This window comes from Cryptomeria japonica, chromosome 3 (assembly GCF_030272615.1).
Source record: "Cryptomeria japonica chromosome 3, Sugi_1.0, whole genome shotgun sequence".
Taxonomy (NCBI): Eukaryota; Viridiplantae; Streptophyta; class Pinopsida; order Cupressales; family Cupressaceae; genus Cryptomeria; species Cryptomeria japonica.
In genome coordinates this window covers 158,351,486-158,495,664 of record NC_081407.1, presented here as the reverse complement: position 1 = coordinate 158,495,664, position 144,179 = coordinate 158,351,486, and the positions used below count along the sequence as shown (strand labels likewise).

The window sequence follows — 144,179 nt, the reverse complement described above, 5'->3', positions numbered from 1 at the left end:
GGACACAGAGGCAACAATACAACCCACAGTCGCGATTCCCAAAACCTGTAACTACAAAGACTGAATAAAAGTCCTGCAAAACAAAAATGCAACAAAAGGCAATGCAGATGTGAAAAGAAAACAAAAACGCGATTAGATGCTTCGTAGATGCAACTTTAGGATGATAGATCTGCAAAAACAACAAAAAAACAAAAACGCAGAAAGAGCAATCGTAGAAATAGAAATAAAACAAAGACGTGGTCAGATCTGTTGCAGACGCAGAAAAATGGAGAATCATTGCAATGTCGAACCTGCAACTTTTAAAACACAAAATCTACAAATAAGATGTCAAAAATAAAAGGAACAAGTGTCCCACCAGGCATATCAAAATGTATATGGTGAAAACAATATTGAAAGAATAACAAAGATCCAACCACAAAACCCTAGCCTAACAATGAAAGTAATCCATCATACACAAATGAGGATACTAAATACCATGCAAACAAACAAAATAAACCAAGATATATCATTCACATGTCAAGTAGGGTTTCAATCTCCATTGTCTCCTATCTCCATTGATCTCGTTTGATATATTTGCTCTCAGATTTTTTATATGCACAAGAGCTCAACAAAGAACGGATTGTGGTTGATAGCTTGATCACAAGAAGGCTTGACTGAACCAATCATTAGACACACTAATTATAATTCTCATTAGGGTTGATAAGGAAGAGGGCATCCTCTTATATAGAGAACATTGTAAGAAATGAAGGGATAAGATAGAGAGGTGTAAAGATAAATGGTCGGCTATGATCAAAGGGTAGGTAGAGGAAATAATTAAATGATAAAGGGGGTAGGTAAGAGAAAAATTAAGAGATGAATGACATGTGTCATGGGTAGAAAAGGCTAATGAATTAATTAAATAAATAAAGATTTATTTAACTAATAGAGGAAGTGGGATAAATTAAATAAATAAAATATTTATTTAATTTAGGAAAATGATTATTTAAATAAATAAAAGTATTCATTTAAATGAGGAAAGGCTTAGAATAAGATTAATGAATTAATTAAATAAATAAGAATTTATTTAATTAATAGAAGACAGGATAAAATAATGAAATAAAAATATATATTTGTTTAATTAGACAAGACAATTTTAGGTGTCTACAGAAGCAACATAAGAAACAATAGACATGCCTTCATCTCCATCCAAGGAAAGTATCTCTTCCTCTTCTCATGTTCCTCTTGACTATCTTCCACAACATGTCCCATAAAGCCCTCCTTCTAGAGCGGGCCCAACTCCTCCTCCTTTGATGGGATAGGGTATGGGATAGACTAGCCTAGTCTATGCTCTTAGATCCTTTCCTTGGATCACCAGGTGTTCTAACCACACCCTAGGGTCTCTAGGACTTCCCCTACTTGTGGAATCCCCTGACCTTGCCTAATCCACCCACCAACAACTTGAAATACTTCTCCTAAGGTCTCACCTACTCATGAGATACAAAGAACCCTTACTTAGGCTAATAAGGGTTTGGCTTGTCCCACACCTTCCTAGGTCCTAGCAAGGATAGGACAGGTCTTAGAAATGGTTTTCCATCCATTCATGTGCCCCCAAGAGGTTTCAACCTTCCAACCCCTTACCGATTTCACTATTTTGCCTTTTTCCTACAAACTAGGGCTACAAGGAATGTGCCTAATTAGGCCTCCAATCCGGACTTTTAGGGCTCCCTCTTGCAGACGATGCATATGCTTATGAAACTTCCCAAAAGAACTGCTAATCATTTGGCAAGGGCTCAAATATTTTTCTGGTTTTGGGCCTCCAAGTGTTCGTACACTGCCCTAGGTGAATTTTGGGGTTTTTAAGGGTTTTAAAGAGGGTTTTTAGGCCTGCCAGGGTCACAGTGTTGGTTTGATGTTTTTACCACCTTGCCTAGATTTTTGGAAGCTCCTCCTTCTCACCAATTTTTCTCCACACACCCCTCTACAACTCCTCCAAAGGGTGCATCCTCCTCTGACCTCCCTTGCTCTCACGGACCTCTACAACTTCAACCCTCCCTAGCCGGGCACTATCTAGTCTTGCCTAGGAGTGGGTCAATGGATGGCTTCCCTGCATCTTCAAGGACCCTACTTTCTTTGAAGTAATGTACAAGGTCTTTACTCCTATTCCTCATGGTTTCATGGTGATTCCATAATGGGGAAAGGAGTTGTCAACCCATTGACACAAACCAGTCCAAAACTGGACAGTAAGGAGAAAGTTTACAAAGTATTTACAAACACACAATAGCTGCAAAACAAAACCTAATCTAAATACTCAAAATGAAGGTATATACACCATATAAGACTCTCAACATAGTTTTGTTTGAAGATCAATCCATTATCAATCCTTCATTGCTCCATTAGTGCTGACTGGCAACAAAATTACAGTCACAGTCAAGTCACTTTCCTTGGGCCATACAAAAACTAACCTCTAACCCCTCATCTTAGGGTTTTCAACTACATATAATACCCTTTCCTTGGTCTATGTGCCAAAATTAGGGTTCTCCACACTAACTAAGGTTTTTGAACCTTTAGGTGGAAAAGTTGCTTGACAACTTTGAAAAGTTGTCATGCAACTTTTGAGCAACTTTCTCAATGTTGCTTTTCTCAACTCCTAGGCCCACATTTGGCTATCCTATGGACACCACCATGCTAAGAAGGACCCCAAACACATCAAAAGCACACATACCCTCTACTCCACAAGAAAACTTCAACCTAGACTTATGAACCTAGGACCTAAGCTAGGATCTAAATAAGACAAATGAGCTCATGGCTCTTATTACATTTACAATGGCTTCTTAAAGAAGCAAGAACACAACAAAATCAAATGGTGGGAGCCCTTTGAAGGGTTCTCCTGCACCATCCTTCCCCTAAAATGAAATTTTGTAATACTCCCCCTCTTAAGAGAGACTTACATTTTTTTTCCTTTGATACTAGATTGGTTTCAACCCTTACCTTCTCTTCATGGATAGAAAAAAAGAAACAAATATTTCTAAAAAGAGGAAAATAGTTCAATTGATTCTCCTAGATAGGGTTGTTGTTGGCCAACTACTTCGGAGAACCCCAATGTCTAAGAAACTAAAAACCAAATCTAGGTGAATGAAAGATAGCAACACAAAGAGTATGTATGTTGAAGTAGCCCACCCCTCTATACAAGATAGTGCAAGTCAAGATACTACTAAGGACATGAACATCACAAAGATTAACTTGGGTCTTTTTACCAGAAATGGAAATGTCCATAATTTTTAGGTATTAGTTGCTAAACTTGTAGAGAGGACAACTTGAGATAAGAAAACCAAAGATAAATTGCCGGAGCAAGTAAAGAAGTTAACTGATTGCTTGAAATCATTAATTGATCCCTCTCCTCAACCAAGCAGTCAATCAAGTGTCAACTATTGGGAAATAAATGGTTGACAAAGTCCATAAATATAGATACTATGGTAAAGCTATAGAGAACTGGGTTAAGAATGTTATAGTTAAAGGAGTGAACTTCATTCAAGATGTAAGGAAAATTTGCAATGACACTAAGCTACTGAGGAAAGATATTGATGTTAAGAGTGTGAGCTTGGTGCATGAAGAATCCATGTGGCAACAAGCAAATAATGACAAAAGAAACTATTGACCTTGAAATTGACAAGTTGGTAGTAGAGAAGATATGTCAAGGTACAAATGATACTAGGAGTATTCTATTGAGAAAGATCATCAAGTGGAAAATTACCTCCTTAAAGAAAAATAGGATAGAGCAAAACAAGTTGATACAAGAATACAACCAAATCAGATTTGATATTAAAAAGATCTATTAAACATTGGTGTTCATCTAAGAAATAAAGATAAAACAGCAAATGAAGAAGAAAAAATATTAAAAATGGCTCTAAGAAGACAATGGAGGTACTATTCAATGAACAATTATTTTGTACAAAGAACATAAGGAAAATAGCCACAATCAAATCCACCTTGGTACACTACGAGGATTGTCTAATGGCCTTAACAACAAAATTGGATCAAATCAAAAGGAATAAAGCTCTCTAAAATTTGAGACCTAAAAATGTTATCATGCCATAACAAGGTGAAAAAACAGTGGTTACCCAAGCATTTAGAGACTACAAGGCTAGATGTGCAACCCAATCATCACAAGGAGAAGACAATAATGTTGACTCAACCAACATGCTACGTTGATAGTTTATTTTATTGATGGAATTATTTGAATCTTTTTAAAAAGTTTTATAATGTAATGTCTTTTTAAATGTTTTAAAATACTCTTTTAAAAGAATTAGTTTTTGAGCTACCATGGAAGTTTTAAATATATAACCAAAGACTTTACTAGCGGATGATTATTATTTAGATACTCGACCAAGAAAACACACAATAGAAAATAAAAAGTTCAACATATTTTTGGCAAATTTTGTGGGTCTATGTGCTTCTTCATATTAAATATTTACAATAAGAAATCCATCATTGTCTTTGTACTATAATAGATTTCTATATTATCATTCTTCTATGTAAGAATGGTAATTAGTTCTAAGTATTTGATTTTCTCTCAATTGGTAAGCTTTGTTAAGGAAAACATTCATTTCTCAAGTTCTTATAGTGGCCTTTTTTCTAAATATCACTTTATGAGATTCATATTCATCAATATAAAATTCTTCAATATTATCTATTCTTTTAGTTTGATTAAATGTTTAAATGTCATACTTTGTTTCTAAGTTAAAAGCATACCACCAATTCTATTATCAAAAAAGACAAGTTTAATCTAACAAGGGAGTTGTACCTCCAAAATTTAGATGAAAGTTGATAATCATATAACTTACCCGACTGCAAATCAAGGTTTTATTTATTGAGTAGGGCATATATAGTTGAAAACATAAAAATATATATAAATACAAATATGTTAATCAACATTGTCAATGTTGAGTGGGCCTCTTCAAAAGCTAAGGAAGAGGCTCTAATTTCTCTTTAGAAGTATCTAAAATCTTTTATCTATCTTCCTCTTCAAGTCCTTCATGGGTTTCTAGTTCAACTTTCTTAAATTTTAGGGTTAGTTGTACCATATCTTTTTTTTCATCCTTCTCTTACTACAGTATGGAAGAAGGTTTAACTTCTCTAAAGATAAAATTTCTACTCTACAACACTTTTATCCATTGGATCCCAAAGTTTTCTCTCTTTCATATTGACATCATAGCATTTCAAGATACATTTTATAGTCTTGTTTTCCAACTTGGATTGCTTCTTCTTAAGCACATGCATATGACTCACAGCCAAAAACTCTAAGATGTCTTAATGAAGGCTTTTTATTGACCATGCATTCATAGATGTCTTGTCAACAAGAGCTATTGCAGGAGACTTGTTAACTAGGTAACAATTCATGGCAGCCACTTTTGTTCAAAAATATTATTCAAAGCCAAATCTACTAAGCATACTATTAGCCCCATCCATCAACGTCATGTTCATTCTTTCTAAAACTCCATTATGTTTAGGGTTGAAAAGATGTCCTACATCTCTTTGTGTCATGATTCTTACATAGTTTATCAAAATCTACTAAATAAAATTCACTAGCATTAGTAGTCCTCAATATATTTTTCTTCCTACCATCTTGATTCTCTACAAGAACCTTAAACTCTTTAAAATGATGAAAGATTTTCTATTTAGTTGTAAGGAAATATATCCATGTCCTTCCACTATAGTCATCAATACAATATACACAATATATTGATTTAACAATGAAAACAACATTAACATGACCAAATACATCAAAATGGATTAAGTGCAACACCCCAAAATATTTATGAGAACTATATCATAATTAAATCTGGTTCTATTTTTCTATATACAGAATACTCATGGAAACCAAATTCAAAATTATAACCATTTAATTCGTCAACAATATTTTTATTTATGAGGGCCTCTTGGACCCTTCTCACCTATGTGGCCCATCCTCTAGTATCATAACAATATCTTTTAAATTAATATCTTAGTCTCCAAAGAATATACACCCTTAGATACTCAAAAAGCATGACCGTTAGAAGTGGATACAATGCACCTCTTTGTTGTTGGTTCCAATGGTGGGGCAGATTCTATAGATCTCTTCATTGAAAGATCAAAAGAGCTATTGTACTAAATTGTGCATGCATCTAGTTCAAATGTAGTGTCTATGTGCACACCCTTAGCAAGCACCATAGGCCCACTCACCATCTTGTACCCTCCACTCAAGAAAATCTATTGCATGACAAAATGATTAAGTTTATTTTAATAAATTAGGTTATGTTCTGAAATAGGAATATGTAGTGCACTATTGATACCCTTCACTCACTCATCAGGGAATTGAATCAAAACTCTTCCACAAATAATAATATTCAAATGAGTCATCTCCAAGGTACACCTTCCCACTATTATATACTTCATATTTCAAGAACCAAGCCCAATATAAGGTCATGTGGAAAGAGGCACTAGAATATACCAACCATCTACCATCTGATGCATGTGTACCTAAGGCTATGATAAAGGTGTTAATTTTGTGGATCAGAATTAAAATTTATCTTCTTCTATGTATTATCTATCACCGAATTGTTGTATAAATCTGATTGTCTTCTTTTATGTTGCAAGAGAGGAGGAGCATTTTTATTTCAATGTCCATTCTCACACATTTCATTTGGTATATGTAGTGGGTTGGGTACGGTCAAGCGATGCCTTGACCGACCATATCTTTTGGACATGGCCAATCAAGACATCACTTGATCGTGCCCCCTCACGATAATAAATGTTTGAATGAGAGACTTCATTTATCTCTCATTCAATTATTTATCTTACCGAGGCTATCATGCATTAACACTCCCTCTTAGCTAGGTAAGATAAATGTAAAAGGTATTGGGAGCAATATTCATAAATCGTATGATGCTTATCTTGGGACCATAGTTTCAAGATGTGAATTGCCTCTGTCGGCAATTCTATTCACAAACTCTTGAGTGGATTGCCTCTATCAGCGATTCTATCCATAAGCTCTTGTGTGGATTACCTCAGTCGGTGATTCTATCCACAAGCTCTTGTGTGGATTGCCTCAGTTGGTGATTCTATCCATGAGCTCTCACGTGGATTGCCTCAGTCGGCGATTCTATCCATGAGCTCTTACGTGGATTGCCTCAGTCGGCGATTCTATCCATGAGCTCTTGTGTGGATTGCCTCAGTCGACGATTCTATCCACAAGATCTTACGTGGATTGCCTCAGCCGGCGATTCTATCTACAAGCTCTTACGTGGATTGCCTCAGTCGATGATTCTATCCATGAGCTCTTACGTGGATTGCCTCAGTCAGCGATTCTATCCATGAGCTCTTGTGTGGATTGCCTTTGTCGGTAATTCTATCTACAAGCTTTTATGTGGATTGTCTCAGTCGACGATTCTATCCATAATCTTGAGTTATTGTAAGATCGTCACCTTCCAATAACCTCAAAAATACAAGTGGAAATCATTTGGAAGTCGTCACTTCCTTATGATTTACACAGGGCCCATAAAATAATTATTAGTATTAATAATAATAATCAATTTTTACAATTTTTACCTCAGAAGTGCTCAATCTTTATTAGTAAGCTCCCTCTCAATCACAAGGTATCTTGACTTTCTTCTAGAGAACATATTTTTCTAAACATACGTCTGAATTTCTGACTTCAGCAAGGGATGCTTGTAGTTTAAGTTTGAGAGTACAAGTTCTTGCAATGTGGCCATATTCGAGACTTTCAAGGAGATATCAATCTGATCTTAATCGGATCTTCCTTCAGGTGGTTAGGCTTTATAGAAGGAAACCTGCCTCTGATACCATGTTAATTTTGTGGATCAGAATTAAAATTTATCTTCTTCTATGTATTATCTATCACTGAATTGTTGTATAAATCTAATTGTCTTCTTTTATGTTGCAGGAGAGGAGGAGCATTTTCATTTCAATTTCCATTCTCACACATTTCATTTGGTATATGTAGTGGGCTGGGTACGGTCAAGTGATGCCTTGACAGGCCATGTCTTTTGGACATGGTCGATCAAGACATCACTTGATCATGCCCCCTCATGATAATAAATGTTTGAATGAGAGACTTCATTTATCTCTCATTCAATCATTTATCTTACCGAGGCTATCATGCATTAACAAAAGGTATCCCCATAATCTTGAGAGGATTTATTGAACTCATCATTAGAATCACTCTTCTTCTTTTTCTCCTTCATGTAGTCTCTTCTAAAAGTGACCATGCTTTCCATAATTCCAACATTCTACCTTGGTCTTACCAAGATATTGTTAGGCCCAATATGGAAAGCTAATGTACTGAGAGGGGAGGGGTGAATCAGTACTTCAAATCCTTTCTTAAACAATATCTTTATTGTTATGCATAAACCACAAACTATTGTAACATAACATAAAGCTAAAACAAATAAATAACAATCATACATGATTCACTCCATAACACATATATTTTGGTTACGCAGAAACTCTTGGTTAGAGAGAAAAACTGTGATGGGGATGGCACCCACAACTTCACTACTACAATAATAAAGGTTTCTCGGTTAGAGCTACATGTTCAACTATTTCTAATAGCTCACCCTATTAGGAGTATCAAGATCGTTAGATCTACCTTGCTAAAGGATTTTACAACATTTAAACTAAATGTTGCACCTGATTAAAGGCTTTACAATTTATAGACTTTGTTAGAGTCTTTTACCCTGTTAAAGGTTTCTCTTACAACTTCAAAATATTACAATAAAATCTTTACAAATATCTGCAACTTTACATCTGGAATGTTATAGCAGATTCTATGTGCTCAAAATGAGATTACCTTACTTATAGCATACCTCAGTAACCCATAGAATAACTCGGTAAACCCTTCTATTTACTCTATTCTTTGACTGTTCTCTGAAATCCTTCTCGGTGACCTCTGTGTCTCTGTAATAGTCATAACATTCAGTGCTTTCTTATGTATCACCCATGGCTTGCTTCATACACCTCTATGTATCTCTCTCTGTCACACTTTTATCCTTAATCCATGCTGTATAAATAGATCTCTTATGTTGGTGATCTGATTCATTGCTTCGATCTTAAAAACATGATTTATCAAATGAATAACTATACAAAATATTTCATTGGTTAGATGACCTCAAAATCATACACAATCTTTAAGTGCAATTTCCAATGTGATAACGGTTCTATGTTCCTTGATCTTGTAACACATTTTCCCATGTGTGTCTAGATTCAATGAATCTGGTAACACGTTTCACTTGGTGTATATCAATTTAGTGTATCATTATTTCTTCTCGGTAGACATGGAATGTTACTCGATAGACAGCTCAGTGAATACTAGGCTCTGTGAATACTTTCTTCTTTAACCGGTTGTTCTGTGCATACCAATTGAATGTTTTGGTAGTAGTAACTGACTAGAGTATATAGAATGACTTTGGATATAAAACTAATGGCAACTTGATAAGTAGTAACAATCTCCCCTTTTGACATTAGTTGAGATGTTTGACAAAACTACTTTCAAAGTCATAACTCAAAAATCTATATACTTACAAAATTTTGACAAAACTGACAGTATATACATTAGTCAATGAAATAGTATATTTAGATATACTCCCCTTATCAATATACTGTACAAAACTCTGATTTTTGCATGCTTGGTGATCAATGTTCTGTGATAACTGCTCGGTTCATTGTTCCCTGTCAAAATTGACTTTGCATTTGAATACTCTGTTTTGCTCGATATATACTCCCCCTGTATACTACATTCCCCTGTATACTTTGATACAATACTCCTTGATACGATACTCACTCCCCCTTTTTGACAAACATCAAAACTTAGTTACCATTCGATGGTGGCAGCTAGTCAAAAATGGATTTGTACTTTGTTCGGGCATTGGTGAGAGCAGCAGAGAGGGCATCCTTAACACTGTCCATGAGTGAATTTTGAGTTGTAATGTCAACTAACAGTGAAATGAGTCCATCTAAGGTGCTTCCCTCTTATTGAGTGGATATGGATGTAGCTTTGTTGATCTGTTCTTGGACGGAGGAAAGATGAGGAATGAATAATGTTTGAAGTGTCATTATGTCCATCCTTATCTTGCATTGTTCATTCCTGAGTTCCAATTGTTGAGCCATGAGCTGTTGTAGCTTGGTATAAAAATTCTGAATGGAATGTGGCTCAGTGGTCAACTTATTAGAGAGATCGGTGATCTCTTTCTCAATCACTTTAGTTTTATTCTTGATGCCCTTAATGAATAAAGAAAATGTATAGAGTTTCTAAAATAACTAAAGAATGTGCTTGAGTTGAGGGGTCAACTCAGCAATAAATTTGACAAGTTTAACTTTGCCAATAGCAATAGCTTTTTGTACCTCTTCAATCATTTTTGCAGTGAGCTCTTTGTCTTTTAACTTGCTTAAATATTCGGATGCATCTACTCCAGATGTCTCTATCTTAGTGAGGAGTTCATCCAGTTGAATGTGGATGGTTGCATCTTTGGTGACTGTAGCTTCAGGTAGCATGTCGATTAAGAGTGCTTTCACCTTCTAAAGTACTTTATTTTTCTTTTGAATAGCCATTTGCTTCTCCTGTTCAGCTTTGGCTTTGCATAGTTCACCGAATTCAATGAGTGCTTGCCCCTTTAATTTGGATATATCGACATTGGGCAACACTATTGGTTTTGACAAATCTAATTTGAAACTATGCTTTTTCATTTTCTTTTCTTTACCTTTCATTGGTTGGACTAAAACAATGGCTTGTGAAGCTTGTTGACCCTCGGTAGGTTGCTCGGTAGAGACAACACTTTGGTCGATTTCTTTAGCCTCTATAGTGTCCTTTGGTGTCTCTGAGCTTGGTGTCTTGGTTGTAACATGTTCAGTGTTAGATGGAGCTTGAGAGGTCTATTCTTGAGAAGTACCTTCTCTTGTTGTAGACTTGTGACCTTCGGTGCCTTGTTCTGTATCCTGAGGGACCTCGGTTGAGATAGGCTGATTGACCGGAGGATAGGGCTGAACTTGCTCCAAAACTGATTCACTAGATACAAGTTGGGCATAAGAATTCCCATCTATCATTTTTTGTTTCGGTGCCTCTGTATCCATGATATCTTAATCTACTTGTATGGTGTGAGCAGGGTCTTGCTCGGTGATATCAGGATCTTGCTTGGTGACATCAACTATTTCAACTTCAGCTTGCTCACTAGCATTCTTGATTTGAAATATTTCCTGCCATTTTTCTTTGGTCTCATTCTCTACATCCAATTAAAGGCCATTCATCAATTTTAAGCCTCTTTGCTTGAATAGGAATTTTGTGTGGTAGTTTTTCAGATGTTCGGTGATCTCATCTACCGACATGTCTGGGAAAAGATGTACCAGACTTCTGTCTCTCATCTATTTCTCTAAGTCCATTGCATACTTCCCTTTGTTGTCAATATGAAAATATAATTCATTTAGAAGAGATTTACATACTTCCAATGGGACCAAACGAAATTTCAATAGTGTGCAAATGACAGCTTCTTCTATTTGTCTCTTTTCATCATCAAATCTGGATTCATATTTTACATATCTGAATGATCCAAATCCACCATATTGCTTTACATTAGCACATAAATTCTCAACACTATGTACATTTACCTTCTTGCTCTTGACAATCTGAAATTTACTTGCATCTTCAGATTCGGTGTCACTGGACTCTTTTGCCAAAATGAGTCTTCGAGTAGATTTCTTGTAATTTTTTGTTACCTTTGGTGTGGCAACACTCTTTGTTTTCTTACTCAGTGATGTTGCAGATGCTCTTGTGTTTGGTCGCTTTGCTGGAGGAGTCGGTGATACTTTTGATGTATCTTGTTTCTTTCTTTTCAACACTTTTCCCTTAGGCAATTCGGTGCTCAGTGTTATAGTTGCCTCTTGGGCTTCAGATTCCTCTTTGGTAATTACTATAGTGCCCTTGACAGGTGTGGAGGAAGAACCTTCTCCAAATTTCTCCATTAATGCCTTTATCATCTTCGTTGCCTTCCTTGTAGCCTTGGGTACTACAATGCTCATTTTTACTTTTTCCTTCACTTCTTCATATGTTCCATACCTCAGCTCAGTAGCATGCCTTGGTAATGTAAGAAATGCATCTATCTGATTTTGTGTGATGTCAAAATCAATTTCGTAACCCATAGGTGGCAAAGATTGAGTTCTCAGTTCCACAACATTAACATAGCAGTAATTAGTGTCTACTTCAAAACATATGTCATCCTTGTATTTCTCCACTAACTTGGGTGGAATCTGGTACCTGTTATGCATCCTTTCCTGAAACTTTCTAAAGTAATCATCCATAATATCATTAAAATTATTACCTAGCTTCTTGATGAAGTCATTGATTTGATGGGTGATTGGTCGGTGTAGTTCCCAAACAACTTTACCGACTGATGGAAAGAATTTCTCAAAATAGAAAAACATGCATATTAACAGTGATCCAAACTTTAGTGTATTAGCCAAATTGTTCTTCTTTGGCTTCCTTATGGTATTGAGATTCTCAAACAGGTTTTTCAACAATACCTCACATAAATCAATTTTCATGCCTTTCTTCACAATTTTATATGCTAAGTCTACTATTGGACAGGGTACACTATTTTCCCTTGCTGATTGGAAGAAGCAATAACCTATTACTCTAATGGAAAACTTTAGCTCTGCATCTGTGACATTGTTCAGTTTCAGTCCCCTGCAATCAGATTCTACTCCAGTTAAACTGATCAATTCCTTCTGTGATATCATTTTTGAGCTCGGGCATGATCATAAATAGGGTAATCAGTGATCAAATGAATGATTTCCTTGGTGATCTTAAATGGTTGCTCTTCTAGCCACATGAAGTCATCATGAACTTTGCTCAGAACAAACTTGACCCATTGGGGTTTGAAGACACGGGGATAGGTTAGGGCTTCAGTCAATCCCTTGATCTTAATGTGCTCATACTTGCTATCCATTTTACCATTGGTGCATAATTCATCATATGTGTTTTTGATTTCAACATAACCTAGTTCTTCAACTCGACACTTAGTGAAGAATCTCACATCCTCGACTAGTAAAACTCTATCCGGGATGAGTGAGAATGTAGTTTTGTCATCCGGTTCATATGCAAGTTTGGGAGTTAAAGAGTATTTCAGTGAGGGCTTTTCAATATTCTCAACAACAATGGGATTCTAGATCTTAGGTGCCATTACAGATTTCAGATAAATACTAACAAAAGATCCTTAGGGTTTGAAGACTTTCAAACGGCAGATGCTTTCTATTTAGTAGATAATAACAACTTGATATGATCAGCAAACTAGCTTAACAATGCATTGAGATTGATGTAAATACCTTGAATTTTGCTTTGGAGGAGGTTTGATCGCCTTTGAATCACTTTGCTCTGCTTTCTTGAAAACTTGGTAAGTGTAAAATGACCACGTAAATGCTTTAAGTACACAATATACCTTATCGGGCTCTGTGCAGGTTAGTTCAAAAACATTAAATGCACGCGGTTCCACTAGACCTTCTTTCCTTTTTGCACTTTAACCGAGTAGCCAGACTTCCTTCATTTACCAACTTGACAGGCTTCCTATATTCACCAACTTGACAGGCTTCCTATATAGTGCTCCAAAAGACTTTAATAGAATTTCAAACTTACTAATACATCTTAGCTATGCAGATTTTGAATTAAGTACATAATAAAATTGGAACTGTTAAGATTGAACCTTGAGAGAATGCAGTCCCTTCATACCTTTACCGATTAATTTGGAATAGGTGCACCTAACTCGGTAGGTAAGGTGTTTTCTTCATTTGACACAATTTCCTTCTTTTTCCAAATCATCTGTAATTTGCCTTTTATTTCCTCAGTGTCTCCTCTAGGTTGATTTCTACAATCTCTAGCCAAGTGTCCAACTTTGTGACAATGAAAACATGCCATACCAAGATTTTTCCATGATCTTCGATTGTTCATTCTAAACCTTATAAAGCAGTTGGCACTTATATGTCCATATCTTCCACAACATTCACACCATATCCTTGTATTGTAATCCCATGGTACTGCAAAATATTGTCGGTAAGGATCTGTGTGAGTTCGGTAACCTCTAGCATTTGCTCGATGTGCAGACCACATATAGTTATTTTGCTTAAGCCAACACTTCTCGGTACTATGTCCATATCTATTGCAATTTTTACAAAACCCTTTGAATTTTGCCTTCTAATAATTGTTAACAGTCTTTGTCCTACATTGATTAGATGTGTGACCATATTTATTGCAATTGTGACAATAACCATTAGACTTAGTGACATTCGGTTTCTTACCTTTTCTGATTTGGCACATGTTAGCAGTATGACCTTGATTTCCATAGTAGTTGCAAATAGGCTTCTTTCCTTTGATATTCTTCTTATTTCCAGCTTGCTTTGATGATTCTCCTCTCTCGGTTGTATGAATTCCCTTCTCGGTAGAGTCTTTTCCTTTGTAATCGAGTCCTGCATCTTTGTTGGGTCTTCTTGTATTCAGTTGCCCATCCAACATCTTTGATGTTTCAAAACCCTTTTTCGGTGTTTCCTTAGATTTATTTTATGTTTCAAGTTCATTGGTCAACCTTGATACTTCAAGTTTCAATGCTTGATTCTCATCATCTTTCAGATTTGCTTCATGATGTGCATAGCCCAATTGATTTGACAGATTTTGTTGAATCCCAGTCAACCTTGTGATTTCATCATTCTTTTCAGATACTAATGCTTCAAGTTGTTTTTTTTCTCTTTCTCGATCTCTTACTTTATCCTCAGCTGTCCTTAGTGCATCAAGATTCTCAATCATCTGTGTGCTGAAATGTTCATGTCCTCTTTTCATTGCTTTTAGCTGATCAATCAGTGTTTTGTTCTTTTCTTTCAATTGTCCAATCATCTCTTCAATCTCTTCAGATATATTGTTCTCAGATGATGTTTCAATTTGTTCCACTATCTCTTGAGAGTCCTGCAAATCATCAGATAATCTCCTTCTAACTTTCAATGATTTTTGCATTTGTCTTTGCATGTCTGCAATCACTTGATTAGCATGATCCAACTCTTCTTGCAGATACACAATTCTTTGAGATTGTTTATAGCCTTCCATTCATAAGATATTTCTCTTTAGGTTGTTAAACCTTTTTCCAAGATTCAAGCTCTGATACCAATTGTTAGGCCCAATATGGAAAGCTAATGTACTGAGAGGGGAGTGGTGAATCAGTACTTCAAATCCTTTCTTAAACAATATCTTTACTGTTATGCATAAACCACAAACTGTTGTAACATAACATAAAGCTAAAACAAATAAATAACAATCATACATGATTCACTCCATAACACATATATTTTGGTTAAGCAGAAACTCTTGGTTAGAGAGAAAAACTGCGGTGGGGATGGCACCCACAACTTCACTACTGCAATAATAAAGGTTGCTTGGTTAGAGCTACATGTTCAGTTATTTCTGATAGCTTACCCTGTTAGGAGTATCAAGATCATTAGATCTACCTTGCTAAAGGATTTTACAACATTTAAACTAAATGTTGCACCTGATTAAAGGCTTTACAATTTATAGACTTTGTTAGAGTCTTTTACCATGTTAAAGGTTTCTCTTACAACTTCAAAATATTACAATAAAATCTTTACAAATATCTGCAACTTTACATCTGGAATGTTATAGCAGATTCTATGTGCTCAAAATGAGATTACCTTGCTTATAGCATACCTCGGTAATGTTGGTATTTTGGTATAGTTTTTTCATTGATGTCAACACCTACTAAAACACTAGCACTTTGGAGATCCAGCAGCATTCACTGGCAAGCAAGTAACTATTGCACAGTTATTGGTATGTGGTTCACCGGCAGGATATAATGATCACTGGCACTTAGAATGATATGGAAGACACCTGGTAATGTCGAAGACATCATGTGGACACTTTGTTTTGAAGAATTAATCATTGATATATTCATATTTGCATATTTGTTTTTACCGGTAAATAGGTCCAGGGTTACCTAGGGTTACACCGGCAGGTTTATCTTTTCCAGATCAGCATGGCACACTATGAAGATGATTTATTGTTGTTGTAAGTGCATTAAGCCAACATGTTTAATCGGTTATTGCATCGGATATTATATTAATTGTAAAATGTTTTTATTGTAATATCTTGTAGAGCCAACCTACTAAAATTGGTCTTAGGTTATGGTATAAATGTAAGATCTTATTTGTAAGATCGAATGTGGAATGCGAAAAAGAATTGTGTGAAGGTATATGCGAGATTAAGCAGAGGTATACATGAAGACATCATTTGAAGGTGAAGCTAGGTTTTTGTGAAAGCATATCAGCATTACACCGGTACTAAATCCAGCATATGAAGATGTTATTTTGTGCAGTACATTCTTATTGGATTTAACCATCCAACTGTAGTCAATGTGACTCCCATTTTGTGATTGAGCAGTGAGCTCTAGGCTGTTGGCCTTTCTGCATGTGTAGACCCCATTTATGTACACTTACTATCTGCAGTAGTATCATCTGATTGTGGGTAAGGTTTCCCACTGTGGTTTTTCCCCTTACAGGGTTTCCAAGTACAAATATTGGTGTTATGTGTTGTGGATGACTTTGTATTTATGTTTCATGCATTAATCTTTACCGGTATAGCAATTTACTGTTAACACTGTCTACCGGCATACTTAACCGATTTACCAGTATTAAGCATTAAGTTGGTTAAGTGGTTTTTGGTTTGAATTTATTAGACAATTGATTCACCCCCCCCCCCCCCTCTCAGTTGTCTCTGGGACCTAACAGGTAACCCATAGAATAACTCGGTAAACCCTTCTGTTTACTCTGTTCTTTGACTATTCTCTGAAATCCTTCTCGGTGACCTCTGTGTCTTTGTAACAGTCATAACATTCAGTGCTTTCTTATGTATCACACATGTCTTGCTTCATACACCTCTATGTATCTCTCTGTCAGACTTTTATCCTTAATCCATGTTGTATAAATAGATCTCTTATGTCGGTGGTATGATTCATTGCTTCAATCTTACAAACATGATTTATCGAATGATTAACTATACAAAATATTTCATTGGTTAGATGACCTCAAAATCATGCACAATCTTTAAGTGCAATTTCCAATGTGATAACGGTTCTATGTTCCTCGATCTTGTAACACATTTTCCCATGTGTGTCCAGATTCAATGAATCTGGTAACACGTTTCACTCCATGTATATTAACTCGGTGTATCATTATTTCTGCTCGGTAGACATGGAATGTTACTCGGTAGACAACTCAGTGAATAATGGGCTCTGTGAATACTTTCTTCTTTAACCGACTGTTCTGTGCATATCGACTGAATGTTTCGGTAGTAGTAACCGACTAGAGTATATAGAATGACTTTGGATATAAAACTAATGGCAACTTGATAAGTAGTAATAGATATTTGGATCCAGAATCATCACACTCCTTTTCTATCTTCTTTCCTTTCTCTATCTTCCAAGACAAAGGCTACTTAGTGCATTCAAAAGTATTTAGTTACATATCTTCACAAAGTAATGATGTGACCACTTCATCCATTTTTAACTTGGTGGTAGTTCTCTCTTAATAGGTATAACAAAGTGGTCCCTTGAATCTGATAAAGAATATAACTAAGTCATACATTAATACTCCTCCATCTTCACTCCAATACATTGCAATTCGGTAAAATAATATTGAAAGTATTTAGACATTCATACATAGAACCATCATCCTCTCTCTTAAGGGTATACAACTTATTTCTCATGAAAATCTTATTTATTCTAGGTTTAGCTTGATAAACCTCACCCAACTTCTTCTAAAGGTTCATTATTGTATTGTTTTCATGCACATTCACTAAAATTCAAGTAGTCAAATAGATTGATTACTTTTATCTTTTTTGTCTATTTTGTCCCAGCACTTTGTAATGTAACAAGTTTGGACTTAGATATTATGGCCTGGATCTATATCCACAAGAATATCCTCTATCTTTAACTTTTAAAGCTCATTCTATATGTTTGATGACTTCTCCATTGCCATTTTTTATGTGCTTATCAGTTTTCCTACAACAAGATATTTTTTTATACAAGCTCCCACTCAATCCAAGATCACTAGAAAAACTATTTCCGCTAACAACTAGGATGTGAGTCGTAAGGTGATCAAGATCTAATACCAAATGAAAGGAATCAAATGTGTGAAATGTGATAACTACACTAATCTATAAAAGGAGGTATAAACTAAATGTTTGCAATTATTTTCTCTTGAAAAGGTTTTCCTCATGTATATACTATATAATATATTAAATCTATGTATCTTACTATTCTCATTTTATTTGTTTTGTATTTATTGTGATGAGTGGTAACCTAAGATCCTAATTTCTAACATTACTATATGTGTAGTACATATGACATTTTATTTTAAGAGTTATGAAAAATAACATGTTTATAAAATATCATATAATCTCCTTAATAAAAGTCATCAAATCATCTTCACTTTTCAAGTATTGTCATATTGTTATAACTTTTGTTATATGCAATCAACTTAACTATTCTAGAATCAAATATTAAAAGGTAACAAATCTACGTGTTCCATTATTCAAATTAAATATATTCTAGGATCAGTGAAAAGTATTTCAAACAAAGTATAAGCAATATTGTAAGAAATGCAACATGAGCAAACTAGTTTATAGATAATTTATCATGTAAAAATAATTGATAATTTGTAATAAGTTTAATTTATCTTATTTATTCTATATATTACCTATAGAATAGGTATTGCACCTAGATTTTTGCAATGAATTTTTTAAAATGACAAATTTAAATTAAAAGTATATTTCAGGTTAAACAACTATTTTATTTGATTATTGTGATATTGCCTATGTTAATGATCATATTTATAGAAAATTTATCTCAAAATATGTCTTCAAAATAATTGGTGTAGGTTTTATCCCATAGATGGAGTAATACTTAAACAAACTACCTTCTATAATCAAATGGCTAAAAACAAGAGTAGCTCCTAAAAATTCAATGTGACTTTGAAGATTAAAGAAAAATATCCATTTGGGTACTAGTAAAAGTACCACTTTATTAAATGATAACTAGAGCTATTTTACTCTTGCCAAAGACTTATTTTTGACAAAAAGAGAATCACATTGAAAATCATGAGCACTTCATTCAAGGGAAAGCATTCCATCATAAACTTTATCTCTAATTATGTTCATCTAATTATTAAATGGAAGATGTCATGATATAGAAGAAATAATCTAGAATCTCAACAATCATATATCATACCTATATGTAGTACCAAATTCTCCAAATTCAAATCATGCTTAGTCTTAGGCGATTCCATTGAGGGGGGGTTTGCATGTTAATAACACCTCCTGATCACTAAATTCTAAATGTAATACCTAAGAGATATGACAAAAAAACCTTTAGTCATTATATGTATAAGTCCTTTGAGTATATTGTAAATATTTTCTCGTTGTAATCCTTCCACATATAAAAGCATTGTAATGAACCCAAGGGAGGCTAGTATGGTGAGTCTTGGCCTCCAATAAAAACTTTATAAGATCTTATTGTCTCACAATAAAATGGTTAGTGCATGATTAATATTCAATAAAACCAAAAACCATTTTAAATGAGATATCAAGAAAGATTAAACAAGACAACATAAATAGAATATACTCATGAAGCTCCCATTGCAAGTGACTCTTCCTTGTCCTCCTCACCTCCACGAACTTTGCTAGCTCCATAGTTTGACTAATTGAGAGTTGGAGAGAGATGGAGTGAATGTGGATTTCTCTCCTTGTGCTCAACAAGATGGATGGATTGATATTTGGATTGGATGAGGATTTGGATTAGAAGAGGATGGGTGAAGAGAGGAGAAAAGAGCAGCATGACAATGCATGAGAAGTGGATGATTTGTGAGGAGAATAGGATCCAATTTATAGATTGGAGGAGGCCAATGGAGGGCCAATATTGATTTGATCATGAGATTGATTTGAGATAGACAGAATGGAACAAGGGTGCCTTGGGAAAAAGGGGGGAGAAATTTGAATTTGAAATATGAGGAATTAAAAATTCCAAAATAAGGATGCATTGAGGGATTCAAAGAACTTTGAATTTCTTTGAGAGGCTCAATGTTGATGTGACATGAGTGGGAATTAAAAATTGAGGGATAATGATAATCATGATTATGAGAGATTCTAGAAGGATTAATTAGGCTGAGTGGGATTAGGAAAAAGTGATTTGTAGGAATCACGTGACTAGGTTAATTAATTAGAATTAACTAACTGAGTGGGTTTAGAGGAAATAATTATTGGAGGGGACTTTAGAAGAATATAAATTAATTATTGGACAATAGTGACGGGATTAATTAAATTAGATTTAATTGATTCTGAGAGGAATAAGGATAACACAATTAAATTAATTAATTATGTTGATAGGCTTAAATTAATTAAATATTAATTTTAGGTGTCTACATTTTGCCCCTCTTTGATATATAGCGTCGTGAAATGATGCTATATCAAAGAAGAATAAAACAATGGAAGAAAAGGATAAGGGCTAGTAGCAGGATGCCCCCAGTCATGAGATGAGGAAGAATGGTGAGGAGGAAGGATGACGAGGAAGCAGTGGTATGCCCCCTCGAGAGGACATGCGGGTTCAAAGAACACGGGTGTGATCTCGAAAGGAATTAGAAGAATAAGTGATGAACGGATGAAGATAATGAAAGAGGGAACTAGGATGGGATGGAGTGTTGTGAATGAAATGAGACAAAGAAATGATAAATGGATTAGATTTCTTGTTGAGCAAGTATAGAGAGAAATCCTAGATTTAACATTGCCATGGATAGTCTAACCACTGATTATAAGAACTAGGATGATATGAAGATCTGATGCGTGGATTGACGCTCAGTCAAACAGGAATGCCTTGCACACAATCATGCAAGTGTTGATAAACACTAATGCAGGGTTGTCGGTTCGTACAAGGAAAACCTTTAAACACACCATGCCATGAAAACTATGCCCCATTATACACTAGCCAAGACATACCAAGATATAGGATGATCAAGGCAGTCCTGAACAAGTATACTCTTGGGACACAAGATCAAAATTAAAGCAAAAATCTCAAGCATGCAAGTAACATGCACATGACCAACTAACATCTCTTGCCAATAGTAGGATACGAATTTGGATAAGCTGCCGAACTAGGGAAGGAGACATCCCAATGGGCAGGTGATGGATTTGGATGAACTGTTAGACATGGGAAGGATTCATCCCAATGGGCAAGGTGTGGATAGATTGATGGATGACAAAAGACAAGCTAGATGTGCAAGATCTGCAAATGAGAGGATTATTGCTTGGATTTGATTAGCAAAGTATGAATGGGTTCTTGGATTAGGCACAATTCAGTGCAAGCTCAGGTAGATGGGGGAAGCTCAGTTTGATGGATTGGATAAGATTGGAAGAAGGATAAATTATTAGATAGTATGACAAGGGGGATGGATGATTGAATAGGATCGGATTGAGGATGGGATTAATGATTGAATTGGAAGAGATGGTGGATGTGATTGGATGAGATAGGATTGGATTGGAAATTGGATTGGAAATTGGATTGGATGTGGTGGATTGGTGGATAGGATTTGATTGAATGGAACCAATGACAAGGGAGAACCAATGGGTTGGTAAGAGGATGGATGAATGGAAGGAGGGAGACAGATGGATATAGTGGATGGATATGTATAGGATATGGAGGAATGGAGGGTAGGGTGATGGAGACCCAAGGACTATGTTGCAAAGGAGTGCAATGCCCGACACCAAAGGTAGTGGAATTAAGGATGCCGGAATGGTGGATAAAGATGTATGAGTTTGAAAGATAATGTGTACTGGATATGGATGGTAGAGGATTAAGGCTTGTTTTTTCCAAAGCATGCATGCATATACATTATTTTGCCACTTATATGATCAAGACGAAAGATAATAAAGGAGGATTCATTTTGATAGGATGAGGGATATGAGATGGAGGATATGGATAGGATAGTCAAGATCAAAGATAGGAAAGGATAATGGACTTAAATAAGATGCAAATGGATGGGAGGTTTACGTCGATGAAACTTTCCCCCAAGTGTAGAGTGCAAGAGGATGAGGGGATTACACATGACGCTTGTTTGCCAAGTTTTCATCATGGTACTTACCCAAGGTGCCACAAGGAGTGGTTTTCAACATTGGATGAAATGATTTTTCTTACTTTTTCTAATTTTTTAAATTTATTTTTCTTGATTTTTTTATGTTTTTATTTTTTTTAATTTTTAGAATAGTTTGGATGGATAAAGATGAGGATGAGTGGATATGGAAGATAGTGGATGCATGAAAGAGGAAGGGAGGACTCAAGCATCTAGTTCCATAGATGGTATCCCTTAGTATTTCTTTGAAATGGAGGTATGCTCATAGATGTTGGTAACAAAAATTGGGGAGATGACATGGATAGGGGATAGAAGATAAGGATTGGACTAACGGAATGGGATTGTGAAAAGTGGATGGTGGATAATGGATGGGGTTTTGAAGAATTTGTGGAAGATCAACATTGGCACATACCTTGAAGGGTGGTGGAGTAGTGGGGGAGAGTGTTTTGGATTAGATGGAGGATAAAGTGTGGATTTTGGGAAATGACAACCCAAAATAGAAGAAGGGGATGATGGAGTTGGGATGGTGTTGTAATTTTATACCCTAGGTTCGTTAATCAGATTTATATGCTTTAATTATGCCCTAGATTGTAATCAGATTTATGGCAAAATAAGTTAACATTCACTAAAATCAAAAATAAAGTAAGTAACCAGTAGACAAACACACATACCCTGGGAAAATCTCCAAGGAGGAAAAACCCAGCATTAAAGACCCACAGGTCAGATTATATATTCTCCTCTTAAAATCACAAGTACAATACTTAGCTTCTCTGTCAAATCTGATCCTTTTGCATAGCAGATCTGCACGTCTAAGTTCTCCAAGTCTGTACCAAAAATAGCCTATGTCCTCTTGGACAATTTCACACAAGTCTGAATAATTTTTCTTTCCTCCTTGTGTATTCGCACCTTATTAAGCAAAGCTAATTCACTTTTCTTGTAGAATGAATGAGTGAGTTTGACTTGCAAAATGTCTTCTATTTATACGCACCTTTAACTCTTAATTGCAAGTCAGCCTCCTTTAAATTTTGGCGCCAATATATATATATATATATATATATATATATATATATATATATATATATATATATATATATATATATATATATATATATATATATATATATATTATGTGGCATGTGTATTTAGGATAGCATGAAGACTGGGCTGGGAATAGATTTGGGGTCACGTTACCCTAGGATAGGGCCCACACCTAAGGGGTTCGGATGTTGCCTTAAGGCAATCCGAACCCATATATAGCCCTAGTTACAAACAACACTCCCTCTTAACTAGGGAAGAGGAGAATACATAATCTAAACCTTTAGAGTTCCATCTAGCACACAAGCATGGAATGGATCTAGCACACAAGCATAGAATTACATCTTCCACCTAGCACACAAGCATAGGATGGTTCTAGCACACAAGCATAGAAAGTGTAATACACCAGTGGGTCTTTACATCATTACAATTATCCATCTAGCACACAAGCATAGATTGGATATAATTTATTCTTGCACACAAGCACAAAATGATTCAAAGTGCTACAGATAGAGTCACTGAGATTGAAGCTCCCTCTCAATCAGGGTTCCATTTTCCACAACACCAAGTCTGTCTCTGAAGTATTCAAACTTCACTCTGGACAAAGGTTTGGTAAGGATGTCTGCAATCTGTTCATCTATGCTAATGTACTTTAGATGAATGGCACCTCTTCGCACCATATCCCGAATGAAATGATAGTGTGTTTCCACATGTTTGGACTGATCATGGAATACAAGATTTACTGACATCTTTATATAGCTTTGATTATCACAATGAATGGTGGTAGGACCACTAGCTTGACCAAATAGTCCAACAAGGAGCTTACGAAGCCACACTACTTCTCTGGATGCAACAGACGTGGCAATGTACTCATCTTCTGCAATGCTTAGTGCTACCAAAGATTGCTTTCTACATGCCCAAGAGATCACTACAGAGCCCAAGTTGAAGCAGATACCTAAAGTACTTTTCCTGTCCTTGACACTTCACACCCAATCTGAATCTGAGTAGCCTTCCAAGAGGATTGAGGTATTAAGTGAATACTTCAGCCCATAACCAATCGTGCCACGTAGGTATCTTAGAATGTGCTTGGCAGCAACCAGGTGAACAAGTTTAGGTAAGCTCATGAACTGACTGAGAGCATTCACAGCATAATAGATGTTTGGCCTAGTATTGACAAGGTACATCAGGGAGCCAATCAACTGCATGTACGCAGATGGATCTACAAAACCAAAGTTAGCTGCAGAAACACTTAACTTCTTTAAGTTAGATTCCATAGGAGTATGCATAGGTTTACAAGCTATCATCCTAAATCTTTTCAGAATACCAATAGTATATTTTCCTTGACTTAGAAAAATTTCATTGGATCTTTGCCATACTTCTAACCCTGGGAAGTAATGCATTAAACCTAAGTCATTCATTTCAAATTCTGAGGCTAATTCCTTCTTACATCTTATGATTAATTTACTTTCACCAGTGAGAAATAAATCATCCACATACAAAACTAAAATAAGCATCTCACCATTATAAACTTTCAAGTAAATATTAGCATCAACATCATTCTTGCAAAATCCTAAGCTTAGTAAGTACTTATCAATTCTTTCATACCAAGCACGAGGAGCCTGTTTGAGCCCATATAAGGCTTTCTTCAACCTGCAAACATGAGAATCTCTTTTATGGATTACATAACCTTCTGGTTGCTCAATATAGACTTCCTCTTCAATGACTCCATTGAGGAAGGTTGTCTTAACATCCATTTGGTGCAGCTCCCAACCTTTGGCTACAGCAATAGCTATTATAGATCTAATAGAAGTATATCTAGCAACAGGGGCAAAGGTTTCTTCATAATCTATTCCTTCTTTTTGAGAAAAACCACGAGCTGCAAACCTAGCTTTATATTTTTCAATATTACCATCAGCATTATGTTTAAATTTTAAACAACCATTTAGAGGAAACAACAGACTTACCTTTGGGTCTGGGTACAATGTCCCAAACATTATTCTTGATGATAGACCCATACTCTTCATCCATGGCTAATTTCCAAGCATGATGGGATATAGCTTCTTCGACATTGTGAGATTCAGACTCAATGATATTGCACATCACAGAAATGTAGTTGGCGTGATTTTGGAATCTCCTGCTATCTCTAAAGGTTCCTCTGGGAGCAAAAAAACCTTCAGCATCTTAAATCGTGTTTCTAACCCAAAGTGGTCTCTTCTTGCAGACCACAATATCCTGAGGTATATCGGTAGAGTGCATAGGTTCTGATGGGTCATTCTGAACTTCCTAATCTGGAAGGTCAGTAGACTCCTCCTGTATCTCAGGGTTAGCATCAACTACTGAATCTTGATTTTCAATCATCATATCATTATTGTTGGTTAATGAACCTTTGGATCTTTTGAAAGCAATATCTTTTTCAAAAGTTACATCTCTGCTTACCTCAACATACCTTTGACCTGGAATGTAGTGTTGGCATTATAACAGACAAGGAGAGATTGTTGGCATTTCAATAAGGATATTGAGAAGGTTGTTGATGATTATGGATATAACTGATTAAGGATGTTTACTGTCTTAATATTATTATTTTGTCATTGATGTCAAGAAATTGATTTTCTAATTCAGTATGATGTTGCCATATCTTAAGAAGTATGATTTGATGAGTATAAAGATGTCAGTAAAAGACACAGAAAGATTGTGATGAATAAGGGGAGAAATAAGTTATTCAATGGGCAACTATTACCGAGTTAGACAATGATGAGATCATGATGTTTAGATTGTTTTTATATCCTACATATGTTGTTGATTGTAAGGTTAATACTATACTATGTTACCTAGCAAGGAACCTAGTCGGTAAACCCTAAGGTTATCACTATCGGTTAATTAAGGCGGAATGTCTACTGAGTGAAGTTTAGTATTTACCGAGTTGCAACCGAGCTGTAACAGAATGCATTAAATGATTAAAAGCGTTATTTAATGAAGGAAGCTGATGAGCTAGAATTGATTAAATGATTGGTATGTTGTGCATGAAGTTTGTTAAAGAATCTATGGCAATGGAAGATCGGCAAAAAGATCTACAGCTCAGATTGAACCGCAATACCTTAGCACAAGTTCCAAGAAATGTATGCAAGTTCCAAGGTAAGGTAAAATGTTTTCAGATCAAAGGATACATTGAACTTGGTCAAGTTTGAAGATCTGATGGCTATGATTGATCATGGGATATGTGATCAAGGAGATTCAGCGGTTAGAAAATTGTTTATAAATAAGGAACCATTGATAAACAATGCATGCGGGCAAGTCTAAGCATGGGGATGCTACATAGTGATTACTGAGCACATAAGCTTGAAGACCTGTTTGATTAACAGAGTATAGAGCCCAACAGAGGGACAAGATAAGTCCTATGACTAGATTGTATTGAGCAAATAAGAATCTGCTTTAGCATTTTAGATGCAAAGTTGCAGAAATATTTTTATTACTGTTATTTTGTGAAGTGACAGAAAATCTCTTAACCGAGTGGACTTAACAATCTTATTTGTAAAACCCTCTAGCAAGGTGACATTCTGATTGAGTGTTTGAAACCCTTTAACAAGGTCACCTCTAACAAGGTGAAGATCCTAACAGATCTGAGGGAAATCCCTTAACCGGGTCACATCTAGCAATGTGTTTGTAATTTTTAACAGGATTTGCTTTTAACCGAGCATACTCTAGAAGAGTATATTTCTTAGTGGGTCCGAAATCCCACAGTGGTTTTTCCCTATTTGGGTTTCCACGTTAAATCTGGTGTTATGAGTGTTGTTGTGATTATGTGTTCTTAAGGTTGCATGTTTTACAGTTTTGATTACTTATATATGTTTAAGCTATCGAGGTTGAATCTGCTGAATATATTGAAGATTAAGTTTGTATGATTCACCCCCCCCCCCTCTCATCTTGTCAGCTTGGCATTTGTAGTTAACATTTAGTATCAGAACTATCATGTAGATCCTTAAGGCTTTGGAAGATTCGTTGTAACCCACTAAGATGCCTTTCTTTCTAGATGGATCCAACTTGGTTCGTTTTTCCTTAGGCACATGAACATACACAGGTCTCCCGAGTATCCTTAAGTGACTGATGTTAGGTTTGATTCTTGTAAAGGCTTCTTCAGGAGTCACATCCTTTAGGGCGTGATGAGGATATCTATTCTGAATGTAAACTGTTGTTTTGGATGCTTCCGCCCATAGAAAAGGTTGCAGGTCTTGATCATGGATCATGGCTCTTGTAGCTTCAACAATGATCATGTTCTTTCGTTCAACAACTCCATCTTGCTGAGGATTGTAGGGAACGCAAAACTCCCTCTTAATTCCTGCTTTAACAAAAAAGTCATAGAAATTCCTGAGGTGTATTCACCTCCATTGTCAGACCTCAAACATTTAATTCGATTTCCAGTAGTATTTTCAACTAAGGCTTTGAATTCTTTAAATCTGTTTAGGACTTCTTCAGACTCTTTAGATTTAAGAAAATGGATCCATGTTTTCCTAGAGAAATCATCTATGAAGATAACATAATATACGAAACTGCTAGGAGATGCTACAGACATAGGACCACATAAATCTGAATGAATAAGTTCTAACCTTTCTTTAGCCCTACTATCGCTTTTATGAAAGGGATTCTTTACATTCTTACCCATTGCACAACCTTTACAAGCATCATCATGAGATAAACTGAGTTTAGGAATACCTTTAACCATTTTACCAAGAGTGGGAAGAGCTTGGAAGTGTAAGTGACCCAATCTTCTATGCCATAGTTCGCATGATTCAGGGGTCTCGTGAATGAGAGCTTGAATTGGATTAGTTGCAAGCTTATATAAACTATCACATCTATTTCCAATAATACGAGCAGATTTGAAATTAGATTTCTTAGGCTAAGCGAGTACTTCCCTTCAGAAAATGCTATTTGCAAACCCTTATCTTCTAAGGCAAAAATGGAAATCAGATTTCTTTTAATACCAGGTACAAAGAGAATATCACAGAGTTGTAAGGAAATACCAAAATCTAGTTTTAAAGAGGTAGTGCCAGAACCTTTTACCAAGTATCGAGCATCATCACCAATTACTACATGAAGGTTGGTGTCTTTTTCAATCAGATCTGAGAGATGCTCACGAAATCCTGAGATGTGTCTGGAGGCACCACTGTCAAGTATCCACATATTGTTGTCCATAGGAAGATTGCTGGATAGAGCAGAGATAAGAAGGTAATCTTCACTTTGTTCGGCAACTTCATTTATGTTGGCTTCCCTTTCCTTTGGGTCATTCTGACAATCTCTGGCATAGTGACCATACTTATCACATCTGAAGCAACAAATGTGAGAGGAATCTCTTGACTTTTCCTTGGATCATAGGATGAGGATCTAAAATCTTTGCTTCTCTTTTCTTTCTTCCAAAGTCCACCTTTCCTAGATTTAGCCAAGAGAACATGATTATCTTTGTGAGAGTTCTTGAGTTTTCCTCTTACCTCAACTCGAGATTCCTCTTAGATGCAATTAGATTGAAGACGTTCAAAGTTGGGACGATTGGCTCTTCCACCAATGCTACGAATGAATGGTTCCCATTCATTAGGTAGACCATTTAATGCAATCACAACAAGATCCTTATCCGAGATTTGGCAATCAAGAGTGCTTAGCTTGTCCTTTAGTTCATTGATATTCATGAAGTAGGCTATGATTGAGTCTTCTTCTTTCATTTTCATGTGAAGAAGTTGTTGTCTTAGAGCAAGGGCCCTGCTGAGGTTACTGACCTCATACATCCCTTCCAAGTGTTTGATCATTTCCCTAGCAGACACGAACTTTGATATGACAGTGACAAGATGATTTTTGACGGACTCAATTTTGATCCTTCTGGAGGAGACAGACTTTCTTCTTCTACAAATTTCAGCAGATCATTCTCTTCAAGGATCAGTAGAATACGGACTTTTCAAGCAGCAAAATCAATGGCTCCCTCAAGTCTATCTTCAACCTTCAAACCTGACATTTTAATCTGAAAACAAACAACAACTATATGCAACAATTGATTTGCTAAAATCAGAAGTTAGTGACACCTTGGCTCTGATACCATTTAATATTATACCCTAGGTTTGTTAATCAAATTTATATGCTTTGATTATGCCCTAGATTATAATCAGATTTGTGGCAAAATAAGTTAACATTCAGTAAAATCAGAAATAAAGTAAGTAACCAGTAGACAAACACACATACCCTGGGAAAACCTCCAAGGAGGAAAAACCCAGCATTAAAGACCCACAGGTCAGATTATATATTCTCCTCTTAAAATCACAAGTATAATACTTAGCTTCTCTGTCAGATCTGATCCTTTTGCATAGCAGATCTTCACTTCTAAGTTCTCCAAGTTTGTACCAAAAACAGCCTATGTCCTCTTGGACAATTTCGCACAAGTCTAAATAATTTCGCTTTCCTCCTTGTGTATTCGCACCTTATTAAGCAGAGCTAATTCACTTTTCTTGTAGAATGAATGAGTGAGTTTGACTTGCAAAATGTCTTCTATTTATATGCACCTTTAACTCTTAATTGCAAGTCGGTCTCCTTTAAATTTTGTCGCCAATATATATATTATGTGGCGTGTGTATTTAGGATAGCGTGAAGACTGGGTTGGGCATAGATTTGGGGTCATGTTACCCTAGGATAGGGCCCAGACCTAAGGGGTTTGGATGTTGCCTTAAGGCAATCTGAACCCATATATAGCCCTAGTTACAAACAACAGGTGTACTTTGGGACATAAGGACCCAAAATGGATTTTGAAGATGGAGGAGTGCTAGATGGAGGATTGGAGGACTTATGAATGGATGGAGCTTTTGAATTAGCAAGTTTGGATGCCAATTTTGATTTTGTCTCTTTGGGAATCCACATAGTTTCTGATTTTTTCTTTTGGGGCCTTTGTGGCCTTTTTTATTTTTCTTTCTTTCAGATCATATTTTTGTTTTGAGCATGTCGTTTTGAGAGGACGTGTTGATCCTTTGATTTTTGTGGATTTTGAGCTTTATACTTTTTATATTGGGCATCCAAATTGCTTCCAATAGCAATGGGATGGGTGCATGAGGATGAATGACTTAAGGATTTTATGGATGGTGGGATGATGGAAGGAGTTTGTTGGGAGGCATTCAATGATGTGTGCCTTTGTTGATCTTGCTTAGGGATTATTTGAGGTGATGGAGTGGTGGATGGAGGGACGTAAGGACCCAAAATGGATGGAAGGAATGGAGGATTTAGCTTTGGAATATAGGGTCCCAAAATGGATGTGGATGATGGGGAATAATGAGATTTTGATTTGTATGAAGGAAATTTGGATTTAAGAGGAATAGAGGGTGTACCAACATCTTGAGCATTAGCTTGAGGACCCTTATTATTTCAGAAATGAGATGTGAGTCCATTTTGAGGGGGATTAGATGTGGAAGGAAGATTAGGATCTTTAGATGGATTGGGATCGCCGCATGGAGATGAAGGGATACTTTGATCTTGACTAGGAGGAGTATCATGAGTTGGAGTGGGAGGGGTGATTGGATCATGAGATGGAAGAGGATCATGCGATGGAGGTAGAGGGTTGGATAGATGAATCATATGATCATGAGAGGAAGTGGAGGGAATGGGATCATTGGATGGAGTGGAGGTAAATACATCGTGAGATGGAGAGGATTCTATGCTAGCATGCTTTGGAACAAGCTTTTGGCATGTTTGGAGTTGTGGGGATTGTGTGATGGAGGAAGGTATGGAAGCTTTGATGTGAGTAGATGGGGAAATGGGGGTATCATGAAGTGCGGAGGAGTGGGATTTGTTTTGAGGTGGAGGTGATTGGGGTGGATGGAGGACTTGAGGAGACTTGGCCCCTTTTCTTTGAGGTGAGGATTTTGTCTCCTTTGCTAGCATGACTTGGATAAGATTATGGATGATGGATTTGGAGGACATGGATAATATGGATTTTGGAGGATTAGGATTAGATGGAGGATTGGGATTAGATGGGGGATTGGGATTGGGATTGGATGGAAGATTAGGATAATGGATTGGGAAATTAGGATTAATGATTGGAGATATATGGAGTAAAGGATTTGGATGGGGAGTAGAGGTAATGAATGTATTGTAGAAGGATGGGGATTGAGATATGGATGGGAGGGGAGATGGAGGTATACATATTTGATTAGAGGAGTATGTGAATGAGGGATAATATGGAGATATAAATGGGGAATAAGATGGATTTCCCTTGTCGAAGGTAGAGGAAGGATAAGAGATATGGTATAGATTGGGATTGGGTGTAATGTGTTGAGATAGTATGGATGAAGGTATGATATGCGAGTGGGAGATTATGAGATTAACTTGGTAGGCAGATTCGTGAACTTCCTTGGGCATATTCTCATACCAAGCTTTAAAATTCTGGGTAGTCATGTTGAGAGTGAAGGATTAGATTGGAATTGGATGAATATGTTTTGGAGGGGAAAGATTATGAAGATGATGTTAAATGAAGATGAGGAATAGGACTTGGCTTGGAATGATGATGGATTAGATTTGATTGGATTTGATTGGATTCGTCCTTGGATTAGGATTTGATTTGATTGGATGATTGATTGATTGGATTGGATTGAATTGGATTAGATTGGATTTGATTTGATTGGATTGGATTGGATTGGATTGGTCCTTGGATTAGGACTTTATTGGATTTGGATTTGGGTCATTGGATTAGGACATGATTGGCATTGATGATGAATTGGATTTGATTGGATTAAAGGATTGGATGATTGCTTGATAGAGGATTGGATAACCGGATTAGGAAGATGGATGGATTTGATTGATTGGAATTTTGGATATTTGATTGGATTAGAGGGAGAATGATTATGGAAGAATGGATAGATAAAAGGAAGAATAAAGGGGGAGGCTACCCAAAGTCAGATGAATGATTTGGACAAAAATATATTGGTTGAGGGGGGATGATTATTTGAGTGGATGAAAGTGGATTGGGGATTGGAGAATTTATTGGATAGATAGAAATGGATTAAAGATTTGATGATGACAAGATGGAATTTGGAAAGAGGGATGATTGATTGGTTGTGGGGGATGGACTTGGCAAGAGATGTCAAGTAAAGAAAACACAATGGTCAAAAGAAGTTAGACTCAAAAGACACTAATTCTCCTTCACAACATATCCTATGGCGAGCAAGGAAAATAGTCAATGGATCCCAATTGGTTTCCCAGCTACGCTTACCCAGAGCGGACACTTAGATGCTTGACCCCACTGGCTCCCCTCCACGACACTCACTTCTTCGGGGCAGCCAAGCATCAATTCCCATGAAAACTCCTCTTGGCGAACTTTGTGTCTCTACTAAGGGTCGTAAAAATATGGGCAGTTTCAGAGGTCTGACCTCCTGCACCAATGACTAGATTGTCTATCTGTTAGCGCGGTGGCTCGTGCATTTGAGATTTTTCCCGGGGCCGCGCTGATTAGCAGACAGTCGCGCTAACAGACAGAAAATTAGTATAAAACAGATAGCAAAAAAAAACAGGCGCATTGATTAGTAGGTGGTCGCGCTATTGCGTAGGTGCTCACGTCAAAACAACTAGAGTTAGCACCCAGAAAATTCAAATTCAATTTTTTAACAAAATGTTCACGCTTGTCGCAGAGCGATCGCACTGAAGCGACAATGGAAAACAAAAAAAAACACAACTAATCTAGTGTATTTTTTTTATTTTTTCAATTAGATTTTACAAATAGAGATAGAAGTGAGAAGAATGGAAAGAATGAAGAAGAGGAGATAGATGAATTTGCATGGCGGTTGCGTTGAAGCACAGTGAGGTGCCAAAAAAAATTTCAAATTTGACGTGGTCGCGTCGAAGCCGCGACGGTCACGCTGAATCATGAACCTGCGAGAAACCTTCACAAAAAACTCAATTTTTTTGTTAAATTCTGGACGTGGGTCCCACCAGGCGTGCCAAAATGTCTCACAATAAAATGGTTAGTGCATGATTAATATTCAATAAAACCAAAAACCATTTAAATGAGATATCAAGAAAGATTAAACAAAAACATCATGAAAACAAGACAACATAAATAGAATATACTCGTGAAGCTCCCATTGCAAGTGACTCTTCCTTGTCCTCCTCGCCTCCACAAACTTTGCTAGCTCCAAAGTTTGACTAATGGAGAGTTGGAGAGAGTTGGAGTGAATGTGGATTGCTCTCCTTGTGCTCAACAAGATAGATGGATTGATATTTGGATTGGATGAGTATTTGGATTAGAAGATGATGAGAGAAGAGAGGAGAAAAGAGTAGCATGAGAAGTGGATGATTTGTGAGGAGAATAGGCTCCAATTTATAGATTGGAGGAGGTCAATAGAGGGCCAAGATTGATTTGATCATGAAGGGTTGAGATTGATTTGAGATAGAAGGCATAGATTAAGGGTGCCTTGGAAAAATAAATAGGAATATAAAATTCCTTGGGAAAAAGGAGGGAGAAATTTGAATTTCAAACATGAGGAATTAAAAATTCCAAAATAAGGATGCATTGAGGGATTCAAAAAAAATTGAATTTCTTTGAGAGGCTCAATGTTGATGTGACATGAGTGGGAATTAAAAATTGAGGGATAATGATAATCATGATTATGAGAGATTCTAGAAGGATTAATTAGGCTGAGTGGGATTAGAAAAAAGCAATTTGTAGGAATCACATGAGTAGGTTAATTAATTAGAATTAATTAACTGAGTGGGTTTATAGGAAATAATTATTGGAGGGGACTTTAGAAGAATAAGGGAATAATTAATTTATTTGATAAATTAATTATTGGACAATAGTGATAGGATTAATTAAATTGGATTTAATTGATTCTGAGAGGAATAAGGATAACAAAATTAAATTAATTAATTATGTTGATAGGCTTAAATTAATTAAATATTAATTTTAGGTGTCTACACTTATATAAAACACCATTTTTAAAACACTAGTATTATAAATTATAATAAGATGACTTTCATGTAGTCTGGAATATATGTTCTTCATGTTGGAGTATATTGTGTTTGTTTATCATTGTCGAAGAAGACCTATGTTACCATGGTGCTTCATGTTTTCTTTTATAAAAATTGAGAAGGGATGATCCCATTAATATTAGTGTTAGAACATAAAGTTATTATGGATCTTACCCTTACAACATATGTACATAATATTATAAAACATTATATATATTATTTGTTTTATTGAAAATATTCTATTTAAAATAAGTGTAATAACTATTAGATTATTGAATATTTATAATGGTAGTTTTGAATAGGTGTGACTAATACTCTTTCAAGTATTTTCCACCCCTTTTCTTATATTTAAGATAGTAATGTATTAAAAATCTATGTATCTTCTAGTTCTAATTTTATTTATTTTATATTTATTATGATTGGTCTAAGATCCTAATCTCTAACAAATGTTATTCTAAAATCCTAATGTTTGACCAATTTTATTCCTCTCTTTCAATTTTCATTTTTTCCCTTGAATTTTCTCCTTTCAATCTAATTTAATTTTTGTGGATAGGCATTTTAATTAATTATAAATATAACATATACATTTGTAATATATTGATTTATTAAAATATATTTATGAGAGAGTGTGAAGGGGATTTTTTATTATTGTTAATATGTAGCATAAGTATAGATTTCTTATTTATGAGAGTGGTCATATATTCTATATTTATACATGTGTGTATACATACACATCTATTTATGGAATATATGCCTAATCTCTATAAAATGAAAAAGGAAGTGAACATAAAAGAGAGACAACAATACAAAAGTAAAGGGAACGAAGAAGAAAATGAAGTCTAAATTATATACACAATATGTGTGTAGTTCAATCTTCATTTTGTTGCTTTCTTTTTCATTATTTAAGAAATAGTGGACATATTTGTTGGTATTTTGATGATAATTAGTTGTGATTGTCATTGATGGCCACACACTTATTAATGCGTGCGTTATTCTCAACCGGTAGCCATTCCAACCGGTATTGCATGTCATTATGAAGATCTCAAAGCGAAATGAAGACCCCGAGCGGCAGTTAATCTTTTGATTGGAACACTATGTTCCAAGTTTTCCAGTCTTCACTTGTCAACCGGTAATCAGTATACTTTGTTAACTGGTATAATGTGTGATGAGTTATCATCCACCGACACTTCGGCAGTGTTTCTATGTCGTGTTACCAAATATGTCTAGATGCACTATACCTAGGAAATTGTAGTATAATCTTATTGAACTGACATGAAATCAAGTTCCTATATGAGGACATCATGTCTAGGGTGTTAGTGTGTGTGATGTGCGAATGAAGATAAGGTCTATGCGAGAAAAGGTCTCACATAACAAAGATAGAGGGTGTGAAAATATAGAAGACTAAAGTAATGTTGGAATGCATTAACAAGGAGTTGCCAAGGATCTAATCAAGCATTATGTGCTACTGTCTAGATCATTCACTTGTTGATTACTAATATCTTCGACAAGTCTGAAACCCTTAACCGGGTAGGCCCAGCCAAGCCTATTGTAAATCCTCTAACAAGGCGGTTCACAGTTGTGGATCTAAAATCCTCTAACAGGGTAGTCTTTAATAGGACTTATCTCCTAACAAAGATATGGATTCCTAACAAGATTTGTTCTAGTGAAGAACATTGTAAGGCCTTAACCAGTCTGACCTTAACTGATATGGTTACTATTCTGTAGATAGTTGACTTGTGAGTTTTACTCACCGTAGTTTTTCCCATTTGGGTTTCCACGTCAAAACATCTTGTGTTATGGTGATTGTGCTTTTGTGGGTGAATGCTTTATTTGTTGTTTGGCTTATTTATGTTTTAATCAGTTTATTATTTAAACTGCTACTCCGGTCAACAGTTAAACTGCTTAAGATTTTGTTTAAGAGTTTGGGCATACTAATTCACCCCCCACCCCCCCTCTTAGTATTCATCAATATTCTCTCCATTTATATGTTTTGATTAAGATAAACAAGAAATGAAAGGACCAAACCCTTGAATAGTTAAAAATGAACAACAAAGGATCCACAAAACACAAAACAACCAAAGAGGCAAGCCTAACAAGTCTCACAAGGAGTGAATAGAGACTAGCTAATAACAACAAAACCAACAAAAGAACATCACTACAAGCAGCCACAAAGCAGTAAGGGCCAGAATCGAGTCACTCAAGGTGGTTAGAAACCAAACTCCATCAAAGGCCTTAGAAGAGAAATAGGATGAGGTTGTAATGCCCTTCCATTGTTCAAAGGAGAAGACTCAACCAAATCAATCATTGTGTCAATTTTTCTCTTAACCTTGCAACAAACACCAACCTTAGCAATGTGGTGTGTACCAGTAGATTCCACACCTACCCATTATATTGAACCAACATTCAGAAATATTATTCTCGAAGGAGAGGCCTTCAAACACAATTTGTTCCATGCATGAGGAACCTAAATCCTTATACATGCGGTTGTTCATAGTACATTCCAACACTACCTCAAACTTCATGATATCATTGGAGTGCATATTCTCATGAATATTTTGGCACAAGGAAAAATGTCCAACATTGTGGAAGTGGTTCAGCAAAGAGGGCTCATTAAAAAAAACTTGTTATAGCTTTTGTGACATCATCAATGGTAATAAACTGACCAATAACTTCAACAATACCATAAAAGATGCTTTCATCCCTAAACTTTAAAGGGAGCTCTAGGAGGCAAACCCATATAGGATTCAAGTTAATCTTGGTAGCATCAATACCAACAAGCCATCTATATAAATAGAGAAAAGCCTTACCAAGAAACCAGGGACATTCCTGAAGAACATGGGAGCAACCCTCAATGGATTTGAAGGAGAATACATGAAATTTGTTCATCAAAGCCTTCACACTTAATAGACTTGATGCAAACCAACAGTCGAATGCCCAACTGCAATTAAAATCAATGTTTGGTCTATGACCAAGAAGTCTCCCAATAAGAGTAAATTGCATGCTTGCCAAAGTTATATCCACCCACACATTTTGAAGAGAAAGAATAGTCCCATGAGAGATATGCTAAAAAGAGCATTTAAGGATCCACTAAAGTGTTGGCTTCCCCACCCTTGCACTCCTTACTTAGCAGAGTAGGCACATGATGGACACCTTCCTTAGCACGAACATCTTCATTGATATGTTGTTATATATATTGTGTTTTTAATACATATAAGCCTCTTCTTTGAAAAGTAAGAATGTGTTTATATATACAATATTATGATCACATTTATACACATTTACATTATATATCATTATTATATATACTAATATCATACATATTATTATCAATATACATCAATAGTATGTAAATATCTATATTAGATACCTAAGTATCACATGTTATTTATCATAATAATTAATGGTTTTTAATATAGATTAATAATACATATTTATTTGAGTATGTACTACATGCTTTATTCTTCTACGAGTTTTTCTTTCTTTCCTTTTGCTATTTTTCTCTCTTTCTTATCATCCTTTGGTTTTTGGTCCTCATTACCTCCCCACCTTACATCCTGTTTAAGTATGCAGTCTATAATTTAAACCACAGCTCTCTTTTCTTCCTAATAATAGATCATTGAATGTGATCTAAAATGTCAATGCGAAAATACACAATTGAATTCAAAGGCACTTTCAAATCCAACTTTATGGACTAAAAAAATGTTAAAATTTTTCATGGACCAACAAAGATTTAAACCTAGAACTGCTCATTAGTTGTTGGGGTTCTCTCATTGAACTATTGGCCCCTTTGTAACTAGTCCACCTTTGATTCAAGTGTGGCTCATTTTCCAACACCTTCCTTTGAGTGACACCATACGAGCTTGGGGATCCTACCTTGGCTTGGCTCTGTTGACCTGGTCTTAAATACCATGTTGAACTTTTCATGGATAGGCTAGGATTTGAAACTACAACCTCTCATTTGTTGCAATTTGCCATTGAGTTATAGGACCCCTTTGTGAGCAATCCATCTTTAATTTGGGTGTGTTTTATTTTCAAACAAAAACTCATGCCTACTACTCCTTAACTTGTTTAATAAACCCTCTCCTAGCTCATCCTAGTTGTGTATTGTGTGGGAAACTAGAACTCTCTACTACTATAGCATTTTTTCTTTTGAATGATGTGACCATCAATCTCAAAGCCACATTTTGTTTTTCAATTGTTGTCCTGGACAACACAATGATTTGCAATGCCATGTAGGTGCTTTATGGGTGTAGTTGCAACATCTCTCATGAAATAGGAAGGGTTCTTAGTGCATCACATTTGGGAAATGATCCATACATGAAGAGATATGAAACTCCAAGGAATCTTTGGTATTCCAAAACGGGAAATTTCTTTAAGGTTGTTTTTCAATCATAGACAGACTTACATGTCTACCTTATAAGGGTTTAGAGGTTGAGCCTATTGATGTGATTGTGATATAGGTCGTGGCCTTCTTCATGGGATCAAAATCAAGGCTACACCAAATGTATTGATTAGCTCGACATATAAATAATAGTAGGTCTAGGGTAATAAGGTTCTTGGTTTTGATTTAGCAAAGTTGTCAAATGAAGGGTAATGACTCAAAAAAATAAGAGACCAAGATGGGGTGCAGTCCAATTAGGTGTGCTAGAAAATTGCTAACACTTAAGACATTCTAGCCAACAATCCTAGGTGCATCATTTACTAGCAATGCACATAAATTGCAATAATATGAAGTCTATGAATGTAAGAGTTGACTCAAAACAACCTTCCACATTGAAAATTCAACTCCTCATAAGATTTTAAAAATGGCTTTCACTAATCTCTATAGGGAAAAAACGTAAAAGGGAGAAAATGGATAAAAGAAAATCCTAATATAGGAAGGGCAATGTGCCAAGATTAAAATGCTCCGCTTAACTATCAATTGAGATTAAAGACACACATGAATCAATATAATACAACTAGAATAAGCACATTAACAATGATACAAACAACACACATTCATTCATGTCACACAAGAATAGGACAAAAAAAGAGTACTCAAAACTTCTAATATTAATATTAATGAAATAATCCAATATATACATGAAAAGGCTTGAAGCCTCATACACAAGAAGCTTGGTCTTCATTCCAAAATTATTAGCTAAAGAAAAAAGCATAAAAGAAGTTTACAAACAAGGCTTACCCCCTTAAAATGAGTGAAATACTCTTATCTATACAAAAGAGGAGGTAGTAAGGTCAAATGAGTGCCTAAATTGTGTTAGTAGGATCAATTTTCTCCTGTATGAATCCCAAGAGATTATAGATTTGGTCTTGAGCATGTCTTAATTTTCAAAGAGAAATGACCATGTCTTAAAATGGCAAAGTGGGTAAGCTTGTGCCAAACTCGGAGTTGTGATAACTTAATGCATCAACAATAGTTTGCTCACCAAAAATCGACCCTAGCCAACCTACATATTCAATTCATAGCTACATAAGCACTACCACCAACCTCTCATCTTTCACCATCGCAACTAGGCTTTAGATCTTGAGGATCACACACTATTGATTGTGCTAATTAGATGACCAATTGATGTTGCTACAACCTTTTCCCTTACATCTCCCTTGGCTCTCATTGACCAGTCAAAATGCCACATTGTTAATGAAAGCCTTGCCATTATGCACCATGGACCAAACACCTAGGTGAGGAAGGTCCCACCACTAAATGGAACAAGCTAATGGTGAATGTCGATGCCAAAGAGTCAACACATTCCATACAACCTCCCACAAGCCATTAGATTAAGAGATATAACAACTAGCAAGAGCTCTTGATCGGAATCACAAAATAAACTTCAACTCCTAATAGATCATTGGATCAAGATATTTGATGCTCAATGGGCACACATACTTAACAATTCCCCCTGGCAACACAAACCACACAAGAACTAATTCAATAATCTCTAGTGAATGATATTTTATAGTTTAACCCTATTAAAACCATATATTCATACTGACATTTGGAGTAATGTAGTCTAGTTAGAGACGTTTATAATGTTTAAACCATTAAACTCTAAATTGACTGTAAACCCATTGTCATATCAACAGAAAGGGCGTATACCCCATTAAAGTCCTCCTAGAGACATGTTTTAGCAATTTGGCTGAATAAAGTTTGACTAGAGATGTGCTTGATGTTTAAAGTTTAAACCACTACACTTTGGCTTGACACCACATCCAACCCAGTTACCAATTTTCAACACTTCTATACCACACTCAATAGAAAATAGTTTTTTTTTCCAAAACAAAAAAATTAGACATAACTCAATTCCACAAATCATATTATACATGCATGTAGGCACACTTGTACCCCATATATTACAAAAATATTTGATTTTTTAGAAAATATTTCTTTTCAGCTATGTTACATAGTTTTGTCCTTATTTTTGTTTTCAAAAATATGGACTATTACATAGAAATTTTTGTCAAAAAATGAAAATTTTACTCTAAGGCATGCTTTCCGAGGCAAAATTTTGCTTCACCCTTGGACTAACTTAAACCTCAGTCCATCATCGAACCATGTTTCAAATTTCATCGCATTCTAGGTTCGTTTGCTATGTTTTTCCTTCAATTTCGAGTTTTTTCTCCCTGACTACAAATGAGAAATTTTCCTTAAGTTGCAAGTTTTATGTTTTCCTTTGTTTTAGTGTTGTAGGGAAATTTAAGTTAATTACAAGTGCACTTTATGAAAAATAAAATGTGTAACTTACTTTTTATTTCCCCCTTGTTGCTTTTTGGCTTTTTAAGTCATTGTAGGAACTTTTTGGACATACTCCAAGTGAACTTTAAATTATAAAACTTGTAATTCATTTTAAAAGTTCCACTTAAGTGATTTTAAGTTATGGTAGGGGTTTTTCTCCTCCATTACAAGTTTTATAAAGTCACTTTAAGTTGTAAAAGGGATTTTATTTCCCTATTACAAGTTTTATTTTTAAATTATTTTTGTGACTTGTAAAAGGAATTTTATTTTCCCTTTACTAGTTTTTTGTTGAGTTGTTTAAAACTTGTAAAGGGAATTTTATTTCCCTTTTATATGTATTTTAAACTTGTAGTTTGCTGTCACAAACCCAATTTTGCCTTAATGCATGAAAAGTGAACATATTAAAACTTGCAAATGGGTTTTAGAAACCCAATTTCATGTGGTCTTTGCAATTTTAAACTTGTTGTTCTTCTTCAAGAACCCGACCAACTATAGAAGTTGATTTTGTTGAAGATTTCCAACGATTTTTGTGGAGAAATTCAAGGAGGAAGGTGTTTGGATTCCATTGCTATTTTCATGCATCTTCAAACTCCTTTCATGCCATTTGGAAGACGTTTTGCTGATTTAATGGCATTCAAACAACAAACACGTGTTTCATGAAATACCACGATTTACTTCATGAAATGCCACGAATCTTGATTCTCCTAAGTCGTTTTGGCTTGTCTCACTTAGGCATGCAGATTGGAAGCTTCATTTGACCGATTCCTCGTACATTTGTTGGACATTTTGCTATATATGGCGTTTTCTTAAAAATGTGGCTAGGGTTTGAATCTTCTTCTTTTGTCTATATAAGAGATTATTTATCTTCATGATAGTTGTTAGTTTTGTTTTGATCTTACCTAAAATCGGTTTTTGTGAGAGATTTTCCACTTTTGTTCCAAGTTTGTAAAGCAATTTGCAAATTGCATTGTCTTTCCCCATTTTCCCTCTTTGCTTGCATTCGGGATTTAAAAATCCAATTGCAAGTGAAATAAAAAATAGTTGATCTACCCCTTTGGTTGAAAAATATTAACCATCTTTTGTTGGAATTCCAAGTTTCAAAGTTGGAAAAATACTCAATCCTTTGAAAATCAGGTTTTTAAAACTTGATTACAAGTTGAAAGTTCTTCCCATTTTCATAAAGATGATCTTCCCAAAATCTTTTCATTTTCACTCATATTCATTGTCATCATCAGTACATACCATTCCCACCATTTTATCCACTCATTTTACACCTTCGCTCATTTTTCCCATTTAAAGTCTTCACTTGCAGTCAGCCATCCAGAACCCACAATTGGTCCAAAATGCACTCAAAAAACACTTGAAAATGAGTTTTAAAGGTACAATTACAAGTGCAAACTTGTAGTTACCCATTACACATATGAAGTTGCATGTTTGTTCTCCACAATTGCAAGTTAATGCTCTTATTTTTCCCACACATGTAATGCAACTTCTAGAACCCGAAATTCACTTGTAAGCCCATTTTTGCATCAATTTATCCCTTCCCATGTCAGTTTTGTTTGCACACACGATCTACCAAATCAATGGATTAAGGCATGGGCCTTATTTTGCAAGCAGATTTCAAGATTGGAGGATGATACAAAGAAGAGATACAACAACAATTTATGGTTGAGAACATAGAATACTTTCAAAACAAAGATGGTCATAACATGAAAAGAGGAAGGCAGGCATTTCCCTCTTGAAAATCCAGTACTACCCCAAGCAAGAATATAAGGTTGAAGTTCATTGGCCAAGGACACAAAGATCATTAATGATGCAAATTCTCGTTCCGGTTCAAGATGTCTTCACTGATCCAAAATACTTCAAGTTCTAGCATCTTGAAGTGACATGAAGATCATCAAAAACAAATGACGATGCAGTTAGAGTTGTGTCTTTAAACACATGGAATAGTTTTAGTTATGCATTTGTAATTTTGTTTTGACAAGTTACATGTAAAAAAATAACTTTGTAATTGCAAGTTAACCCATCACTTGCACTTTTGTAATTACATGTAAAGCAACTACAAATTGAGTTCAATTAGGACTGTAATTGGAATAAGTCATAGTTAGTTGTTGAATAAGTCTCAATGGTTGAGAGAACTTCTCAAATTAGTTAGGATCCTCCCACCTTTTTATCAAGGCTCCTCTCCTATAAATACTTGAGGGGGTCTATTGTAATTGATATATTTTGGCAATGCAACAAAATTTTAACAATTTGTATGTGCACTCTAAAACTTTGAGCTTAGATGTAAATCAGATTGCTTTCAATAAAAGAGGCAAGTTGTGTTGAGACTTTGTGCCAATTCAAGTTGTTATGTGACGACTTTTTTGGAGTTGATTGTGATTTTTGTTCTATTGTGAGATTTAAATTCAATCTTGCAGACTTTGAGCTGCTAATTGTATTTAGAGTTATATGTTTAGTTTTCGGATTTGGTCTTGTAGACTTTGAGTTGCTTATCATATTTGAAGCTAGTGTGGAAAGCTCAAGAGGGAAGATAGCTTGTAGACTTTGTGTTGCTTCTATTTTTAAGAATTGTGCATGTAAGGTGAAGTGCATCATGTAGTTAGACTTTGAGCTGCTACATACTGTGAAAAGGTTGATAGGAGAATAGATAGTTGAAGACTTTAAGTTTTCTTCCTGTTTTCCCATCCTGAGGAAGTGACGAAAGTCTTTGTGCCTTCATGGAAACTTTGCTTCCCTTTATGTTCCAAAAATCCTACAAAGAGTCTCATTTCTATATTTGTTGTTATTTCTTTCCAATTGCTATTACTTTTATGTGAAGAGAAAAGAGTATAGTTTTTCTTGAAAGAAAAAGAAAGACTATTGTCTCACCCATATTAGATTAGTTTAGCTTGTAGATAGGGGGAGTCTTCCCTAAATTAATAGAGTGTCATACTCACACATTGTGGCTGAAACCACAATTTTGCATCTCCCCAGGTGTACAAAATTTTCAACCAACACATAGGAACAAATCCCTTTAAAAATTCCTACTGTTCCCACCTGGGCATTTGGGAGACCTGGGGATAGCTATGAAATGTCCTTAGGGCCTTCCCCAATCTGGAAAAATATAGGAGACATCCCGGGAATGGGAGAAAATGAACACGGGATGTCTAGACATCTCCCCATTATCCCCTATGACTCATCAATTAAGTTCATTTTAAAAGAAAAAAGTCTGTCATGAGTAAAAAAATTGATTTGTGTCAAAGGTTTAACTAGAAAAACGACATGATGGCATGTGTAAATAGTACTTTGTAAGACAAGGAATATTTACCTGGTATTAGAGACAAAATAAACTACAAGTATTAAATTTAAAACTACTCTGTTGGGTGAAACTCACATGAATATTGCTTAGCAATTGCTGTTTTTGTTTTTATTGACTACTATAAGGAGTTGCTAAAAAACATAGAAGAAAATTAATGAAAAATTCAAGAATGGTGATATTCTTATATTCAACTTTGCAACCCTCATCATTTAGAACGTTCAGATTGCCCCAACTTTACCGTTAGTCTTTTGCAAAAATGAAGATTTGGTTGCAAATGATGAGGATTTGGTGTCACTGAAAAACATAGTGATTAAATTACGAAAAATTGGCATGCTCCATGAACACCTGTCTGGTCTCAAAGGCTATGCCACCAGACCCCCACCCCTGCTCTAATTTGAGAAAGCAAAAAATAAAATTTGTTTTTGGTCCACGTTTCATATATTGTATATACTTGAGCTGCCAGCTGCTGTTCCCTGTTGTCCCCAAATTTGGATACATTGTCCCTAATGTCATTAAATATGGTTCTATAATGTATCTGATGAATGCCTTCTATATATGAATAATTGATATTTCTTCTATTTTAAAATTTTCCTTATTTTGTACTTGTCATTCACTGCCATCCTAGAAATGTATCCCATCATTCCCTGCTGTCCTTGTACTGTTAACGCCATTCCAAGGATCTTATTAGTTATGCTTCTCAGCCAAAGATGAAGTACTCATTTCTATGCAAGGTGATACGTGTTATTTGTATTATTCATGCCTAAACATAATCCCTAGAGAAATGACAAAAACCAGGGTTCCATGCTCAGAGTTAGAAATATCAATCGAAAAAGCTAAAACCGGCCAGTTCAAAAATAACAATCATTTAGCCCCACCTTTAACCTTTTTACAAATTATGCCAACATAAAACTCACAAAAAACCCACCCATTTGGCAGCTTTGTGCTTAAAAAAGCTGTCCATAAAAAGTTGGTACATTGTGTTCAACACACCAGCTATATAAACACTTCCACTTATAATGGTCGAGTGAAAGGGGAAATCTCGTGACAACTGACAAGCTCTATATAGGCACACATGAACATGAACTACAAGGACTTGTTTCAAAAAAATCCATAAAGTCAGAGAAATTCAAATTGAAAGGGAATAGTGTCCATCACTAGTGGACCATTGCCCTCAACCTTTTTCGTCAATTTAATATTGTATTTAATTTATTCTTCTAAACTCACCAAAATACTGTTTTGGAACTACTTGATCTAAACCATTGTTCCATGAGGACGTGTCAAGGAGGGGGCATTTACAGGACGTCCCCTGGTTTAGGGATGACAAGGGACTCCAAGGAGTCTCATATTCATCCTAGGGACTTCCAAGCATCTCCCATGGTAGTAAAATAAAAAATTCGATGCTCCCAGCCCCCATGAGAGGCACTACCCTTCAACCTTGCTGGGGGTTTGCTCCCAAATCTCCACCATTGTTAATGTTCACTGCAATCATTGTCATGTTTTAAGATATAGAGGCTGAGGCTGTAACCATGGCAGAGGAGGAGCGGAGAGCACGAACAGAGACAAGAGATTCAGAGGCAGATACTGATAGTGACACAGATGTTCCTCATGTTGGTGAGCATGGCAAGGTGTCACGGGGAGAGGCTATGGCTGCCGAATCATCCAGGACCTACCTTAAACGTCTTCGCAGGGGGTCGGGGCCAGAGGGTGCACGCTCCTCTGAGCCATAGGCTTGTAGTTGTATTTACCTTTGGTATTTGTGTGGAACATTTGATGATGATCATATGATGACATCGATTTTTTATTCCATGAGTTTTGTAATATTGTATACATTTGACAATATTTATATATCTATGTTTGTTATTTCCTTCAGCTACAATTTGCGTTTATGCTTATGTGATTGATGTATACTTGTGTATTTAATCAAATGAGCCGAGTTTGATGATGTTATTGTGTCTTTAAGGTATATTCAATAAAGGGTGCATGAAACAAGTTTTAAATCTTTAAAAATCTCTAAATTTCTTGAGTTTTTCACTTTCCCGAGTCCAGCCGAGTCTGACTCCGAGTCCCAAGCCCGAGTCCGGGTCGGCCTTGTTGAGTCCGAGCCAAGTCCGAGTCCCGTTTCTTTGATTTGCACCACTAGCCTACTATCTCACCACCCTTGTGGTGCCATCCCCAAACTTAAGCTCAAGACCAACCTTAAACCTTACGAGACCAAGCTCACAATCAAATCTTACTAATTCACTATCAGATTTCAGAGCTCCATATAACACACGCAAAAAAAATGAGTTAAGTTCAGAGCTTTGAATTTGTGCCAAACGAATTTGAAAGTCCAAGGCTATTAGGTAACTACAACTTTATTACTTAATTTTTTCAAAAAACATCACATTGGATTTACTTGAAAGTTGGCAGAAAGGAATATAGCCTATATTGCACAAATACCCAATATCAATATCTAGGCTTTTGCTCTGCACTGTCAGATGTTCATAAAGATTTATTGGAAAATTTTATCCAGGTGTTTATTTCACCAGATAAACCTGAACGCAAAAATCACCTATCAAATTTCCTAAAGTTCATGTGATTACTGTAGGACTTGAGCGGCCTGTAAACTCCTCCATCTTTGAAAGATGCAGGGCTACTTCCACCTACAAATACAACAAAAGTTATTTGTGAGAAATTATTGTCAAGCACCTTGATGAATTAGATATTTAAATTGCTTTATACAAGACTGAAACATACCAATGGGGCAAGAGCCTCTTGTGAATTTCTTCCTGTCTTGCTTGGATTGGCTTCATATTGCTCGATGTATAGCCGAATAGTTGCACCTTCAGACCCAGTGCCAGAAAGTCGGAATATCTTATACCAACAAAAGCCAAAAAAATAATGAAGTCAGAATTGATAAATACATAAGGAAATCATTCTACAGACAGACAACAGTAATACACTTACCAGTCGAGAACCATCTTCAAAGAGATAGCGTATACCCTGGTGCTTTGAAACGGAACCATCTACTGGATCTTTGTATTCAAACTCATCACCATGTACAACATTAGAAACATCAGGTCTCACTCCCTTAATTATTCTGCACCACGCACAAAATATCATCCATAAAAATCTTGAGTTAGATTAGATAGAATTTTACAGCCTGTACATAAATTGCAATCAGCCAATTTCTATTAACATCTGGAACTTAATGAAATAAAAAGAATCCCTAATCAGAAATCAAAACACAACTACCTGCTTTCAGAAAATTCAAAAACATTAAGGCTCATTGATGAATATTTAGTCACTTCTTCACAAATTTGTACATACACAATTAATGTCAAATACAAATTCAGATGCATTGATCAAGTGTACAATAATTATCTTGTAGCTTTTTTTATCTACTGCATATATAACTATAATATAATGTGATTATTACTTGTGTGCCCAATCTATGTTCAATATGAAAGAAACCTGGCACTTCACTAACAATGCCACAAACATGGTGCATACTTGTTAACTTCGGGGAGAGAAGACTGCAACTTAACCAAATGAGCCATGAGCTCCTTTGCAGCACCTGCATCAACATTCTGAGAAGGAAAAAGTAGTATTTCATGAATATTGCATTTGAATCCTCAAAATTATATTCCTGGGGACCTTAGATGAAAATAGGATAATAGTCCTAGTCTCTTACTTCATAGTCATAACGTGTGTAATAGTGACGACCATAAGAAGCCCAATGGCTATGGACTATATCCTCCACAGAGACAAGCTCCCCACCAGCAAGATTGTCCTTGTTTTTTAAAGCAAGAATTGAAAGCCACGCTAAAACTGCCCAGATTCCATCCTTCTCTCTGATATGGTCAGAACCTGCAAACATCAGAGAGGTGGAAGATTATATGTTTTATCCATTTTACTTTGGAAGAACTTTTGGAAAGTGTTACATTGAAAAATAATTTTGAGCCAGGTGGTTTTCACTCTGAAAAAATATCCAATTTACAAGATGAATTTAAAGAAAACAACTGCAAGGGCGTGGTAAATGAAATGAAAAGAAAATATTATAATAATGATAAATTGTCATCCCTTGTAAAGCTGCATATATTTTTTTATGCCCCTCAATTCCCTTTCTTCATGTTAGCCTAGTAAGGATAGTAACTGCAGTTAATGTGATATCATCTCTGATTTTTTCAAGTTTGCTTGGATGCCTTAACACTTCACATTTCAAGCGTGGCCTCTAATATCTAAAGGTGAATTTGGCGATTTTATGAATAGCTAGTAATTCCCATGGCCCCCACTGTCAGCATGCATCCACTAACAGCAAATCAATATCTTTAACGTCTTCTCTGATCTCAGATGTTTATTTGGATCAAGTTACTTCTATGGTCCCTTGTGGAATTCAATCATGGAAACACCCTGATTTAACTAGATAATCTTTCTGAGTTTTGGTTTGAGGTTTTCTTCTGTTATATTGAAGATGCATGCAACTGTCTAATGAGCTGTATTTTGTCTGTTTTGACCAGAATCATCTCTCTCCCCTCTGAGAGACACCAGGTTTTCAGCAAAGTTTTGATTGTAAAAGTTGTAGGCTTCAAGTTGTTTTTTCAATTGTTTTGTTTGATCACTAAATGAGATATACTTCTATTGAGTTTAATTCCCTGTTCCTTCTTCATTAATTCGACATAGCTTGGCAGAATGTTAATCAAATCTAGAGAGTTCTTTCTGAAAGAACTGATGTGGAGAGCTGCATGCATTCTGATATAGTTAATGGTCTACACTCTACAGTATCTTGGAGAGGATACTTTGTCTCTGTTCTACAAAGATTTTGAGCTTTACTTTCAGAGAGACTCTGATGCCAAGTTTCAAGGTTTGAGACATGCAATGACACTCTCAGTGATGTTCTATTCTTACTTCAGCTCTTTCTATATTCTTTTTGCATCGATTCAATTTTCTTGACTTTTCAGTTTTCTCAATAATTTGTTGTGATATCTTTGTTTTTAAGTTTTACAGGTACAGGCTAATTATGTTTTCAAATTTTGTCCGTACATGGCTTTGAAGAGATTTGGTCCAATAGTTAAATGCATGATGCTAATTCTATTCATCAGCAGAAGTTAAATGCATGTTTGAAGAGATCGGCCGTAGATAGAAGATTAAGCACAACAGAGAAGTTTGCAGAACCAAGTCAAAAAGAATATGCTCTCAAGAGGCCCTATCTAATACCAAACATTAAATTAATAAATAGTAATACAGTGATCCTATTTGGCAGTTAAAAAATTCCAAAAATAAATCAAGCTGACAGATGTCTAAAATTCTGTACTGTAGTGGTTTGAAGATTGGGCAAATGAGGAAAGTTTGCAGAAGCACATAAAAAAGGAAGCGCTAGGGGAAATGACCTGCTAGTTTAGCACCCTATATTTAAGGTATGATAAGTATGTCAGACGAACTCCAAATAATGTATGAAAAACTACAATTAATAAGATTACTTTATAATTAAACTACCATTTCCATTTGGTGTACTCAATTGGAGGTAAAAATACATATTGACTCACTTTATTTTTAAATACACTAGTAACTAAGCAGGACTTAAACTTGGAAATGGTATTATCCAATTGTCATGCATCTTGTGGCATCTTTCTGCAGGCTCGTGTATCATTTTTGAGTATAGTGTAATGAAACAACTTGCACAAAGGAAGACTATATAAGGAAATATGCTGCAAAGATTTGAGAATAATAGGCCACTTCAAGGGGGCAAACCTCCAAAAGTCTCCAATAAGAACACAATTTACAATATGATGACGATAAACTAATCAGTAGCTCCTATATACCCTAACTATGCCTTGGATGCCACCCAAGCCAACTTAGGTACCTAAATATAACTCCTAGAATGACTTAATTACATACATAAAACCATAGTTGAAAAACTCGGACTCAACAATGACTCAGCTGGCCCAAAAAATTTAAAAACTCGGGACGCCAAAAAACTCGGGGAAAAATAGGCAATAACTCAGCGAATTTATCGAACATTTGAAAACAAATAAAAATCATTATATATTTTAATGAAATATATATATTTTAAAAATAATATTATGTAATCAAAATTTAATATACATGTTATAGATTAATTAAAAATAAGACTTTGTTTTGGACAAAAGATATATCATTTTCTGTTTTAACTATTAAAATAAAAAATATTTCAGGGTATCAAAGTTTCGAACTAGCTGCAAAATATGCAGAAAAAGGTAATTTTTTATTTGTGAGGGTATTGAATTAGGTGGTGGCTATTCTCCATTCAAAACAGCACTTGATCAAAACACAAATTTGCATAACTCAATTGTTATTCAGCGGGTTTTTTGCATTTTTACAGCATTGAGAAGGCAGATTAAGAGGATCAAATTAGTAGAAATTATGTAAAAATTCGTTGTGATTTGCAGATTTTGTGTTTTTGATCAGGTGTTGTTTTGTATGGAGAATAGATGGCTCCATCAAATTACCTGCGAAATGATACCAGGGGGGTCGTTTTTATCTTCCCGCACCGTCTTTGTCTTCCTCTCCTCCATCGCAACCCTAAACACTGAAAAAAATGACTTTATTTTTTAGGGTATCTAACTTCAGTTTTTTTTGGTTGTTAGCGCCGATTTTTTCGAGAAATTCCAACAAGTTTCGGCAATTTTAACTTATGAAAATCGCTGCAACTAAATTGAAAACTTGTCCACAAATTAATAGGCGAGTGACTCGTGGCCGATTAGGACTCACGATGCTCACAAGTTTCATGCAAGCTTTTCAACTATGCATAATAATAAAACTATAATAATGATAATATAGCTTAATTATAATAAAATTATAATAATGATAATATAGCTTAATTAAGAGTTGAGATAACCACAAGCCAACTACCCATAACCCTATGCACACTGTGGGGTTATGGGTGTACCATGCCCCCCCTCTTTAGACAAACGTTGTCCTCAATGCTAATCCATTGTGGAATCTTTTGCACACAATCCTCATTTTCTTGTGTAGTGTCTTCAATTGGAGAATTCTTCCATTTGATCAAATACTCTATGATTGCCCTCATCTACAACCTCTTAGTGCATGTTTGAAGAATTCCCTCAAGATCCAAAACCATTCTACCCTCCTCATCAAGCTTTGGAAACTCGGTATGGGCTACAACTCTTTGCCCAAAAACCTTCTGCAAGCATGAAACATGGAAAACTGGATGTATTTTTGTTGAAATAGATAACACCAATTTATATGCTACATTGTCAATCTTTTGCAACGCCTTATAACAAAAATAGCATTTGGGAGCAAACTTGTTATCTTTCTATTATTGCTTTTGTTGTTGATGCATGATAGCCTCGGTAAGATAAATGATTGAATGAGAGATAAATGAAGTCTCTCATTCAATCATCTATCTTATCGATAGACTATGATAAAGAGTTCAGTTATCATTCCTTCATTTGATGATTATTCTTCGACTTATATATATACAACCTTGCTTGCAAATTCCAATCAACATTGGATTCTTAACTAATGTCTAACTACCGATAATTATCGGTTGTAAATCATAAAGCACAGAATACCGATTGGTATCGGTTTACCTTGTTAATCATATGCACACCGATTAGTATCGCTCAAACATGTTAACTATATAAATACCGATTGTTATCGGTTTAGTAAATGACTGCATACATACCGATTAGTATCGGTTCACTTGTTAATGATATACACGCCGATTAGTATCGGTTAACTTGTTAATGATATACATGCCGGTTAGTATCGGTTAACTTGTTAAGTTTTATATATAGTTATACCAATTGATATAAGATAAATGCGATTATGATTGAAGAGGTGCGATCAAGTAATATCTTGATCGGTCATGTCTAATAGACATGACCAGTCAAGATATTGCTTGATCCTCCTTGTTGGCATATATATATATATCAATCGGTGATTATGAGAAGGACATTGAAATTTATAAATACTCCTCCTTCTGCATCATACCAGATAATAATCAGATCTATTATATTAAGAAATAAAATATACCTGAAAGAAGAAAAATAACCTTGAATATAACTTGCATCTTGAATTGAAAATCGAATAACATTTACATGGTATCAGAGCTATAGTTAAATCGAACCTGAGGCTATTCAATTTTGTGGAAAATTCAAGACAAGCATATATTCAACATCACATTTCTTCTAATGGCTAGCACGATCAGATTCGAAGATAGACTCGGACGAGGTGATGACTTCTCAGCATGGAAGTTCAGAATTCAAATGATTCTAAAAGAAAATAAAGTCAAATCATTTGTAAAAACTGAAACTACAGAACCTGACAAAACCACTTGGATAGAGGGAAATGAAAAGGCCATCAAAATCATAGTTGATGGGGTGAAAAATAATATTATGCCCATCATAAAGAAACATGAAACGGCCTACAACATGTTCAAAGCACTTAAAGATGCATTTGAGATATCCAATGCTAGTAGAACCTTAGCTTTAAAGAGAGAAATAAATCATATAGCTATGATCAAAGGGGAGTCAGTCAATGACTACTTTATGCGGATATCAGCTCTAAGGGATGAACTAGCAACCCTTGGATATGAGATCCAAAGCAAAGAATTAACACTCATTGCTCTAGATGGGTTGCCTAGTATATGGGAAACATTCGTCCAAGGCATCAGTGCAAGGGATAAATTTCCAAAGTTTGATAGGCTAAAGGCAGATTGTCTCCAAGAAGAATCAAGGTTAAATAAGAAAGGGATCAAACAAAAGAATATGGATGAAGATCTTCAAGTCCTAAATACAAACTCCAACAAGAAAAGCAAGCAGAAACAATTTAGGAAGAGGAAAGGTCATCATGGCAAGAACACCTTCAAGAAGGATCTTTCACAGATTCAATGTTACAGATGTGACAAATTTGGGCACTATGTTGCCAAATGTCCAGAAAGAGCCAAACAACAAGCCACATTTGCCAAAGCAGGAAAATCTAAAAGGGAAGATGACTCCGAGAAGTATGTACTCTACTCAACACTTACAAACCAAGCATCAAATAAGGTTAACTCCTGGGTGATCGACAATGGCTCATCTAGACACATTACTGGGTTTAGAGAAGTGCTAGACTCCATGATAGAGGAGAATGATAAGGAAGTGACTATTGGAGATGACTCCACACATCCAGTCAGAGGAGTTGGAACTTGCACCATCAAACTAAAGTCAGGCGTATCATTGCAACTTAAAGGAGTACTATATGTCCCAGGCATCAAGCGAAACCTAGTCTCCATATTAGCACTAGAGGATAATGGGTACAGAGTGACCTTCATGGACAACAGGGTGTTGGCTTGCCCAAAGAATTCATCTATCAAGAAAGCTAAAACCATTGATCAAAGACAAGGCTACTTGTATGAGCTGTGCACAGAGCCCAACCTAGCCCTAATCCATGAAACTACAGATGCTAATGAAGTTTGGCATAGAAGACTAGGTCACCTGAATTTTAGAGCTTTATCATCAATGGGAAACCTTGTCACAGGCCTACCTAAGTTAAAGCAATATCATTCAGGGGCATGCAAGGGATGTGCCCTAGGTAAAAATGCTAAAGGTGTTTTTCAAAATAGTACTAGGAAAACGAGCAAAGTTCTATGTCCGTACCTTCTTTAGGGGGATTTTTGTATTATGTAATACTTGTTGATGACTACTCTAGAAAAACTTGGATCTACTTTCTGAAATGTAAAGAATCAGAAGAGATCCTTAATAGGTTTAAGGAATTTAAATCACTAATAGAAAACTACTCAAGAAATAAAATCAAAACCTTAAGAACTGACAATGGGGGGGAATACATCTTATAGATTTGTTTAAAGATTTTTGTAAAAATGTTGGGATTAAGAGGGAGCTTACTATACCCTATAACCCTCAACAAAATGGGGTAGCTGAGAGGAAAAATAGGACAATTGTAGAAGCTGCCAAAGCCATGATTCTTGATCAGAATCTAAATACCAATCTTTGGGCAGAAGCAACAAGCACTGCTATATATATACAAAATAGATGTCCTCACTCCCATCTTGAAGCTAAAATCCCTGAGGAAGTCTTTACTAAAACAAAGCCAGATATCAGCCAACTTAGAACATTTGGGTGTCCTGTCTATATTCATGTACCTAAGGAGAAAAGATTAAAATTAGAGCCTTCTGGAAAAAGGGGATTACTTGTAAGATATAGTGAAACCTTCAAAGCCTACAGAATCTATATACCTGGTCAAAGGAATATTGAATTGAGTAGGGATGTAATCTTTGAAGAAGACTTAGCCTTTAAAAGAGCCCAAAGCTCAATAGAACCTGAAGTCTATATCCCCACCCCTAGAATAGAGGAAGACTCTGCTCCTGAGCTTCAGAGGGAGAGTCTTGAGGAAAATGTAGGTGAAACTCAAAACTCACCTAAAGAGAATTTCAAGAAAAGACCACTATGGGCCACCAAAACTGTAGAAGAAGCTCAGAAGTATGTTGCTCCTTCAGGAACCTTCAGAGAAAGTAAAAGGCCTAACAAACTCACCAACTACGTCGCTCTCATGAATGATCTCTCAAAAGCAGAACCTACTAATGTATCAGATGCACTTAAACATCAAGTATGGAAGAATGCCATGTCTGAGGAATACCAATCCATTATGAAAAATGATGTTTGGGAGATTGTCCCTAGGCCAACTGGGAAATCTGTTGTCACCTCCAAATGGCTCTTCAAAATCAAACACGCTACAGATGGCAGCATTGAGAAACACAAGGCTAGATTTGTAGCCAGAGGGTTCTCTCAAAAGGAAGGAATTGATTATGAAGAAACATTTGCACCTGTAGCCAGATACACCTCAATAAGAGTGGTCTTAGCCATTGCAGCATCAAAGGGATGGAAAGTTCATCAGATGGATGTTAAGACAGCATTCCTTAATGGTGAGATCTCAGAAGAAGTATACCTAGAGCAACCTGAAGGGTTTGAGATTCATGATGCAAAGTCTCATGTGTGTAGACTCAAGAAAGCTCTCTATGGGCTTAAACAAGCTCCCAAGGCCTGGTATGAAAGAATTGATACTTATCTCTCAAAACTAGGCTTCTCCAAGAATGATGCAGATCCTAATCTCTACTATAAACAAAACAAAGCTGATATGCTAATATTGATTTTATATGTTGATGATTTGTTAATCATAGGAAAGATCAACTCATAGATCAGTGTAAGAAAGACCTTGCTAAAGAATTTGATATGAAGGACTTGGGACTCCTTCATTACTTCCTAGGTTTGGAAGTATGGCAGAATTCTAATGGCATTATACTAAACCAGGGTAAATATACCTTGGACATTTTGAAGAGATTTGGAATGCTAAACTGCAGACCCATGACCTCTCCAATGGAAACAAACCTTCATAAACTTAAGGAAGCGGCAGTAGAATCACAACCCTCAGATCCTACTCTATATAGGCAAATGATTGGGCCCCTGATGTATCTTGTGAATACGAGACCAAATATCTGTTATGCAGTTAATGCCTTGAGTCAGTTTATGTGTGAACCAAAGGAGATACACCTGGTAGCAGTAAAACATATCATGAGATATCTACAAGGTACCCTAAAACTTGGTCTCAAATATGAGAGAGTTAAACTAGATCTACACGGATTCACAGATTCAGATTGGGCTGGAAGTGTAACTGACAGGAAAAGCACCTCAGGGTGCTGTTTCAGTTTAGGTTCAGCCATGATATCCTGGATCAGCAAAAAACAGTCATCAGTAGCACAGAGTTCCACTGAGGCCGAATACATTGCAGCCTCCATGGCTGCTCGAGAGGCAGTATGGCTCAGGAAGCTGCTTGTGGGGTTATTCGGTGAGCCAATGAAGCCTACAGTTATTCATTGCGACAACCAAAGTTGTATTAAACTTTCAGTGAATCCAGTGTTTCATGACAGATCCAAACATATTGAGATTTCATATCATTATGTACGAGACATGGTAGATAGGAATGTGATCCAGTTGGAATACATTTGTACAGGAGATCAGACAGCAGATATTCTTACCAAACCACTTTCAAGGGTGAAAGTTGAGCACTTCAGAAAAGGTCTTGGTATGATTGAAATTTAATTCGCTTTGTACTCCTATGCTTATTAAGATGTTTTATGTGTAAACTTCTTTGTCATGTTAGGACTTTTATGGGTTTAACCCCCTGTGTTCATGTCTAAGAGGTGACGATCTCTCAGATAATGAACACTTGTATGTAGACATTATAAGGTGACGATCTTATGATGTTCAAACTAGTTATCATGTTGGATCTCTGGTATGCCATGGATGTGCCATGATTGTGTTGTGGTAAAACATTTGAATAAAATGTTAGTGCACATACCACAACTTGAATAAATAGAGAATTTAACTATTTTCCTATACATATTCCTAAAGTATTGCGTGTTTAGGCAATACTAATATCACGTGGTTAGGTGATATCTTGTCATCACAAGTTGATGTGATGAACGTTTGTATCACATGTTTAGGTGATACTTCATGTCATGTGCTTAGGTGATGTGATTTCCTGTATCAGATGATGGATGATACTTCATGTCACATGTTTAGGTGATATGATCTTCTAGAGAGTCAGATTACTTAAGGAATACTGACCATCATTAGAAATGTGATGCTAGATATGTTGTCTTTCATTTATCTTACCTAGCTAAGAGGGAGTGTTGATGCATGATAGCCTCAGTAAGATAAATGATTGAATGAGAGATAAATGAAGTCTCTCATTCAATCATCTCTCTTATCGATAGACTATGATAAAGATTTCAGTTATCATTCCTTCATTTGATAATTATTCTTCGACTTATATATATACAACCTTGCTTGCAAATTCCGCTCAACATCGGATTCTTAACCAATGTCTAACTACCGATAATTATCGGTTGTAAATCATAAAGCACAAAATACCGATTGGTATCGGTTTACCTTGTTAATCATATGCACACCGATTAGTATCGCTCAAACATGTTAACTATATAAATACTGATTGTTATCGGGTTTAGTAAATGACTTCATACATACCGATTAGTATCGGTTCACTTGTTTATGATATACACGCTAGTTAGTATCGGTTAACTTGTTAAGTTTTATATAGACCAATTGGTATAAGATAAATGTGATTATGATTGAAGAGGTGCGATCAAGTAATATCTTGATCGGTCATGTCTAATAGACATGACCGGTCAAGGTATTGCTTGATCCTCCTTGTTGGCACATATATATCAATCGGTGATTATGAGGACATCGAAATTTATAAATGCTCCTTCTCCATCTGCATCATACCAGATAATAATCAGATCTATTATATTAAGAAATAACATATACCTGAAAGAAGAAAATAACCTTGAATATAACTTGCATCTTGAATTGAAAAGACCGAATCCCCACTACAAAACTCCTTTCACTATGGTGTTGATCAGACTATTGCTTCATTTTGTTTTGTGTCATTGCCAAGTTCTCTTTGAGACTAGCAAGTATCTTTTGTTGATGTTGAAACATGAATGTGTTCTTCAATTGTTCAAACCTTTGGGTGTGCCCACAATAAAGAGGCAATCAATGGTAGTTGGTACCCATATAGTGTTAAAATGGAGATATCTTGGAAGAAGTATGGAACGAAGTGTTATACCACCATTCTATTAGTGGCAGCCACTGAACCCATCTCTCTTGTTTATTTGAAGCAAAACATCAAAGATAACCTTCCAAGCATTTGTTTATCAACTCAATTTGTCCATTTGATTAGGGATGATATGATTAGCTATGGGTAAATTAAGTCCCCAAACATGAAAATAAGTCAATCCAAACTTACAACTTTTGGAGTCTTGTGTAGCTTCTAAATAGTGTTCATAAAGGATATTGCTACAATGCTTGCTACAAATGGGTGTGTGCCAACGTGTAGAAATGTGCATATTTAGTGAGATGTTCCACAACAACCATGTTGGATTTTTTTTCCTTCAAATTTGTGCAAACCTATGATGAAATCCAAAGATAAATCTTCCTACCTCTGACTTAGAATTAATAAATGTTGTAGAAGACCGAGAGTCTTAATTGTGGAAAATGATGAAATAATACAAGATCAAGAAAGCCAAGGTAAATTGTAGGTTGCTACTTTTTTCAATGAGAAGCAAGATTGACCTTCAGCTTTCTAGGGAGTTTTCGGATATGCCTACTACCATTGCTAATGTCCATCATATTTCTTTGATACCAAGTATTTATATTGTTTTTGCCATGTAATGTCCCCATTTGGGACTTCCCTTAATTTAATCCTGAGACAACCATTCAGACTTAAAGTGAGAACTGTAATATAAAATTTACCCAAGCTGAAGACATTTTACTATGATCTTTTAACTTAGAATTTTAAGAACAGTATGGTAGATAGAGCTTATCTTAAAGTGGTCATGTAATTTATGTTGGAAGTCTCCTCTCCATCACTCAGGGCTATTCTTGTTTGCTAACTTAAATTATTTGGAACCCAGTCTGCCAAGTCCAATGCTGACTTTCACTTAATCATATCTCCTCATGAACAATTGTCATCATCTTAGTCGCTTGTCAAAAGATGCTCAATCGATGGTCAATTCTTTCCATTGATTGTGCCTAGTCAAACTGATAATGTCTTATCTTTTAGTATGATTTATGTCCTTATTTCAACTACTTATTGCTGACTATTATTACATGATCCTTGATCAAGTTCTCCGTTATTCTCATATCGAAGCAATGATACTTTCATAGATGCTTACGATCACTTATGTTATGAATTGCTTTGCCTTGCTGTCTAGAGCGTATCCACTATATTCTAGTATCCTCCTTACTTGATGTATATTGCTGTCCTAATATACTTTCGTCTTTATTTTGCAATTATTCTTTGTTACTTACATAAGGCGTGGCTTCCACTTGTGATCACTACCAATGACCATTATCACCGCAATTGTTTCCCTTAAGCGATACCTCAGACTGTAATTACTCTCTTTGTGGATCGCTGCCTTGTCATAACATTCTTCACCCATGATTGGTTGCATGGTCACCATCGTTGTGTTAATATTTAATCCCTTCTTTATCGTTGCCTATCCCATTATTCTATTTTTCATCCAAATGATAACTTAGAAGTTATCATCAAAATCGTTCAAAGGCAATAAGAAAAAGATCCATCAACTTGGGCTTTGAGTATTGAACAAAGTCAAAATAAAAAACAAGGGAGACAAGAGGCACTTAAAGCAAGTCATAACATTGACCATGATAAATCCAAACATTTGGGAGAACACTTGCTAGCTTTGGGTCTTCACAATTAAGCAGATTCATCCTTCCCTCTCCTAGCTTAATCATGATTACTTCCTAGAATGTAAGAGGGCTTGACAGAATATCTAGACAAAATGTTAGTAGAAAGATTGAAGATTTTAACCATTGTATTTTGTTAATTCAAGAAATTAAGCTTCCCAAAGAATCTACTAAATTTTTTGGCTATAGCATTAGTAGGTATTGGGAACATGTTACTTTTCTTCTCTTGGTCTATCTAGTGGTCATATGTGAGTTTGGGACTTGAGATATTTTTCTACAAAAAATTTCTTATGTTGCAATGGTGGTCTCTCTTTAGAAGGGATTTTCACATCCAATAATCACAATGTCCTAATCACTAATTGTTATACTCCCAAAGATGATCTCCAATGTAAGGTTAAACTTTAGGATCACCTACAAGTTCATAGAGGAGCTTCTCCTTAGGATTATATCCTTGGATTACTGGAGGTGACTTTAATGTTATCGTATTCCTTAATGAGGAGGCGAGTGGAGTTCCTACCCTCCCTCTGGCTAGTCTTCTTCTTCTACATAACATTAATCAACTTCAATTAATGGATATCCCTTCTAGCAATGGTTCTTTCACTTTAAAAAATTGGAGCGCTAGGGATTCTTTCATTGCAAAACATTTGAATAGGTTTTTGGTTAGCAATTCTTGGCCTTCTAGGCACCTTTGACTTGCTTCTCCCATCCTAGAGAACTTGCGTTCAGATCATTGGCACATAGGTTTGTACTATGAAGAATCCTTTAAACCCTAACATTACCCTTTTAAATTTCAGCTTGTGTCGTTTAAAAAAAAAGATGACCTAGAAGAAAAGATTAGACTTTGGTGGCAAGAAGCAAAACATCATCATAATATAAATTTGTATGTTTTGTCAAACAAAAAACTCAAAGGGAATTGTTTATCATGGTAATATTATGCAAAGTGAAAGGAATATTTTGTCTAAGTTGGTGGAGATCCAAGGTTCTATTCAAGAACAAGACTTAAGGAAGGATCTCTTAACTCAACATTCTAAACTCCAAAAATGAACTAGAAAAATTTAAGCTATAGGATGAAATCATGTGGCAACAAAACTCTCATGCTAAATGGTTACAAGCAAGGGACAAGAATTCTTTTTTTCCATCACTATGTTGCAGCACAAAAACATGTTAATGCTTTCAAGAAAATTCAAAGGATGGATTCAATATTGAATCCATTCAACATTTCCAATTACAAGTCGTTTCTCTCTTTCATGAGAAGTTCTAAGCCCCCATTGATTTCTTTGTTGATAATAGACATTATTTTAAAATGTATTCCATTGAGTTCATTAAATCATTCTAGAATACTATCAAAGAAGACATTTTGAAAGCTTCTAAGGAACTGCACACCTCAAAACAAATGTTAAAATCTCTCAACAACTTTTTTTGACTTGATGAATACAAAAGATCATATTTTGAAATTTATTTGAAGTCCAACCCATAGCTCTTTGCAATGCTATCTATAAGATTTTTTCCAAATCTAGTGCTTTGCAACTAAAAATATTCCTTCCTTTTTATCATTCTCCTAAACAAGGAAATTTGTTCAAGGACACCAAATCCTTGATAGTATTGTTATAATCCAAGAAGCTATCCACTCTATGCATGTTAACAAGAAAAGTTCTATGTTCACGAAACTTGATCTTTCTAAGACCTATGATAGGGTTCATTGTAAAGTTTTGAAAAATATCTTATGTGCCTTTGGTTTTGATGATAATTAGATTCTATGGGTCATGGCATGTTGTACCTTTCCTTTTTTTTGTAATTAAAGGTTCTCCTACTATTTTTCCTTCTCAAAAGAGGCTTGCATCAATGAGATCCTCTCATCACTTTCTTACTCTAGTGGAAGGAATTGGTAAGCCTTTTAAGCACCTCAAGTGTCCTGGCTCTATTTCTAATTATCACATTGGGCAAGGTATGCAACCACTTTCCCATATTCATTTTGTGGATGACGCTTGTTTGATGGGTAATGCCACTCTTGAGGAAGCTTCTCTTTTAGGTAAACTCTTAACATTGTCATAGGGCTAGATCAGTGCACAACCTAGATGTGCTTTTTTCTTCCAAATAAGGCCAAATTCCACATGGCATTAGCAAGCTTTACTCGCGACTCCCATTGCAAATGAGTCCTTTCTTGAACCCAGATTATGCCTCCAAGACTCAAGGGTTCCCAACAACACCTCAAGTGTGCTAGCTCTATTTCTAATTATCACATTGGGCAAGGTATGTAACCACTTTCCCATATTTGTTTTGTGGATGACACTTGTTTGATGGGTAATGCCACTCTTGAGGAAGCTGTTCTTTTAGGTAAACTCTTAACATTGTCATAGGGCTAGACCTGTGCACAACCTTGATGCGCTTTTTTCTTCCAAAGAAGGCCTAATTCCACATGGCATTAGCAAAATTTACTCACGACTCCCATTGCAAATGAGTCCTTTCTTGAACCCAAATTATGCCTCCAAGACTCAAGGGTTCCCAACAGCCAATTTAGTCACACACCCTTGTAGAATAGATGAGCACGCCAACCCTTCACACAGGTCTCCTTCACTCTAATGCCCATGGAACTCCTCAACATGCCCTCCAATTTTGCTCTTGTCCAACCCAATTGAACAACCCTTGCATCGAGTGCAACCTCATCTTGTTCCTCCAAAGCCTTCACCCTTGTTTGCCATAAGACATTGTTAGAGTATTCAGGTATTTACTTGATTAATTAAACAATATTTGTTTAATTATTTAAGTTCCTTTTATCTCTTTTACACTTAAGCTAACTTTAGGTGCATAATAATTAATTCTTTTATTAATTATTATGTGCAAGCCTAGGTTTTCCTTTTTAGAGTTTCTTGACCTATTAGAGGTTATTCTTTTCATTGTATTGTAAGGATTATCACATTACACATTTTGTGAATATTGAGCTCTCATCTTTTTGAGCATATTTTTTGTGTATTTGTTTTATCTGTTATTTGCTTCCTTGCTTCTCCTTGTAACAGGTTTTTCAGCTTGCAGAGATTATTTGGGCTCCTGTGGTGTTGTGTTTCTCAACTCTCACATGGTATCAGAGCTTCAGATCTGCAGCTATCTGTTCTTGTTTTGAGAATTTTTGCATTGGAAGCAGATCTGGGGTTTTAAGAAGTTTTTCTTTTGCACTTAAGGATAGGCCTTTTTTTTTTTTGAGCACTTTGGGCCTAAACGAACCTCACCATTGTGCTTAGAAGGCCCAAAAACCCCTATAGTCATATAAAACTTGCCTAGTTTTGACTCCTGAGCATCTGGGGGCATTTTTTTGTTCAGTACCAAGTCGTACGGCCCTGGCACGCAGTTCGAGAAAAACATAAAAAAATATATATATTTTTTGCCTTTTTACGGCATGCAGGCCAATTTTTTATTTTTAAAAATCAACAAAAAAAATCAAAAATCAAAAAGTTATTTAAAAAAAAGGGCGAGAAAACAAAAAAAGGTTTTTGTTTTAGGAAAAATCAAAATTTTTGGGGTGGTTCCCCACGGTACGCAGCCCCCTGCCACGCTGCAAGCCACCGCCGCTGCTGTTAGAGCGGGCCCTGTTGGCGTCCTCCGGCCCCCGCCTTCCCAGCACCCGCCCCCACAGCACCCGTCGGTCCCCGCTAGCCCGGGCGGCAGCCCTGGCCCTGCCGCCCGCAGCTCACCTCCAGCCCCCGCCAACCCCCGTCGGCCCCCTGTCAGCCCTGTCGGCCCCTACCACCGTCGCCCGGCCCTTTCCTGCTGTCGCCGCCCGCACTGCGCTCGCCCCGTCGGCGCTCTTCCCACCGCCGCCGGTGCTCTCCCCACCGCCGCCAGTGCTCTCCCTCGCCGGCCGCTCCCTATGCGCCCGTGCCCGCCGAAACCCACCGCCGTGCCACCCGGCCGCCACCACTGCACCACCCATGGGCCACCTCTACCCGACCCCGCCACCAGACTACCCCTCCCTCTTGTTTTGAAGGGGGGTTTGGTTTTTTCCTCATAACTTGGGCATACATAGTCGTTTTTTCAAAAACGAATAGGTGTCGGAAAGCTGGTTCTAAGCCGGACCTCGTGATGTTGGAATTTTTTTCCAATTTTGCTGTTTGACTGTGTTGTTTTTCCAGTCAAAGTGGGGTCTCCTTTTTGCACTCCGGGAGCCATAGAATGAGCATCAGAACTCTGTTTTTTGAAAACTTTATATCGTTGGAAAGCGTGGCCTGTGTCCTTTCCAGCCATATGAGTTTTCTTTCCAGATTCTGCTCCAGGAATATTTTCTTCAGTTTTTTGTTTTTTCAGCACTCTGTGGATATCTTGGTTGTTTCAGGTCCTGGGATCTATTCTCTGGGTAGGATGTCTCTATTTCGGTTCTCCTTTCTATTTCCAGTCTTCTTATCATTGTAGCTTCTTTTATGCAAACGCACTGAGATAAAGTGCCATCATGCATTGTTTACTTGGGATCTTGCACATATTGTGCCTTATTGTACATGCACTACTTATAAAGTGCCATGAGGGGGTTGATGTTTGCCTTGTTTGCCACCTATCTTTGTCCAGTGAGTGTTCCTTCCACGACATTCGCCTCATGTTGTGTCAAGTGAGTGTTCCTTCCACGACACTATGTATTGTCTCTGCGCCTTCGATGTTCCTGGTTCTTCGTCGTGCAGTTCTTGCTGGCCGTTCTTTTCAGTGTACCTGTCCCTCTCCTTTTTCAGCATTATGGGGAGGTTTGTCCTGTTGGTTCTAATGCTTTCGTGGTTCGATTGATCAGCTCTTCAAGCTTTGGTTTCTCATGCCATCTGTATCTTCGAGTTCAGTTGTTTGCCTTTGTTTGCCTTCTGATTCAAGTAGTGTCATTTGAGGGCACTCATACAGATTACAGTCTTCTCTATCAGGTCATGTTCTATTTCAGTGGAGGTTCTTCAGATCAGCAGTTATTCTTCAACAGTGTTTGCAGGTTCTTCATGCTTCAGTGATTCTTCTGATCTTCTCTTGTTCCTATCTTTTTGGAACATTCTTGTTTGGAGGCTTTTTCAGTCCTTCTTCTTGCTTTTTCCATCTCTGTTTGGAGTAGAGTTTTGTTCCCACGTGGTTTTCTCTATTTCTCCGGTTCATAGAGATTTGGTTGTATCTGGGTACCTGATCAGGCCTTGTTGCCGGGACCCATCTTTCTTGCTTTCAATAGCTATTCTAGGTTTTAGCTTCTCCTTGAGTCTAGCTTAAGGGGGGGTGTTAGAGTATTCGGGTATTTACTTGATTAATTAAACAATATTTGTTTAATTATTTAAGTTCCCTTTATCTCTTTTACACTTAAGCTAACTTTAGGTGCATAATAATTAATTCTTTTATTAATTATTATGTGCAAGCCTAGGTTTTCCTTTTTAGGGTTTCTTGACCTATTAAAGGTTATTCTTTTCATTGTATTGTAAGGATTATCACATTACACATTTTGTGAATATTGAGCTCTCATCTTTTTGAGCATATTTTCTGTGTATTTGTTTTATCTGTTATTTGCTTCCTTGCTTCTCCTTGTAACAGGGTTTTCAACTTGCAAAGATCATTTAGGCTCCTGTGGTGTTGTGTTTCTCAACTCTCACAGACATTGGATACTAGCTTCAACCACTTGCAACTCCTTGAGTTCTCCACTCATTCACTTGGTCTCACTGCTCCTCAACCAATACCTTGAGTATTCAAGGACTACCAACACCTTTCAGTCAGTTGGGACTCCTCAAGTCATCTTCTCCTTTTCTTTGCAGCCTAGCACTCCCTCAATGTTGGTGCCCTATGTTGGGCCTCCTCGGTTCCTCAAACCCCTCAAGCCACAATCATACTTCATGGAAAGGCTAGGCTCCTTGAGCTAGCCCCATGCCCATTTCTGCAAGCTCTTGCTAGTAGCCCATGTCCACTAGACCCCATGGTGAACCTTGTTCCTCATGCATCCCATGCATTCTAACCAACCTCATGAACACATCCACATCCAACTCCTATGGACTCATTTTCCACTTTGCATGCCTACTTGAGCTCCAATCTTCCAACTCCGTGATCCAACACAGATCCTTTGGTTGTTGGACTCCACACATATTTATTCAATGCCTCAGGTGAACTATTGAGTGAGCACGAGCTTTAGGTTTCCTTCTTCCATACAAACCCTCGCCTTAAAGAACAAATTACTGATATTCTTCATTTCCAAGTTTCTTCTTCTCCTTTCAAATATTTCAATATTGCTATTTCTCCTACTTACCTTGGGAAAAAAGATCGACATGTTATTTTGAATTCTGCTCATTGTCATATTAGTCATTTGAAATATAAAAGATTGGTTGTTCATAGTTAGCAAGGATTAAATTCTTACCCCAAATTGAAGGAAGCAACATAGTCCTTACCAAACATGGCATACAGTTATATCTCATATTTTCAGCACCACTTACATGAGTCAGAATTTCGTATTGCGTGCTAGGCTCACTTATTTGTGGCTCAAAGAACTCACTGCTAAATTCTGAAATACAACGCTAACTGCTTTCTAACCATTTTTTCTTAAAATATAAACTGCATCACAAGATCTTATGATTCCCATGCAAATAGAACGATTAGCTGATGTGTTTAAGTAATAATGGTCATGGCACACAAGTAGAATGTCCTTGTGAATTCATGAATAACATGACCACCAACAAGAGAATAATCTTTCTAACCAGCACTCTATGGCTCAAGTGATGCATTGGTAGCATTAAATAGCCATTACTCATACTTGGATACATATCACATAATTTTTGTGCATTTCAGGACTCAGCATACAAAAAAGTTGATATTTTTCTATTTTGTTTACTAATTGTGTCATAGATTGAATGTCATCAAACGAGACCCGTCCATGTATGTTTGTGAGCATGCCTTTCTCAAATAAATATGAAGATTGCAGCAAAGATGGCAGACAAGGCAAGTGGAAAGAAATGCATAAGCTATCATGCTGTCAATTCTACTACAAAAATTGGATGTCTGGTCTTATAATCTTCAATTAAATTATCTACTCATAGCCATTATCAAGTTTGTGATGCATTTATTATCAAATAACAACCACAGTAGACTATTATGGCATAACCGTTGTACATGTTTTAAATTAGAAAGGATGCCATACTCAAAAGGTCCTTCAATAACAATCTAATATAGTTTGAATATACAAATGATAAATGATTATTACAAAAGAGTGCACAAGGTGGAACTCATGGACAGATTAAATTTTTGGATATTATAAAGGGAAAAATATGGATAACAGTGAATAATCTAATTCAGTAAGCTTTATCAGGTTAAGAGTTAAATTTTAACAAAAGAGGATCCAATCGATGCTTTACATGTTTCCTAAATTTAACAAAAGGAAAGGAACAATACTTGCAATTCTAGTCAGCCTGTACATAATAGAATAAAGCAACAAAACATTCAAGTAATTTACATCAACTAGAAATACATTCAAATCAAAGAAATGAATGCTAATCTAATAATGAGACCCCGAAATCTATACATCTTTACCAAGTTACAAATTTCTAACTTAACATAATTACAACTCAAAACAAGAACTCAAAGTCAGAGCTCGGTACAGACAGCAGTGATTGAAAGAAAATTATACAAAAGTTGATGCACTAAAATAAGAAAGCCTTAAAATATAATCATGGCATGTACAACCAAGACCACATATAACCTCATCAATTTAAACAAACAATATGAAGCTTTACAAACAGATACATATTTTTTAAAAAAGAGGCTACTTTAATGCTGACATAATGAGCTATGACCCCAACATTTAAGTGCACACAATAAATACGATATTAACCCCTACATTTAAGTGCACACAATAAATACTCACTAAGAAATGTATACTAAAGGTAACTCTACAGAAGGAAGAAACATCTAACTCACCAGTGCCAAAGCTTTCTTCACCACAAACAGAACACATTCCAGCATCCATTAAATTTCCAAAGAACTTCCAACCAGTGGGTACCTGATTTATGAATACAATAACAATAGACATATTTTCTCATGACTTTCATACAATAGTAGCAAGTAAAAAATCCATATAAATAAGAGTGAATTCGTACCTCAAAAAACTTGAGATCTAAATTTTTGGCAACCACATCAAGTGCAGCTGATGTTGGCATGCTCCTGCAATAATCATTGCATCCAACATTACATGAGAAAACAACAGTACAAAATATGAATGAAGCAGATTTTTGTTTGTAGTTGGAAATCATTTACAAAAGAATCATATGCGTTGCAGTTAGATGATGAAAGAGAAACAGCATAGCAGCTAGATGATACAAGAAGAACTGCATGACAGCAAATGGCAGATGAGAGAAAAGTTTTAGAAGCAAGCCTTTTTATACAGGTTTTTTTATTCTTGTAATACAAGGCTTAGCTGCAAATGACTGAAATGGCTTGCCTGGGACATTGGCTAACCCATCTGTTTACTGGTCGTGCAGATAGAACAGTCCCACCATCATCACTTAAAAATCCACAACTTTATCAGATAGCTCAAATACTTAAGGACGACATGTAATTTGACATCTGTTATGCTGGTGTGATAGCTTTAATGAAAGCAGTTCAGAGATGCTACAAAAGGCGTGCACTCTAAGATACCCAGAGTCTTAGCCACCAATAATACCACAAAGATTCTATAATAAATATGACATGAGTGCATTTACTAGTCTCAGCACCATTGCCAATATCAAGGAGCTACTTTGGCTGCCATGAAGAATGCATGAACTCCATTATGAACTTTGAGTCTTCACCTTGTAACCAAGGCATCAACATCCCCACACGGACAAAATTCTCACAATGTTACGGTGTACACAAGAAAAAATGAACCAAAATTCAATGTTACATGATATGTTCAAGATTAAATTGTAGGGAGATTATGGCCTTGAAAGATTCTTGCATATGTCTATAGCAATTGTGGCTCATAAAAACTTAGCACCTTCTCATATTGGAAGAAGTCGCCACAAGGTGTAGATCAGATAATCCATGAAAAATCAGAATATCACATCTAATATTTTCATACCATTTCAATACAATGGGAGATGGAATTGTAAATTACCAAAGCTAACATAACTTCATGCTTGCATTGAGATTCAATAAGATAATCAGTAAAGCATTTAGAAGACTAATATCTTCTTAGCTAGCACCTGTCACTAAGGAATGGCACAGGGAAAGGTAGTCCTATATTCTAAGAGTTGTGTAACTTACATCATTCATATAACCATTGCTTATATGGTGTTTCCAGTTATTCCCATCTCTAAAACCCCCTAGAAGGTATAACAACAAAAAGATGTTGTAAATATACAATCCCTTACAAACCAGAGATGCTAAAGTGGTCAACAATCATTTGTTTGTGATTAATTGGTCAGACTAAAATATCTAATACACCTCAAAAGTACAATGCAAAAGCTGAAGAGAGAAAGAGCAATATTTAAAGCACATTAATATTTTACTGCCTACACTTGTTATGCCTCTAAGCATACTAGAATTAGGCAGTCCCTGTACTTTTCCTTCTAGAAGGTAATATCCTAGTTATAGTGGGTCTTCTCTATTTCGGAGCTATATCCATATATGAACTCTCCATCATCAATGACTAGTGAAATACTATGCTACTCCAACTTGACCACATGAACATAACTCTAACCTCTTAAGGATTTAAAATACACTTGTTTTACTATTCAAACCAAATACTCCACTAAAAAGACAGCCAATTTGTGACAAAAGTCCAAAATCTACCTGTTGTGACCATTTCACACATCGCCCCATCGCAAATGGGGACCCCCTCTTTTTGCTTGTTTTTCGCTCATTGTTCGCTTTCGTTTTTAGGATTTTGTTAGTCAGTTAGTCGTCTGGATTTAGGGTCAAGCCTTAGGGTTTTTATTTTTGTCTTTTCAGGCCAAAATCCAGTCGTTTTTGAGAGCTTTTGAGCTTCCTTTTCTAGGATGCAAATTTTGAATGCAATGAATTCGCCAGAATGGTCTAATGTTCAATTGGAATGTTGATGCAGAGCTTAAATTTGTCTAAGTGTTGAGAGAAGTGTGAATTTTTGTCCAATTGAATATTTTGACTAAATTTTGACTTTTTTGATCTTTGATCCTGGGCATTGGAAATGATTTGTTTTTGCCTTGTGAAGTGTTTAAATGTGAAAAATCATGTTATTTTGGCCTGTAGGAGCAAAATCGCTCCTGTCCCTCAGTGAAGGACGGGAGCTCTTTTCCAAATATCTCACTATTCCTGCAGAGTCAAGACGAATTTCAAATTGGAAGTGATGGAGAACGGCAAGATCTTTCCATTGAATATAAATTGAAGATTTTCATGAGCACTGAAACGCCTCCAGGAGGAAAATCGCTCCTGTCCCTCAGTGAAGGACCGAAGCTACAAATCAAATTTTGCCTTGTCCTTGTGAGATTTCGTTGACTTGATGATTTGAAGAGGTCCAAAGGAAGATGCTTTACCAAATGAATATAATTTGAAGTGCTATCACAAAGGAGAATGGTCCAGAATGCAAAGTTCACTCTTGTCCCTTTCCAAGGGACCAGGGCGAAGTACCTTATAGCTCCTGTCCCTCTCCCAAGGACCAGAGCGATGTCCTTCATTGGGCAAAATCCAGGCAAAAATCAAGGCAAGTTTACGTCCAAAGGCAAGGAAGAGCGTGAGATGAACTCATTGAATATAAATTGAATATTTTTAAACGTCCACAAGGGTCCCAAAATGCCCAGTTCGCTCCTGTCCCTCAGGAAGGGACCAGAGCGATTTTTGTTATAATTGATTTTCTTGCCAAGTTGCAGACGATGTCAAGACATGGATGAATGGAGTAGAGCATGACGAGTCCGTTGAATATAAATTTGGAACCTGACAAAATGAAATGAAGGCCACAAGAGATGGATCGCTCCTGTCCCTCTCCAAGGGACCAGGGCGATACAGTGGTTATGTTGCCTCTCACTCAAGTTTAAAACCAATCCAAGTCAAGACAAAGGGTGGCAAAGACATTTCGAGACATCTTCATCGAGCACAAGCACTTAAAGGTCATCACTATGAAGAGATTCACACTCTAAGACCCAGATCGCTCCTGTCCCTCAGGAAGGGACCAGAGCGATATCTACATAATGGCGTAAAATTTCAAAAGGCAAACAAGTTTCGAGCAACCAAGAGGGTCGAAAGGACATCATTTCACGTAATGAAGATGATTGCAAGTTGGTAAAAACAAGAACAAGCACATAATGATGAACTTCGCTCCTGTCCCTCAGGAAGGGACCAGAGCGATGTTGGATATATTGGTCATTTCATGCAAGATTTACATAAGGTCAAGGTTTCGCAACGTCTTAGAGGGTCCATGGTATGATAGGAAGGTGATACACGAAGATTTCAAACGTAAAATAATCACCAAAATGAACATAGGGACCATATCGCTCCTGTCCCTCTCCAAGGGACCAGGGCGATTTGCTTTGGACTCTCCATTTTGTTTCAAACGCGTGTTAAGTCAAGACTTCATAAGGTCATACAAGGTTCGAGACATCGTTTGAAGATCACATGCAAGTGTTTTGAACGTCCAAACATTGTCAAACATGCTAAAAGCTCACATCGCTCCTGTCCTTTGGACAAGGACCAAGGCGATCCCATCAAAAACACTCATATTCCTTCAAAGTCGAGGCAAAGTAAGGATGGGCATGGTAAAGGACGGCGTTTTGGAGGACATCACAACGAAGATTGAAGTTTAAAGTTGCTAAGATTATGGAGAAAGACATGGATCGCTCCTGTCCCTCTCCAAGGGACAAGGGCGATGATCCCTCTAAATGTCCAAACACCACATGCAAACAAATGGAACAAGCGTAGAAGAAACGAGCAAAGATGATATTTGCTTCACAATGAAAGATTGAAGATCAAAGATGCATGTTGAACGTGAAAATACAGAGATCGCTCCTGTCCTTTGAACAAGGACCAGGGCGATGAACACCCAAAGGCACTTATGCGTACATGCAAGGCAATCAAATTCGAAGGATCCATCAAAATGATCGATATTGAACGTGGAAAGGAAGGAGATGAACGTTAAAATTGCAAGAATTATGACAAAATCTTGGATCGCTCCTGTCCCTCTCCAAGGGACCAGGGCGATGAGGTACGTCCCTTTCATTTTCAAAATATTTTGGCGCTCAAATAAACATTTTTTGAATTTATTTAAATGCTAGCAAAATCGATATTTTAAATTAAAAATGGCATTTAAATATTGCGCTTGGTATTAATTAATTATTTTTTGCCTTGTAAAAAAATCGAAGTTTATTAATTAAAAACGATGGCATTTAATAATTAATTAATTAATTAATAAAAAATCAAAGGGAAGCGCTTGGTATTTTATTGTTTTAAGTAAGTCGGCCTTGTTATTTTATTAAAAAATCGTTTAAAATGCCTTATTTAATTACCGAGTCGGCCTATATGGAGGTGAGAGGTAAGCGCTATAAAAGGGAGGTGATGATTTTTATTTTTACATTATCATTTTATCATCTTCATTCAAGTGCGATTTGGAAGACAAAGGGAGAAGTGCGAAGTTGTGTTTGAAGAAGTGCGAATTATATTCAAGGTGGTGCGAAGTATTGACCAAGGCATTAGCATCAATCCAAGGCGCTACGAACTTGAAGTTTACATTTGAACGTTGCTTTGAAGACCACATCAAAGGCGAACTTGAAGATCGCATTGAAGACAAAAAGGTGGCGAAGTTGATCTTTTGAGGAGATAACTTTGAAGATCATTTATATACCTCAATTTTGCCTAGGCGAATTTTGTCTTTTTGCATTCTAGAGCTAGCTCTCTTTTGAGGTATGGTGATTTGATTTTTATTGCTTTATTTATTCATCGTCATATTTTAAATTTTGAAGTTTTGAATTTTGATTCTCTTTGCTCAATCTTTTGTTTTTAGGAAATGATAACTCTAGAGACTTATCATGACGTTTCCTAAAAAATTCTCTCTCTAATCTATGTTATTCATTGCAAAATCTAGTTCTTATAATGAAATGGTGTGTAGGTATGGCGACCCCGAAGGCGGGAGCATCCACCAGCCGCTCAGCTCTCATGAAAGAAGATCAGAAAACCGAAGAAGTGGAGACCAAGATCGTGTCGAAGTGGAGCAACATTGGAGATACAAACTTGGGGAACTTTAGCACGAAGAAGTTTCGAGAGGTCCCTTACATTGGCAAGCCATCACCTGTCGCCCGGAGAATAATAGAGAGTGGCATCGTTAAGGCGGCCGGTTTTCCTCCAGCTATTCAGTGCCACGAGTTGATGATCGAGTGTGCCCGTCACTACAATCCACAGTCCAGGACAATTGTGTCCAATGAGGGAAACACTTTGGCGTACCTTTCAGAGGAAGCTATAAGTGAAGCTTTCCATCTTCCAGAGCACAGGGACATGATATACAAGAGCATTGAAGGAGCCAGATCAGTGTACGATGATGATCCAGATGCTTGCCTAAGCATAATCAACAAGAACTGGCTACTCAAGAGTCGTCCCCGTCTAAGCAAGGTACCGAACACACCGCACCGGATTGATTTCCAGGAGGAATACAGAGATTTGATTACTATGCTCAACCGAGTTACAGGAGCACCTCATGCCTTCTATTTTGAGAAGTGGATGTTTTACTTCATCCAGGTGATTGTTCAAGGAAGGGGTACGATACATTGGGCTAGAATAATTAGCCATTGCTTAGACGTACAGTTGAGGAGACTCAGGGCTACTAAGTCCTTCCACATGAGTTCATACGTCATCTATGCTTTGATCAGGAGTGTTGAGTATGCAGGACTACCTCACAGAGGAGTGATTGGAAGAGGACCCGGCGAGGTCAGAGCTTGTGAATCCTATACCTACTTGCATCATCCACCAGGGAAAAACTACAAGTTAGTTAACGATACTTTCACAATGAACATCACAAGGACGTTGCAAGGTGGGATTCACAACAGATTATCTCAGGATGCCCAGGAATTCATCAAGAGGTACGGTGCTTGGTTCATTCAGTTTCCCAAATTCATTTACATTAGAGTGCATGGATGTCCTTTACCTCCATACATGTTGCCGAGGTATCCGACAGACAGAATTGTGTTACTTGAGGTAACAAGGCAGTTGGCAGCATATGTGAAGGCATTCAGACACAGACATCAGAATGGAGTTCAGGTACCTATTATTTTGGGTAATTCAGTTGAGGTATGTCCTAATGTATTAGCCATGGATGACGCAGAGAAGGAGTTAGCCTTGTATTCTTTTTCATCTTTTGCTTGGAGAAATAGCTTTGATCCACATGGACATTTAGAGGAGACGGTCGGTAGAAGATTTAGACATGAGCATCAGATTGAGGATTTTATGATGAACCTCCTAGATGATCTTGAAGTGAAACGAAAGATACATTCTAGATTGCCTTTGGATTTCATCAGGAAATGCAAGATTTACAGAGTGGCCGACCAAGCTCAGGACAATGGCAGGCATATCTAGTCTTCCTATGATAGAGAAAGCAAAACAATAAGGTTGGATTGGAATGAGCCCGAGGTCGTGGATTTAGATGCTTTGATGGCACCAGTCTTGTCTTGTACTCGCAGATGGGTAGACGTTCAGCATCAGAAGTTGAGAGAACAAGGCATAGCTATGTCTTTTACTTTGGAAGAGAAACCAGCCGAAGGTGGAGCAAGTATGAGTGAAGGCAATCCCAATCCTAGGAATTCAGGAGAAGGTAACCTTCGATGTGCCAGTGAGGGCAATCTCCATCCGAGAGGTTCGAAGAGAAAGGAAAGATCAGAAAAGAAAGAGTCTTCCAAGAAAAAGCAGGGGGCCAACAAAGATCAAGTACCAGCTACTTCTTCTAGATCAGAGAATAGAACAATTCAAGTAGAAGAGTCCATGGAGTCTATGGTACAGAATGACAGACAGGAGGAAGGACAGGCACAGCATGTTTCGTCAGATGGATCTCTCCAAGACTATGAGTTGGATGAAGACAAAGAAGACAATGAAATGACATCTCCTCCCAGACAAGAAGAAATAGTGCATAAAGAGATTCAAGTTCAAGAGACAAGATCGAATATCCCAGATTGGTTGAAGGAAAGATTGACTAAGGTGATCGTAGTAGAGGACGAGGACAATGCAATTGATTTAGAGAGCCTTGTTGGACGTTCACATGTGATAACAGAGAAGAAGAAGGCTACCAAGATGTCCAAGATGATTCGAGATGAGACTGGATCCAGAAAACTGCAGATAGCTACACCGGCAGCAGACAAATATGAGGGTGAGATCCTAGCAGAGGAATATGATATACAGACTTTTGAGTTAGGACCATCCACAGCAGAGCAGACTTTAGACGATGCCACCGACACATTTGAAGCATTGAAGGACAAGCTTAGAGAAGAAGTAGAAAAGAATAGAAAGCTTGAGAGAGAGGTCGGTGCATGGAGGACATATTTCAGTCACATCAATGAACCTTTGGGACGTCAGGATCCAGTTAGATCACCAGTGCAGGCATTGCCCCTTCAATCGATCAATGAAGCAGAAAGATTCAGGAACCTGGTCCAGCATACATGTAGTTGGATGGATAGATCTCATACAGTGGCCATAGAGTTTGTTACAAGGATGACGAAGATCATTCATCAGGCTATCCAAGTTCTTGAGATAATCCACAGATTGATGGTAACAGTAGCTGCATTTGCCCATACCAAGGACGTTATCATCCCTGTCTTGAAAGTTATAAGACATACATCCAAAAGAATTTTAGCGCAGGAGAGGATCTTGGAAGGTGATTCTCACAGTTTATTTCAGTGGTCAACCTTACTCCATATAAAGAGTGTTCTCTTCGAGGACATCAGTGTTAGATGTGGTCAAGTTGAGGAGGTGATCAATCCGATCCAGGACAGAGTATTTGAGGTACTTCGTACCATTCTTGGTAGAAGGATCGAGGTCGAGACAGATGTGGATATGCAAGAATTTGAGGATAGAATCAAGATCATCTTTCGCAAGGACGCAGATGTTACAGATGAGCAGTATGATCAGATGTTTGCCACCATGCTCCTGATTGATAGAACGAAGGAACTTGAACCTACTTGGGACGCAGCTCTTCTAGATGCATTCGATCAGGTCATCCACTTGGAAGAGAGTATCAAGAATCTTCCCGAGATTCCAATCACAGAAATCGAAGGAATCGTGACAAAATTCATTGCATATGCTAAGAAAGAGAATTGGAAAGGGAATAAGATTCTAGATGAAAGGTTGTTACAGATGACATGACACCTTATTTCTCATTGGTTGATACCTCCTAGGTTTTTGTGCCAAATTTAATATTTGGCTATGTATTTAATATTGTTCAGTAAAAAGGAGGTCATTTGTAACAAACCCTAATTAGGGTTTAGGTGTCATGATCTTGTCCGTTGATTTACTTTCAATCTGGACCTTTCATTGTAACTGGGGATGCTATTTATACCCCCATTTTTCATTTCATTTGATAATAGTTAGTAGTGTAATAGAGAGTCAATAGAGTAAGAGTCAATAGTTGATGTAAGAGAGATTAGAGTTAGAAGCAATTTTATTTTGTAACAAGATTAAGTCTTGAAGAGAGAAATTCAAGCAATTGTTGTACATGATGATTTGGAAATCAATAAAATATTGGAGTTATGGTGTTTTGTTGCAAATTTCTTGAGTTATCTTCATGGTTGTTTGATACACTTGAATCGTGCTCAATCGAAGTAGTTTGTTAATTTGAAAGACTAAGTGTGAGATTTGATATTTGGTAGGATTCGTAATCCAAACCACTAGCTTCTTGCTGATTGTAGGAACGCCTTGTGTGGTCGACTGGAGAACACTTTGAGTCCTTAATCTTCAATTATCATTGTGTCTTGGATATGTACCTTCGTAGTAGTGTCCTTGATCTTTTGATGCATTGAATACCATTATATTACCTTAGAAGATCGCACTAATTTCAATTGAGTTGTTATCTTATGGCAAAATTGAAGTTGGTTGAGTCTTGCCAAATCTCGTCCATACTAAGTCATTCATAGGGTTAGGCTAGATTAAACCTCTTTAAGCCCTATCTTTTGCTTTTTTTTTGAAAGTTCCTTTTAGTTTAGTAAAATCTTCGAGCTTTAGAATGCGTAAGACCCCTTGGAGGAAACAGCAAATCACATCATACCACTAAAAAAGCTTGTCCACACGTAGAGACGCTACTAAAAGAACCTTGGAGTCTACCTAACTGATCCATTACGCGAATCTTCAGCAGTTAGAGACTATTTTCTCAAGAGAGGATAAGATGCCTGTTGGTATTTCATTCTGTGTATGATTGTGTACAAAATACACGTCAACACTACCCTGATGATCTTGGCAGGCTCACAACAGGGTTTAAGAGGTGCATTTTTCAACCATCCAAAACCAAACACTGTTTTTAGCTGGAAATGCTGCCTCTATACCAGGTCATTCAGCTAAGCAGCCATGTGAGGGGAATTTCTATGCAATCAGAATCAGCAGAACTTGCACCTGATCTCATCTGCATTCACTGGGGATGTTTGAACCTCTCTATGTTAAACATTTTTTATAACCTCGCAACTTGATGCTAGATCACATGCCTATGGCAAGGATAAAAAACTTCAAAATCATGATAACCATGCAGTAGCTTATTTCATGTAGCGCCTTTGTGTGCCCTGCAACTTTACAATGCTCTGACATGCTTGGTTCAAATGTAATTTGCTTGTTAAACAACATTACCCATCAATTGCCCCATCAGCCCCCCACCATATTTAGCTCTCCTAAGTTCATTAGAAGAACCCCAAACACATCAAAGAATCATTTTTTATATTTTTTAATCCTATGATTAATTCTTACAGATTCTGATGGACCATAATGAAATATTGTAGAATTTAATTTAATCAACTCATCCAAAAGTTACAGCCATATACCATATTTCTCAAAACCTGAAGCATACAGCTCATATGAGGATGTAACCAAGTTCTTCACATCCTAACAACAATATTTTCCTGGTTGTTTTCACATACAAAAAATCAATAGAATCTAAAGGCTCGATATTTTTTAGAGTTCAAGTTAGTCTGTAGTTGTACAATGCAATATGTAGTAGCAAATTCTTGTACCACTACAACTCAAAATATTTATTTGCCTCCTCAGCAATTTGCCCTTGCAGAAAAGCTTTTGTATGCAATAGCAATATAGGCAGATGGAAGCAATAAACAATATAAAAGATAATGCAGAATAAAAGAGGCAAAAATAACAATTAACAACATAGTTGAAAAACTCGGACTCAGCTATGACTCGGCTGGCCCAAAAATATTAAAAACTTGGGAATCGGCAATAACTCGGCAAATTTATTGAACATTTTAAAATACAAAAAAAATAACAAATATTCTTCAAAAACACACATATTACTAAATTTGTTGAGCATATTACTAATTTTCATCATATATTAAAAAACATTAAAAAAAATTAGTTTAATGCATATCATAGACCAAAAAACAAGTTCAACCCTAATTGAGTTACAATGCCAATTCCACTAGCCATGTCAATAGAAGTTGCCCCATTTAAAGATATTTTTGTTAAGCTGTGTAATAATAACATTTGATGGGAGTTTGTTGGGTGTAATAATAACGAGGTTTTTGGATCTAAGGATGAGAGAGAGAGAGAGAGAGAGAGAGAGAGAGAGATGTCTAGATATTGGGGGAGAGGAGGATGAGATAGAGAGAGATAGAGAGAGGAGATAGAGGAAGAATGATAGGGAGAGACATAGGTCTAGAGTTAACAGGAGATAAAGAGAGTGAGAGAATGCTCATAGGAGTCTGCTGATTATTGAAATTTGATTTAGTCTAAAAATTTACAAGATCTTCTAAAACCTAAAATTTGCATTATAACTCCTAGAGATCTGAAACCGCTGTCAAACATCGTGCCAATATTTACATGAAATATAGCTTTAAGTATATGAAAGAAAAAACACATATTGAAATGTGACTTATACATAAATGTTATATTTCGTGTATATATTCTTGATGAGAGATTGAGTAAGACAAAAATGGGGAGTTAAAAACATTTCTACCTCACCACCAATGAAAATCGTGTTTTCTTAACTACAAGCATGGAAAACTAAATTATATGAGTTTTTCAAGGAAAAAGCGCATTTTTTTGCATTTACTTGCAAGTTATCAAGCAAAACTCACTGCGAGTTTTACCAAAAATCATCGATGAGTTATTGGACGAGTGACTTGCCTGGCAAATTGGTTTGCGAGTACTAGCAAATTTTGTGAGTTTTGCAACTTTGATTCATAGTAACACAAATATTTAACATGGTTCACACAATGGAAGCTACATCCACAAAGAAACAGCCGTCCACTTTCTTTTATTATCCAACGAAGAGCAAATTACAATCTGATGATATTTCGCATTCTACAACCACTTATTTATCAAGCCCTTTTTGGCATTTTACAAAGGTCAGTTTACATACCTAAATAAGAACTGATTTTTTTAATAAATAATGGGCAATTTTTGTTTCGAGGGCATTGCTCCCAGCAGCCCCTGCTGCACTCCCTATACTCCCCCGTTAATTTATTTGGGGGGAAAACATGGCTAACAAAGTCACCAAAATTTAAGCGTGGCAGCATGATCAGTCACCACATACCAATATGACTTTTGATCTCATTTTCAGTTTCACCTATGGCATATTGTAAGAATGACAATCATGCATATGTTATAAAAGCAAGCACAAGTTAATTCGACATCTATCGAATTTGCATCCTATGCAAGATTTTTCCTCATTACTAATTCAAAGAATGCCCATTGCATGGAGCTCTAAAACCTAAAATTTAAAGATTTATGACATTGTTTGATGCCAAGATGCTGTCACAGAAAGTAGTTTGTGCAACTGAAAATAACAAGGATATCACAGAGGCAAAATTATATAATGTGAAATATCAACATGATTTACAGGTTTCAAAGCTAAAACTAACATTAACTTGTGCAGACAAAACACTTGCTTAGAGCAGGACATCACAGATAAAAACCATGCTTAGATAAGGACATCAAGCCAGCAGATAAAGAAGCAGGCAGTGGATCTACAAATATAAATTAAGGAGGTTGTCTGGACTAGACATCAAAAGGAAATTCTGACAAGTGGCATCACTCTATAGAGTTTAATGACTAGTCTCTGTAAGAATTCTTATTTTTATGACTATTATGCCAAGACAGATTCCATTTAGAAAAGATTCAAATGCCAATTGCTAATGTCATCTCAATACATTACAATTGATACACCAATATAGCTAGGGCTTCTTATTTTGATTCATAAAAGTGGCACTAGTTCAAGCATCAATCTAAAAACTGTCCCTGCATTTTAAAAATGAAAAAAAATGGAAAACCAGAATAAACAGCTTCATTCATTAAAACATTAGGAAAAACACCAATTAAAGCATTTGGAATCGAATCAATTATATGGTTTATTGTTCAATAATATGAGGACCTCCGTGTCAACGTCTATCACTCATTTATCATGATCAAGTACCAAATTCTCAGCTTCCATACCTTGCAACACCTTTCAAACCAGAGCTGAAGTATGGAATGGCTTCAACTGCATTTGCTGCAATGATTGCAACAGAGTCTGATGGTGTCACAAAAAACCTGAAGACGAAACATAATAATGTAAACAACTAAACACATTTTCAGATGTCTTGCACTGCCAGCTTAAGGTTTCGATTGAAACAAGCAAGAAAGAATTACGAATTTAATTCGTACCTCTTTCCAAGAATCATATTGCGATCTGCATCACCATCAGCAGCAGCACCAAACTCTGGTGGTTCTGATGTCGGAGCCTCTTTACCCAATCCCATTCGTGCTACCAGTTCCTTGGCATATGTTAAATTTGGATCTGGATGACCTCCTCCAAAATCCTCCTACTCACATCAAAAAGTCTGAATGTGAATAGCACCCATATACAGTTAAACAACGCATGTCTAAAGTGTAGATAAAATACAATTACTCTTCATCAAAAGAAAAGAATTTCTACAAACAATCACTGTACAGTATTTCCACTAAAAAACAGATCACCTTTGGAATACAATTTATTAATGAGCTCTCATCTGCAGACAGCTCCTCAACAAAAATTCTATTAGCATATGCTCCAGCCACACCATGAAGTGCATCATAGCTGAAATACATTAGTCAGAACAGTAATATTAGGCAAAAAAGTATCAGATAAAAACTCTAAAGAAGCAATTCAATTATTTTCCACTCCTAACTAATATAAAAGTTATGAAAAGGATAAGCCTGAATATAGCAGAGATGAAAGTTCAAACAAAAGCACATCAAACTGTAAAAATTTTCGATATTTCTTGCCTAACAAGGACTCTTACCAGAATGTGAATTTGGGACATGTAAGCAACTTTTTAATGGCTTCAAAATCGAAGATAGTCCTGGAATACCAAATTTAAAGGAAGAAAAACCAATTCAGTCATCAATGTTAAACAAAATATCAGATTCAAAAAAATATTTATCTGCCTCTTCTTCTCCTACACATGTTCTCTTCTTTACTTTGATTTTGACACCCTAAAATGTTATTTTTAGTTGAACTAGCAATGCCATAACGTATTCATCATCACTTGCACTCTACATTCAACTTGAACTCGAGGGAAGGATCAAGTGAAGCGCTGACATGCATAACAAACAGTTCCTTCCCTCAATGCATGGTACATCATTAAATTTATGAGCTATTTTAAAATAAAATATTGATCATAAACTAGCAAATTTTGCCCCCATGACCTAGTATAACTTTTGTCTAGCTACTTTATGATAACCTGGGTTTCATTTCCAAATGCCTCGGATTAAGTCAGAAGCAGTAAAACAACACAAGGTATGCATATGTGAAAAGGAAAAAACAGAAATACAGATCAATGCAAAAGCAACCATTGTCTAGCATGCCACTTAAGGCTAAATTTAGGTGTGCTTGGTGTTTCTAGTACACTTACGCTAAGTATCTGAGGATTTCTAGACATTGAAATTTACAGGTATTGTTTTTCATCCTTAATTTCTTTTAAATTGACATGAATGCCATCTTCAAATGGCAAGAGATGGTATCTAGCATTCTGAGACCTTCAGCATATTCAGTGCTTCGTATGGAAATAATAAAAATAGAAGCATCATGTTATCTATTGAGAAATTTTCTAGCAAAGAGAAGGAGCTATCAGTTTATCTCCTGTAAATTTACATCAAAATAGTTCCAGCTACTGAAAAAGATAAAACACCTAACTCTGCTCCATTAAGGATTGAACATATTGCAAATGATGTACTGGCTATCAGGATAGCTAAATCCAGCAGGCCCTATGATAGAAACTTAATTCATCCTCAGAAGGTAGGTAATGAGAAAGCTAAAAACAGCAGGCCCTATGGTAGAAACTTACTTCATCAATTTGACATAATCTTCAGCAGAATCAAAGACATCCACATCAAAAGGTCCCGCAGGGCCACCAAAATGTGTTATGCCTATAGTAGATATGTCTACCTGCATTCATAGCTACATAGTATTAAACTATGGGGAATGACTGCATCAGATAAACAGACTTCTCACTGTTAAAAATGACCAGAAATTTCAATCTCATTCATGAATATTCATTTAAAATATACTAAATACTGAAGATAGAAAAAAAATTACATCTGGGAGATCTTCTGCAATGAAATACTCCTTTATTGTCGTTGTATTCTCATATATCTTGTTAGTAATCCCTTCAGGAGCTGGTCCACCATTTTCCATGTTGTACTTTATACCAAAGTCCTGTAGCACAAAGCATATGAAGTTTTTCAGAAAACAAAATTAACTAAACTGTTATTCGCATAAAATAAATAGGACCCTGCTAAAGCATAAAACTAAAGTCAGATTAAAAATATTCATCATCACTCTGAGCAAGGGTTTCTATCCTGTGTCAGATAATTATTTCTGATTTTACCCACGGGCAGGAAGTCAAAGTGCTAATGAAATAAAGCTTTATGAGCATTACATCCAAAAAATGGGTAGCATTCAAGTGCCTTAACAATCCCAGTATGCTAATATTGGTTGAGAACAAAAAATGTCTAATTCTGGAATATTCTGTTGGGTGCAAGTACTACTCTTCATGTAAACCTGTTGGATATGGGCCTATGTTTTGGTAATGCTAGATGTGGGCCTAGGTTGTAGAACATTGGGACATGAGACATGAAACCAGACTATCCTTATAATAGGGTTTGAAAATGTCATTTATAAATTCTTGGCATATAGACCTCATTTCCTCTTCAATTTGTTATACATAACATTCCCTTTTTTATGGCTAGTAACTTCAGAGCTAAGTTGCCGAATCAGGTACAGGTACGGTACAAGGGTATGGTATGCTGGTAAGTCAGATTTTAATCCCTCGATGAATAGGTAGGCAAGTCTACTTTGAGATAATTCTCGTAACATAACTGAAATTTTTTGGAATTCAGTGGCATACTCTTCTACGGTTCCATGTTGCCTTATTTGTGTGAGCTCTTTAAAGTACCATTCAGGGTGTTTTTTTATCAAACCTTTGGATAAGTTTTTGAGTGAATTAATCATAAGTAGTTATGTGTTGGTGGCCCTGGGTAATAAGGCCATGATGCCACTAATCATGGGCTGTTCCTTCCAAGGGGAGTATGGCAAATTTTATGGCATCTTCCTCCATCATGGGACCAAGTGAGAAGTAGGTGTCCATCTTTTGAACACGTGAACGTGCTGTGACCTTCCTGGATCCATCAAAATTAGAAAGGGTTATTTTACTTATCCTTTGTTTCAAATCCTTGTTGGGTTGTCTTCTTTTCCTACTAGAAATAGTTTGTATTTTAGCATCACTATAATCCCTAAATGGGACATTTCTCCTAAATTTGGGATCTGGTATTGAGTATGCTTCCACAATTTCATCAATATTATCCATGGTTGGATTATTTGCTTCCTCCTCTACTATGTGTTCTTCCCTAGGTAGGAAGGTAGGTCTTGTTCGCATAGGGTTTGATACCTTTGTTGAGATGTTATTTTCAGAGTGGTTGGAGTTGGTATCCCTCCCATTGGTTTGGTAGGGTCAAGAATTATTGTTATTCATATTTTGAATGGCTTGGAGGAGAATTTGGGTCGTTCTTTCGATTCTCTCATTTTGCTCCATGATAGCTTGAGTGGTTTGCTCCATGAAGGTCCTCAATTCGTTGCCCATTTGATCGTCCATTGTGTTGTTTGGAGTAGGATTGTTGGCGGAAGCAAGTTTTCTCCTTTCTCTTTCCAAAGCCTTTTGATCCCTTTGGCTAGGTTGCATCAACAAACCTTCATAGTATGGCAGGAAGGAGGCTCTGATACCAATTGCAATGTCCTCTTATTGGGATGTTCCTATATTTTGCCCTAGAACACTAAATGAAGTATGAGTTATATTAAGGAAGTGCAACTTGCCACTTTAAATCTTTATTTCGACCCTACAACCAAGTTAGTTATCATTATGAAAGATGAAGAAACATATAACCAGCAATATTATAAGAGAATCCTAACCATCATTGTAAATTACATAATGTGCATATGGGATTCAATAATACCTTCCCTAACAACCTATCCTTATTATGGAGTCCCTCGGAAAATCATATAAGGTGCCTCGAGCTTATTCCTTTCCATCAAGCCTAAGAATACCACATGACACCCACCATTTGGCTTCCTGGCCCCACTTGAGGATGGTGTACCTGAATGGAACTTATATGCTACTTGCATCCCTTGTTATGTATTTCATTCTTCCCTCCATAATGAGATAGTTGATCGGATGAAGTATTAAGGAATCTACACTCTAATTTATTATGCTCCATACCATAATAGCAAGGATAGAAATATATATATATATATATATATATATATATATATATATATATATATTCACAATAATATGTTAATTACATTCATTCCTACATGGAAGACGAGATAACAAATTGGTAAGATCATAGTCAATGCATTATGCATCATACCCAATTATTCTTATTAGATCTTAAGCCACTTGCTCCTTGATTGATTGCTCTTCTTCTGCCTTTTGATCCCTTCTTGGATGCTTGGAATGGAACTTGTACCTTCCCATCGATGGTGAGAAGTCATGACTCCTCATGCAGTTACAACCACTTGTAAGAGAGGCGACTCCTCCTTGTTTGACTGTTGCTTTTCATAGCTAATCACTGGCTTTGGACTGCTTTGCTTAACTTATTGAACTGCTCCTTAACATTAATTCAAATCACATCTTAGCAACATTCTTTATACTTAATCAATTGTTTATTGCTGCTTGGGGGGATCACTATCATTAGGAGAGGAGGGACGATCATATTAGAATAATATCTTTCTCTTTGTGTTATTAATGGTCATTTAAGTTGTTTCTAATTTCGCCTCTAGTTAATGATTGTTTCTTTTAGAAACATCATCTGTGTAACTCTATTTAAAGGAGCTTTGTCTCCTTGATTAATTGAACAACATCGATTCTTTGAAATCCATATGCTTTTGCATCTGTATTATGGTATCAGAGCAGAAAGAAAAATTTTGGTTTTTCTAAAAATTTTCGAATGAAATTTTTCATCACTGAAAAAACAAATCTAGGGCCTGTGATTTTTTCAGAATTCGAAATTCAATTTTTTTTTCTAAACGGTTTTCTTTCAGGTGGTTTTTTCTACTGTTCTTCGTGTTTTCTGTGGCAGATTTTTTTTAACCAGACCTTCGTCCCACGACGCCATTAATCCTCTGCGCGTGATGTGATTTTTCCCACCTGCAAATTTTTTTTCTGCCATTTTTGAACGGAAATCTGCAGTTTCGATTAAAGTTTTTACCCTTCACATTAAGTCGAAATTTTTTTCCGATTGCAGATTCTTGGTGGGTTTTTCGAGAGCTCAACTGAGTTGTTTCCATATTTTTGTGCGTCAGCCGTAAAATTTTCTCTAAATCTGTGTCAGTTGTACTTCATTTATTTTTTGAAGTCTGTACCTGTATCTGCCTCTATTTTCTGCATTGGAATTTGTGCCTGGACTTGTCTCGATGCATTGAACCTCGTACCTCAGGTTTTGTGCACTTAGCATCTTCTCAATACCTCGTTTTTTGTGCCTCGAAAAGCGTGAAGATGGTTTATGGGCATCGATGTTTGTTTCGGTTTTTATAAGTTTTTTACCTGAAAAAAATTCTGATGGGTTTTAATATTTTTTCGCTTAAAAAAGTCTCTAGGTTTTTAAATATTTTGTCCCTATAAAAAAATCATGGGAGGGTTTATGATTTTTTCCTCAAAAATTGTACTTTGCTGCAGTCTATTTTTAGTCGCACCTGGAGTTGTTGTGCGAACATCTGCACTAGTCTCTTGTTTGCAGTCTATTTTCGGGCATCTTGCTCATCTGCAATCTAAGTCACAAGATACGGCGATTTTCATGGATGAGGTTCGAATTTAATTGAATTTCAAACTTGTATAAAAATAATCGAATTTAATCAAATTTCCTCTATAAAGCACTGCTATCCGCCTCTAAACACAACTCAGTTGGTCATGCGTATTCTTCGAATATGATTTGTATCTATTGGGTCATGGGTGTCTACAACTGCTGGGTCGCCCTCGGATTTTCTCCAACAAGGGTTGCTATTCTGATAATTTATTACAAATATACATATATTTAAAAATAAACAAAATTATAGAAGGCGAATTTTATCCGATTTTTTTTTTGAATTTTCCCCTTGTCGAATTTCATCTGAATTTCATGGCTGTCGAATTCGAATTCGAACCTTGTGACTTAGTCTGCAATAGTTTGGAGGGTTTGTCGATTTTTTCCTCAAAATCGTGACAATTGTTCTTGGTGTGTCTCTAGTTACAGGGAGGAATAGTTCTCCAACATCAGGTTGGACGGTTGGTGTTGTTTTGGGTATCTCCACAAGCTCTGCAGTTTTTGGGAGGGTTGGTGGCAGACTCATCTCAAGTGGCAGAGTTAGTGGCAGGCTCTTGTCTTCTGTTGCAGCATTTTCTGAGAAGAAGGGGGCAACCTTCTCTGTTATTTCTCTTGGTAGTTAGAACGATGACCATTAAGGGAGGGTATTAGAATAATATCTTTCTCCTTGTGTTATTAATGGTCATTTAAGTTGTTTCTAATTTTGCCTCTAGTTAATGATAGTTTCTTTTAGAAACATCATCTTTGTAACTCTATTTAAAGGAGCTTTGTCTCCTTGATTAATCGATTCTTTGAAATCCATATGCTTTTGCATCTGTATTAGATCAAACATTATTCAATGTGTAATAATCCTTATTAACACGGCCTGCTGTAGAACACAAACTGTTACTAACATCATCACCATCGTTGGGGGGAGGGAAAATTGTGTAGTCTTATTTAATAAGACAATATTCTAAATGTATAGATATATCCCATCTATTATTTATTTGTTCTTCTTAAAGGTAGATCGTTAGGAGTGTCATGGTGGGGGCATGACATAGCTCCTAACAATTTGCTTCTAGAATTTTTCAGAATTCACATTCCTTAAGTTCAAAGATTAGATTCAAAGAGCATTTGTATAACAGTTTCAACATCAGCTAATATTATTTGCTCCAACAGCCCACTCTTTACTAAAACATTCCTTCTACAATTAATTCCTCAAGTTCTCATCTACACACTCATGTTCCCATTTGCCAACTCATTCTCCTCTTATGATACCTAATTGATGTCCTTTGATGCTCTATATTAGCATTTTAGCTTGTACCTTTCAAGACAACACAATTAAGAAAAAGTTTAAGCTAAAACATTTCTTTGAATTTGATGGGAAAGCTCCCTTGTAACACAAACTAAACCCTAGAACTCTTAACAATCAGTTTTAAGTATGTAATACAAACAAACACTTGCCTTTTTGGTTCTCGAGCAAGGACATTATAGGCTAATTAGCTCTTGTTCATATATTCCCAATTGGTGATTGAGCTGATTGAAAGGTGAAGAAACTGATCTACTACAAAACCTACCAAAGTACAAACAATCGATCTGCTATATTCTCATGTGACACCCAAAATTCCACATGTAGTTGTGAATGCTGAAAATTGAAATATATTCATTTGAATGGTGGTTAACATCATTTGGATTGGTTATTGCTTGAATTGATTCATTGACAAATATTGGACCTATAAATGTCAAGTCCTATATAAACTTTGAATGCCAGAATTCTTCAATTCTAGTTGGGATTATTCAAAATATGAGGCATTGTTCTTCCCATTGCCACGTTTGTTTTTCTTTCTTCTTCATCCAAGATTGTAGGAGCAGCTTTCCAATGTCAGATTTCTAAATATAATCAAAATTGAATCTCCTCAAGTTGTACAAGATGTCTTCTTGATCTTGTTCAACCCACTTTGAGTGTTCGTAACTTTTTAGTACCACGAATGGTCATATGCTAATATAGATGGACAGATGAAATTCTCTCGTGCGCCACAATGGATGCCAAAAACTATTAGTATTTTATATTTTAATTTTTCACCTTCAGAAGAACACAAAATGAAACAGCATGAAGGTAAAACCTTTGTCAAATTAGAAAGGAAAGCTCCTCCCTTGTAACAAAAACTAAAACACTAGAACTCTAAGCAATTGGTTTCAGTATGCAATACAAACAAACACCTATATTTTGGTTCTCGAGAAAAGGCACAGGGCTTGTCAGCATTTCTATTGAAAACAAGAGAGCTTTATATCTTTTCTCTTGAAAGCTAACACCTGGAACAACTAACAAATACTCACTATCTAGCTAAAAGCATAAGTACAACACAAGAATTGCATTAAAAAGAACAAACACAATTCAGTAAACCAATTAGGTGCTATCATATACAAAGCCACAATAACTTCTTTGATGCAACCTACAATACAAAGCCTGCTCTTTTCAAGAAAGACTATTCGATTTGACAAATCAACAAACACAAGATTATACCAGACAATTTGAACAATAATCATAGTAAATGTGTAAAATTCTCATTTCTTACAAATCTAAATGCATAATAGTTCCTATGCTAAGAATAGTTCACTTGCAATCCATGCAAGCTTTAAATACAAAATTGTCTCGAAATAGTCATCTAAAATCAGAAATATTGAACTAGAACAGCCCTAAATAGACCTTCTAATGATCTAAAAATGGTTGTCTCCCAGAAATAGCAACAGCTATTTATAGTTCTGGCTAAAAGTAACACACGGTAAAAATAGCCAATCTAGTGCTCATTTGGCTGCTCTCAGTGAATCTAATGCGACTTCTTCACTCTGACCATCATAGATCCTCTAAAGAAACTAGAAACTACACTCTAACAGCCATTGGCAATCACCAAACAACCTTGTCCATGATGAAGACCTCTTATGAAACAAATCATCAAACTTGAAGTGCCTTGAATAGGAGTAAACAAAATGATTATCTTGAAAGAATGAAAACAAGCATTGATCCTTAGCAACACACAGCAAAATTTGCAAGTAAAGAACAATTTGCTTAAAAACTTTCTTTAGTAGAGAGTAAACTTTTGAGACGATTGATGCAACTTTTTTATGTTTTCATGTTGAAACTTGAACTTTTTCATGCCAAGCACACTTTATATGTCCCTTGGGCAACTTTTCTAATGTTTTGATGTCCTCACATGGTTCTACCCTTGCATAAGTGCTCTTTTTGACCCCTGATGACCTTTTTGAACTTAAAACTTGCCATTACTCTCTCTAGGCACATTCTTGAAACCTTCTTGCACTTTTTCTTCTATATTTCATGTTGTTGAGTTCACTTAAGTGACTTGGGGGCATATATTTTGGACTCTCATGCACTTTCCATCATTATTGTAAGTTATGAAGCAAGTATTTTAGACCCTTGTGCACTTTTTGTTATTATCCAGTTTACATTGTCACTTAAGTGAAAAAGTGCCCTCTTTAAAAATAAATTGCCTATCAGATAAACTCCTAGATGAGGATACATAGCATAAATTAGAAATGAAATCCAGGACTTGTTATCTGCATTACATGATAAATGGTAGACTAATACAAGACTTATGTTGTGAAGGATCGAAATCTGATGCAAAGTATATAGGTTGCCATGAAAATGTAATGGTTCAATTTAACTAGAATGTTTATCCAAAAAATCATTTAACAAATGTAGCTAAAAAAGCATCATGCAATGCTTTCTTGGAACATCTCTTCTTTTAGGGAAACATCACTTATTTCAAAAATTCAGAAAGTTGAATTACCTCATGCGGACCTCCTGGATTATGGCTGGCTGTCAATATAAAAGCTCCAGATGCTTTCTCTCCCTGCATTTACAAGTTGCATTATATAAATGAGCTGTCATATGGTATAAAGACAAACAAACAAACAAACAGTGATGAGAGCATGAATATGCTACTGACTGCTATATCAAAAACATTATATTTACTTTAATACAGGGTCAAAGAAGATCCTATCTCAACAACATCAAGTGCCGAGAAGATTTTTCTTGTCAATAACTTGTCAGGACACTAATATACTTCTGGAGCTCATTTACCTAATGTCATTATTAACTTCTGATTATTGGACGAATACAAAAACTTTATAACTTTTTGGAGACATAAAACAATGTCAATGTCAAGCTTACATCTGCCCCCACTCTGTCACGTATAACTGCTGACACTGCAGGTGTTGAAAGCAGTCCATTTTGGCCTATCCAAATGCGCCTGACTCCATTTGCAGCTGCCATCTTTACTATTATCTGCCAGTTCCAACCATGCAAAACAAAAAGTAATAAATATCATGGCAATGATCCAGTTGATTTTCAATTCTCAATAAATATGCAAAAGAGATCAAGCAATGAAAACCTGAATAGCCTCTTCTGAATAATAACGTCCATCCCCAGACACAACTATTGTAGATCCTGCAAGAGTTAGTAAAAATTATGAATATGCTATTCCTAATTTGGATAATTTATGCTATTTTAAACATAACAAACATGATATTCTTCTCAATATACAGGAATTGAGATTTTAGCATAAAAGCTCCCAAGGAAAGCTATGCATGTTTCTTAAAATTCTAGACCATATACATTTAACTCTCCATAACATTGAACCTGCAGACCATTTCTTTTGTTTGATCTAAATGTTAAGAATTCTTGAATTGAAAACTACATAAAATCCCTTATTTTTTTCAAGGTTGCAGAAAAAGCTCTAAAACCTGTCCTGAAATTTCAATGAAAGCTAAATGACCCGGTTTTCCAAGGACTATGTCAGCCATATGTGAGAGATTAAAAGCACGCCAAAACATCCAGAAAACCTTTACTAAGCATTTCCCAATATAGAAATACTTCCTCATTGTAAACACAGCTAAACAACCTGGCTTTTAAAAAGATACTTCTCCATAATTTGTCACATGTTATTGCTTTAATTTATCTTTTGCAAGACAACACAAAATGGAACAGTATGAGGTAAACCCTCTTTTCAAATTCAGAGGGGAACCTCCCCAAGATCTAAACTAAAACTAAACCTAAGCTAAAATAACACTACACTAAAACTATAGAGAAGATTGGATATACAAATATGCACATTATACAAGATTCACTAAGAGTGTTTTGCATAAACAGAAATGATTATGTGCTTATGTTTCTGCCTGGGATACATGTGCTGAACTATTAGCAGTCATGTCTTACAAATGAAATTTTCAGATATCAAAAGAGAAAAACTACTAATCTAAACAAACAAATGAGACTTTCCAATTGCCTAAAGCAAAGACCAGTTATTCAATGCAAACAAGGATTGAACGAATATGGCACATGATTTCTAGAAATATATAGCTAATGTAATGTCCCCTTTTGGGATTGCCCTGATCTTGCCCTTGTAAATATCAAAGTCTGCTAATTTTCACCCTATTAATTCTGATATTAGATATTGATCCATTGACTTTCTTGTCTTCTTTGATCTTATGGATGGTTCCTCCAATTCCTCCTTCTCAATTGAATTAATCTCTTCTTTATATCTTCATTTGTGGGAAGTCACACCTCTTCATAAGAAATGAGTCATCACTATTCATTGCTGCTCTTTGAGAACAATAAATTATTCTTCAAATTGATCTCCCTTGGATGTCCTCCTCAAATGAGACTTTCTCCTTTTTATATCCTCCAATGTGAGGGAGAGGTCACACCTCTTCATCATGTATGCCCCTTTGGCAAGAGACAACACCCTTTCCACCATTAGCACCCTTTGAAAGAGTGCAACTCTTCATTATTTCTGCCTTTTGAAAGGAACACAACCTTTCACATTCAGATCTGCGCTTATGATTCCCCAAATTATCCCCTCAAATGAGGTTGTCTTCTCCCTTTTATATCTCCTGTTCGAGGGAGTCACAACTTTCATTTCATGCCTTTGACCATTCATTAACTTAATTAATAATTAATAATATTTTATATTTTAATTTTATTTTTATTATTATCATTTATCATTAAATTGTATTTCAAAGTGGGGACATTACAGCTAAGCTATATTCAAATCCACAACTCAAGTAAACAAAAGTCATAATACTTAGCTTGACTTAGTACAATCTACTTTCAATTTACTTAATTAAATTGCAAAGCCACGTTCAACAATAACTTCAACTTTAATAACAGTTTCTGTAGCATAAGAGTAGAATCAACTACTATTAAGAATATCTTGTGCCCATAACACTTATTTGTAGGTTACAATTAATAAGCTTTTAAGGATTTGAGAATAATGTTTAGATATCCCAAAAAAGAAAAGTTTTAGAGCAACCACCTAAAGCTGTAGAAAGAGATGCCACTTGACAATAATTAAAAACAAGGGCTAACCCTTGACCATAATTAAAACTCCATATGTTCACAGAATCAACTCTATGCTTTCCCACCTGCCCTGATGTCTATATTAGTTAACTTATATTCATGCACAATCAAAATGTATTTAACTGATGCTTCAAGAGAATTTATACAAGTTAAGGTTCGTTATAGTTCAACAAACCTTTTGTTTTGATCCTATAATTTAGGAAACCCCATACTATTATTTTCTACTTGGATGTTGTTACTACCTCACTCAACAACCATATCATCAACTATATTAGGAAAATATTTAATTAAACCTATTTACAATGACCCTATTGAATAACTTTTATTTACCACACCACTAGACTATGGTGTAATCATGTAATATATATTCCTAACAGTCTAGTAATAAATCCAACTTAAGAATCTTTTTGGTATCTGCGTTGCAAGTAAGCTGGACGGTTAATAAAGGAAATCAAAATGGCGAAGAAAAGAAAAATAGAACTTGATAAATAAGAATTTAAGAAATAAATAGCCAGGCTTAAGAGTAAACCAAGAATAAACAGTAGCAACAAACAAATCCTGCATTTAAGCTTGATTATGTCCCAATCAACTAAACCGCAAAATAAATACCCTCTATCAAACATATATCAGACAGGGTTCAATCTCACCAAATTCAACACGTAGAGTTGTTATAAAATACAGATCTAGAACTGTGCAAGGATTACCATATGTTTCAAATACTACTTTAGCAGAGTAACATTTGCAATGAAATGGATTTAATTATAGAATGCTCATCCTAGTTCAACAGATAAAATACTCTGGTGAAATACCAAAAACATTCAATTTTCGCAATGAAAATTTGAATGATGAGTTTGCAAGTAGTCCTTAAGTCTACTATAAGGTACCTACAGATCCAAAAAAATGTTCACACTTTTCAATCTTTTTCTCATACAAATTATTTTACGAACTTTTGCTTCAGTTGATATTGTTTGAGTTACATCAGAAACTAGTGTTAAAGTATCCATTTTGCAAAAGGCAAAATATAGAATATTAGAATAATCCTATCTAAAATTAAAATGCATAAGCAGGCAATTAGATTTTGATCTATACTGATAATTTCTAGTTGTCTCTACTTGCAAAAGCAGAAGGAATAAAAAAAGCTACTAGTTTCTTTAACCTAATTATAAATTTTAAACTGTTATTTGCTCCCTACAATCAAAATATAAATAAAAAAGCTTACCTTTTATTTTCTCCACTGACAGTGCATTGAAAGTTGCTTGAACGAAGTTCTGCAAATAATTCTCTTGCTTGAAGACTTTAACCTGAAAATAAGAACCGAATGTGTATAGCCTATCTTAGAAAGCTCCATAATATCTTAATAAACACATAAAAAGGGACAAACAAACATGGAAACTTCTTGTAATGGGCAGTGAGATTATATGAGATGGAATATAAAGAGTCAAAAATTGAAATCCACGTGAGATATACATCAGCAAAAGTATATGATCAATAAATATTAAAAACCACTTGCATGAGACCAGGAGACCAGTTCTACAAATGCTTGAAAGAAGATTTAGCTTTCAATATTCTAAACAATAAGTGATAGCTGAATAGGCCAGTAAATCTCAGAGAAATTCTGGCCCACCATGGCAATGATAGTGTGTTAGTTTGACTGTTTGATGGAATCTGTCAAATTGACTGATGGCTGCTCCCCACTCTCTTCCTAGATGGAGAGGAAACCCCAGCAGCAGTTTCTTATACTACAAGTTGAGTGCCCCCACCTGGCCCAGATTTATTTAGTATTGGATACAACATAAGGTATTAGTTCCAATAGAATGAGCATTTGGCCATAGTGGCGACCATGACTTTGATCAATTAATCCACAATGAACTATAAGTTTTATTCACAACAAGAATTATTATTGTATCCCACATTTCCCTGGAAAATAAACGCATGTACAAATCCCAAGGCCCCCTCTTTCTCTACCCCTCAATATGGATTTTATTAGGGAAACTCATTTTGAAAATTAAAAAAAAATCATAATCCACTGTGGGCTAAAGCATGTACATGAGGTAAAAGAGAGGCACAAAAAGTCAAAAAAGATCTTCACCATAACCAAAAAAGAACCTGAGAACTATCATGACAGAGTTACTGTTCTACAATCCAACATATATAAGATTAGAAGGGCCAAGTTCAACCACATCAACTGCATGGAAGGACCCCGCCCATCCCACATTAGACATGCCTATTACCAATGAAGTATAAAAGAGATCATTCCAATTATTCAATGATCACTTATCAATCATCATCCCAATCATTCAAATCAAGCAACAATCAAGCCGCAAATCATCCTATCAAATCAGCATACATTCAATCATCCTTCACCAATATATCAAACCCGCCTTCATTACATTATCACTCACCTATACCTCAAATCATACAATCAAAGGAATTCATTTAATCAATCAATTATTCATCAATCATTCAACCATTAAAGGATAGAAGGGATAACTACAGCAATATTGACACCTAGTTGTGCAATTATATATTCTGTTTCGTGGTATGATCTAAATACATAGTAATAATGTTTATATCTGCATTCTCCAGATATACTGTTGTTTACAATTATTCAATATAGCATAATGTCACCATACATATACTTCTGCATATTTATGACAAGTTATGCTGCTGTTATTATTATTTATACATGTTCTGGACACACTTCTGCATATTTATGACTAGTTATATGCTGCTGATAATATTGTTTATACATGTTCTGAAAATAGATCTGATTATGAGTATTCTGTAATAATCTGAATGCTTCTCAGCCATGATGGAAGGTGAGAAGGTTATCAGTAGGGGTAACGGTGTTGGGGTCACCTCTAAGCACGCCACCTCATATGTATGGCAGAGTCCACATGAGGCCAAAGGGGGGCGAAGGTGCTCTGCCTTTGGGCTTAGGAGGGTTAGACTTAGGGCACCCTATTGGGGTAAATCCTTATCCTCTCTACCATGGTGATGGATGGAATCATATGAGTGGGAGAAGGTGGCTTGATTGAGGGGGAACAGTTGTAAGACACCCTATCAAGTTACCTATCCATGGCTTGATTGAGGGGGAACGGTTGTAAGACACCCTATCAAGTTAACTATCCGTGGCTTGATTGAGGGGGGACGGTTGTAAGACACTGCATCAAGTTACTTATCCATGGCTTGATTGAGGGGGGAACGGTTTGATAAGACACCCCATAGTGCATGGTTGATAAGGGAAACGGTTTGGTAAGACACCCTATCTGGTTTGGCTTGATGGGTGGACCAGTTGATTAATACACCCTATCCGGTTGGACTTGATGAGGGGGAATGGTTGATCAAGACACCCTATCAAGCATCTATAATAGCTTACTGTACTTGAGGCTTCATTAGTAGCCAAGTAGCAGTATGAACAATTAGTAAATCATGGTTCATGTTTCTAACTTATGTATTAACACAATTGAATTCGTGCTTACTTTATTCTCTCTTTATTTTTCAATCATTTTTTTACTTGGTTATAGTTGATGTTATGATTACTTATTTATGTAGCACAATTTGTAGAATGTTTCCTAGCTTTGTTTTGCAGGTCTTTATTCCTAAAGAGACAAAGGTACTTTCTCTCTAACCCTCTTCCTATTCGTTAAAAATCATATCTAGGGCAAATATAGGGCAAAACTAAGGTCTCTTACAAAGGGGACATTACATGTTGTCATTTGATTGTTCTTTAATTGTCAATTGATTGTTCTTTCAGGTTCTTTGTCCGCATTGAACATTGTAAAATTCTAGAAAATTAGCTTCCACTTTGCAAATGCACCAATTATAAAGTGCAAAACATTGTATTTGTTATGGTTGTCAAAATTGAGTTAAATGGGGGGCTGCATTGTTAATGCACGAGCACTCAATTTATAAAGTGGCATTTCATGAACTCACATAAAATTCCAACTCTGCTAAGGGTAGTAATCAATCTAATTCATCAATCAGTATAACCAATCATCCCGCTATCATACCTTGGAGGAAGGAAATTACAAGTCCTCGCAAGATGGCACCCTAAAGCACTACCAATGGATTCATCTATTGACCCAACTCTATGGAGTTATTCCTGATACAATTACTCTTGGCAAAATCTATTTTAAGGGATAAGAATTGATCATGTCCTAAGATTAACTAGTCTTAGTGTTGGCGATAACACATCATGGACTCTATCACACATCGAGTGCCTTTGCACTTTTGGGACCATAATTTGGAAGATGTATGGAGATCCCAATGAACCTCCATTATGCGATACTCCAACTGAGGACATACTTCTCTCCCCGATGATACTAAAGAAGAACTTGCTTATTGGGAAAGTCTCAAACATTCTAATGATATAAAGACCTTTCCAATTGCTTCTCCTCTTCCTCTACCTCTAGCATTGGCAGCTATTCTACCACCTCCACCTACTACATTGACACAAATCTCAACTTCTCCACATGCTACCACAAATTATCTTTAGTAGGTCCACACTTGTTTTCTTGATCATTGAGATATCTACCTATTAGATATATACATCAATTGTTTGTAGAATCTCACATTATGGATCTTGACAACAACAATAAGGGCATATGTTTTCTCTTTGATGACAGCTTACACCAAGTCATATCTCCTATTTTGGCTCTTGTTCTCTCTCTGCCACATCATGCTACCATCTTGACACATCTTGATTCACATCAATTAAAGTCTCACATTGCCATGGTCACTATTATCAAATTTTGTAAGGCACAATCGCAGTTTAGGACACACATTGAACAACTTCCAAAACCAAACATCGTAATTCCTTCCTACATTCCACCATTGACAGTTTATGGAGGTACACATAGGCCTTATCTTGTAAGGATTTCAAGATACTATCTCTTCTTGGGGGCTATCTTGTCCTTCTAATCATAGCCCAGTTGGGATTTAGTCTTTTTCTATAGATTTTCTCTTTCTCTTCTTCTAGGGGGTTCACTCTCTTTGTAAATTAGGGTTCCTTCAAGTTCCTTAAGTACCTGATATTGATTGTCTTTTTGCCACTTATTTCTTGATTACCTTAGTTGCACTTACAAAGTGTGTTATAGTGTAACTAATTATTTATTGCACCTTATATTAAGTTTACTTAGTTAATTAATATTATTTACTTGGGCCAATTAGGAATTAGGAACACATCATCTCCTTGATTGATGGGAGTATTAAAGTAATATTGTAATATTTAGCCTATAATGGTCATTTAAGTCGTTTAGTTAGTTTTTAATAACTTTCTATTATGCAAGTTAGTTAGTTAGTATTTAGAATCTTTTTGTTTTGTCTTTAGTTCTCGACGATTTCCGTTATGGAAAGATTTTTCGTAATTGCTTATATAAGGAGTATTCCTCTGTGTATATAACAATCAATTATTATTTCATGGGAATTCAACAATATAACAGCTCAAGGTTTCTTCCTTATGAAAAGCAGATGCGTCATTTGTTGTAGAGCGACCTACTATAACATTCATCATGTGACATTCTATGTTCTACATTGAATTTCTCTCTTCTTTATGGAGGCACACATAGGCCTTATCTTGTAGGAATTTCAAGATAGTATCACTTCTTGGGGTCCTATCTTGTCCTTCTAATCATAGCTCAATTGGGATAGAGTCTTTTTCTATAGATTTTCTCTTTCTCTTCTTCTAAGGGGGGTTCACTCTCTTTGTAAATTGGGGTTCCTTCAAATTTCTTAGGTACCTAATATTGCTTGTCTTTTGCAACTTATTTCTTGATTGCCTTAGTTGCACTTATGAGGTGTGTTAGTGTCACTAATTATTCATTACACCTTATATTAAGTTTACCTAGGTAATTAATATTATTTCCTTGGGTAAATTAGGAAATAGGAGCACATCATCTCGTTGACTAATGGGAGTATTAAAGTAATATTTAGGTTAAAATGGTCATTTAAGTTGTTTACTTAGTTTTTAGTAACTTTCTATTATGTAAGTCAACTAGTTAGTATTCAGAATCTTTCTAAACTGTCTTTAGTTCTCGATCGTTTCGGCTATGAAAGATCTTCTACAATTGCTTATATAAGGAGTATTCCTCTCCTTTGTTTATATAACAATCAATTATTATTTCATGGTATTAGAGCATAGGTTCTTTTTTTGGCAAATTTTTTATTTAAAAAATTCAGTCCATTTACCTAAAAAATTCTAGAAGTTTCTTTATCGGTTTTTATAAAACAAAAATCATGGAGTTTTCTTTGGCAATTTTTTTATAGAATAAAATTTGTGGTTTTTCTACTAGAGATCGAGGATTTTTATCAGCAAAGTTTTTGAATGGTTTTCTATTTTGGGCGCCTGGCAACTTCTTCTTTTTTGTAGTCAACTATCATAGCTGCAATCCATGAAGGGTTTCGAGTCTAGTTTTTTTTACACATTTTATTCAAACAAAAATCATAGTTTTCTAGGCATTTTCGCTACAACAATCTGCTCGACTAGGGTTTTGTTTACAGCAAGGTGTTTACAGCAAAGTGTTTATGCCCGGGATTGAATTTTTTGCACCATTTTTCATCAAAATCATGGGTATTAGTTTTTTGCAGCATTTTTTGGGTCATGCCTAGGGTTTCTCGTGCAAGCGGCATTTCTACAAAAGTACTAAGTTTCTGTATGATTTTTTTACAAAATCATGGGTGTTGTTGTTTTTCTCCAAAGCAATGGAGGGTTTTTGCCTTGGTTTTTGACTTTTTTTGGCAAAATTATGGAATTTCAAAACTGTGAAGGTTTAGAGGGATTTTCCAAAAAATTGTGGGATTTAGAATTTTTGCACAATTTTTTAAAAAACAAATCGTAGGTTTCAATTTTTTCTCTGATTTTTAATCAACAAATATTGAATGTATTTGAGAAGGTATTTTTTATCTCGTTTTTGTGTCTCTGGATAGCAAGAGGATGTCACTATTGTGGTAAACTTAGTCATATGAAGAAGTTTTATGGAATGACCTTTTGTAATTGCTTATATAACGAATATTCCTCTCCTTTTTTTATATAACAATCAATGCCACCTCTACCTCATTCATCTGCTTAATTAATGGTAGTTAGGTGCCTAATATGCTTCATCAAGAAGAGTTCACTTAGTCATCAAAATGGGTTCACTTGAAACCTCTGCTCCTATAGTTGAGTCAGTGCTCTAATTTACCACTTTCCTCTAGGACACTAGTCCCCTAACTCGTGCATTCCTAGAGCCTATATATTATAGTTGGCTTCCTTTTTTTACACACCTTGAATACAGATATTAGAGTGCTTTTATTATGTTGGTTGCATTTGAATTTATTGTCATCTTATTGTTGTTATGGCCTTTCAACTAAATCAGACTCATTAGGAGTAGACAAATGCTACAAAATGAACAATATGGAGTAGTTATTAAATTGCATATCTTGCAAAACTTTTATCTTGGGGTAATGTTCAAGTATATACTATGGAAATGAGGTGAAAAGGTGATAAAGATGTTCACACTTGTAAGGGAGGAATATAGATTTATGCTTGTTCATTGTAAAGAATATAACAATGACTTCTGGTGGTTACATGAGTAAAATTTAACTGTTCACTTGGCCCACAGTATACCAGTGTGAAATATTCTTTGCCAGTCATAAACAATCAAGATCCTACTCTAAAACATGCAATATTTTTAGTTTATTTGCAAACCTTGAAATTGAATCGAACAAGAATAAACAGAGCCATTAAAGAACTTATTGTTTGAAAAGGCTATTTCCCTTATTTCATACATCAAGGGTTTCCAAACACTAGTTGAGCAAAGTAGAGTACCCATGATAGGCTAACTGAAATTAAAGTGCTTTCTTGAAATACTAGAACCTAACGGCTCCCCATATATCCCAGTCTGAGTCACAATCCATGCAGTTCTGAGTATAAATCTGGAATACCGTGAGAAATGACACTGTCTGGTTCACTTGTCTGAGACTCCGTGCTGTTACTGTGCAGATCCGTTTGACGATCAGACCTTGGATGGCCATCCAATCTGGTTATCATGGGGTTTTCGTCCCAGGGCAGGCAGAGAGAAATAATAAAAATCAGAATCATAAAACATAATCCGCCTTAACTCTTTCTCCAACCTTAAGAAGGCAACCAAACCTAAAATCCATGCCCACCCTAATTCCTATAAATCAGGCGACTCTCTTAATTAATTCCAGTGATAATACTTTTCCTTAAAAGTATTCATCAATTATGAATTTAGCGCCCCTTCCATAAAGCATAAGAAATTTAAAGAAAATGTTTGGATATCGAATTGCAATGGCCCCATCCTCATGACTGAAAATCAGGAGTCACTTAAGTGAACATGGACCTCGCCACCTTATTGAATACAACCTCCTCTTTACTCACTAAAATCGACTAAGTGTTGGAGGAAAACTTACACTTAGCGAGTTGTTTACTGAGCTACAGCAGCGCTAGAGAGGGGGCATGACAGTGTTATGGAGTCAGTGGACACTCCTTCAACTGTTTGATTACAATAAACAATGGCACTGACACACAAGCCTCCCCGGTTTTATTTTGTGTGGCACGAACCACAGTTTGCCATTTTTTAATATAGTGAGCAATATAAGAGTAGAACACATTACTTATAAACTACATATGACATGAAATACAGAAATCGCAATGCAGCTGGTCCCAGTTAGTTTCTAAATCTTTATAAAATGACACAGATCATATTCACTACCATATACAATTTTCTGCCTGCAATAATTTATCTCCATGCACACCAAATGACAGTGAACTGATGTGCCATCTGTGTATTCAACCTGTGCAAAAACAGATATCCAGTTTCTTCATGGAAACAATCTTACAGAAGCTAGCAAATCCCCTAATCCTTCCAAATCTCAGGCAAATTCACATCTAATAACATATGTTCCTAATCCTTCTAGATCTTGAGCAAAATCGATATTTCATTGAGAATGTTCCTAATCCTTCTAGACCAATGGCAAGCTGAGATTTCACTGTTACCTCCATCAAAAATAATGAAGATTATTGACAATATCATATATTCATAATAATAACTAGCATTTATTAGTCCAAAGTGTACTTGTCATCTTAGGTCACATTTAAAATAATAATGAGCATTTATTAATCCAGAGTTTAGTCATCATCATAGTTCCATGAAATTTCAGAACAGGGGAGTGGGTAGGCAGAGGCATTGATGATGGGGGGCAGTGGTTGACAACAGGAGTTGAGGAGCAGCACCCCTCATAGGGGCTTGCAAGCAGTGCTCCCAGGGGGACCAAGGGGCAGCACCTCTCAAAGGGCCCTTTGAGATCACAGAGACCTTTGTGGTACATGACATTTTCATAATTTTATAACTATGTTCTCTCCAACAACAAGTCCTCACTGTTTCAGTGTTCCTTACCAAATCTTCATTCTTCAGAAAACTAACAGTAAAGCTGAAGTTGTGACCAGTCTAAACAACGTGGGCTGTGCAGGTTTTATAGCTTAATTTGAGTAACTGTGTAATATGATCAATTTATAATTATTAAATTTTTTAGGTAAAATGTTAAGGAAAGGTGAAAAAAGGGAGAGAACACAAAACGTGCAACCACATAATATATTTGTGAGCAAGCAGTGCCTGCATGATTTCAGCTCCCTCTCTCCATCTACAGCTGAATTTTGAAATCCTAAACTATAACTGCTCAACTATTATAGGAGAAAGTTCCAAATTGTGCACTGTTTTAGGAAAAACAGCATGGGTCTATCCAAGCCTTAGAAAAATAAGCAGCAAGAAGGTTCATAGGACCATCATGTTACCTTACCCACTCTCAAAGATATGTCCTAAAAATTTATTTCCCGATTTTTTGCATGTTCACATAGTTTTCAAAGATAGCTTATGCACTAGAACAGAGTGTTCCTCGTAATTTTTACACGAGTGGTGTTTCCCCAGCATATCAAATTACATGGTGATCTCTCAATTCAGCTGTGTGGTTTTGAGCTAATCTACATCAACAGATACTTCATGAGTGGCAGTTCTCAAGAATCCATCCTTCGTGAGCATATCTAGATTGCGTCTAGGTGATGCACGGGGGAGGAAAAATGAGAGATCTCGTAATAAATCATTTCTGATTTGATCGGATATACAACTTAATTCTCCGAATAATCTTCTTAGGCACTTATAAAGGAATTTATTTCTCATTTGTGATTTACATTTTTATTCCTAAAACAAACAGTTCATGCACCGTTTCATAGATACCCTAACAAGTTATTTCTAGTCCATCAGATTTACAGATTATTGATCCAAACGTTATGTATTGCAGAGTCCTTAAAATTTGTTTATCGTTTGTTCAATATTAGAATAATTTCGAAAACAGAGAGTGTAGTTATCATTTGTTTCACTGTAATATTGATTTTCTCTGCAAGCTTTTGCACTGTTACGGAGATCTCCTATCATTTTTTGGTCATTTGTTCAGATTTACAATTAAATTTCTCAAAAATCACCTACAGCCCATGCACTTATAAGGCAATTTCGCAGCACCAACCTTTCAAAAAGCGAATCAGTGATATAACGAACGGAATCGACGCTCAGAGAATTATAATGAATCGCACGACAACTGGTATAACTCAATACTCAAATCCCGCGATTTATCAAGATTTGCTAGCAATCTCCAGTCACTTCTTAACTCACTCAGATTCACTTCAAAAATCTTAGATTATTGTAGATTTGGAAGGAATTGAAGCCAACACTGTGCATACAAGCCACGATTTATGAACTCACCTTCTTCCTGAGGCCAGACGTCCCCGGCTTTTGGCCATCGAATGGAGAAGTCTCCTTCTTAACCACACTGAAAATCACCATTTTCTCGCTGACCTGCACATTCATTTAAAGAATCCACATTCTACATTAGAATGGCATCTTCTTATCAAATCCTCCTGGTTAGAGTGAAAGCAGAAAAACAGATCATGATAAAACCTTCAAATTTTCAATAATCCAGCTCCTGAATTGAGATCTAATACTCACCGAGCAATGCAGGATAGGAGGATGTTATATACACAATGAATATACCCAGCGCAAGGGTTTGTTTGAGGTTATAAACTGAAGCCCACAGCAACTCATCCGCTTACGTGGAATGTGATGAATGGGTTTGGGTATAAGGAGCGTTTGTTTTACGCTGCTCAGGTGGTTTTGGAAAAATGTGACATGGCAGCACCTCGAAAAACGTAACGTAGGAAAATACAGAACCATAAGAGTCATATTCTCCAGATATGCTAACTTTCGAGTCCCTGATTTGATTTTAAAATCAATTTCGATTTGTTAAATATGCCGACAGTTTATAATATAACCGAGTTGATTGCTACATGGTTAGGCGCCCCCAACCTTCTTAAGAATCTTGCGGTTGCCTATATATTTTAAGTCCAATTAATCTACATAAAATCCCTTTTACATAAATTTAAGTCATTATATAATTTTATTTTTTTTTCAAATAGATAAATTCAATACATAGTGCATTAAAAAAAGATCAATATTATTTTCATAATAACATTTTAAATTCAAACTTTCTAGAATGTCATAATTTTTACATAATGTCAAATTTTGTCTAATATTTTTTATCATTCAAAAATCAAATTATACCCTTTTAGAGAGGAATTCCAACCTCTAATGCACCATATTTTTTTTACTTTTTTGAATAGGTTTTAATAGTTTTTTTAATTTGTAATCAACCTCATGTTTGATTATAAAAGCCTACTTACAATATTTTTTAAAACCATGTTAAAACTAATCAAACTATCAAAAAAAATATGTTGTTGGATTTCAAATAAGATATTTTCATATTTTCATGAAAGTTGAGGCTAATTGGAGAATTCCAAGTTGAATCTTTTTTAATCTACTCCAAAGGGGGGTTAAGTTGCCACATAGGTAGCCACATAGACAATTTGGGTTGAGAGGGTTTTGACCTAAACTCTTTTATTCAAAACACTTTCACTCAAAATTTTCTATGCAAATTTAACCACAATTCAAAATGAAAAAAGGAACCATGTATACACCACATGGTTTTAGGTGAAACCCTTAATGTCAATTGAAATATTTTTGCTAGGAACTATTTTGTCAATCGAAAGTGTTACATATATTTGTTCTTTTACTTGAGTATGATGGAAGGATGTAATTAGGAGGTGAGACATAAAGAGTATTAAAGTTGGAAAGAATGATGAACATTGTGTGATGGAGTAATGGTGGTGGAGGGGGTAATGCTATAGAATGGAACAGTAGTGGAAGTAGAGTTAATTGAAGGGAAATATGCAAAAATGTTTTTTAATCACATGAGTAGAGAGTTACAAGTTAATAATCTATGTATAATTTTTTTTTAGACTAGCAACATGTAAAACAACATTTAGAAAATAATAAGAAAAAAGAAGAAGACAATAAGAAAATTCTTTTAAAAAATCCCCAACCACCAAAGCACTAAACTTATCTATTAGTAACAACAATAACAATTACAATAAAACCTCAAATTCAAAGCTTCACATAATATACATTCTCAACTTTGGAGGAATTCTAACAACGTAACAAAGTAAAAAAATATGACATGTGATCTCCATCCTAAGTCCTTAATATATAGGCCAAGGGACCCAAGAAAGTACAAATGTTTTTTCTCAAAACATGTAATAAAGCCATGGGCTTACATGGTCACCAAGTCTCGTGGTCGAATTTGAATGTCCCATTACATGTGACTAGCCTTCAAAATTAAATGTAACTCCTTTTTCAAATTATTTTTGTCCTCCATGACACAAGTGTCATTTATAGTAACCCCCAGTCTCTCCCCCATTAAGAATCAATTATTCTTACAAATTAATATCATTAGCTAGTCAAATATGGTATTCCAAGACCACTAAGTGACTTCATAAATTAATGGATCTAAACTAAAGACATGTAATGGTGAATGACACACATGGAATCTGCATGATTCCACCCAAGTAGGGCACCCTCTTCCATGTGAGAACAATTTTATAGTATATAAAAATATTGAATAATTCTAAATATTGGCTTATGTCCATTTTTTAATTAGTTGTAATGCTCTCTCTCATTGTGGTACTTGATGTTGGTCTAGATGCATGTTACAAGCCTTGTTTTGCTATGCTATTTATTGTGCTTTGCAAAAGTGCATGTAGTGTTTTTTTAGTGTTGTGTGGTCTCCTGGCACTTCCCTCTATTATACAGTGCTTTATTTTATGTCATAGTATCTCCTCATCTCTTAGTGTGATCCTCTATCACTTGCCCTATTTACAATTTCTTACCAAAGTCTCCTCATGTTGTTATTTTTACCACAAAGATGAATATTCTAAATATTTGTCTTGTTTCTCTATCTATAGTGGTTGTCTTTGTATATGGGGAGTGTTTTTCTTTAATATTGAGTTCTCATGATTTTCTATCACAATTTATGAACTTCTTGGTTTATAATGGGTGCTCACGATGTTTTGAGCATACTTTATGATGTTTTGATTTATATCAAGTGCTCATAATGTTACACTTTTTAAACTTTTGATTTACGATAGGGTCTCATGATTTTTTACCATACTTTATGGACTTTGGATCTACGATGGGATCCCATAATGTTTTGAGCATACGTTATTGTGGTGGATTAGCCTCCTCGTGATCATTATTTCATTTTAAGATTGTTGAAGTTGTTTTAATTCATCTTGTAGTGGTGTAACTTTAACTCGGCAATGTGATCCTTATCTATGGTGGTCTATCTTCAATCAATGATGATCTTGTGGAAGTTTGATGGTTGACATTTCTTATACCTTTTCATATGCTTACCATGGTTTTTATATGAGTGGTTAGTATCTTTGTGATATATTTACAGTTTCTTTATCGTAATGTGGTAGTGGTGGCTTCATATTGCCTTCACATTCTATGCATCCAAGGAGATTACTTATTTTCTTGATGTGTTTGATATATTTGTCACACCCACCTAATATTTTTTCCTTCCATATGTATGACTACTATTTAAATGAGGTTTTAGGTGTTTAGCTATCTCACCATCCACTATTCATCCTCACCTACCATGACTCGTACTTCAAGTTTGTGGGTATTTTTAAATGTTCTAGTTCCTATAGCCTACAAAGTTGGTGGTTGGTTATCTCTTTACTGTTTTATGGCATGTACCCTATGTTCCTTGGGAGTTGATATGTCACTGCAAGGTAAGGATTGATTATTCTTCGTGAGCCCCAAGTCCATTCTTGTCTCTCTCATGTGTATTTCAAATTTTCATCTCATCAATTTGGTTGTGATTTTAATGTTGGCATGGGTGATGGAAGCCTAAAGTGGTTTCCTATGTGGTATTTTGGTTTCTCTTCTACTATGATATGTTGTACATGCATTATTTGGTTTTCCTAGGGCATCCTTGATTTGATCGTGTCTAGTCCCATTTGATTTCTTGGTACATTATTGTCTATATCCCATTAATGGTGATGATATGATTATAATTTGAATTATTTGCCCTCCAACATTTGAATTCAAGTGCTATATATTCATGACCTAGAGACAGATAAAGTGTTGGTCAGTTGGAATAGTTACAAAACATAATAGAGAAGAGAAAGAATAGAGTTCTCTTAAGTTTTCTATATTGAACTAAACAAGATAGTGAATGTATAAGTGTGATATTTATCATTTTATTGTGATAATTATTTTCATTAATTGGGGGAACAAATACAAAGTGCAATATTTAATTGTTCAAATATCTCAATGAATATTGTGTATGCTTTTGATAGCTTAACTAACTATTTTATCACATTTATTGACCTGAGTGTCAATTTTCATTGGTTTGACTTTATAGAGGTTAGAAAATCCCTTGTAATTTTTTTTAATAAGGTATCCTTTCAAAGTGATTAGGGAGTGTATGGATCTATTGATGCATATGTAAGACATGTGTGTGAGGGAAAATTACGCTCGAAGGTAGAAGATTGAAATGCCTGCGATGACAATCAAGCAAACATAATTAGCTCAAACACCTCAAGATTAAGATGTTGTAAAGAAAGCAAATGAAGTATAAAAACATAAACATAAACAAAAGAATGCAAACTCCATTTTTGATCTTTGATTTGATTATCCCATGGTAAGATGTGTGCTCATTGACACAACAGCTGCTCGATATTGCTTCGTGATGTGATTATGGTGATTGGATTCAAGATATGAGGATTGGATGTTATGAAGTGAGGATGAAATTGGGCATTATGACAATATGGATGTGCTAATGGTGAGAGAAATCATGCATTATAACGATGTATTGTAAAGAAGGTGGAGGATTTTCTCCAAAATGAGGGGGGATTAAATAGGAGAAGGGAGGAGAGGAAGGGATTGGAAAATGAAACACTTGTCCTCAAGGAGGACAAATGGCAATCCGAAGAATGACAAGTGGAACAAGATTCCACACTTGTCCTCAAAGAGGACAATTGGCTCAAGAGGGAAAGACAAGTGTCCAAAAGAGGGACACGTGTCTTGGGGAGGAATGACATGTGTCCTCAAGGACACCTGTCTCTTTTGGGAGGAAGCCACCCAAAATAAGCTTTAATTTCCTAAAATCAAGAAAATTAGGGAATATGTGTGTGCACGCACATGTGAGGGGAGGTTAGGATAAGGTTAGTTTGGAGAGATAGGGTTCGTTAGAACCCAAGGTTTAGATTGGAGGTTAGGTTAGAGGAGGGTTAGTTAGGTAGTTAGGAGTTAGAAGCCATGTGATCTAAAGGGAATATTTGAATTTAAATAATTCAAATAAAAGGAAGAAAAGGATGAATTAATTAATTGGTTTAATTAATTCGTGGATTTGGAAAAGAGAGGAATTAATTAATTGGATTAATTAATTCAAGGAATTGGAAGGGGAGAGTTAATTAATTAGATTGATTAATTCAAGGGACGGGCTTAATTAATTAAGATATTTAATTAATTAAATGAATAAAAGGAATAAATTTGACTAAATTGATTAGCCAAATTTAAATGTCTACAACATGTTCATATAATTAAATTAAAATATTAAGCATTTTTCTATCTTTACATGTAACTCAATTAGCTTATGTGCATATTTGTTAAATATTTTCCTCCATGACATGTTCTTTGAGGTTGCATATAATGGCTTACCTAAGTGATGTCCTTTGTTGACAATAACTTGATTGTATCACCTATATCTAATAAAGGCACCAATTTGAGATTTGTTAAAGTTGTCATCCCACCATACTTAACATAAAACATACAAAAAATAGCCTTAATTGTTAAAATAGAGTCTCCAAATTGCATGGTTTTATTATTATGCTATCACAAAGTGTTTGTGAATATCATCGAGGATACTCATAGTCAAACTTGCACTACTATTACCACTACATCCATATGTGATGTGAGATAATGTACCGCAAATCTTAAGGGGTTAAGCAGAGTATATCTAGTCCCCAAATGCATGCCACGTATACTTATAGAGGTATTGTACCCTTGAATCAAGGTAGATCAACATATTGTTACTTATAACAATTCAAAAGGAGTTTCATGTGTTTTAGATATGGTTTTACCTAGGGTTTATTCCATCATTATTTATCTTTAGTCCTCACAAGAAGTGCACCTTGGAGAATACTCCCTTGGTTTAGTAGAGCCTAAATAAGAAGAATGATATATGTTGGCATTTTTTATGATTGATGTTGTGATTGTCATTGATGGACACACACTTGATTTGAGATCACTTTTTGTATGTATGAGTTAAAGCTCAACTGGTATTTGTTCCAACCGGTATGATGTATTATAGTCTTTAGACTATCGGTGTTTTGCAGAAAGTGTTTACCGATATGAAGCGATATGAAGACCCTAAGCGGTACGAAGGAACGAAGCGGCACAACTCATAATTCCCAGTCTTCATTATTGTCAAACCAGCAACTGGTATTTTGCTTAAACTGGTATTTTGTATGAACCGGTAATACTCTGTGATGAGTTAGCAACCGACATTTTGTGATGAGTTACCATCCACCAATTGTTTGGCGGTGCCGACACTTTGGTGGCGCTTTTTGTGTCATGTTACCAAATATGTCTAGATGCATTGAACCTAGGAAATTGTATTATAATCCTATTGGACCGACATGAAATCAGATTCCTTGATAAGGACATCATGTCTAGGGTTTTAGGTTGTTGCTAGGGTTTAAGGTGGTTGATGAGTTTTTGTAAGGGCGAACATAGAAGAGAAGTTCAGATTGTAAGAGAAGGCATAGTGTCAATGTGTTGAAGACTAAAGTAATGCTAGAATGCATTAGGAACGAGCTATCAAGGATCTAACCAAGCAATTTGTGCTATTTTCTAGATCACTCACTTGTTGATTACTCACATCTTCGACAAGTTTGAAGCCCTTAACCGGCTAGGCCCAAAAAGCCTTTTGTAAATCCTCTAACAAGGTAGTTCACATCTGTGGATCTAAAATCCTCTAGCAAGGTAGTCTTTAACCGGACTTATCTCCTAATAGAGATTGAGATTCCTAACAGGATCTGTTATGGTAAAGAACATTATATGACCTTAACTGGTATGGTTCCTATTCTGCAGATAGTTACTTGTGAGTTTCATCTCACCGTGTTTTTTCCCATTTGGGTTTCCACGTCAAAATCTCTTGTGTTGTGGTGTTTGTGCTTCTGTGGGTGAATGCATTATTTGCTATTTGGTTTGCATGTGTGCTAACCGGTTTGTTTGCTAAACCGTTTTACTGATTTACTAGTAGTCTAGTAAAGTGTTTAAGTACAGTAATTTTTGGCATACTAATTCACCCCCCCCCCCCCCCCCCCTCCTCCTTAGTATTCATCAATATATCCATCCTTATTAATTGGTCTTTTCATGACACAACCTAATCATAAGCCTTGCTTAATATTTGATGACATACTCTTGGCCCTAGGTAATAGCACAAGTCCTTAGTATTTGTGTAGCTACATGTTTGGTCACTAGAACTTTGGTTCAAAATATTTCACTCCTAAAGTAAAGAGTGGTGACTTTATTGAAATAAAATCAATTTAGATATCAAAACTATTGAAAAATAAATAGGTTCAATACCAAAGATTGTCAAGATCAATCTCTATCAAATAATCTAATCAAAGGATGAGTTACAAGGCTTGGATAGTTACAATACAAAAATCTGAAACGCATATGCAAATCTAAAAATTAAGTTGCCTTAATATGAAAACCATGATTAGATCCTTCTTCTAAATGATGCCAAAATCAACTTATAAACCATGCTTAATAAATCTATCTTGTGTGAACTTATAACAACAATAAATAATGATTAACATCAACATAAGATTTAACAACAATAAGGCATAAATAAGAAACATAAGATCAACACATAACACAATATTTACATGGTGAAACCCTTGCACGAAAAAACTTGACCAAGAAGAGAGGTCAAACGTGCATTATCAACAATAAATATTCTTACAATATAATCAATTTCATTATCCACTTTTCCTCCAACATAACAACACCTATGAACATGTGAACAACCTCCTTATGTCTCCTACTTGTCCTTTTTCCTTCAAAGTAACTCTACATTAAACTATTACACATGTTCTAAACCCAAAAGGTTAAATTTATAGAAATGCAAGAGCTCCAAAACCACCAATAAAGATGTACAAAGAAGCCTCTTCATTCTTCATGACCACAATACTTGGAATGCCTCCATGGAGCTCGAGAAGACACTAGTTTTGGCTCCAAAACTTTCCCTCCAACTTAGGCACCCATTCTAGCAAGATAAAGATTACATTATTCTAGCAAGATAAACATTACATTAAGTGTAATAAAATAATAGAATACCAAGAGACACGTGTTGCCTCTTTGTAAAGAAAACAGAGTGCAGAAACACCTTCCTAATGTCAATTTCTTAGAGAAGTGAAGCAGATGAGTGTTTTAAATCGAATTACAACAACTAAGATACACACTACAAGATAACCAGAGCAACATGAAAAACACAAACACAGAGATGTACACTATAATTCGCGTGGGAAAACCCTTACGGGTGAAAAACCCATACACCAAAGTAATCCCTTGTATTATAGTAAAACAATTACATACAAGTTCCAGACCTTTGATCTGATCTTTGTTTAGGGAGCAGTACAGAAGATTACAATCTTAATTGGATTTTCAATTCAACTTTTTTACAGAATTATCAATCGATTGCTACAATCCTCTTTTACACAATGATAGAAATCATCCTCACATGATCCAACATCCTGCAACTGTTTTTTTCCCGGACATTTAAAATGTCTCTATTGAAAAATAATTCATTTCAGTTATTCCTTCTCCCAACTATCAAACTTCTCAAAATGTCAATAATATGCATGTTGTCGCCATCGCTTCCTCTGAGTTGTTCCAGTTTCTACCAATTGTCAACAGACAACTCGACAAGTCAAAATGAGTCCATCGTGATCCCCACCAAGACCATCTCGAAGCATATCAACGTATCTCCGCCCGATAGAAGTGTAACTCACTAGTTCTCATTGTCACCAAGCTTTGTTCCACCCCAATCTTCGATCCCCGATAGTGGGCCCCTCTCAAGTCTCTTATAAGTCAATCGCACTTTTCTACACCAAAATATTTGTCTTCTCCAAGACTCCGCCAAAGCTATATCAAACTCGAGCTTGTTGGTGTAGCAACATAACTTCGGTTGACTGTTATGGGAGACATACTGAAACTACTAGTTATACCGATATACCGCTTTATGTCGGCAAGACACATCAACTGTCACGTTGACATTGGTAAGAGGAGTGACTTCTTCGAACTGCCTGGTACAATCTTATCGAATCCAGCTATACCAAAATCACTGTTTCTCCAGGCAAGTGTATAACATGGATGTTATCAACTACTGTATCAATAACATGAAAGTTTATTCATTTCCCTTTGAAGATGATCAATAATATGAAAGTTATTCATATTGAACTGCTCATTTCAAAGACCAAGTATCATATGTTCGAGATTTCAACCAGTAATTTGAGACGCCCATTCTCAACATTCTCCCACTTGACAAAGAACTTATTGGTATCTCAAGAACACTTAGAAATTAATGAGATTCATGGGCTACAAGGCCCATCAAATTGGCACACTATTGGAACTTTGTGGTGTTCACAAGTTTTGTCAATGCATCTAAAACATTCTTCAGAGTATCCACCTTTTCCAGATTAACCTTTCCATCTTCCACCATGTCACGAACAAAATGATACTGAACATCAACTTGTTTCATCTTGGCATGAAAAGTGGGATTTTTCGCCCAACAAATGATACTCTAACTGTCGCAATAAATAGAAATTTGTCTTGCATTAAACCCAACATTAGAACACAAATGCTTAAGCCAAACAACCTCTTGATAGGCACGATTTTTTGCCATGTACTCTGCCTTTGTAGTGGACAAAGCGACTATAGCTTGTTGCTTGCTCATCCATTGATTGCACTACCATTCAATGTGAATACGTATCCATTGGTGGATCTTATGTTGTCAATGTCCCTTGCCCAATTATAAGTCCACATATCCCTAAATTCTTACAGTCCTCTACGATCCAACCAAATTTCCATGGTAACACAAAGCATACTAAGAGGTGCCTTTCAAGTATCTAAACACTCTCTTCACAGCATCCCAATGCAATCTTCTTGAATTTACCATAAATCGACTTAGTACTCCCACTACTTGGGTAATGTCTAGCCTTGTATAGACCATTGCATACATTAGGCTACCAACTACACTTACATAAGGCACCTTGGCATGTACTGCTTCTCAATGGAAGATTTTGGACAATCTTCAACAAATAGCTTTGTTCCTTGCAACACTAGAACAACTAACTGCTTGCAATCTGACATGTTAAACCTCTCCAGGATAGTACTAATGTACTTGCTCTAACTAAGCTAGAGGTTTCTATTCTTTCTATCCTTGTTGATTTCCATCCCCATAATATACCTAGTTGCACCTAAGTCTTTCATTTCAAAATGTGTTGACAAGTGATATTTTAAGTCAGAAATCATACCCTTATCATTCCCAATGAACAACATATCATCCACAAATAGAGCAATGATAAGTAAACAATCATTTTTAGTCTTGTAATACACACAATGATCAAAATTCGATCTTACAAATCCCAGAGACAATACAAAGGTGTCAAACTTTTGGTACCACATTCTAGGTGACTATTTAAAACCATAGAGAGATTTTTTCAACTTACAAACCAAGGATTCTTTACCTTTTACCACAAAATGCTCAGACTAGGACATATAAATTTCTTCCTCCAAATTTCCATGAAGGAACATTGTCTTCACATCCATCTGCTCGATCTCAAAGTCGTATGCCGCTGTAAGTGAAAAACAAAATTTGATAGATGTCTTCTTTTTTACAGGAGAAAAGATTTATCCATAATCAACTCCCCCGACTTGGGAATAGCCCTTCGCCACCAATCTGGATTTATACTTTTCCACGCTGCCATCCAGACCAATTTTCTTTTTAAATACCTATTTGTAGCCAACATATCTTCTACCTTCAGGAAAGGGCACCAAATCCCAAGTTTCATTCTTCTTTAGTGAAGCCATTTCTTCGTTCATGGCCTCCAACCAAGAACCTAAATCAGGCCTTTGTATTGCCTCTTTCACAGTCCTAGGCTCATCACTGTTAGTAACCAAAGCATAGGCACAATTTGTATCCAACAATGAGAAACCATACATATCAAGTTGTCTTCTCTCCCATGTAGACCTCCTCAATAGCTGAGGTGGAGGTTCTTGTTCTTCTTCTTGACCAGAACTATCAGAGCTGCTTGAGCTCTCCTCATTTTGATGTACACATGTAGTTTGAAGTTCCTCCTTTTCTAGAGTTAGAGGAATTTCAACTTTTGCTTCCTCTTTCTCTGTGTTTTCAGACTGTAAATCAACTGAGGTGGTCTTCAGCTCACAGAAGATAACACTTATGTTGTATAATACCTTCTCAATTACAGTATTCCAAAGCTTGTATCCTTTCACCCCCAGACCATAACCAATAAAGATACACTTAACAACTTTTTTATCCAACTTAGATCTATTTACATCAGGCACATACGCATATGCCTCACAGCCAAATACATGAATATGTCTTAGAGAGGGCTTCTTACCAGACCATGCTTCCATGGGCATTTTATCCACCAATGCTAAAGTGGGAGATCTATTTTGTAAGTAACATGTTGTAGACACAGCCTCAGCCCAAAACTTCTGCTCTAGACTAGTACTACTCAACATTCTTCTCGCCTTTTCCATAAATGTTCTATTCAACCTTTCAACAAATCCATTTTGTTGTAAGGAGTGGACTTGTGCCTTTTAATTCCATGGTCTTTGCAAAATCGATCAAATTCTGCTAAACAAAACTCACCACCATTATTAGTCCTTAGGTATTTAATTTTTCTACTAGTTTGATTTTCAACCAAGGTCTTAAATTCCTTAAACCGACTGAACACTTGATTTATTTTTCAAAAAATACACAAATGCCCTTCTCAAATAATCATCTCTAAAAGAAACATAATATCTAGAATTCGACAATGAAGAAACATTAACTGGACCAAATACATCAAAGTGAATATAATCCAACAAACCAGAAGATTTATGAGGACTAGAATAAAATGAAACACGGTGTTGTTTTCCATATATATAGTGTTCACAAAATTCAAATTCAAAGTTACAATCATCAAGCCCCTCTACCAAGTTTTTGTTTTTCAGAGCTTTTAAGCCCTCCTATGTGATGGAGTCTATGATGCCAAATCATGGTTTTCTCAGCAGGAAATTTGACCTCCATTGAACTTGCAACATTCTTCTTCCAGACAGCCTTATCTGACTTTCCAGAGACACTGCTACATTGAACAAACTATGCATCCAACTTGAACAAAGTACCGATCTTTGCACCCTTAACCAACACTATAGAGCCTCTAGTCATCTGACAACCACCCCTTGAGAATAATACTTTTACACTAGCATCATTCAACTTACTAACATAAAGCAAATTACAAGCCAGACCCAGTATGTGCATTACGCCATCAATTCCCTTCATTCTTCCATTAGGAAATTGAATTCCAACTCTTCCTCGACCTACAATTTCAAGAGATGAATCACTAGCCAGGTAAACCTCTCCACAATCATACTCTTCATACTTGGAAAACCATTCTCTATGAGATATCATGTGGAAAGATGCACCAAAATCGATCAACCAGACATTGTCAGTTGTCTATGCTACCAAGGCAACAATGAAGGCATTTTCATCGCTATGAGAAGATTCAATATCAGAAGATTTCTTCTTCGTCTTCTGTTTCTCCTCTTTACAATCCTTTCAGATATGGCTAGTCTACCCCCAATTCTAGCATTTCACCTTGGACTTCTTTCCAGGAGACTTTGATCTCTCCTTTGATTTGGATTTGGACTTCTTGTCCTTCTATTTGTCTTTCTCTTTTGATCTGCCTCGAATAATAAGGGCCTCCTTGTCTATTTCATAAGACTTTCTCCGCGCCTCTTCTGAGAGCAATGAAAAAACCACATCCTCCATTTTGAAAGTGGTTGTTGTACTCCCGATAGCCATCACCAGATGGTCCCATGTATCTGGCAAGGAACACAACAGAAGCATACAACGGTCCTCATCCTCAATATTATCTCCCACAGAAGTTAATTGTGCAACAATCATGTTGAAAACATTTAAATGATCTACCATAGATGTCCCTTCGCTCATCTTCAAGGAGTATAACTTCTTCCTCAGTAACAACTTATTTACCAAAGACTTTCCCTGATAAATATCACCAAGTTTCTTCTACAAAGAAGTTGTTGTCTTCTCCGCATGAACATTCAAGAGAACAAAATCTAAAAGGCATAATCTAATCATCCCTTTGGCCTTCCTATCTACGAGATCCCAGTATTCTTGTTTCATGCCTGATGGTTTTGATCCAGATAGTGCAACCCAGAGGTCTCTATCAACCAACACGTCTTCCATCTTGAGTTTTCATAACTCGTAGCTGCTACCATTGAATTTCTCAATGTCCACTCTTTTTTATGTGCTTGCCATCTCAGTCTGCAATTTCAAACAAACCTTTGCAAAATTAACACAAAAACCCATCCTACCCACAAGGATAATACAATTGTCCAGGCTCTGATACCACTTGTAAAGAAAGCAAAGTGCGGAAAATGTCTTCCTAATGTCAATTTCTTAAAGAAGTGAAGCAGATGCGTGTTTTAAATCGAATTACAACAAATAAGATACACAATGCAAGATAAACAGAGAAACATGAAAAACACAAACATAGATATGTACACTAGACTTCACGTGGGAAAACCCTTATAGGTGAAAAACCCACACACCAAAGTAGAAATTGTATTATAGTAAAACAATTACATACAAGTTTCAGACCTTTGATCTGATCTCTGTTCAGGGAGCAACACAGAAGATTACAATCTTAATTGGCTTTTCAATTCAACTTTTTTACAAAATTACCAATCGATTGCTACAATCCTCTTTTGCACAATGATAGAAATCATCCTTACATGATCCAACATCCTCCAATTGTTTTTTTCAGACGTTTAAAATGTCTCTATTGAAAAACAATTCATTTCAATTACTCCATCTTCCAACTGTCGAACTTCTTAGAATGTCAATAACACACATGTTGTTGCCATCTCTTCCTCTGAGTCATTCCAATTTCCACCAATCATTAGCAGACAACTCAACAAGTCAAAATGAGTCCATCGTGGTCCCCACCAAGACCATCTCAAAGCATATCAACATATCACCACCTGATGGAAGTGTAACTCACTAGTTCTCATTGTCACCAAGCTTTGTTCGACCCGATCTCCAATCCCCGATACTGGGCCCCTCTCAAGTCTCTTATCGGTCGATCACACTTTTGCATGATACAAAACCCTAAGCTATACTGAAATCTTTGTCTTCACCAAGAATCCACCAAAGCTATATCAAACTCAGGCTTGCGGTGTAGCAACATAACTTCAGTTGACTGTTGTGGGAGACATACCGAAACTACTAGTTATATTGATATACCACTTCATGTCAGAAAAACACATCAACTGTCACATTGACATTGGTAAGAGGAGTGACTTCTTTGAACTACCTAGTAGAGTCTTATCGAACCTTGATGCTATACCGAAATCATTGTTACTCTAGGCGAGTGCATAACACGAAGGTTATCAACTACCGTATCAATAACACAAAATGTTATTCATTTCCCTTTAAAGATGATCAATTTAATGAAATTTATTCATACTAAACTGCTCCTTTCAGAGACCAAGTGCCATCTGTTTGAGATTTCAACCAGTAAGTTTGAGACACCCATTCTGAACACTCTTCCAAGCTCCCACTTGCAGAAGTCCATAGTTCACTCATTTGTACTCTTCCTTATTTTTAGTTATCTTATTCTAGACATCTATAAGTTGGGAAAATAATATTATATAATTGTGTTCACAACCCACTTTTGTCACATCACCCCTTATAAATGTATTATAAACAATAGTGAGAAATGAATATTATAAATTATTTTCCCAATACATCCAAGTGCCTTAGGACACTCTCCAAGGATTTTGGAACCATGTCATATGTTTTACAAAGTAGATGACACATTAATCCTAACAAAAATAAAGGAGTTGAAGATGGTTACATGAGACATTCTAGAGAGTTTCAAGAGCAAGAGGATACTATAGTTAATACAACAAAGCAACATGTTCCATGGAGATAATATAATATAAGTTAGATCATTGAGTCCTCTATGAAATGGCATTATGTGGCTACATACGAGAAAAATAATTCATATATTTATTTGAGGGGTTTATCTTAATATACATTTTACAAATTCATCATTGATGAACTTAGGTTTCAAAGGATGACCCATGCATATGAATATAATAGGTAGATAAATGAGATGTCTTTTGACACGAGGAATAGGTAAAAAACTAATTTATTGCATGTTCAAAGGTTAGGAATGCCTAACCTTGGTGTGAGAATGTGGCAGGGTTGTTTGCATCCTAAATCATGTCTACTTCATGCATGAAGATGAAATAAAGAATGACACAAAACATTTCACAATACTAGCGAACCTACTAATCAATAAATGATCACCAAGGTATCTAGAGAGACCTGATTTTAGATTTATTCTACACCATATAAGACAAATGCAGCAATAATTTTTTAAAAAAGCACCATCAAGCTTAGGTTGCTCAACAATCTTAGTTGTAAGCTTAAAAAATTATTAGGGGTCAAGATCAAAACCATGGTGGTCATGTTATCCATCATAAAGTTTGAAACTAACAACATAAGTTGCATTATAACAACACTCCAAATATAAGAATTTTATTTTAGAGGTAGGTACAAGTATTCCCTCTTGATATTGGAAAGACGTCAATAATTGGATTTTGTTGGAATCTATAACCATTAATACAATCCCTAATAAAATCAAGGGAGAGATCACAAACTTGCAAGGTAACAATATGGTCACAAGAGAACATCCAAGGAGATTCATGAGCTTTACAAATGAAAATGAGAATAAAAATAGAAATGTGATGATGAAACTATTTCTTCGATCCTTGGAGGAAAGTATAAAAAAATGGTAGCATAACTTACTTAATGGTAATAAAAATTCATGGGTGAAATTTGTTCAAGTATTTAGACTTCTATATGGAGATAGGATTTACCCCAATTTTAAAATCCATGAATTAGTGTTTACAAATTGTCAAAAATATCTAATCCAATAAAAACATTGATGGGATTCAATGCTTAGACTATACCAAATAAAAATATGTGATTGTTTGCAAATCTTAAAATTAAGTTGACTTAATACGAAAAACCATTGAGATGTTTATCTTCTTTGTTATGTCAAAAACTATCACTTTAACATGTTTAATAAACCCACCTTAGATGAACATAAAACATCAAGGAAATGAAAATTACTTCACCATAAGATAGCAACAATAAGGAAGTATAAATCATCAACATAAGAAGAACACCTCACAACATAAGATTTACATGGAGAAACCCTTTTGAGAAAAACCTCCACCAAGAAGAGAGGCCAATGTTTGTAAATTATCATACAATCTTTACTTCCTTCTCCTCTTCAACATTCAATCCAACATTACCGGTCTACACAAATTAACTCCCATGATTTCTCCATCTCAAACCCTCAATATATAGACTTATAGAGGCCCAAAATACCACTATAGAACATTACCCTGGGTCAAAACAAGGTTCCAAGATACCATGGTAAATATCCATATGACACATCATCTTAGAATCACGCATGTAGCTCAAAATAGCCACTTACAAATGATCTTACAGTTGTCATAAGGCATATCACCAAATTGAGCCAATATAGAAATCTTTTGTCATAAATGCACTCATAGGGACTCATGATAACCCATGACATTTGTCATAATTGTCATACGTGCACTTAAAAAACCTTACATATGTCCAAAAACTTGAAAATAAAATATTTGAAATGGAATGCCTAACTATTTTGTCTTTTTCCCAAAGTCCAAATGATAACTATAACTTCTTCTTTACATGAGCTCTTTTAGTGTTGTTGGGGAAATGGTTTTCTCTTATATGTAATTTACAAATAACAGTAGGAAAATAATTAACACAAGATTTTACAAGGTTGATGTCATCTAAATACTAACAATTACTATAAATTTAGAAGGGACAAAATGAGGAATTGGTGGACTCCAATAGTAGATTCATCATGACCATGAGAAAATTTTAAACTAATCTAAGGCCAAAGAGTCAATGTGCTTGGTCTTATATTGTGGAGTATTTAATGATAGGAATGAATATTTTCTTAGAGATAAGAGTCCATAACCTTAAAAAGAGGCTCATACTACCATGATCTTGAAAGTAATATGTAGGCATTACGAAAGTACATCAAGAAAGTAGACATGGAGATACTATAACTGGACAAAGTTGCTTTTAGAAAGCACCTCTTTGTTGAAGATAAGCCAGATAAGTTAATGGGAGAAATGAAGGATTTGTACTTTAAGGTGGAAAGAAATAAAAAGGGTCTACCCCCTAGCAGTGCTACCTTGCCATATTCTTATGAAGGGCATAGGTTTTATAAGAGACCTTATAATATAGATTATTTTCATATACCAATACAAAATGATAAGATAATGATTCAAAAATAAGGAAATACTAGCTAACCTAATAAATATACTCTCGATATGTTGTGGATTGAATAATGAATTTTTAAGAGGATTTACTATGCTCTGACATATGCAAATGTTGTAGTAATGTAGGTTCAAATTGGTTACTAGTTGATAAATCAAAAGGTACAAACAATAGATTGTATTTATGGTACATTCGTATACCACACAAGTAAACAATTCCATGCATAAGTCAATAAAAAAACATCAAAGATGTCATTTTTGTAAGGAAGGATGCTAAAATAAAAGGAAAGCTCTTATCATGATCTAGTGACTCAAAAGAAGTATGTGTCAAAAACTAAGAGGGTTGTATAGTGAGTAATTTTGAAAATCCAATGATATACAAACCAAAAAACTAGAAAAAGCTTAGAGTGAACCACATTGAGAGAAAAAAGAGCCAAAAAAGACCAAGATGGAGTAAAAGGTGAGGGTATTTAGACTACTTGTAGCCAAATTATATGTTTTATTTGTATGGCATGTGGTGTTACCGTACCATATTCAAGCCTCTTGCCTAATTATAAACCCACATAAATATCTGAAGTAATGAATTGAGTTAGGATTTAAATATTCTTATAGGTAAACTCCTCAAGACCCAAAACATAGAAAGATGACACTAGGTCATGTTACTACCACATGATATTTATTTGCCAACTTATATTCTTATTGATGTTACTACTTAAGTAAATACCCAAAATGTGCCTAAGGTATATCTAGAATCTTCCTTTATAGACACCTAATAAAATATTAACCTTTTTATACCTCTTTAATGATAACTAGGTGGTTGGTCCATAATTGTATGTTGGATTTTAGGGCCTCAAAGAATGTGACGTTTCTCGAAGATATGAATGATTTAGATTTATAGGTTATTAAACTTATAGTAAATGCCAAGTTATCAGGTATTCCTAGGAGGTAAAATTATAAAACATGTAGAATTATGACTTACCACATACCCAAAAAAGCCTTTCCTACTAGATATAATTAATATCTATTATCATGCTAAATGGGGTGTGTTGTTGTTTAGAAAATGGATGGTATCTGTTGGTGGGAATTTATTTAAATGACAATGCCCGGTGCCATCATTCATCTACATGATAAGGAAGTCAAATTACATTGAGATAATAAGATGACGTAAAATATTAAATGTTTTGACAAGGCTACAATTGAGGTGCTATATTTAGAGCTTGGACTCAACTAACTTGTCTAATTTTGCAATGATCATAACCACGACACAATTAGTCTTTCTCCCTATCATAATCCCATTTATGAATTAAATAAATCATGTATTATGTTCTTTGATGACACATGCTTAATGGATGGCTCAAGTATGGGTGTTGCTCTGATCTCAAAAAGTAGTAGAAGTTTTAAGTTCTCTTTCAAGTTATGTTTCTAGTGCAATAATAACATTGTAGATTATGAAGCTTTTGTGTTGGGTTTGAAAATTGTGCATAACTATGGGGTAAGATGGTTGAAGATCTTATGTGATTCTAAATTGGTGTTTTCTTAGGTGAAAGGTAGATATGTGGAAAAGGAGAAAATACTCAAGATGTATTACTATATAGTTTGGGACACCTTGGAGCTATTTGAAATAATTGAAATTAATTGGATTGGTAGATAAAAAAATACCATAGTTGATTATTTGGTAGTTACAACATCTAAATTTGATGTCCAGTTGGCTTCTCCATAGTGCCTTTATTATAATATAGAAGTGCTCACAAGCCTATACTATAATACATATGATTGGTAGGTCTTTGATAATGAATACTAGATATTTAGATTTTATGAACAACATGGATAAGTTTGATGATAACTCATGGTGGAAATGGAAGATAGGAGAGAAAGTTTGTTTTGGAATAAGATAATGTAATAAAAACCAATACTACCCCCCTAAAAGGAATGGTTGTTTTTAAATTATGTTTGACGGCACAAATTATTGTAAATCAAAATACAAACTAGTTTAAGAAGAGGATGTATAAGAGGTTAACTTGGCAATTGATGTTTCACCTAAAATAATTTATATCGGGAAGAAAATGATGCTTGCAAAAAGGGTAATTTTTGGTTAGATTTATGAGGTAATTCAAAGGATTATTTGATTGGTCACATGGAAATATTAAATCATATTAGGAGGGTTTTCTCCAACACATTATACCCCTACAACCTAATAAAAAATATTTTTGATAGAAGCAAAGACCTAATAATTCTACATCACTCCCTTAGATACATAAGTAACTACTAAAATTAAAGGATGGTAGTATCTCGGTGATGATTGATATTGTATCTTCACAGTACTTGTACAAAGTTTGTATGCTTTCTTATAAGCCTTGGTGGAAGGAATAAAAATGACATGTTAGTACTCCTTTCCTTAATTATAATCCCAGGAATATATATAGATTGATTTCACCTCATCTTCCCATGGTGCACAATCCAAATGATAAGTATCATCTTTACTTTTATCTCGGGTTAGTATAATAACATTGTTTGAGAGTGGCTATGGAGGTCAAAGTTACTTATTTTGTCTAGTGTTTGTTGTCCCATGGCCTTCCTATTGGCAATCAATTGATTCATGTTGACTTATCCAATCTAGGATGTCCATTTTGTGGGTAACCAAAAATCCATCTTTACCTTTTCTAGTATTGTGTTCATAAAATGTGTGATACTAGGTACATGATTTTTTTTGGATTCTAATGTTTGAACCATTTCCTTGGAATAATATCCTCCTTGAGAGGATGGAACCACATTTTTTTGTGTACTTGTGCTAACTATGGTATACTTTAACATACATTTTTTTCTTTTTGGGAAGATAGAGGTTCTATATTTTGTTGATTTTCCTATGGATACTTTGTTATTAACTCCAAATTGCTTGTGATATCTAATATGCTCATGTAGATACAAGTATAGTCCAACAAAGTGACATTAAAGGTCCAACATCTACAAACCCTTCTTCATCATTGAAGGAATACATCTTGCACAGTGGCAAAATTTCTTCCTTCTATTCCTTCCTTTGTGAAATCCCTCGCTAAGAGATTAGTAATCTAACCATTAGCCATCAATGAGCTACCACTCCTTCCATACTACTATCAATCTAGCACCATCCTTATTGAAACCCACCATCATTTTTGACTTTAGGGCACTAGGGTGGTGGTCTCCTTTGCATCACTCTTCTATGTCCTCTTAGTGTGGATGGTCCTCTCCTAATTGGAAAATTTCCATGGTTGGCTCTTGTTATATATCTATTAAGGACTGTACATAAAAGCAATTGTAGTAGGATTGTGAGAATGGTGATAATGATGCTTTCATTGGTTGGGAACACTTGGAGGAAGGTAGGGATTTGCTAGGTGGTAAGTGGGATAACCTAGATGGTCAAGACCTCCCACCTAACCCTAGAGTTGCTTTTGTAACTTGATTGTTATTGTTTCTTTTTACTTATGTTGAATTGGTAACTTGATCAATGTTTCCCTTGCGAGGTCATGTTTTCATGGTGTTGTAGTTGTTTCCTTTTTTGATGGCCACCTATTCATTTATTCTTGATGTTGCCAATTTCTTTTTTGAAAATTTGGTCGTATACTTTAACTTAGTCTTATTATACATACAATCTTTCAATGAAAGAATAATGATAAGTTTTGATTTTATACCCTTTAATTGCAAAATAAATAATGCTCCTACATAATAATATATTTCGGTGTTTAAAAAATGTACTAAATAAAAATTATTTCCATATAATTTATATTGATATTTTGTAGTAAAGTCAAATCTTGAATAAATCTAGAACTAAAATGAATATACTCCAAGATTACTATACGCCTATTTAATGTCTAAATTATTTGAAAAATATTATAAAACACTAATTTGACCTATAAATTTTAAAATCTGAACTTTAAATATAAGATATATAAACAATTAAACACATGCTAATACATTTATTCTATTATGTAAAGTAACAATAGAAAAATATAAGAACATCACAAACAATCTTACCCTAAACCCTATATTGAGCAAGGAAAAAATTGAATTAAAGAAATTGTGGATGTCTTCCGGTATTATAAATCATATAATGTTATTTTTTCTCAATTGTAAAATTGGGGGCAAAAATAGAAAAATACAGAGACTCCAGAACAATCTGGTTAGAATAAATTGAAATAGTTACAGGGACAAAATTGAATTAAGAGCTGAACTGTCGCTTGCATTGCTCTGCAATTCTACACCAGTTATCGTCCTCGTCCTCCGCCTGTAAAACAATAAATTTATTCCCTCACCTTTATTGCATGCGCTCACTTCTTACAAGGAAAGGAAAGAGGGGAAAGTGCGTAAGTATTTTTCAGCGCGATTCATTTGGCCTTTTCTTTACCCTAGTTTAGTGATGGCCAGGGCTGCAACATCATCTTGAAGCGAATCTTGCTTCCGCGAGCGTACTGAGTTGGTGATGGACAGTTATAAGGTCACTGCCCTGTTGAAAAGAGCCACCGAGACCAAAGACATACATCTAGGAAGACTCATACACGCATTCCTTATCAAGACTGCATATCAGGTAAAAATGTTTTTGAAAAAATAAAAGTTTCTCAACGATGAATGCCAAATGCAATAGTTTGGAGGATGCACACTAACTGCTTGACAAAATGTCTCATGGATTGGAATGAATGCAGTGTATGCCCAGTTCGGACGCTAACAGAAGACCTCCAAACACTCCCAACAGATGGAACAGAGAAGACCGGCGCGAAGTTATAATACGAGAAGACCAGCGCGAAGTTACAATCCGAGAAGACCAGCGCGAAAATACACTACGAGAAGACCAGCGCGAAAATACTTCACCATCGGAATTGGCTTGAAAGCCTGTTCCGGTATAGAAGCTGCTGAAAAAGGCGAACAGACTCTCGCCCGTGATGTAAAAATCGGATTAGAAGGCGAGGTCTTTATAACAAGCGCTGTAGCGGACATGCATGCGAACCGGGGAAAGAGGAAGGATGTACGCAATCTGTTTGAGAAAATGCCCCAGTGCGTCGAGGTGCCATGGAAAAGTCACAGGGATGTGGGATTCGTTTGTCTGAAGAAGGGAGAAGTCAAGAGGATGAATGGGCACCCTTTAGCTTTGACCAGGGCTTGTTCGATTTCAGCAGCTTCGGAACAAGGTAAGTAGATTCATGCTCATGCAATTTGTGCGGGATTGTATTCAATGTTATCTGTGAGCAGTTACCTTGTAGATATATCTGCAAAAATGTGATAGCATAGGATATTCATGCTTGGATTTTGATAAGTTGCTTGAACCTAATCTGTTCTCATGGAAAATTATAATTGTGGTTTATACCCAGCATGAGCATGGCATGAATGTGTTTGCGTTGTTTGACCAAATGTGAGATTATGTAACCTTTAATTCTGTGCTTTCTGTTGGTATAGTATATATAGGTTATGCATATTTTACTTCTATGGATGGAGATTATGGAGTCACACCAAGAATAAATTACTGTAATTGCATGGTTGGCCTTCTTTCCTGGGCAGGACAACTGACTGATGCAGAAACTCTAATCAAGGAAATGCCATTTTCTCTTGATATAGTTGTGTGGCCGACCTTACCTGGTGCCTGCACAATCCTTGGCAATCCAGAGTTTGGAGCTCCAATGGCACAACACATCTTTGAGTTGGATCCACAAGCTGATATATCATTTGGGATGCTATCTAGTAACTATGTTGGATTTAGCATACTGGATGAAGTAGCAGAAGTGAGGAAACTGATTAATGATCGGAGGGTTAGAAGGGCGGCAGGGTACAGCTGGAATGAAGTGAATGGCAAGTCGCATCTCTTTATGGTTGGGGGACCCCTCGATGCTGCAAATGGATGAAATGCACGTGAAGATGGAAAGATTGACAGAAGAAATCGAGGAAGCAGGGTACATGCCTGATACGAAGTATATGCTTCAGATAGTTGGAATGGGTAAGAAGGATTGCTATCTTACCAATCATAGTAAAAATCTAGCGATTGCTTTTGGGTTCACAAACACCTCTGCATGACTATATTTCAGCGCGATTTAGTTTACACCGCCGCCAAAGTGGAATGAGTTCCTCCTGGACCCTCAAATGATTTGCGTTGCAACGTCTTTAAGACTATGAGCGATGTTTTTCAATGAATTTTTCAAGAGATGCCTTTCCTGGAATTGCTTATCTTCTCTTTTGTTACCCTTTCAGAAATGACATTTTCCACTTTCCAAAGTATTAGGAGATTCAAATTTTCTGAAGGAGCAGAATATAATGGAGTATTTTTTATTGCCAAACGAGGATTTACAATCTTATTTATAATAGAGTAGTGAAGAATATAACTGACGAATAAATTGAAAAAAGAAAAGTTAAAATCAACAAAACTGAATGTTATGTCAACTTATAGAATCAACCTGCAAGAGTATTATTATTTACATAGAGTAGTCAAGAGCAGTTTTGACCGGCACAAATAAATTGAAAAAGGAAAGCTAATAAAATTATCAAAATCGAATGTTATGTGAACTTATAGAAGTTACCTGGAAGTTTAATGTTTACATGCCTGTCTTTAATTTGAAGTAGTTACTATTAAACCAAGCGGCATGGTGAGAATATATACAGTCGGACAATACTTGAGTTGTATACCACCACTTTTACCATGATGTTGACTGAAATGAAATTTGTTTTGCTGTATTTGATTTGATTATTAAAGACTGAATTTTTCGCCACTTTGATTGTGGATGTATTGTCAACTGGAGACGTGTTGATAAAACTCATCGTCTCTACAAACCTTCAAAAGGCTATCATAATATATTCCTGGTTGACTCATTAGCTGTCGTGTATTTTGCTTCTGTTTTGGAGAGTTGACACTGGTTGCTTTTTAGATTTTCAAGATATAATTGCCAACTCTAGATGCATTTGGAAAGCTTAAGTAATTTTCTCATCTTCCAAGTTACTTGCATAATCACAATCTAAATATTATACTAACGTGAAATCTGTTGCTTTGGAGCATTTGATTGAGCTCATTATTGGAAGATTATAAAGCCTATTATGCTATTTTTTAATTGTAATAATAGAAAAATATAAGGACTCCACAAACAATCTTATCCAAATTACAAAAAATTTGTGTATTGAGCAGGAAAAAAATTGAATTAAAGAGATTACGGAGTCTAGTCTTCCGGTATTATAAGTCCTTTAATGTTAGTTTTTCTTAATTGCAACATTGGGTGCAGAAACAGGAAAATAGAAAAGACTTCAGAAACGATCTTACCCAAGCTTCAAAAAATAGTTATAGCACAAATTGAAATAGTTACAGGAACAAAATTAATTTAAGAGCTTATGGAGTCTAGTCTTCCGGTATTATAGCACAACAGAGAATGAACTGCCGCTTGCATCGCTCTGCAATTCTACACCGGTTATTCGACTCCTTCTCTGCCTGTAAAATACCATAAATTTTATCTCTCATGTTTATTGCATGGAATCACTTCTTATATGGGAAGTAAAGAGGGGAAACTACATGAGTATATTTCAGCATGATTCAGTTTACCTTTGTTTTTGGAATGGTCTCATAGTTTACATCGCCACCAAAGTAGAATGGGTTCCTCCTGGACCTAGCAGTGGCAGTCACACTAGTAGACGCCTCAAATGACTTACTCCGCAATGTCTTTAACATACGGCTGGACTTATGAGCAATGTTTTTCAGTGGATTTCTCAACAGATGCTTTTCCTGCAATTCTTTATCTTCTCTTAAAGCAACCCTTTCAGAAAGGATATATTCCATTATCCAAGTGTTAGGAGATTCAATTTTTCTTAAGGAGCAGAGTATACTGGAGTATTTTCTATTGTCAAAGAAGGGTTTACAATCTTATTTATGATAGACTATTCAAGAGCAGTACTGTCACAAATAAATTGAAAAAGGAAAGTTAGTAAAACTAACAAAACTGAATTCTATGTTAACTTACAGAATCAACCTGCAGGATTAATATTTACAGAATCAACCTGCAAAGTAGTGAATAGCAGTTTTGACTGGCACAAAGAAATTGAAAAAGGAAAGCTAATAAAATTAACAAAATTGTATTATTCTTCCATTTAACAAAATTGAATGTTAACTTAACTTATAGAATTAACCTCGAAGATTAATATTTATGTTATTGCCTTTAACTTGAAGTGGTTGCTATTAAACCGGGCAGTATGGTGGAATCGTCGTTTGCTGATATCCAATTAGACGATACTGTATATCACCACTTTTAACTTGACGTTGACTAAAATGAAATTTTGTTTTACTGTATTTGATTTAATTATAAAAGATTGGATTTTTTTTTCCATTTTGATTGTATATGTATTGTCATTTAAGAAAAGTGTTGATGGAATTTATAGTCTTTACAAATCTTCAAAAAGCTATCATAATATTTTTTAGTTGATTCAGAAGCTGTCATGTATTCTCCTCCTTTGAAGGAGAGAGTTTGACACTGGTTGCTTCTTAGAATTTCAAGATAGGATTGTTAACTCTAGATCCATTAGGAAAACTTGAGTAAATTTCTCATCTTTCTATTCACTTGCAAAATAACAATCAAGTATCCTATTAGTGTGAAATCTGTTGCCTTGGAGCATTTGAGCCCATAGTTTTGAGCTTCCTTCAAATACCAAAAAATAACCTTCTTGTTGCTGCCGCCTAATCATTGAACTCCAATAGCAAAAGAAATCTCTTGTCTTGCTCTTATTGCATAAATCAAACTTAAAATTTTTTATTTGTAATTAGTTGCACCGACAAACATTGTAATCTCATTTGTTTTTCATTTCAAACTTTGCTCTGTAGAGTATTGAATGGTTTGTAGTTACACATTCCAAATCTATTTAGAATTTCACTAAGATATTTTTTAGAATATTCAAACATGATTTTTTTAAATAGTGTCTAGGCACGTACCTAGACAATGGTACACACCTACAAAGAACACATCCTTCTATGCTTTTAGGTAGAAGTGAAACATGTCAACACAGAATATTTTAAAAAATTTAAAACGAGGTGTATTGGTGAAATTTAAAACCAGGGGTATTGGTGTGTGTCTGGATGGTGTTCATGCTTCATAGAGGAACTTGATGTCTTGTCTAAAATTTGATCAAAGGAAAACACACGCAGTAAATTCTAAACACACAATATGGGAGGATTTAATTTTTCTTAGATGCATCATAAAGATGAGATAAAGCATATCTATGAGGTGTGTGGGGGAGGGAGTTACTAGGTAGCACCAAGTATAGAAGATAAAAATTGTATTTTTTTTGTTTTTATATATTCATTCTTTCAAACAAAAATAGCGAATTATGACAATAACAATCTTCTTATAGCTAACAACCTTCTATTAGGAAGTTGTTTTAAGGTTTTCCCTCCATACATTAGTGTATGGTTTTCCAAAATTCATAGCAAGATAAAAACTCTTGTTTCTTCTATTTTACCATAAATAATGTGGAGAAAAGCTTTAATAGGATAACCCAATCCTATCAATTTTATAAACTTGTGTTAAAATTGTTATTTACTTATTTTTTAGCATTTATCGTTTTCAAGAAAAGAGCATATTTAAGTTAATTTTGCAAATTGCATCTTGTGCCAATTTCACATTTACATATTGTGCTTGATGCATTTATGATAAAATCTATGATCTTGAGATTTTACGATTCCATCTTCATAGGTCGCAAAGATGAAGCGTTTATAGCATGTGGTTTGATTTTCAAGAGAAACTGGTCAAACAAATTGCAATGTGCAAATGTTTGTGTGGAGCGCTAATGTCCCAATAGATTTTAAGATTCAAATGAGAATATTTCAAGTAGTTTGCCCTTGACAACTGTCACAACAACCAAATGTGCTTGTAACAACTATTTTTGCCCATTCCAAGTGTAATATGGTGAAAATAGGTGTTCACAAGTTTAGCTACGTAAACTAGGAATTAGATTTATTTCACACACAATACATTAAAGGGAGAGTGAACTCGAGAGATCCGACCTCAATGAGGAAAAGGGTTGAATAGGGATTGAATTTTGCTCTCCTTTTTTGTTTTTAGTTGAGGGTGCTTAAGAGATTTGAGATTGAATGCTAGATCTAGGGTAAATGATAATTTGACATAGGGGAACTTGTCTTCGAAAATTTGGCTCAAAAGTGCAGGATTGAGATGGCTAAATCAACCTGGCTGTTGAGTTCAAGGTAGGACTAAGAGAGCGGGGGGGGGGGGGGGGGTGCGTAGGGTGAATCAATCTTAAACAAAAATTATTGTAGCACATAAACAATCAATCAACAACACATATCCAACAATTGAACACCAAGATATTCTATGTGGAAAACCCAAACAGGGAAAAACCGCAGTGAGCACTTGCCCACAAAATATATCTACTATGAATATCAGATTACAATGAATGAGCTCATTGCTTCGAACTTGCAAACTAAGGCTAACTGCTCTTGGGGCAAGATACAAAAAGAGGACTTGCAAACCTAAAGCTAACTACAACAAGGCAAGACACAAAAATGATTTGAAAAGAAGGATCTCTTGATCATGAAGCTATCCTTGAACTCTACATCAAGCGATCGATATCAACGCATACAACTCAGACCACGATTGTCAACACTTTGTCTCATACTTTTGCCATAGTCTCAAACAACTCGCATAACATTCAATCACAACTCTTTTTCTCTGCTCTTCACTGAATTTCTCTATCATCACATCACATACTTCCTCTCTCTTCCATATATTCTCATCCCTACAACTTAATCACATACATCCTTTATAAACAAGATAGATCATCAAAGCTTGAACCAAGTCGCCTTGAACCAAAATACGCACACTGATCCACTCTAGGAGAAAGAGGGGACCAAAACACATCTTCCAACAATCAATTCATCAATCTGCAATCACCAGAACATAAATAACAACATACCTATGCACAACGCATCCATGTAAGCAATCAGCGATCAAAACATATCCTCCAATGCAAATAACTCTTATTCGAATCTCCACACGCTATGGTGAGACACATAACATATCAAACAACCTTTCGCAAATCATAGCCAGACCCAAAGATAGGTTTAACATAAAATATCACAGTTGGGTATGAATAATGCCACAACATTTGAAGAACACAAAGATATTTCCGGACCACAAAACCAACTCATCCATAATACCAAAAACATAACCAAAGAAGATAACAACATCAAACAACATCAACAACACATTCCAGAGCCGAACACTTCCAAAACAACTAATAGAACAACTGCAACACCAACACAACAAGATATCTCAACATGATAGACATTCTAGACATTCTAGACCAATAACTATCCAGAACAAAAAGTTTGACATCAATGACAACCACAACAACACATACTTTCAACATTGGTCCCCAAATATCAAGTGTGGACAAACAAGAAACTTTAAGAATTAGAATGTTGCTCAAAACTTGTTCCTTGAAGGTTGTCAGAAATTCATGGGATCGAGATGCAAAAATCGACTTGGTACTCTGATTTTTGTTGTTGCAAAAGTCAAATCTAATCGTCGTCAGATTCTCTGCCGGAATCTTTTTTCATAACTTTTGAATCTATTGCTTGCACAAAGAAACAAGGAAAATGGTGTTATTGATAGGGTTTTGCCTTGGTTAAACCCTAAGTTTAAAATTATTCTTGAATTGAATTGAATTTGAATTTGAAATGTAATTGACTGAATAAAAAAAGCTTGCCTATTGAGGGCAAGGATAAATCTGAATTGAAATTATTGAATTTGAACCTGATACATTGATGAATCTTGCTTTAAAGTCTTCATGCATAAGTTGATAATGTCATTGAGAATGTCTTCATAATGTCTTGATTATGGATGCCATCATGAATGCTTGAAATTTGAACTTGACCCCTCCTTCACTGCCTTGATGATGTTTGATTGTTTGCTCACTTGATTTTGCAAAAGTCCAATTGAGAGATTGATAAAGGTTGATAGAGCTTACAAAATGAGGGTGTTAGGCTTGCTTTTATACCTAACTACACTAAATATGTTTGAAATTTCAGAGAATGTTTTACCAACTCTAAAATGTGACCATTGTGGGGTTCAAATTTGGGCTCCTTTTGGGAGGACCATGGCGCCCAGGGCATCCTGGTCTTGCCAATTAGGGCTCAAATTTGAATAGTGTCCCGCAAGGGCACAAAAGATGCACATTTAGATGGGTGTAAGCAAAATCAAAGCAGAGTCAAAGCATAGAAGGCTAAAACGCAGAAGTGAGGCCTAGGTGAGGATGAAATCGTATAGGGATATAATTTATGATGCTATATCTAGCCCCCACTTTAGCAAGAGTATGAGCCCATGTTTATACTCTCAGTAAAGTACAAAGTAGCATCGATAAACTTTCATTAAGTTATTAAAGAGGCAAGACACACCAAGCCCCCAAGGACTTAGGTTCGTATCAATCTAATATCAAGTTAAAAGGAGCAACACATGAAGAGAAAAAAGAGCAAGGCTATGTTGGCCTAGTAAGGTTTATGCTTACGAGTCGTGAAAGAAAAATTTGGATTGAAAAATTGGTGCAAAAGATCACAAAGCAAAAGGCTTAGTTTGCAATGTAATTTGAATAAGTAAATTGAATCAACTGCAAAATCGGTATTGCAGCATGTTCCAAACATGTTATAATGTGTGATCAAAAGTGTATAAATCAAGTCTCGTGGTGTGTGCACAAAGTGTAACAATGAGCGAAGTGTATGCCCCTACGTTAAAGCAATTGCATACGCTTCAACGAGAGCAATAGCTTTAAGGTAGTATACATTCATTTGGAAAGATAAGCACATCATCGCACTGGAATGTCCCCAAGAAAGGACAAATCAAGGGCATTGGTTACAAATATAGTGAGAAAGCACATAAGGGATCCACTAACTAGGGTCAATATTTGCTTTTGATAAATCATGTATATCAGGTATAAGTTGCATTGAATTGACCTTATCCCCCAAAGGTAGTGGAATTACAAACATAATGGAAGAAGAGCACATAAGATTTGCAAACTAGTGTCTTTTTGAGTCAACATGGTAGAGAGCAAAAAGAGATCTCAATGCTTTGCATCATCCCCCAGTAGACAACACAAAACAAACAATAGTACATGTACAACATAACATTGATACAACATATAGAAAAATTGAGATACAAATAGAGGAATGCCACGATAGATTTGACCTCTTTATTACCTTATACCAACAGAGCAACAAAGGTCATCCAAAGATAGCCTAACATAACACAAAGACATATCAAGCAACACATCACAGGGGAAACACATCATGTATAAGCAAACAAACATAAGAGTCTGTTGCACAAGTGAGACTAGTCAAGCAAATCATTAGCTCCCCAATCTTGCTTAACATCACTTAGGGGTGGTAGACAAGAAGCAGGAGGAGCAACAACGAGCACGATAGATGGAGCTATTGCAAGTTCCAAGGACCATGCTCTAACAATGAGTCACTTTGTTTGTCACTAGGAGATAGGGTTAATGCTTTTGAAAATTGTAAAGATAATTCATGATTAATCTCAATAACCTCATACATATCATGAGAATAATTAGCACCAGTATCAATATCATCATCTAAAGTAATCACAAAAGGATCTGTAACATGAATAGACATTTTTAGCTTTTGACATGGTGGATTGAGTTGAACTTCCTCCCTAGGGTTAGGCGAAGGTTGGACAAATGGGACCAAGTCAACATTTGGTGTCTTCGAGGAGGAATTGGTTTGGGAAGCAAGTTCACGAGCCTTGGCACAATGTTGTCATTGGTGTTCTCTCACACTACAATTTTTCTTAGTTCGGTTCGAAACTTGTGAAGGTTGAGGATCAATCAACAAAGACTTCTTTTCTTTCCTTGTAAGGGGATGAATGGAAGAAACCTCACTAGGTTGATAGTTACAAGATGCTAGTTGTTTTCCTTTATATGATGTATGGTGTGAGATCGCAAAATGTAAAGGAGGAATAGAAAGAGTGGGAAGAAGTCTAAGTCCAGGATGAGGAGGAATATTCATAGGGTGAAGGATCTGTAGATTTTTTTAAGGCTACTATCATCTCATTTTTGCATGTTTGATAGGATAAGAAAAGGATATCGGTTTGAGGTTTCAAAGGTTCAGGTTGTTGAGGCCAAAAGTAATCAAGGGTGAAATTACCACCTTACTATGGGTTTGTAAAGGTGACGATTAATGTTGATAATATGCCCATTATGAGGGAACTTCAAACAACTTATGGATAGTAGAAGGGATAGCTAGCATGGAAGAGAGCCAAGGATGTCCCAACTTCACATGAAATTGATTAGAGGTAGGGATGATAGCAAAGGTAACATCTAGGTGCTTAGTACCAACCTCAATTGGAAAAGTGATAGAACCAATGGTAGGATGAGTGAAACCATCACACACCTTAATAATAACATTGGATTTTTCATATATTTCTTAATGCAATTGTTGAGTAGATAGATGTTCTTCAGTAATAACATTCACCATACAGACTAGATTAATGAGCATTCCTATTGAGAGCTTTCCTTTAATCTTCACAATAATGTATAATGGTCCATCAAGTGCTTTAATAGTCTTCCTAGAATCGAAGGCAATGCATGGTTCAGGTTTAGGTTTGGATTGTTCAATAGGTTTCACAATGGTGCTTGATTCTTTACCTGCATCATTGGAAGTAATTATGAGTAATTTGGATTTAACGACATTAGTAGAATGACAAGGCAAAGGATTAGTAAAGATCTATAAATTTTGATTAGGAGGTGTCACAAATTTGTTTCCTTTATCATTCATGCCCACCACATATATGATATTGGAACCAATAAGGTCTTGGATCTTTTACCTCAATTTTTAACTCTTTTTAGTATCATGGTTGACTTGATGATGGTATTGGGCAAAGGCTTTATGGTCAAACAAAGTTGGTAAAGGCTTAGAGGGATCTATATGTTTGATGGGAGGAAGTTGCAACACTTAAGCATTCATCAATCTAAGTATTATATTATGCAAAGATTTAGAAGGTGGAGTTAATGTCTTTCTAAAGTACGATGATAAAGAGGCCAAACCCTGTTATTGTGGCTGCCACTTGTGTGTTTACACGATTGGAAGAGTTGTCATTGATCTTGATGAAGTCTTTTTTTTGTTTTTGAAACTTGTTGAACTATTGTTGAGCACTCTCATTCTTATCAACTAGAGCCATTTAAGAGGAGGATTCAAATTGGCTCACTTGAAGCTAATAGTTATGAAGTACTAAACACAATTGTGTGAAAGATGAAATTAAAAAAAAGAAGAAGCTTATCTCTAATATCCTTTCATAAATTAGTAATGAAAATTCTTTGAACATCATCATCATGCATAGGATAAGCAATTTGTGAATGCAAATGTTTATATCTACAAATAAAATCAATCACCTTTTCTTTAACTCCTTGCTTACAATGAATCAAATCAATCAAAGTAATTTGTATTGCAAGGTGTGTGCCCTTGGTCTCCTTGTGCTGTGCAGCGTAGCGCTCGGGTTTGTGACATGTCTTAACCACCTCTTGTGGATTCTATAATTCTAGTGATTGTATCAGACATTAACACGCCGATCTTTTGGTCCAACGACAACCATGTTTCCAACAAGTGGTATCAGAGCTTGGTCACGAGTTGAAATCCCCCGCTTGTGTTGGGGGGAATTGTTGCAAGGTGCACACCCTTGGTCTCCTTGTGCCGTGCAACGCAACACTCGGGTTTGTGACATGGCTTAACCACCTCCTATGGATTCTATAAGTCTAGTGGTTGTATCAGGGATTAACAGGTCGATCTTTTGGTGCAATGACAATCGTACTTCCAACAATTTGAACACCAATATTATTTTGAAATTGTTGAATAAATGCATTAGCTAACTGTGAAAAAAAAGTGATAGATTAAGGAGGCAAAGATAAATACCATTGTAATGATTTATCTCTAAAAGTGTGAGTAAATATTTTTGCCATGAGTCTATGATCATGAGAGAAATCACTACACAAGGCTTGAAATGTTTTCACATGAGTCAATGGGTCACCTTTTCCATTATATAACTCCAATTGGGAAATTTCCACATTCTTAGGAGCAACCACACGAACTACATCATCGTATAGTGGGCTAGCTACATCATATGTGGGGACATTGAGCTTAAATTGGGTTAAAGAAGCCAATTGTTGTTGTAAGGATGGGACACTTTGAGCTATGTTATTGATAGTGGCTTTAGTAGATGAACTGGAATTGGATATGTTGGATTGTAATGGAGGTGTAATATTGTGCTAGGTGGATAGAGGTTGAGAACATGGAGCTGGAACATTATGGTATGTTGGTAAAGGAGATGGTTAGGAAACAAATGGAAGACTAACAAAAGTAGGTATGTAGGAGTATTGATTAATAGGATTGCCCCTATGACTAACATGTGTAGGACTAACATTTTGTGTAGAGGTAGTCATGATAGAAGATGTATATGTAGACACATTAGGCAATGATGTAGGCATATGGATGGAATGCTCAACTTGATTTGTAGTATTAGAGTAACCAAGAGTTTTGTCACAACTTTTTATTGGCATAACATTGGTATCAACAATATGAGCAATGCCACACAACAGTTCCACACCATTTTCATCACTTTGAACTATTGTCTTCAACCCTTCAACCAAGGGGATAGCCTCACTATTCAGGTGTTCTTGACACATCCATTGTCAAAGATTATCCAACTCATGGTCAAGCTTCCTTAATTGGTTAATAGTAACCCTAGTTAATGAGTCATTGTCATCATGAGAAGTGCGAGGGGAATTGTTCTCCATAATGTTAGGTATGCCTTGTGCAGGTATTGATGATTCATCCAAGTTCCCATGGAATAGGTTTTTGAACAAAGGCTCACACCCCTTAGTATTTAAACTTCTTAGACCCTTTAGTATTTAAACTTTGGGAAGCCATAAGTCTATGACTTATTCTCACTAGGATGTTGGATGTAGGTGAAAGGGTAACAAAAATCATGCATAAAGAAGGAAAAATTGAGTGGATAGACTTGAAATGCAAGCTAAATGGATGATTAAACAATGCAATTCCAATAAGTTGCCCTAAAAGAAATGACATATGTGATAACTAAAATGCTTCTAAATAAAAAATAATATGTAATAATGATTAGATCCGAGCATATAAATAGAAAATTAAACAACACACAATTCAATTTATCAAAATAAAGTAGGGTTTTATGAATTGAACCTCTAAAATTAATGCAAATTAAATGCATAAATGATATTTTTTCTGAGTGCGAATATGAATTGATTAAATGCATACAAATCAAATTTTAAAAAAAAAATCAAAATTAAAGCAAGAACAATGTTAGGTTCACCAACATGTAAGGTGAAAATAGGCGTTCACAAGTTTAGCTATGCAAACTAGGAATTGGGCCTATTTTACACACATTTCATAAAAGAGAGAGAGAACCCAATAGATCCAACCCCAATGAGGAAAAGGGCAAAATACTAGTTGAATTTTGCTCCCCTTTTTAATTTTAGTTGAGGGTGTTTAAGAGATTTGAAATTGAATGCTAGATCTAGGGTAAATGATAGGGATTTGACATAAAATGACATAAACAACAACTTATAGGTACAATATGTAGACATGGAACTAGATTTGGGTAGAAGAAACAAAGGGGAACCTATGCTTGGAAATTTAGCTCGAAAGTGTAGGACCAGGATGGAAAAATTGACCTGGTCCCCACATATCAGGTGTAGATAAATAGGAAACTTTCAAAATTGGAATGTCACTTAAAACCTATTTCTTAAAGCTTGTCAGAAATTCACAAGACTAGGATGCAAAAATTGACCTCATCCTTTGATTTTCGCTCCTGCAAAAGTCATATTTGATCGTTGTTGGATTCCATGCCAGAATCTCTATTCGTAACTCCTAAATTTGTCACCTGCACATAGAAAGAAGGAAAATGGTGTTGTTGATAGGGTTTGCCTTAGGTCAAACCTTGGGTTTGGAATTAATTCTTGAATTGGATTGAAATTGAACTTGAAATGGAATTGACTGAATTGGAAAAGCTTGTCTTTTGAGGGCAAGGCTTAATTTGAACTGAAATGCTTGAATCGGAACTTGATACCTTGATGAATCTTGCTTTGAAGTCTTCATGCATAGGTTGAAAGGTCATGTAGGATGTCTTCATAATGTCTTGATTATGGATACCATCACGAATGCTTGAAATCTGAACTTGACCTTTCCTTCATTGCCTTGATGATGCTTGATTGCTTGCCCATTTGAATTTGCAAAAGTGCAATTGATAGATTGATAGAGCTTACAAAATGAGGGGGTTAGGCTTGCTTTTATACCTAACTACACCAAATATGTTTGAAATTTTGGAGTAGGCCGACACGAAGAATGTTTTTATGCCTCTCAATGTGACTATTGCGATGTCCAAATTTGGGCCCCTTTTGGGAGGACCATGGTGCCCAACATGTGTTGGTCTTGCCAATCAGGTCTCAAATTTGAACAATGTCCCATAGGGGGACAAAAGATGCAAATTTTAGATGGGTGCGAGTTGAATCAAAGAAGAGACAAAGCACAAAAGTTGAAATGCAGAAGTGAGGCCTAAGTGAGGACAAATTTATATAGGGATATGATTTGCGATGCTACACCAAGCAACAAAACTCTCTTTCACCTTCATTTTGACACTTTTGGATAATATTTCTTAGCTTGTCTTGTACTTTGCTCTCTTTCTCTATTTCACAACAAAGCTTTGTCCATTTTCTCTCAATTCTTGGACACTCATAGTAGCCAAGACTCCTCTTATAGAAAATCTATCATGTCTATTGTCTCAAGAGAGGAGCAACAACTACTGATAATACTCCCTTGCTTGTCATTTTATGATCTTGCCTATTATTATTATTATTATTATTATTATATATTTCATTTGTCATCTTTTTATCATGATAGGGGTTTTCCTCTCTAGCGAGGTTTGTTTCTATCACACATTTATTTTATTTTATGTTTTCCAATCTTGTTTGGGTGTTTGTGGAGGTGGAAACACCAAAGTGGGGTTTGACTGAGGCAAAACCCCATACAACTCCTAACTTTTTTCTTGTCTCCACGTGTGCAAGTGAACAAGTTTAGTAGATTAAGATCTTTCGTTTGACAAATTTTTGGCTCTTTTTGTGTAGATGACAACTCATGTACACATACGTCCTCATGACATGCTAGTGTCTAAGGTTGAGAGCTAGCCCGTCTAATATAATAATCTATATTCCTTGTACTTTCTATTTCTATAGCTTAGACATTTTTATCTTACTGTATTTCTATATTATTTAGCAATTTTAGTTTCATACTATTTATTGAACTTCACATAAAACCCTATTTTTAACATTCTTTTATTATTTCACTTGAGTATTTAACATTGTGGTAATTGAGGGCTATTTGCTCCTTGAGACCTCGTTGTCTTGAGAGTAGTGAATCCCTTGCTTTACAATAGAATATGAAGATGTTGTAGTTCACTTATATATGGAGACATTGCAAGGTATAATAAGTGATTGGTTTCACTCTCTTATTGTTGCTTCTATCATTAGTTGGAAATCAATGAGAGAGGTTTCTTGTCACTCAAGCGAGTAGAGGAGACTGATATCTTATTACACAACTTTGAAATTTGAAGAAACATGAATATGAATGATTTAATATTTTATTAGAAGATTCAATCATTTGGTTACCAAATTTGCTAACATTCTAAATCCTTCTTTTGAGATTCTTCCTTTCACTTCATTAATACTTTATCTTTAGAGGTTAATTTCTTTCTCAAGCAAGGAAACACTACTAATTTGAGGGAACATGCCATCAAGTTGGAAGACCATCTAATATTTTTTAAGAAATATTCAATTATGTTCAATCAAGTCAGTATTTCCTTTGCACATTCAACGACTTCATTAGGATCCACCCGTTTCAATCATAAGTGTTTCTTTCATCAATAGTGTCAGTGATAGTTCTCATGTGCCCACTTCATCAACAAGCCAAGTGATAGAAGTGTATTTTTCGTACACACACATATTTGTGATGCAATCAATGAATATGGTGGAGAATGTTGTCCTAATGTATAGACAAATTCACATACATATTCATAGCTTCAACTAAAAATAGAGAGTTTCTAGGTAATCCTAAACATCATTTGGATAAATCAGATGTTGGTTATGTGATGGGATATACCCAATATTAAATTGCTAAGAAATATTTTTCATAATTATTTGATGAATGATGTGACTTGTTCATCCAACTAGGAATTGTAATCATAATAGGAGTATCCATTATAAGAAGAAATTTTGCAACCTCTTTTTCTAAAGTTATTTGAAGTTATGGAAGTGCTTTTAATAGAAGAATAATATCTGGTTTTATTCAGGCATATCACAATTTCTCTTTGAAGGATGAAATTGAGTCAAAATATAAATAGTGAAATTGTGAGCAAGAAGAAATTATTTGTACCAAAGTGGGTGATGGGAAATTTAATTACTTCTTTTCCTCATTTGAAGGGTTGTTTGATGAACCTACAAAAGATATAACTAAAAGAAAATCAATATAGTTTTCTCTTTTCAGACTGTTCTATTTCAAGTTCACAATTTTCTATAAGAATTAATGATATGGAATTTCAAAGAATCTAATGAAGAAATGAAGTATTTCATGCTATGAATTGATGTTTATATTCTCAATTATAGATGCAAAGGGGTTTTAATTATAATAAGATTTAGTTTGACGAGGATGATATTATTTATGATGTTAATTGCATATCATAGTCAGATGAAGAAAAACTTCATGAACAAACTTCAACTTTAGAGACATTCATTATCTCATTGGTTCATGAAAATGACTTTGCACCAAATTTTGATTGTTTTCTAAAAGTCCTTAAAGAGAGATTTTAGTGGATTGCATGGTGAACTCTTTTTTCAGTTTTGAATTATCCATGTCTTCAATAGATCTCATAAATGTTAGTGAAGAAGTAGATTATATCTCCAAAATGTCAAAGAAGAAGAAGAAGAATGATTATAAAAAAGAAATAAAATCCTATTAGAGAATCATATTCATATCCTTGTTAAGGTAATATGAGATAATAATGATAGATAATGAGGAACCTAAATGTTTGCCCTCTCGGGTGAATAACTTAAAGCATGAAGTACGTAATGCAGAACAATAATGCCATAGATATCAGATGCAATATAAGAGATGTTATTCTATTCCTCATTGTCATTGTCGTCCTTTACAAGTTACATTTCAAAATATATAAAGATGCCGAGGGGGTGCGAGCGCCAACCGTCGCACTACAACTGCCACCCCTCGGTTGCCAACTAACCAACACAATTACAACTTAATTAACTAGTTTTATTTCTGTGTACAATATTGCCGCCAACACTAATCAGTTCATCTCACCTTCAACGACATATCCATTAAGATTGATTACACTAATAAAAGCAAATAAATTAGTTTATAATAGAACCAACATTATGTAATGAAAGATGACAAACTAAGCTACTAGAAGATGATATTTTTAAGCATGTGTACTGTGATAATAATATAGTACTTGAAAATTTAGACCATGACGGTCTCTCAAATTGATACTCTAATGGTTGGTTAGATGAAGGTGGTTAAGAAGTGTCCCCACCACAAGGCGTCTTATTAATATCAATGGTGGATTTAGTAAGTCAAGAGTTGGTTAGTGAGCTTTTTCTCAATAGTCCAATTCTTTTATAGAGGAAGAGTTGGACAAAGTTTAGGGTTGTATATGATCAATTTAAACACACAGTGATTAGTTTATTTATAGACATACTATGGTTACAATTCTTAGATAGATACCTTTCAAACGGGGTTAAATATCTTTGCCTACTAGAGAGGTTTCTCCTTGTAGTGTAGTAAATTGTAGCTCTTTAAATTTTCACACTTTGTTTGGACCCAATTTGACAGTTGTGTCTAATGTATACTTAATTCATGTCTAATTGTGCCAAGTTTTAGGATCATTTCGTTAACTTGGTGCATTCCCCTATTCATGACCTATTTTCTAGCCCAATTGCTAGGACTAGGGCATATAATGCCTCTATCTAGGTAGTTTGGCCCTAGAATTTGAATAATGAATGTCAACTTTGCAAGTAGTGAGAAATTGCACTTTGCTGTCAACCCTCCCCAAAAATTAAATTCGAAAAGGCGCAAGTTGAATATAAATACATCTCTCTCTGTCTCTCATTTCAAACTCTAACCTTCAACTCTATGTCTTATTATGAGCATCCAATCAAGCATATTTGAGGTAATAAGGCACAAATTTGCAATCAAGGAGTAAGAAGCATTCAAGCATACATATCTATTTCAACAATCATGATTAATAATAATGTGTTTTTCCATGATGAAGGCATGCATTAACATCTTCCAGGCAACTCCAAGCCTTATTTGAGATTCAAACCAAGGGTTTCATATTTAAAGTAATATTTCCCAATTTGAACATTTTTCTTTATGTTTTAGCCTTTGTCCTTTAGAGGACAAGCTCTTGTTTTCATCATTCATTGCTATTGTGGAGGTGGGAATACTAGCATAAGGTTTGACTTAAGCAATCCCCTATACAACATAACCCTTCTTTCCTATTTTTCATGTGTGTAATTTCAAATTCGACAAAAAATAGCATTGTAGGTGCTTAGAGTAGAATAAGTGAAAACCCCTAGACCAGGGTGCGCTTCATTTTGTTTGCACGGAAAACCCTTAGACTAGAGTGCTCAACGCACTGGTCCAATATTGTTAGGCTCAACTTGCAATTATAGGTTCTTAATTGTGTCTTATTTCCAGATTTGATTTACTATATTGGTTTTCTATTCTATAATTCACTGTTATTGTTGAAAGTGATCATTTTCCTAACATTAAACTAGATCTTGAACACACATTCAAATATATTACATCACAAAAATAAAACATTTATCCAAAGGGCTCAAATCTCCTATTAGGAATTTAGTTGAACTTATTAATGTTCCCAATGATATGCTATGTATATTTTAGATCTTAATTTGTATCCATTGGCTATGATCTCATTCCAATATTAATCATTTTGGTGAACTTATGTTAAATAATTTTTGATTTGCATTCAAATCTGATTTTCATACTTTTAATTGGTTCATGCTTGCAATTAATTTTGAGATCTATTGCTTATGCACTTATATTACATGCACATGTAGAGATTTAATTCACCAAATCCTATCATTTTGGTGAACAACTTGCATAATTTTTGATTTGGATTTTCAAAATGAGTTATTTACATAAAATTTTGAGATTAAGATGCAATTATTTTTGAAACTTATTTCTTATGTGCTTATATTGGTTAATTAATCACAATATTGCTATCTTATATTGCTTAATTAATTGGTTAATTGATCACAATAATGATATTTCACAACGTTTAATAACCAATTACATCATTATTGTAATTGCATATCACTCAATTAATGGGTTAATTAATTGCATTATAGTCATTTCATATTACATTTGCAATAAATCTTGTGAGATAAACAAAAGCATTGAAAACATAAACCAATTTCCCTCCATTTCCTTCTAGTTTTCTTTAATAGCTTTCTAGTAACAAGTCTATATTTGTGGAGCTTATACTTGTTTATATGTTTTCTAACCTATTGTTTAGAATACAAAATTCGTACAAGAAGAAGTTACCGAGTCATGACTTCTCATGATTTAACTACTAATGGTGTTGAGATTGAGTTTCATGTTAACTTGTTGCTATCAAGGAACTTAAGAGAGCAATCTTCCCTTAATCCAACA

The 144,179-nt window shown here is 35.6% G+C and overlaps 2 protein-coding genes across 4 annotated transcripts; one reads left to right on the top strand and one right to left on the bottom strand.

The window, feature by feature from the left end:
* Positions 1 to 46,570: 46,570 nt before the first annotated feature.
* Positions 46,571 to 103,508, bottom strand: LOC131031010 (phosphoglucomutase, cytoplasmic). Of its 2 annotated transcripts, none has more exons than XM_057962009.1 (19): positions 103,280 to 103,508; positions 103,037 to 103,129; positions 93,502 to 93,583; positions 90,316 to 90,371; positions 90,096 to 90,209; positions 89,713 to 89,775; positions 82,167 to 82,286; positions 81,916 to 82,016; positions 80,872 to 80,931; positions 80,567 to 80,666; positions 80,255 to 80,412; positions 80,045 to 80,140; positions 67,582 to 67,645; positions 67,403 to 67,484; positions 47,908 to 48,083; positions 47,727 to 47,803; positions 47,181 to 47,313; positions 46,971 to 47,087; positions 46,571 to 46,876 (listed from the first exon to the last, which is right to left on the bottom strand). In XM_057962009.1, the coding sequence occupies exons 2-19, from the start codon at positions 103,115 to 103,117 to the stop codon at positions 46,805 to 46,807; spliced, it is 1,752 nt and encodes a 583-aa protein (XP_057817992.1). In that variant the 5' UTR covers positions 103,118 to 103,129; positions 103,280 to 103,508; the 3' UTR covers positions 46,571 to 46,804. The 2 variants fall into 2 exon arrangements, with proteins under 2 accessions (XP_057817992.1, XP_057817993.1); XM_057962010.2 differs by having other exon boundaries at positions 103,232 to 103,454.
* Positions 103,509 to 124,440: 20,932 nt separating this feature from the next.
* LOC131031025 (pentatricopeptide repeat-containing protein At4g02750) lies at positions 124,441 to 126,696 on the top strand. 2 transcript variants are annotated; one of them, XM_057962030.2, is made up of 3 exons: positions 124,441 to 124,961; positions 125,077 to 125,559; positions 125,825 to 126,696. In XM_057962030.2, the coding sequence occupies exons 2-3, from the start codon at positions 125,127 to 125,129 to the stop codon at positions 126,265 to 126,267; spliced, it is 876 nt and encodes a 291-aa protein (XP_057818013.2). In that variant the 5' UTR covers positions 124,441 to 124,961; positions 125,077 to 125,126; the 3' UTR covers positions 126,268 to 126,696. The 2 variants fall into 2 exon arrangements, with proteins under 2 accessions (XP_057818013.2, XP_057818014.2); XM_057962031.2 differs by having other exon boundaries at positions 124,444 to 124,961; positions 125,927 to 126,696.
* Positions 126,697 to 144,179: the final 17,483 nt, after the last annotated feature.

Excerpts from the sequence above, each read along its gene's own strand:
- LOC131031010 (XM_057962009.1), bottom strand. The coding sequence starts at position 103,117 with ATGGTGATTTTCAGTGTGGTTAAGAAGGAGACTTCTCCATTCGATGGC. Across the intron at positions 80,932-81,915 it reads GATTATGTCAAATTGATGAA|GACTATCTTCGATTTTGAAG; the intron begins GTAAGTTTCTAC and ends TTGGTATTCCAG. Across the intron at positions 48,084-67,402 it reads TGAAGAAAGCTTTGGCACTG|GTTCTGACCATATCAGAGAG; the intron begins GTGAGTTAGATG and ends TGATGTTTGCAG.
- LOC131031025 (XM_057962030.2), top strand. The coding sequence starts at position 125,127 with ATGGAACAGAGAAGACCGGCGCGAAGTTATAATACGAGAAGACCAGCG. Across the intron at positions 125,560-125,824 it reads TTCAGCAGCTTCGGAACAAG|TATATATAGGTTATGCATAT; the intron begins GTAAGTAGATTC and ends CTGTTGGTATAG.